The 143,338-nt window shown below is 48.9% G+C and overlaps 1 protein-coding gene and 1 long non-coding RNA gene across 3 annotated transcripts; one reads left to right on the top strand and one right to left on the bottom strand.

The window, feature by feature from the left end:
- Positions 1–24,960: 24,960 nt before the first annotated feature.
- On the bottom strand, positions 24,961–91,965 carry Cgnl1 (cingulin like 1). 2 transcript variants are annotated; one of them, XM_048333180.1, is made up of 19 exons: positions 91,688–91,965; positions 78,970–80,602; positions 76,559–76,653; positions 74,148–74,253; positions 70,540–70,635; positions 69,294–69,442; positions 68,191–68,326; positions 63,387–63,599; positions 41,681–41,884; positions 40,397–40,501; positions 39,488–39,640; positions 37,933–38,103; positions 34,463–34,624; positions 33,553–33,642; positions 28,820–28,903; positions 28,002–28,126; positions 26,882–26,990; positions 26,452–26,615; positions 24,961–25,373 (listed from the first exon to the last, which is right to left on the bottom strand). In XM_048333180.1, exons 2-19 carry the CDS (start codon positions 80,566–80,568, stop codon positions 25,235–25,237), a joined length of 3,900 nt encoding a protein of 1,299 aa, XP_048189137.1. In that variant the 5' UTR covers positions 80,569–80,602; positions 91,688–91,965; the 3' UTR covers positions 24,961–25,234. The 2 variants fall into 2 exon arrangements, with proteins under 2 accessions (XP_048189137.1, XP_048189138.1); XM_048333181.1 differs by having other exon boundaries at positions 91,680–91,965.
- Positions 89,948–105,158, top strand: LOC125341137. Its single transcript, XR_007208884.1, has 3 exons — positions 89,948–90,615; positions 98,606–98,608; positions 105,116–105,158. It is a non-coding gene; the product is annotated as an uncharacterized LOC125341137 (long non-coding RNA).
- Positions 105,159–143,338: the final 38,180 nt, after the last annotated feature.

Below are 143,338 nucleotides of genomic sequence, written 5' to 3' on the forward strand. Positions count from 1 at the left end.
AGCAATCCCAGTTGAAAACCACGGGTGTGTGCAAAGATGGGAAGAAGACAAGGACAGGTGCTGGAGCATTTTTTAGGAACTGTAAGTAGCACTAATCAAGGGGGAAATGGTGGAGACGCAGGGAAAAGGAGCTGGGACCAAGTTGCAAGGAGCCCAAGGTGCTTGGTTTGGCCTTTATCCTCAGGATCGTGTGTTTATTGGCAAAGGAACAAAAAATATCTCTACCCTTCCATCAAAGCCCAGGCAAACTCTGCCACCCCACCATGCTTTGCAGGACTCCCATCCCTGAGCACGCAGAGTCCTGAACCTAGTTCTTAAGGACTCTGCCTTCAGCTAGAGTCATCTGTGTGTGTGTGTGTGTGTGTGTGTGTGTGTGTGTGTGTGTGTGTGTGTGTCCCATGATCGTCTCTGAACACCCAGGGTGGCACCAACAGGGTAGATCTTATGGAATGTTACTGAACAGAATTCCAAATGACCCTGTGAAACTCGTTCCTTTGGCAGATGAGGAAGCTGTGGGCAGTGGATAAAGTAATTTTCCCAAAGCCACACAGCTTGTTCTTGGCTGTCCCTGTCTGATTTCATTACCATCCTCACTACAGGTGTGCCTGTGTTCTAAAGTATTTTATATGTGTTTTCTTACCTCCTTCCCACAATGACACCATCAGAGAAATACTGTTATACTCCCACTGTACAGATGGGAAAACGAAGGCCAGACACTTGTGTCCTTTTACTTGTGAAATAACTGGGACTAGACATCTAGTCTGCTAACTCCCAGCCTACTACCTTTGCCTAGTCTCCTTCCTTTCTAATTCTTTATATACATCTACCTCTTTCTAAAACAAACTCATGGAAACTTGCTTTCCATATTTCTTCTGTGTGTGTGTGTGTATGTGTGTGTGTATGTGTGTGTGTGTGTGTATGCATGAACTCAGGACCTTATGCCCTCACTTGACTTTTTCACTGAAAGCTTTCACTCTGCCACTTGAACCATACCTCCAGCTTTTTGCTAGAGTCTCTCAGATTTGTCTGCCTGGCCTGCCTTCAAACTGCAATCCTCAGATCTTAGCCTCCTGAGTAGTAAGGATTACAGGTGTGAGCCACCAGTCTACAAAATAGTGTTGTGGAAGGCTGAAAGCTGAGTCTGCCCTTTCATAAGCAGTGGTCAAAAAGTGGCTAGGGAAGCCACCAAGAGTCAGAGACATCTGCATGGTCATCTCAGTAGAAAGAAGCTAGTGATTAATGCTGTTTTGCTACTTATGCCCTGTGGAATAAGGAAATGGACTGTTTTCAGACAAAGTCAAAATTACCTGGCATCAGCACTGTGGGGTATGCTTTGTATTGTGGCAACCACTCAAGATGGGGTCAACCTTGAGAAACAATGGTGGTCCATGGGTTTATTCTTCATCCACCCATCCAAGTCTTTTTCATGTTGTTAATATAATAGTTTTCACTGTAGTCCATTACAAAAGCAGAAGACTGCTCACCAGTTTGTGAGCTCTGAGTTAGAAGTAGATCTTGTTTACATCTCAGTCTGTCCAGTATCCAGACGCATCATTGTCATGTGTAAGTGTTGAATGTATGAATAAATGATATTTCAAAGCAACTGTGACACACTTATAGTCCAGCATCCGGGAAACTAAGTTCCTTACTTGGCAAAGGATCACCAGCTTTCTTCTTCTTCTTCTTCTTCTTCTTCTTCTTCTTCTTCTTCTTCTTCTTCTTCTTCTTCTTCTTCGCTTTTTCTTTTTTTGCTTTGTGGATGTATTTGTTTGTTTTGTTGGTCATGAGGCTTGAACTCTGGGCTTGGGCACTGTCCCTGAGCCCTTCAGCTCAAGGCTAGTGCTCTACTATTTTGAGCCACAGCGCCACTTCCAATTTTCTGGTAGTTAATTGGAGATAAGAGTCTCACTGACTTTCCTGCCTGGGCTGGCTTTAAACCACAATCCTCAGATGTCAGCCTCCTGAGTAGCTAGGATCACAGGCATGAGCCACCAGCACTGGCTTTTTTTTGTATTTTTATTGTTATTGTAAAGGTGATGTATAGAGAGGTTACAGTTATATAAGTGAGATAAAGTGTACATTTCTTTTTAAATAATGTCATCCCTTCCCTTGCTTTCTCCCATCCCCACCCACAAATTGTATAGTTCATTTTCAACATAGTGTCTAGTGAGTATCACTGCTGCATTTGTTTACCCTTTGACCTTCCTTACTCTCCCAAATACTGGTAAATAAACAAATAAGACAAAAAGAAAACAAAAGCAGCAACAAAGGGGAAAAAAACCTCTTGTTTCCATTTCCTGGAGTTCATTTCAATAAATGTTATTTTATATGATCAGATACACATAGGTATTGCACCTTCATGCTCCTCTCCTAGGAATATCTTCCTTTGGTCTCACTGTGTGTGAATGCCTACAGACCTGCATAATTTATCATGTTCCAGTGTGTTTTTATTTTTACCATCCAGTGTGTTCACTTGTAGATTTATAGGAAAATTCTAGTTACCACAAAATAGGGAAACAATACAGCCTATGTTTCTTTGGGTCTGACTTACTTCACTTAATACAATTTTTCTCCAGGTCTTTCCATTTCCTTACAAATGGTACAATAGCATTCTTTCTGATGGAAGAATAGAATTCTATTGTGTATGTATACCAGATTCTCTTGACCTATTCATCCACTGAGGTGCATTTGGGTTGATTCCATATCTTGGCTTTGGTAAACAATGCTGCAATGAACATGATTGTGCTGGTAGCTTTACTGGATCACCACCTTTTAAGGTGATCTTGGAGATTTCAAGCAATTTGTCACCTGAAGCAGCCAAAGCCCCAGGATTAACTCAAACAACACAGTTCCCAACACTGGCTGTTGTCAGGGTGGTGGGATGTGGCCTGGCAGCCGCTAGTCACCTCTTAATTGGGCTAATACTGGGATGCTGAAGGCACAATGAGTTACAAAAGGAAGCAGAGTGGGACACCCCAGAAAGTGGGAGAAGAGGGAAGAGAAGGAAAGGGAAGAGACAAGCAAGTCTAAAAAAAAAAAAATCAATGAAAAGATGGATCTAGAATAGAGTCAGAAACATTTAAAAGTAGAGTCATTGTCCTCTAAATAGTTCTAGGAGACCAGAAGAAAAGAAAAAGGTTCTTGTTTTGAGAACTCAGACCACAAGTCTCCAGGTTCTCAGGGTCTGTGGAAGTGGGGGAGGCTCTGGTATGGAAGGAAGGTCCTTCTGTGTTCTCTCAGTGCAGCCGGTCCACATCAGGCCTTCCCTGAGCATTGTGGGTATAGACACCCCAGACAATGGTCTGGATTGAAGAGCACAAGAGCTATGGCAAACTGTCTTAGCTGCCACTCTTACCTGTCTTCAGGAGTAGCCACCTATGCCTAAGAGCTGTCCTACTCACCTGTGCAGAAACACAGGTAGGCAGAAAATTCCAGCTACCTGCCCTTCTTCTTGAAACCTTTACTGAATTGTATCTCCTCGCTCAGCCTGAGTCCTAGCTTTTCATATCCTTTGGGCCTCTGCTTACTGAGTTGTCTTTGTTGTTTTGTGCTGAACCCTGTCCGTACTCTGCTGGCATCTTTTTTTTTTTTTTTTTTTTGGCCAGTCCTGGGCCTTGGACTCAGGGCCTGAGCACTGTCCCTGGCTTCTTCCCGCTCAAGGCTAGCACTCTGCCACTTGAGCCACAGCGCCGCTTCTGGCCGTTTTCTGTATATGTGGTGCTGGGGAATCGAACCTAGGGCCTCGTGTATCGGAGGCAGGTACTCTTGCCACTAGGCTATATCCCCAGCCCTCTGCTGGCATCTTTATCTGCAGTGCTTAAGATTTGACCTATTCCTCCAGAAAAGTCCTGAGCACCAAAAATTGTTGGTAGAAACAACCAAAAGTTGACTCCTAAATTGCTCAATCCAGTCTACATGAAGCCTCTTCTATTTTGCGCCTCTTGTATCCCTGAAGCTTTTTCTCCTCTTCTATTCCACTATGAAAATAATCCCAAAGTCCTGGCATATTCTGAATGTCACAGAGACCAGCTGTTCACGATGGGAAAAGGACACGTCTCCCGCCTCAGGGCAAGCATGTTGGATTACAAAGTCCCATTGGATAAAGTAGAACAAGAAACACCCCCATATTAACAGGCCTCTCAGAGGCAGAGAACAGGGCATCAGTGATAAGGAAGGCAGACTGAGAGGAACCCAATCTCCTGGCCAAGTCGCCTAGATCCATGTTATTTATAAGTCTGTCTAGACACAGAGATTGGCCTGGGGGGATACCAGCTCACTGAAACAATTCTGCTGCTGCAACAGCAAGTCAATGGACAAATGAACAACTGGCAAAGTAATAAGCTAAGTCGTTCAGCAAGTTCGTCCTGAGCACCTACTGTGTGCTGAGTCTTGGGGATACAGACATAGGTAAGACAGCCCTGTTTTTCTAGGACTCCATGATCAAATGGGAAACAGAGATAGATACTAGAAAAATAATAATTAAAAAATGATGGCGATTACTTACATTGCATTTTCTTTGCAGGTTAAATGTGTTGATACATTGGAAGCTTTCTGAACACATCAATAACAAGGAAGGTACTATTATGTTCCCTATTTTGTATATGAAGAAACTGAGTCACGAGGAGGTGAAATGACTGTTCTAGGGCACCAGTACTAGGACTTGGTCTTGCTAAGCTTAGATCCAAGGCAAGATGGCTGGAGAGTCTGAGTACGTGATCGTTTGCCTCCTGGTCCGGGATAAGGGTCAAATTTGAAGCATGTTTGTCTTCACTGGAATAGGTGGAGTGGAAGCTACTGCTGTGGTAGTGGCAGCTGTTGGGGACAGGAAAGGCTTCCCTGGGAAGGTGGCCTGGGAGCTGGCCCTGAGGGGTGAGGAGGAAATGGTAACTGCACTTCAGACTGAAGCGCTGGGGGAAACGGCAGGGCCAGGGGGGCTGGGAAATGCATAGTAGCCAATTCAACTTGAACTTGAGGGCAGGGGGAATAATGACCAGAGACAGAGCAGGATGTGGGAAGATGACAGAGCGCCTCGGATGCATTTGAGACTTGCCTGATGTGCTGTCATTGGAGGTCTGCAAAAGCAAGATGGCAGCGGCACAGAGGCCTGTGGGTAGATGGCGAGCCTGTAGGTTAAGCCCCATGACCTACACTGAGAGGGTTGATGTGATATACAGATGTTTAGCCAGGTAGAAAATTGGTCTCTCATGCCTGCAATCCTAGTTACTCAGGAGCCTGAAATCCAAGTACTACAGATGGAAGCCAGCCCAGGCAGGAAAATCCATGAGACTCTCATCTCCAATTAAACGACAAAAAGGTGGATCTAGAGCTGTTGCTCAAGTGGTAGAACACCAGCATTGAGAGAAAAAGCTAAGGGACAATACCCAGACCCTGAGTTCAAGCCCCAGTTCCAAACACACACACACACACACACACACACACACACACACACACACACGTTTAGCAGTAGGGAAGAAAGGAAGCAAAAAAATCAGCACAACTTAGTGACCAGTCAAAACTTAGAGGATTTTTTAAATCTATTTTAGGTCATTCCAGTGAAGGCTGACCAATACCTCCCTAAAGTTTATTTATTGGAAATAAAGCAAGAAAATGAAGTTCAACATGGATGATTGTCTTCTCCACTCGGGAGCCTTTCTAGGTACCAAACACAAGGAGTCCTTGTAACTATTCTAAGTAGTTTACTGCGATGGGCTTGTAGTAGAAAACCCTCAGGCGGCCAGTGTGGAAGCCATATGGATTTATGTTTTCAGAAAGACACCCTGGTGACTGCATTTATAAAACTGGGCTCCGCCCAGTATCAAAACAACAATAATAATAATAACAGAAGGAAAGGAGTCAGACAATGAGAAATGCTGAAGGAATCTGGGGCTTTCTGAGGAGTGCGGCACAAAGAGCAACTCCTTTGTGGCCCACGCACTTCCTTGGATAATTTAGCAACTTTGTCCTGAAAGCTACTGAATTGCTGACAAGTTAGAAAAATCCTACTGGCATGAATTAAAATGTGAGTCACACCTGCACTTCAATCTCCATGAAGAAAGGAAACGGCTCATCTATAAAGGGGAATTTAAAAATAGAAAGCCCCGGGATGTTTACATATGTATATTCATGTAGAGCATCTACTGTATGGGTGGACAGTGTGACATCATCTCGGCTTGCTTCCCCCAGCAAGCATGCTGGGAGCCATAGGTGAGCTGTCAGTAAGCTTCTGCTCCCAGGAGAAGCCAGATAGTGGCAAGCGGGAAAGGGAAGGACTAAGCAAGAGTGCGAGCTTAGGGGAAAGTTCCAGATTCAGCTCCATTGCTTGGGCAGCTCAGGAGCAGAAGAGGCGCCTCCGAGCCAGTCCCGCCTCAGGACAAAGGCTGGGATGTTTGAACACTCGTTGGTCATTGCCTTGGGTTCGCAGGGCTGAAGGCTGCGTGAGGGAGGCGTGTGATGTTCCAAGGCCTGCAGTATACTCTTTTGTAGGTGACAGGCACAGATGAGGAGTGTCGAAGGACTCAAAATCTGGGGGATGGACACACAGCTGGAGAAAGGATTGGGAAGATCTGAGCTCTCTGTGCTATATCTTTTTTTTTTTTTTTGGTTGGTTGGTTGGTTGTGGGGCTTGAACTCAGGGCCTGGGCATTGTCCCTGAGCTCTTTTGCTCAAGGCTAGCACTCCACCACTTTGAGCCACAGCTGTTTTTGCTGGTTTACTGTGGATAAGAGTCTCACAGACTTCTCTGCCCAGGCTGGCTTTCAACTTTGATCCTCAGATCTTAGCCTCCTGAGCAGCTAAAATTTCAGGGGTGAGCCACCAGTGCTCAGCTCTGCATACTGTATCTACATATAGATCCGGATCTAAACGTAGTTAACAGGAAGTACATGCTCTATCGCTGCTCCAAGTAAAATCTCTGGTACAACAGTAATCATAAACCACTTGGTAACATGCAGAGTCTGGCACAAAACAGTGTGGATAGCCGTAGTAAAAGAACCCCAGGGACCAGTATGGGAGCACATGCCTATAATCTCAGACACTTGGGAGGCAGAGACAAGAAGATCACAGTTGGAAGCCAACCTGGGCAAAAAGTTAGTGAAACCCATCTCAACAAAGAAGCTTGGCGTGGTGGTATGTTTCTCTAAGCCCAGCTATGCCGGAAGCATAGCTGGGAGGATTGCAGTCTGAGGCTGGGCCCCCTCCTGGGCAAAAATGTGAGGCCCCATCTGAAAAATAACAAAAAATAAGGAGAAGATGAGACAGGGTAGCTCTGATACTAGAATGCTTATCTAGCAAGCTTAAAGCTATGTGTTCAAACCCGACTATACCCAGGCAAGAATTCCTGAAAGAAGTTTGGAAGTGCTGAGGGAAGAGGCCAGATTCAAGAAGGATCACGAGGCTCGAGTGAGGAGCAGATCAGGAGCTGAGGAAGTAGAATCTGGCAAGGATCGATCTGTGGGCATAAACTCAGGTCCACGCTCAAACGTGGTATGTGCTGGGCTTGAAGCTCAGCAGCTTCACACGATAACTGGGAAACTCATTTTGACCAATCGCTCCAGAGAAAACTCCAGAAGAAAATATAGAAGATGTTCTAGAAGATAACAGCGGAGTTGGGTGAGCACCATTTAATAGAGAGTCACACTTAACATCAGCTCCCATTCCAGCCCTGCCACTTACTAACTGAAGAGTCCTGGGTGAGTTATCTCCATTCCCCAAGTCTTAATCTTCTCACCTGTACAATAATAGTGGCAACTCCTGGGGTTGGGGTGAGGCCCAACGTGATGTTATCTAACGTAGACCACATGATTGCATCGACTACCAGCAAGTCATTGCTCAGGAAAGCTGTGAACTCCCACTTGGATGGGGGCGGGGGGGGGGAGAGGTTACACTAAGCAGGAAAGAGGAGAGAAACTTCTTTAGATCTAGGATCTATTTCTTCTAAGCCAAAAACATATTGCGTGCTACATACCAGTACTAATGTAAGACATATGGGAAAGAAGAGAAGCCTTTCTTTCCCACTATTTGATTAGATGTATTAAGAGATTAATAGACAGCACTTATCTGCTTGTAAGAGGAAAACTGTGCAGCTGTAAAACAAAGGAGCATTCATGTTTTCTAATCTGAAGACCAAGAACATTTCTTAAGACTGTTTTGGTGCCCTTTATGGCTAATGAGCTCATACAAAGAGGGCTCTAGTACAGCTACTATTGCAAGCACAGAGAATCAAACACAGAATCATGGATCATACGTCATTTTTCTCTAAGTTTGATTTCCTCTGTCCCAAGACCCTATCTGGATCCAGTCGGTCCTGTTGCTAGGCCAGTGAGATGATTCAAGTGGTAGAGTACCTGCTTAGCAAGTACAAGGGCTTGCGTTCAAATCCCAGTATCACCAAAGAAAACAAAAATCAAACAAACTTAAAAACCTGGAACTATGAACTGGACCAACACAAAAGTCCTGAAGCGAGGGAACAGAAAAGCTGAAGAAAAGGAGAAATAAAATGCCTGCCAGAATATAAACAAGGTATACATTAACCACTTCCTCAATTGTCCCAGGAGGGCCGTGTCGCAACACCCCCAGTGGTCATCTCAGTGAGACGATCCTTGGACATCAGAGGCTGTTCATCCAGCCCTGTGAGCAGGCAGTCACCAGCTGAAGGTGCCCAATGCCCCGAGCTCTGCTCGGCAGCCACAGGGCAGGGGTGAGAGGAGGGATGGGACTGGACCACACAATGAGCATGAGTACCCGGCTCACCTGAGCATCTGCTTAGCTCAGCCAGGATCGCTCTACCACGACCCCTCGTGTGTGTGTGTGCCAGTCCCGGGGCTTGAACTGAGCACTGTACCCGTTTTTTTCTGTCTCTGTGGTACTGAGGAATCGAACCCAGGGCTTCACGCATGCTAGGCATGCACTCTACCACTAAGCCACATTCCCAGCCCATTATTGATGCTTTTGTATTGTCAAAACTGAGAAAGCAGTAATAGGAAACAGCTGGTCCCTGGGCCCTCAGTGCCGCTGCCACACCGGGAAGCCACGCCCCCAGGCCCGCACAGCTCAGGACCCAATTTGCCTGGCCCTCAGATGGTCCATCTCTCCCATCACACTTGGGTAGCTTAACCCACCTAACCTACCAGTGTCTGGAAACCCAAGCAAGCCCTTCGTGGCATCTTTGCCCACAGTGGCTCACCTATAGAAACCACAAATGTTCTGGAATAGAACATTTTCCCTCAGACTCTCAGCACTTCTCCACAAAGCCCCAGACCTGGGGAGCCAACCCAAACTCACTGTTGTCCCAGAACCTTCTACAATTCCTCTGATCGCCACCAGATCAAATCCAGCTGTGTTTAACCCACACAAAATCAGGACACAGGTGTATACCACAGAACAGGCAAGCTCTTGTACAGAATAAGCCCCAGCAGGGGTGTGCACCCTGCTCTTTGAATCAGTTGGGCCTCACCCCTCTCTGCGGAGAGTGCCTAGGTCAGAGAGAACTTCAACCTGGGCATTTTATCACACATTATAGGGGACAAAGTGACAAGTAGCAGTCTTAGTCTTGGCGCTTTCACTTCTGATAAGCAGATGACTCCAAAACCATCACTCTGTTGGAGTATCCCCCCCCCCCCCGCCCAATACTACATTGTCATATTTAAAACAGAGATTTTTGTCCTGGAGCTGGACAATTATTAACCCACGCAGTCAAGCCTGGATGTGTATTTCTTATTCCAGATCAAGCTCTGGATTTGCCATTTCTATTGTCAATAACACAATACTATGGAATGAGTGCATGTTAAAAGACCAGAAGTAAAAATTCAGACTCAGCATTCTGGAGGTGAAAATACACCCGCTCTGGATATGTCTGAGGCTCCAGACATTCTTGCAAATTTCAATGCAGGCTTCCTAACAGGACTCTGCTTTAAGAGGCTTACTTCAGAGTGTGTGTGTGTGTGTGTGTGTGTGTGTGTGTGTGTGTGTGTATTGGTGTCAGGGCTTGAACTACTTAAATTCGAGTTTTTTCATGCCCTCACTCAGCTTTCTTGCTTATGGCAGGTGCTCTACCACAGGAGCCAGCTTTGGGCTAGTTAGTTGGAATGGGAGTCTTGTGGACGTTTCTGCTTGGGCTGCCGTTGAACCATTAAACCTCAGATCCCAGCCTCCTGAGTAGCTAGGATTACAGGTGTGAGCCACCAGACCCCTGCTCAAATAGTGGGTTTTTCTGTTCTGTATTGTTTTTTTGCACAAAACCCTACAGGGCACAAACAGATCCAAACATGGCATGAGCTAAAACCCCATGGGAAGGGAAGTGTTGGCTGTAAATTCTTGACTAAAACCAGACGTCTGGTCAGTAGGCTCTGTCTGTGGTTCTGGTTGGACCAGGCTGAGAGGAAAGCCTAATGTGGACCAACTGAAGTGCATTTCAGGACCTCCTGCAGCAAGGCCTTCATTCGCTCCCTTTGTCCCGTCTCCACTTCTGTGCTGGTTCAGTGCCCGACCTTCCGCTGTCTGCTTTCCACGTGCTGAGTGTCGTCCTGGGGCTGTTGCGAATTCAAGGATGTGTGGGGACCACAGCTGTGGTGGAGAAGATTACTATGGAAGAAGGGGAGTGGGGAGGAGGGACCTGCTGCTTTAAAACAGTCCTCAGACAGTCAGCTATGGACAAGAACAGGGAAGGTGGCTGGGCTTACATTCATGCACTCACAGACTCGCCGCAGTTGCCATGAGTTTTGCCATTAACATGTTATCCAGAAGGCATTTTAAGCAGCGAGTTCCATGATGCCACGCTGTTGGGGCACTGATAGACAATGAAGGAGGCCAGGGTGTGTGGCTCACATGAGTCTTTGCCTGGCTCATGCAAAGGCCCAAGTTCACAGCACAGGACTGCCAAAGAAGACACTGAACGTGGCTTGTTGTCAGTGACCCAAAAGAAGTCCAGTACATATTTGTTAAAGAAACTGGGCACCAGTGACTCACACCTGTTATCCTAACTATTCAGGAGGCTCGGAGCAAGTGTGGGGATTGTAGTTCGAGGCCCGACCAGGCAGAAAGGGTTCATAAGACCCTATCTCAAAAATAACCAGGAATAAAAACGGAAGAGGATGGTTCAAGGATTCGAGGGCTAGCCTCGCAAGTATGAAGCTCTGAGTTCAAACCCCAGTACCTAAAAAAAAAAGGCGGGGGAGAGGGAGAGGAAGGAAGGAAAAAAAAGGAAAAGTATGGAATAATATTCAGTCGTAAAAAAGACATATAAAAGGGGGAGGGGGAGGGGGGAATGAGGGAGGAGGTAACAAACAGTACAAGAAATGTATCCAATGCCTAAAGTATGAAACTGTAACCGCTCTGTATATCAGTTTGACAAAAAAGACATACAGATCTCATTGGCACAGCACCCTAGTCTGGGGTTCAAGGTCGTTGCCCTTGTCCTCCAGCTGGAGAACAAGCGTTCAGTGTCTCCCCTGAGTCCCTGCGCTCCAGTGGCTACAGATGAGGGACCCCCCCCCCACCTGCTCCCCCAGAGCCCGGCGCCCATTCCTGGCTGGATTAGGGACAGCGCGAATCACCATGGGTCTCTGTTGGGCTCCTGCTATAGCTTTAAGGGGCGGTCCTGAGAGACCTGCCTCTTCTCCCGCCCTGGGGCCACGTGGCTGTTAGCCACTCCTACCCTCTTCCGGAACCGGAAAGGGTGGCTCTAACCAGCCCCGCCTCCCGCCTGAGACCACGTGTATGCCAAGATGGCGACGGGCCCACCCAGGGGGCGGTCCTGTGGGATGTGACGTTAGCCCATGGGGGAGGTCCTATGATGCCACTCTTGGATGGACAGCTCATACCAGCCTATCAATGTGCCTAGCGAGCCACTCCAAATCCCGCCCCTTCCTGCCGCCATTACTGCTATAAATGTGGCTGTTTGTCACTGAATAAACCGGATTTCCGTGAAGTTTTCCCCCCTGCGCCTAGTATCCTGAGTCCCTTACTTAAACCTAAGGGGGGCTGGGTGGGCGTTATTCGGGGCTAACACACGTCCCCGCAGGTCGGGAGAAAGCACGAGAGGGGCGGAGGGCCATGCAGGTCTCCTTGGCTTTCTTCCCACCCACATTCTCTCCTTGTGCCTGGAGGTGCATGGAAGGGAGGAAGGACAGGATGAAAGAAGAAAGGAGCGAGCAAGGAAGGAAAGGAAGGCTCCCGAGGTCGGTAATATTGAATTCAAGCAAAAGATAGCATCTGCTCAGACTAGAAGCTGAGCCAGACTGCGCCAGAGGCAGAACACGGAGGTGCCTGGGCACCGAATCCCATGGCTCTGACTTTGAACCTGTGTGTGCCCGTGTCAGCTGCTACCAAGGCCTGAACCCACGGCCTGCGCACTGTCCCTTTGTTTTTCCACTCAAGGCTGGTGGCCCTGCAGCTTGAATCCACAGTTCCGTGTCTGGTATTTTACTGGTTAATGGAGATAAGAGGCTCATAGACTTTTCTACCTAGGCTGGCTTTGAACCCTGAGCCTCAGATCTCAGCCTCCTGAGTAGCTAGGATGACAGGTATAAACCATGGATGCCTGGCACTCCAGGAAGTTTTAACATCATTTTTTTTTAATGTCTGATGCCACGTTGACCCCTGACATCCCTTTTATGCCCCCCCCCCCCGGAAACTTCTAGAGCCTTCTCTTTGTTTTTAGTGTCCTGAAAGTTTAAAACAACTTACATGGTTGTCAAGCTATTTCAGATATTATTTCAGGCATTATTATATTTCAGGCATTCTGTAGCCCCGTTATATCTCCATGTCTTACAAATATGGAGAAATTTCTTGAATTATATTTTTCCCCTAGCCAGATTCTTTAGAACTCTTGGGACTCTTTACTATTTGGATGTTAGGAGCCCCGGGACTGGCTGATCTAATTTTCTTGTTTTATTCCCATTCCACTTAATGTGGCTGTTATTATTCAACCCACTGGGTGATTTCCTTAATTAACTTCCTTTTCTGACTTTGAAATCTTTCTTTCCACTGCCAGACTTTGAGGTTCCAGAAGTTATATTCTTGTGATCTCTTGTGATCTCTTGTGCCACGCTGCGTGCTTTCTAAAGACCCACCAGTCACAGAACTCTGTGCTTTATTTATAAACATTGCCTGTTCTTATGGGTTCTTTGATTTCTGTTGTTGTTTTTTATTGTTTGTTTTGCTTTTTCCCCCTTTGTATTAACTACTAGAAGACTTTTGGCTCTCCACTCTTATTTGAGATCTAGGTCTCCATAGATGACCGGTGGCCTTTGGCCTGTGACCAGGGAATCATGACTTTGCAGGGCGGGAGATAAGTTGGGGGGGGTCATTATATCTCTGTATGAGATTTGTCTCTGAGCCACCATCTTCCCCTGAAAAGCCCTTTTTGGGCTCCTGCTTGCAAGAGAGCAACCTGTCCTCTATTGTCCTCCCGTCCTCAGCTCTGCCGCAGCCCGAAGCCACCAGCCCCCAGGGGTAAGCAACTGGTCTTCTGCTAGTGTTATGCCAAGTCGCAAAATGACCACCAAGAAGGCCACCGAGACGCAGACATTCCAAAATGCAAAAGCAAGGCAAGACTTTATTCAGGCGAGCTGCAACTCGGACTTCGTCCTACCCACCGACACAGCGGAGGTTAGGAGGAAGCCCCAAGCTGTGATTGCACAGGGCTTATAAAGGCAAAAAACAAAGTTACAGCCATCCGGTGTTCAAGCAAGCAAGATTAGGACACAGGTACAAATCTGATTGGCTCAGGGCTCAAGGTACAGGGCTCGAGGCATTCTGGGGGCAGTTAGAGTTAAGCATTCCCAGCGGTTAGAGTTCTTGACCGGCTGGGCCCTAATAAGCTTGTCCTGGGTTTGCTCACAGGGCCTGCTTATCTCAGGTTCACATGGTAAAGTGGGGTTTGCGTGGTAAAGTGGGGTTTGCGTGCTAAAGTGGGGCCTGACTTCAAAGTCTGGCTCTTCACTAGGATGAGAGAGAGGATCAAGAAGGCCCAGTTCTTTCATATGTTCAACATTCAACAACTCCTATTTGAGCCAGGTACCAGGGACCTCACGCCTATAATCCTACCTATCCAGGAAGCTGAGATCTGAGGATCAAGGTTTAAAGCCAGCCTAGGCAAGAAAGTCTGTGAGCTCTTGTCTCCAATTAACCACCAGAAAACTGGAAGTGGAACTGTGGCTTAAAGTGGTAGGGCACTAGCCTTGAGCACAAAAGCTTAGAGACAGCACCCAGGCACTAAGTTCAATCCCAAGACCAACCCCCCCCCCAAAAATCCTGTTTTATCTCCTTTTGTGCAGGCTTCACATCTACCTATATATAAAGTCCACCATCCTCTGGTTAATTGATTTCTCTTTCCATCTTTCCAGATTTGATTGCCATTGACTTTCCTATTCTCTGTTGTCACTTCTTTTTGGTCTTGAAAATCATTTTAAGCGGGCTTCAGGAAGAAGCAGAGATGACCTGCCATATTTAGTCAGAAGTCTAACTATTGTCACCAGGCACCGGTGGCTCACGCCTCTCATCCTAGCTACTCGGGAGGCTGAGATCTGAGGATTGTGGCTTAAAGCCAACCCAGGCAGGAAAGCCTGTGAGACTCTTAACTCCAGTTAACCAGTGAATAGCCAGAGTTGTGGCTCAAGTGGTAGAGGGCTAGCCTGGAGCACAAAATCTCAGGGACAGCACCCAAGCCCCAAGTTTAAGTCCCAGGATTATCAACACACAAACATACTCAAAAGTCTTAGCTATGTCATCTTCCAGACCCATCTTTTCTCATTCAGTTGTCCCTTCCATCCTCATTCAGTTATCTACTCCATCTTCATTCAGTTATCCACTCCCTCCTCATCTGGCAAGGATGGTCACCAGTATATACCTCCCACAGCTGTTTTGAGAATAAAATGAGATCATGGTCACAAAGCATTATATATGCTTGTGATGCACAATCTATTTTCAAAATATAATAGATACTATTCTTAGTTGCCAGATATTCTGAAAAATAATTGGCAGGCCATGCAGCAAAAAAAAAATTCAGGTTATCATGAGGAAGATCTTCCAAAATTCACCGAACTTACATACCAGAAGTGATTGTTGTCAAGAGTACGCTGGATGTGGTGGTGTCTCACAGAATCCCAGCTACTCAGGAAGGGGAGACTGAGAGGATCATGCCTCAAGGTAACCCAGGGAATTTATTAAGTCTCCACCTCTACTCATTTGGGCTACATGAGAAACAATAAATAGGATCATGAGCCCAGACTGGGCTGGGCTCATATATATGTCATGTATGTATGTATGTGTGTATGTATATGTATGTATGTGTGTGTGTGTATATATATATATATATATGCCCTGCCCATGATACAATCTATATATATGGTAGCCACAGCCTGGGTTATTGTAGTTACAGTCCTTCCTGGAAGTAGATAACCTCTAAAATCACAAAGAAGCATGCATCTCTGTAGAATAAAGATCATAGGAAATAGCGCAATGATAATGCGGTAAGCCCATTGTTCCTGGATGTTGGAATTGTTTTATTTTCCGGGCAGATCACTTGTTGGAACATTACAGCTCTGAGCGATGAGTGATACAAGGTTAGGACAGGAAGCATGCAATTTGACTGTGCCAGAAAATGCTCTTGGATAGTATTGCGAAAGTGTGTTTGCATCCAAGCTGGAAAAGAATTTTGAATTTAGGCAAGGAACACCCCACCTTGTAATTGACCATGGGTGGCCATGGTGGTTCTGAAGGAAGTTCATCCAAAGAATCTGGTACCTTTGTCATCCACGGTGAAGAAACACAGTTCAGAGGTAACACAGAGAATGCTTAGGAATTGATCAACTATGTTTGTGAAAGAGCGATGGAGAGACAAGAGGCAGAACACGCACAGGCCGACAGAAGCGGGCAGACACAGTGAGAGAAAGACAAAAGTAACATAGATGGCAGAGACAGAGGGACACAGACAAACAGACAGATGGAGACAGAGGGACACAGACAGATCAACACACAGAGAGAGAGACTGATAGACAGAGACACAAATGGATGGATAGAGACCTAGAGACAGAGAAAGACAGATGGACAAAGGCAGATGATCAGAGACAGAGGGACAGAGAGACAGACAGATGAACAGAGAGACAGATAGATTGACAGAGTGAGAGACAAGAGACAGACACATGATGTTTCTAAGAAATTATTTTTCAGAGGAAATCAGTGTATGCATTGATGCCAAGGTTAGAGGAAGAGAATTGTAACCGATTTGGCAGGACTACTTTGCAGGCTCAGATAAGAGGTCAGGAACGCTGGAAAACATCTGCTTTCTCAGGAGAATTGCCAACCCTACAAACTTCTAGATCCTAGCACCAAGCTTTTGCATCTCAAAATTGTCTTGGTTATTACGTGTTCATTATTTGGCAAAGTAGAGGATAATCAAAACAGAAAATTGCTTAAAGCTCTATGATTCATCTTCACACTTTACAAATGATCTTTGTATATGAGAAAGATCTAGCAAAATCTTCTGACTCAAACACAGCGCTGAGTTCCTACAAGAATGCCACGCTAATGACTTCTACACAGAGGGTAATCAACAGGGCTTCAAAGCCATTCTGTCCAGGCACCAGGCATTCACGCCTGTAATCCTAGCTACCCAAGAGGCTGAGATCTGAGCAGAAAAACACGTTGAGACTCTTATCTCCAATTAACCAGCCAAAAGAGCCAGAAGTGGGGCTATGACTCAGGTGGTAGTAGAACATCAACCTTCAGGAAAAAAAAATTCAAGGACTGTGCCCAGGCCCTGAGTTCAAGCCCCAGTTCTGGCACACACACACACACACACACACACACACACACACACACACACACACACAAGCTGGAAGTAGAGACTCAAGGCCCTGGCAGAAAGAATCCTCGTGCACTTTATCAGTGGTTCAAGATGAACTTTGTGAGAAGTCTGAGAAGACAAGGCAGGAGAAGTTCTCAGAATTCCTCATCTAAGAAGCAGATATTTAAGAGAGACTTTTGAAAAGCCATGCATGGACGCCTGTGGTACAGGGAGAGGGCCCAGACCTAAGAACGGCCCATTCCAAAGGTTTCAATTCTCCCTTGGGTGCACAAGGAAGCGATTGTTCCACTGGCTGAGGGTCTGACCTTGACCGCATCTGTGTCCATATTCAACAGCTACAAAGTGGCTACTCCTTGGACAGGGGCTGATCTGGCTGGGGAAGGCACTGTGGGAAGAACTCAGGTCCTATTGTCCACGTGTCCCCACACTGTCCCCCAATGTCATACAGAGATGAATCCCATGATTTTAAACCCATGGACAAGGGCAGCCATGGTGGTGCAGCATGAGTAACAGGAGGGGCGGGCAGAGGAGGCGACCCCCAACATGGGCTGTCATGAAGACCCTTCAGTGTCGCAGGGAGACTGGACGGTGACTCAGGAGGGGCTGAGACCCCAAGCCATATCCAATGTGGCATTGTGAAAAAACACAGCCAGGACAAGAATAAAACTCAGAAGAGGCATGGCTGCCTTTGTAATAGTCAGTGTTCCTCCGGGGAAATGCCCGGGGCGCCTCGCTTAGGTAGCCCGTGGGGGAGGGGTGGTGTCACACCAAGAGGAGAAAGGTCATCGGAAGCGGGCTGGGTCGCATCTAGAGCCAGGAAGCAAGTAGAGGGCGGATGGGGCCCCACCATCTCTTCTGGCCCCAATAACATAGGGGACTCTCACTAGACCCCACCTTTCAGGGGTCCCACCCTGCAGACCCCAAAGCCATACTCAAAGCATAGCAATCTGTTGTTGTTTGAGCCCACGCTGGTCTCAAACTTGTGATCCTCCTGCCCGGCTCCTCTTGATGAGAGAGAGCGGCCACCTTGAGGAACGGGAGGAGAGCTGTCCAGGGTCACAGAGCCCTAAAAGTCAGAGCACCGTCCCTTCGAATCCCACGTGTGACTCTGAAACGCGATGGTTATCCACCAGCGCAAGTTCAGGGGGAACCCACAAATGGGCCTCAGGAAGGGCGGGGTGCCTCATCCTGTCATCTGCAGGAACCTTGCCTTCCGTGCCTTCCCAGTGACTTGCTGATGGGCACGGCGGGCCGCTGCCATCCTTGGGTGGCACCTGGCTCTTTGCAGCACCATGGCCCAGAGCTGACATGGCGGCCTGTCCAAGCTCTCAGTCACGTTACACAGCAGTGCTCAGGGCCGGTTTGGGTTTGTGTACGTTTCGTTGTGTTGTGCCAGTACTGGGGTTTGCACTTGGGGCCTGGACCCTGTCCCGGAGCTTTTGTGTTCGAGGCTAGCACTTTACCACCTGAGCAACACCTCTGCTTCTGCTTTTGTGGAGATAAGCATTGCACAGACTTTTCTCCCTGGCGTGGCTTAAACTGGGGTCCTCGGATCTCAGCCTCCTGAGTAGCTAAGATCTGAGCCACAGGGGCCTGGCAGCTCTGAGTTTTCAAGCTCTCCTCTTCTACCTCCTCCTCCATTGTTGGCACAAGGCCTTTTATTCCAAAATCCCCTTCCACCAGCACATAGTCCATTGGGATACAGTAGCTATCACCTTCCAAATGACCTGCCAACCACAGAGTCCAACAGCACCTCCTTTCCCAATGCCTTGCAAAACATGCTTCAGTTCTTCTGCTTGGTGTCCCACTATGAATCCTTTCAGGTCCTTGGGAAAACGTACCCGTCATTTCCTCATACTACCCAAACAAGGTATTTCCACTGTCATTCTGCTCAGCGTCTCTAGGCATGGCATCACTTGGTTGCAAGTGGCTGGTAAGTTATGAAATCTGCTCCCAGCCTAAAGGAGAGGCTTGTGGAGAAATTCTGGGGGCCTAGAAGAGGGTGTGTGGAACTGGGACGTGTGTGGGGACATCCTGGAGAAGGAACGAGATTCAGATCATCAGTCACGCCCTCCTACCAGGTGTCATTACGTTTCGAAAAGCTCAATGGTGATGTTGCTGGTGTCCATTATCCTCCAGGACGGGAGATGGACACTGGGTCAGGAATGGCGTCTCACAGTTGCCCTGAGACCTCCTGGACCGGCCAGTGTGGCACCTGCAGTGCTCTCTGCTGCCTCCCAGTGGATACACTGGGGAAGGTCAGGTGGGAAGTTGAATCCTAAAACCAGTGAACAAATCCAACACAGATTGTTGGCTGTTCTAGGAATTCAAGAAGCCCCTTTGTCGACTAAGTAGTAATTGTACCTTGAGATGCTTAACGTGGATCACGGGAGATCTTCTCCCTGTGTATGAGGCAAGCACTCTACCACTAGGCCATATTCCCAGCCCCTCATCCAGTTATTTTTAATGGTGTTTATCTATTAGCTTGGGACTAGAATTCTCCATGTTCTTTTTCCCACTCAAGAGCCTGCCTGTGCCCCCTACTCAAGAGCCTGCCTGCACCCCCTTTTCCCTTGCTGTGAACAGCTTCTCGGATTATCATTTATTACCCCCTGGCCAACCTTGCAGGAGTCCTGGGAGAAGCCATCTTGGGTCATTTGTGGAGGTGGCCATTACCTTTCTCTGTCATACTCCTTGTGTCCCCTACATTCAACTGTGTGCCTGTAGTACACCAGTTGTCAGTACAGCTTTTGTGAGATGGTTTTCTCTTGAGGCTGTGACTCAGGCTGTAGATCTGGTAGACTACACTGGCCTTAGGTCCTATGGGTGGGGGGCATTGTACAGTCTCCCTACAGCTTCTTTTTTGTTTTTTGTTTTTTTGCCAGTCCTGGGCCTTGGACTCAGGGCCTGAGCACTGTCCCTGGCTTCTCTCTGCCACCTGAGCCACAGCGCCCCTCTGGCCGTTTTCCACATGTGGTGCTGGGGAATCAAACCGAGAGCTTCATATGTAGGAGGCAAGCGCTCTTGCCACTAGGCCATATTCCCAGCCCTCCCTACAGCTTCTTTAGCTGTGAATGATTGATGGTTTGGGGTGCAGTGGCTACAATGAATGGCAAGATTATAAAGACTGTGTATCTCTGCAGGCCACTCAGGATGAGGCCCTCTAGTGGCCCGATTGGGTATAACACAGAGAGCATTAGGAATGGAGTTGGCCCCAGCAATGGGAGTTAGGACTCCAGAGACAGGAAGCGGGGTGGACAATTTCTCAGGCACTGCAAGGGACGGTCCTTGTGTTGGGTGGGGGTCGGAGGGTGTCTTCTGATAGCAGGACTAGAGCTGTGGGGCTGGGGGCGTTGGGGGCTATGTCCCCAGGACCCAGCGCTGGTGGCAATGGCTTGTAATCATGTATCTAAGTCCCTCAGACCCTGGCGGGGGTCCTCCTCGCACTTTCAGGGTGAGGGGGATGGTTGTACTGTGGTAAGGACCTCTTTAGGCTTCCAGGGAGGCAACTGTAGATGTTTCCTTAGACTCCGGGTGATGTCTGTCCACAGTAGTCAGGAACGGGGGCAGCAGGTCATGGGAACACAGATCGCCGTCCTCAGGAGTGCCGTGCCCCAGCCCACTTGCACGAGAACAGTCCCGGCCACTCACCTTGAATACACCTGCCCTCTGCACAGGGCTGAGAAGGCCACTAGACTTTAGTAAAAGCCCCACAGCATTTGGAACCTAGCAGCAATGAAGCACAGAGAAAGAAATAACTACTGTGCAGTGGAGGAGATGGGTAGAATGGGTTATTTCCTCTAAAATGCTGTTTCAGCTGGGCGCTGGTGGCTTATGCCTGTAATCCTAGCTACTCAGGAGGCTGACATCTGAGGATCATGGTTAGAGGTCAGCCTAGGCAGGAAAGTCTATGAGACTCTTATCTCCAATGAGCCACCAGAAAACTGGAAGTAGCAGTGGCTCAAAGTGGTAGAGCGCCAGCCTTGAGCTAAGGATCCCAGGGTCAGGGGCCAGGCTCTGAGTTCAAGCCCCATGAGGGTAAATAAAACAAAAGGGATGGGAATATGGTTTAGCAGTAGAGTGCTTGCCTAGCATGCATGAAGCCCTGGGTTCGATTCCGCAGCATCACATAAATGGAAAAGGCCAGAAGTGGCACTGAGGCTCAAGTGGTAGAGTGCTAGCCTTGAGCAAAATGGAGCTCAGAGACAATGCTCAAGCCCTTAATCCAAGCCCCAAGGCTGGCAAAACAAAAAACAAAACACCCCATTGTTTCAGAAAATGATCCTAGCTTGAAGAGCCATCCACAGGTGAATCAGGAACCACCCAGTGCATGGGAGAGCAAAGTTTTGAATGGGGGAATGGGCAGGCTGCGGTGGAGGGAAAGTGTGCTTTCTTCTTCCTTATCTAAAAGTCTGGAGCAGTCTCTTAGGCAGAGCTTCCATGGGTCATGTAGAAGCCAGGAGCCCTAGAGGAAGTCTGGCCCTGGTTTCTTGCAGGCCCAGTGACAAGTAGGAACAGATGAATGACAAGGTGACCTCAGCCACCAAGATAAAAGCCAGCAAACCAATGACCTGGTTTGGCAGGGTTATCAGCCAGGCCCTCTCAAAGGCAAGAGGGCATTTCACCGAAGCCAGCTGGTTTATCTTAATCCCCAAGCCCTTTCCTAGAAAACCAGGCAGTCCTGGCAGCGCCGGAGGTGCTCAGGCAGCTGACTCACAGGAGGACCACCGGCTATGTCAGCTTGCCCAAAGCGGAGGCTGGTCTTCCGGCCCCCTTGGAGCAGGCCTCTTGTTCCGGCTCTGTCTTGGGGGCTACTGTAGCCTGCTAGGAAAGTCATGGTGACCATCTGGGAGGGTCAGCAGGATGAGGTGGTTGTGGATCGGGGGGGCTGCCAGTCTGTCCCTTCCCTGGTGTACACTGGGCAAGTTACTATCGTCCTGCATGTGTGCAGAAAGGCTGCAAAAGGGAGAATCCACCCTAGGGTGAAGATTAATTCAAAGAACCAGCAAAGCTTCTTTGCCTACAAGGTTTACCCGGGGCAGCTTCCCTGGGAGGGATTTTTAAAAAAATAATTACCCCCACTGCCCCAGAATGCCCCTGGGTCCATTCATTTTTGTTTTTGTTTTTTTGCCAGTCCTGGGCCATGAACTCAGGGCCTGAGCACTGTCCCTGGCTTCTTTTTGCTCAAGGCTAGCACTCTACCACTTGAGCCACAGCGCCACTTCTGGCCGTTTTCTATATATGTGGTGCTGGGGAATCGAACCCAGGGCTTCATGTATATGAGGCAAGCAAGCACTCTTGCCACTAGGCCCTGGGTCCATTCGTAAGGCTGAATTTGATCCATCTACGTGGACTCTGGGGCTGGGACTCAGACAGGAGCTGATCAAGATGGGGTACCTACCACCGCCCGGCCCTCAGTACACCGCCTTAGGGAGGTCAGGGCCCTGTTCCACAGGGCTGAGTCCCACTAGAGCTGAGTCCTTGGAGTTGTCCCTGCTGGCCACAGGCCCCGCCCACACGAGGCCCCGCCCACACATGGCCACGCCCACCGCTGACACTGCACCTGCACCTCCAGAAAGACAGTGTCCTGCCGGCCAGGTCTCCAGCACCACCCCCACCCCCCCCCCCCCCGCGCCTCCTAATTCTCTGGGTAAGAGGGGAGTTGCTTATTGATCTGTGGGGGGGCCATGTGCTGACTTTGGGGTTGCAGGTTCAGTTCTGAACTTAAGGCTGGCCTGCACCCCTGCCCCCGCGGTGGAGAGGACTTCTGTAACACAGTGATGTAAAAGTTCTCATCACAAAGCACTCTGGGAGGGGGCCCCCCACCAAGAGCCACCCCAAACTTGGGGCCTTTGTTCTCTTGTGGTTGGTCGTCCTGGATCATCTTCCATAGGATGAGACCACTTCTGGTGGCCCCCCAGGGTTCAGGTTGAGGGGAGTCGGGTTAGCCCTCTACCAAGGGTGGGGGGGTCTCAAGGGACATGGCTGTAAGGTGTCAGGGCCCCCAGATGACGAGGTGAGAAAAGCCATGTGGGGTGGGCGGTGTGGCAGAGCCCAAGGGGGATACTGAGGCTCCCTGAGGAACAGGGCAGCCACAGCACCATGAGAAATGGAGTCAGGGGGATGGAAGGCCACTGGAGCCCCAGAGGGCCACGTTCCAAACGGCTGCACAGAATGGGCTGCGGCAGAGAAGCCACCAGAGTGATTCCAGGGAGAACTGGGACCTGTCCAAGTAACACAGTGACCTCGTGCCTGCCGAGCCACGGAGGGCGTGGGAGCGGACAGCAATCGAGCCTGAGGGGCTGCCGGCTTGTTCCGTGTCTGACTGGACACGTCCTCTTTTGTGTTTTCTCTTTTGTGGTTTCTGCGAGTCCTGGGGCTTGAACTCAGGGCCTGGGTGCCGTCACTGGGTTTCTTGTGCTCAAGGCTAGCGCTCTACCACTTGAGCCACAGCTCCACACCCCCACTTCCACTTTTTTGGTGAATAATTGGAGATAAGAGTCTCACAGATGTTTTCCTACCAAGGATGGCTTTGAATTGTGATCCTCAAATCTCAGCCACCTGAGTAGCTGGGATGACAGGCGAGAGCCACCAGCACCTGGTTCCTTGGGGGGGGGGGGGGGCGTGGGAGTCATGAAGGACACAGAGCCAACCACGAGGGGCCAAAACAAAACAGCAAAACACGGGAGTGAAAATAATAGAGGACTGGAGATTGCCCATCCGGTGTTTATTGAGAAAAATCTCTCCTCATCGAGGAACTGGCACGGAGGAGGCCCCGGTAAGGGATTCTCATCCCCTGTAACTCTGCAAAGCCACTGGCCATGCCGGGATACAGAGCCCAACAGAACGAAGGAGGCGATCAAAGGGTAGACAGAGCGATGCACCAAGGCAGGGGGGAAATTACCAAAGATAAGACAATGATTGTCTCCTCAGCATTGCATTTGGCCACAGTGGCTTTGTACATAAAATATTCTTTTTGTTTTTAAAGCTAAAGAAAATACTTGCGTGAGGGTAGTTCTTAAAAGCAGTAAACAGGAAAAACATATATATGTGTATGTATATATATATATGGATGGATATATACTAAAATCAAAGGCCAGGATGTGGAAGCGGGACAGGACTTGGGTCTCAGGCAGAACCAGGGCCCAGAGGAGGAGCCGGAGTGAGCGCGTCCCCGTCGATTCCCGCCGCAGTGCTCCGCACTCTGGGAGCCCAGTGCACAGCCCAGCAGGGCACAGTCCAGGGCACGGTCTTTCGCATTTCCAGCCGTGTCTTTTGGGGGTGACCACGCAAGTGTTCCTCCATGCCGGCCTCAGTTCTGAGTGAGCAGGAGGGGCACAGGCGCTGGCGCTCTTCCTGTCCTGCTCGGTGGCAGGGACCGCGTGTGACATCCCTCATGGTGCCCAGTCCCCCCCCACCCCCCACCAGGGACATCATCTGCGCTCACCTCTCCTCTACATCCCCCCCCCCCCAGCTTTCAACAACTTCCTGTCTTCTTTCTTATACCAGTGACACACTCACCAACACACACACACATGCACACACGCATGCACACATGCCATACCTAAGCTCCCTACCCACCCCCCCATGGCAGGCCTAAGAGGCTAGAGGTCATCCATGGGAGGAAAAGACCACGAGGCCACGCTCAGACCCTTAGGCGTTACATTCAAGTCTCCCTGTCTCCGCCTGCGTATCAGCAACGCGTGATCGGGGACTGGTCTGGAGCATGGTTCAGAAATCCTAACTCTAGATAAGATAGCCCAACATCCACCTGCCACTAGGACCGCTGCGGCTTCTCGCCTCTCGCTTCCAGAACGGTCTTTACATTCTCCTTTCTCTCCTGCCTGTGTTTCATACTGAAGCTCTAGTAGCTTCCTATTTTTAGGGGGTTAAAAAAAAATACCAATACTGATGCGTGCACTTGACAGATGAGCCACACTGCAAAGGCTCTGGAACATTCTATGTCAAACAGCAGTGGTCTGTGAGGAGGTCTGGTTGGAAAGATGGCCAGCTTGTCCATCACTCTCTGCCCTGCCCCGGGGCTGTTTCCTCATCACCGGCAATCCGGTGGATGGGAGAGAGGGGGCAGGAGAGGAGAGAGAGAGAGAGAGAGAGAGAGAGAGAGAGAGAGAGAGAGAGAGAGAGAGAGAGAGAGAGAGATGCCAGGGATTCGTGGCAGACCGCTGTGCCCAATAGGGCCCGTCTTCCTGAATTATATTTTCAAAACTGCCATGGTGGGCGGTGCTGTCACAGCACCGTGAGAGGCTCGGGTCCTCATGGAGAATCCAGCGGCGGTGCAAGGAGGGGCGGCCGGGGGCCGGAGGAGGGGGGCGTCTCTGTTCCAGACGTTCCCCGTGTCGCCTCTCGCTTTGGGCGGCCGCAGCATCTTGTTAGAAACCTGGGGCCGCTTCAGCAGCCCCGGAAGCAGATTCAGATCTGGCTGATGATGGTGCTGTCCCTGGGGAAGGCGTAGCTCAGGGGTGCCTCGTAGAGGCTCCCCCCGTCGGTGCTCAGGTCATCGTCATCGTCATCCATGTCATCCAGCACTTTACTCGGGAGCTTCTTCAGCCTGCGGGAGTGAAAGGGGCCATGGCGCCCGGCTCGGGCTCGTTTCCTCCATCCCTCTGAGCCCAGAAGCCCGGGTCTACACCCCAAAAGAGGCACCAGATGCCCGACGAGCCACTCTCAGCACCAGACACAGACGGGGATGCAGGGTGGACTGGGATCGGCATGACTGAATTCTCCTTTTGCCTCAACTCAACTATGGCCTGGCAGGGTACTAGTATTTAATATGAAACTCGCCAGAGCTTGTAGTATCTATTTTTCTTACGGTAAACGCAGTATTCGAAAGGGAAGGGAAAGCCGTGAAAGGGAGCAGGGACCCTTCCACCAGAAGGGTGTAATGAGGAGTCTGATGGCGTCCTCCTCCTCCATCTCCCGCCCTGGCTTTGCACCGACGGCGGCCTGCTGGTGCAGGGACCGCCCCTGGCCCCTCACATGGGTTGAATGGGGACCCACGGCATTGTGGGAACAAGAAGCGCCATGATGGGACACAAGTTATTGGCCACGCGTTAGGTTCGCCACTTTGTAATCCCGGTTTAACAGTCCTCCTTTCCTTCTCCCCGTCTTGGGCGGAAACCCTGCCGTTAGGGAACAGGGCGATGCCCACTCTAGCATTGTCTATTCTGGTTACTGAGACTTTGGGCATTCACCTCAACATGGCGCCCTACTGCTGGCCTTGGGGTCAGGAAAAGGTTCTCAGTGAAATATTCTAGTCCTCATGATGGTCTAAATCACAACTTGACACCCTCGGTGGAATGCAAGTAAGACTGTGGTCTAGGAACCACTCATCCCTCCATAGTGGTAGGAGCTAGGCTGACCTGCTCCAAGCCTCAGTTTACCTAAATGGTCAACAGCAGTTACTGCTGCCCAGGTGTCATGGGAGCACTGAGGAGACCCCGATGGAGATAAGGGGAGACCGAAGGAGACGTGGTCACTTTTCATCTCTGGGAGGGGAGGGCAACAATAAGAAATGGGCTTGAAGCAGCAGGAATAGGAATGTTCTAGAAACCCTGAGTGCCTTTCAGCTCTCACAAGGGGAGAGGGGAGGATGGGACTGGCCACCCTGGGCCGCCATCTTTGCCCACCTCAGGTCCTTCTTGATGGAATTGAGCTGCCCCTGCAGGTGCTCGTTCACGTCCAGCTGCTCCTCCAGCTCCCTCTGCAGCTTCTTCTTCGAACTTTCCAGTCTGTCGATTTCCTCCTCGGCCTCCTCCACCTGGCGCTTCATAGCTTTCAAGCGTAAGCTCAGCTGCGTGGGGAGAGAGGCAGGCTGGGTGAGGCGGCCATGGCCAGAGGCCCGGCCCGCTTCTCCCCAGGCCATCGGAGCCAGAGCCTCCTATTGGGATGCCAAGTTCGGGGGCTGAAGTTTGCTAAAACCCCTACCTACGTAGGCTAGAAAGTTCTCGCCCTGGAATGTAGGGGGGGTGGTGAGTAGAAAGGAGGAAGTAGCCCACCCCAACTCCACTGCACGAGTGAGCTGGGCCCTCACCACAGAGTAAAATGGAGGCCCCTCACCTGGTCCTTCTGGTCGGTCAGCGAGAGGTGCTCGTCATCCACCTGCATCACCAGCTCCTTCACCTTCCGCTCCAGTCTTCGGTTGCTGAGCTGGAGGCTGGCCCGGTCCCTGGGGAGGGAGGGGAGGGCAGAACTGAGCCCCCGTGCTGGTAGCACTGAAGGAGGCCCGGTGTGGAAGCCAAGCTCGGGGGCAGGCACGCAGAGCTCGCCTTGGACCGGTGAGGAAGCAGGGCTGTGACAAGACCGCACGCCCCGCCCAAGGGGCTGAGCCGGGACTGGACGTGCCCTGCCCTGCGTTCTTCCATTGCTGACTCTGACTTTGGAGAGAAGGAACCATCAGCTGCCAACGTGTCGGGTCAAGTCCCGGCTGAACCAGCCCAGTCTCCTCCAATCCTCTGGAACGCGTGTTGGCACACAGTCCTGTCGCACCTTCTAGGAAAGGTGAGGCAGGACTGCAGCTGGTGGCACTCATGCTAGTCCTATGACTATACAGTTTGTGAGCTCCTCACAATTGTGGGTCTGGAGAAGGAGGGCGGTCATCCGTATTCTTTCTCCCCATTGGGGAGGACACAGCCCGGCTCTGAGAGGGGGCCAGGGCCCCTGAATGCCCCTGGCCCCCAGTGTGCACACAGCCTGCTCTATTAAGGGAGAGGATGAAAGGAACAAGCCTAGTGGACTTTATGTATTATTTATTTTTGGCCAGTCCTGGGGCTTGAACTCGGGGCCTGGCTCTGTCCCTGGCTTCTTTTGCTCAAGGCTAGCACTCTGCCACTTGAGCCACAGCGCCACTTCCGGCTTTTTCTGTGTATGTGGTACTGAAGAATGGAACCCAGGGTTTTATGCACACTAGGCAAGCACTCTACCACTAAGCCACATTCCCAGCCCAGTGGACTTTTTTCAATCTAGCAATGCAATATCCAGCCAGGCTACCTAACTCAGGTCACTTCCCTCGATGGATCTGTTTGCTCATCCATAAAAGGGAACCATAATGGCAAGGTTGTACTTACTGTTACTTCCACGAGGGCTTAGGAGGATGGGAAGTGATAGCCTCTGTGTGTGTGTGTGTGTGTGTGTGTGTGTGTTCTCCCATGCTGAGCACTGCCCCCAGGGCTGGGCTCACCTCTCCTCAGTCTCCAGACGGTCCTCCAGCTCGGTGATCCTGGCCTCCATCTGTGCCACCAGCCCCTCTTTACTGGACCTGTAGGAACCTTCCAGGTGGATGATCCGGCTCTTTAAGTCCTTGTTCTAGAATCAGACGGGGGGGACAGTGAGGGCAGTGTCTGCCATGTTCTCTAGGCAGGGCAGAATCAAATCCAGGATAGAAGCAGAGGTCAGTGCCTGCTCTCAGCCTGCTCTGCTCATGAGAATGCTGACAGCCTGCATACTTGGGCAGCTACAGGTGGTTTGGGGAACATCCCTGGACTCTGGCCTTTGTAGGACAAAGGAAGCAGTTCTAATGTGTTCCCTTCTGAGCCTGAGCGAAGTCTCTGGGGCATACATGTCCTTTCATAACCCTTCATGGAGCAGGAGGCTCGGCCACCAATTGTATTCAGTGAGGAATAGATTTAGTGAGGGCCCAATGGTCCTTCTTTGTGTATGTGTACATGAGCACCAGTACCAGGGCTTGAACTCAGGCCCTTAAGCTTTTGTGTGCTACCACACCTCCACTTCCAGATTTTTTGCTGGTTATGGAGATGAGAGTCTCATGGACTTTTCTGTCTGGACTGACTTCTAACTTTGATCCTCAGGTCTCAGCCTCCTGGGTGATCAGGATTTACAGGCCTGAGCCACCAGGGCCTGGTTTCCAAACCTCCTCGGTCCGCCGTATGTCTGAGGACGTGGCTTTTCTTCCCTCTCTCTCGGAACGCAGTCCTCCGCTGTCCTAACCCAGAGCCAGGGAGCAGGCGACAAGAGCCCCCGGGGGCCAGCTACCCTTACCTGTCTCTCCAGGGAAATCTTGTCACACTCCAAGTCCTGCCTCACAGCTCTCTCCTGAAGCAGCTCGCTCCTCATCTGCTCCATCTACAACCAGCAAGCAAGGAGCCACAGGTTAGGGGAACCGAGGGGCCCAATTCCTTATGGGTCCTGAATTACAACAACCATGTCCACCCTTCCTGAAGAAGGCTGACCGAGACTCCCTGACCTCTGATGTCTCCTCTTAGGCAGAATTTGCTTCTTTGATGTTCTTGGCTTTCCCGGATTGTGAAGATGACCACAGCGATACTCTCCATTCTCCCTAACCCTGTTCATACAGGCCCCGCCCCCACCTCCTGTGAACTCAGTCGCCGCTGAAAAGACCTCATTTCCAATGAAAGTCCTATGAGAGAGGCCGAGGCCGAGTCTCTCAGTTCGTCCTAAGGGCTGTTCTTCCTCTGACCGGAGTGACGGACTGATTGGCAGCAGGGATGGATAATCCCACCCCTGCCGGTCTCCGCAAGTGATCTGACCTCAGATTTCTGGTCATCAGAACAGTAAGATAATATGTTTGCTCTAAGCCACCCACTTGACCCGGAGAAATGGATCCACCAGCTGAACACCCCCCTCACACGCCCTCCTGTGACACCCCCAAATAGCCGGAGAACTGGACCAGACGGGTGCACCTCGGGGCTCCGGGCCCCACTTTGGGAACTGTGGGCATTTCTTCACCTCCACTACATTGTTTTTCACTCCTGAAACAGCTCCAGACCCTGATGGGGAGTTTCCTGGATTGGTAGGAAAGGAGCCCGGCTGGGCAGCGTGGGGAGAATCTTGTCAGCTCCCTTCTTCCCATTTCCAGGGCAAGTCCATCCGTGAGTGAAATGAGGGTCAGAGCGCAGGCCCTGGCCAATGTCCGAGCTGTCCAGCAGAGGGCAGCAGCAAGAAGCCTGGGTCACCATCCACCTTCCTTCCTGCCCTTCCTCAAGATTAGGAAAAACTGGGGGGATGGTGGGGGGGAACCTCAGGGCCTGGGGAGCATCGACACCGGCTCACCTGGAGCCCGCATAAGCTCATCCCTTCCCTGTTCTTAGTCCAAGGTCTGTGGACCAGGCTTACAACCCCCTCCATCCCACTGTCCTGACAAGAAGGTATGAAGGTGTGGCTGGCAGAGTTGGGACCAGGCATGAAGGCCTCGTACCCGGGACACCTCGCCTCTTAACTCTGACTGGGTGTGCACGGTACAGAAGAAAGAAAAGCTTGGCCTAGAGAATTCCTGACCCTCCAGAAGACTAACATTAAAAAAATTGACAACAGAGGACACTGAGGCCCACAGTGGTTGCAAATGTAACCAGAGCCGGGAGCCAGTGGCTCACCCCTGTAATCCTAGCTACTCAAGAGGCTGAAGTCTGAGGATCAAAGTTCAAAGCCAGCCCGGGCAGGAAAGTCTGTAAGACTCTTTAACTCCAATTAACCAGCAAAAGGCTAGAAGTGGAGCTGGGTGACTCAAGTGCTAGGGTGCCAGCCTTGGGGCAGAAAAGCTACAGGACAGCACCCAGGCCCTGAGTTCAAGCCCCAGTACTGGCCCAGTGAAGAGGCAGAAACTCTTATTCCTCCGATTCTCTGATCGAATGACCCTAACGTACTCCATAAGGACGGGCAAAGACGGTGTGCGGGGCCGGGGAGGAATCGGCTGGGCAGAGCGAGGGGAGCAGGGCTCCCCAGCCCGGCTCCCGCCTCCCAGTTCACATGTTGCAGAGCGTTCTGGACGGATGTCTACGGTGCCTCGGGGCCCGGATAACGAATGCAGCCTCACAGAGCCACCGGAGCCCCACCTCGGGCGAGGACGCCCTGTACCTTTTCCCTGGGAGAGAGGCCCGGCACCTCTGCTTTCCCGGGCTCCCTCTCACCTGAACACGGAGCGAGCGCAAAGGAGGGGACGGTTCTCTTGGGAACTACAGCCGGGACCCAGCCAGACGATGGCTGACGAGGACACAGAAGATGTGCCAAGCCTGCTGGTGGGCTGGGCCAGTTAGACTGCGGCTAGACAGAATGACAGGACTCCAGTCTCACACTGGGGTCAGCATGGAAATGAGGAGAGGAAAGAATCCAGGCCACCTGGGTGCTGGCCGCTAGGAAACTCGGACAGACACGTGAAGGCAAGAATGGGAGAAAAGTGAAATTCTTTTCCCAAAAGTGACATGAAGAAGACCCAGAGGCAGGTGCTGGTGGCTCACACCCCTAATCCTAGCTACTCAGGAGGCTGAGATCTGAGGATGGAGGTTCAATGCCAGCCTGGACAGGAAAGTCCATGAGACTCTCATCTCCAACTACCCACCAAAAGAGCCAGAAATGGGCATATGGCTCAAGTGATAGAGCACTATCCTTGAGTGAAAAAGCGAAGGGACAGCATCCAGGCCCTGAGTTCAAGTCCCCACTATGGCATAATCCATCAAATGAAAGAACTAAAAAATTCAATGAAACTTAACAGTTCCTGCAGCCTGCAGAGCCATTTCATCTGAGGCTTTTGGCACAGTTGACAGTTTTCCCTCAATTCTTCAAAAAGGACCGCCTGACACTAGACTCTAAAGTACGTCCACCCCTGAGAAGCCCCATACAAGGGTCTTGCAATGGTGTTCCTTGCACCATGTCTCAAGAACAGTTCTTAGCCATAAACACAGATGTACTTTGGAAGTAGCTGCTTTGGATCCAAAAGGGGGTGGGGGATCCCTAGGACTGGGCCCATGGTCTCAGGTCAGATTCTTACCCTATGTCCATACCAGCAGAAAAGAAAACACAAAACCTAGCCTGATCTGGGTCTGGCACTGGCTTGGGCAGGCTAGCACGTCGTCCTGCAGTTACCAAGGTGACGGGACGCCCTGGCTGCTCAGCTTCTGGAAGCAAGGCCTACCAGCTGCCAGGGCTCAGAGAGCCACGTCTCCACCAGGTAGGTGCTTCTGGGGACCCCACACCCGAAGGCTCAGTGCCCTGACACAGGAATGTCCACGGTGCATTTACTGAAAAATCCACCTGTTTAGAAGAAAGCCAGGCGGGCTCAAGTCCTCCCTGGTCTTTGACTCCACAATAACGTCACAGGACCTGCCCAAAGGAACCAATCAGGTAGGAGGACGGTGCCAAGCTGTGGTCCCGCCTCTTACACACTGCCAAAGAACGCTCCCTGCACCTGCCATTTGGAGACTCGTCCCCATGAATTCCGGAGGGTGGAGAGGAAAACGCTCCATCAGGATTAAATAGCTACCAAGTTGGCGACAAAAATATATCGCCACGGCTGAGATAAATTCATCTTCCATCAGTCTTGACCACGGTGTTCCATGGGGCTCAGTGAAGAGGAGAAGGAGATGGGGAGGGGTGGGGGTGGGGGGGCGGGGGCTGGAGGGAGGGGTTCAAAACCTAGAATCCTAGGTACTCAGGAGGCTAAGCGCAAGAGAATTGTGGTTCAAAGCCAGTCCAGTCCCAAAGACTCTCCCAAATAGTGAGCAAAAAGCTGGGCTGGAGGTGCGGCTCATGGGGTAGAGCAGAGAAGCGTCAGCTGCGTAAGCCTGGGGCCCTGAGTTCAAAGCCTAGTGTGAGCAACAAAAATTAATAAGAGGCCAAAGCCATTTTGGAAGCAGAAAAACTGTCCGTCCTAGAGCGGGTCACTTCTGTCATTATGAACGCTTAGCAGCCCCTGGAATGGCCCCGTGGTGAGGTGACTGTGGAGCCAAGCTGGCAAGGACTCCTAACCAAACAGCTTTCATTCCAATCACAGAGCTTAAGCTCCTATTAAGAACTGGGGGGCGGGGGGGGGAAGGGCAGGATGCATTCACCTGGAACACATTACGGCACACAGTGAATACTTCCGAGGTGCATGCGCCGTGGACCCTGGCTACCTGCGGGCAGGTGGGGCCCTCGATTTTTTATTAAGACCTGCGCATGCTCAGAAGGCAGAGCTCAGAGCTGTGCTGCAGACCCTTGATTCATTTCCTCATAAAGCCGCCCGACTTCCGGTCAAGCAAGACATGCCATCTTCCACTCCTCACTTTACCATGTCAGCGGAGCACGTTCCTTTTGCCTTGCTTTTTTGGGGGTATCCCATGCTTTTGTGGAGAAGCAGCTTTTCACAAAATGAAGGGCAGGGAGAAAGCAGATCATACAAGATTGACCAACAGCTGAGCTGTGCAAGGCTTATGTGGGAATTATTATTACTATCATTATTATTTAGTATTGTGCGGTACTCGGGCTTCCGCTCAGGGCCTGTGGTCTTAGCTTTTCTTTTTCAGGCTGGCGCTCTACCACTTGAGCCACATCTCTACTTCTGCCTTTTTTTTTGCTGGTTCATGGGAGGTAAAAGTCTCTCAGATTTATGTCCTTAGGCTGGCCTCGAACCTTGATCCTCAGAATTCAGCCACCTGAGTAGCTGGGATTACAGGTATGAGCCACCACTGGTACTTACTGGACAGTTTTTCATTCTACTTATTTTGACGCTACTTGGTCAAAACCAGGTGTAACAAACTTGTGAATTAGACAGGTCTCCTAGCTGCTGGTTGAAGGAAAGGGTCACACCAGGGTTTACTTTCTGTTGTGTGTCAATCACTTGCTGAACTAATGATTCCGCAAGCCAAACTCTAGGGGCTCTGCCTACACGGCTGCTAGACGGCTACCCACCCCACGCTGGGAACTTCCCCAGCAGCCTGGGCTGTTCGAGCAAGGCACCCGTGGGGGCCGTCAGCTCGCCACCAGCCTTCTTCCCCCGGTACCTGCTCCCGGCTCCGAGCGATCCTATCAGACAGCAGATCCGAGTTGTTTCTTTCCTCGTCCAGTTCCGCCTCCAGCTGGGACAGCTTGTCCTGAGGAGCAAGTCACGCACGGTCACCTCCACGGCCCCGTGAAAGGAAGCCCGGAGAGGAAGCGAGGTCTGGACTGCACGGGCTCATTTCTGGGGGCGGGGGGGGGGGGCTCCCCGTTTATGCTCTGCCTCCCTCCCGACAGTGGAGGAGCAGACTCCAGCCCCTGCCTGTCTTCCAGGACACCCCAAACCGATGCAGAGATAACTGGTGGCTGATTCTGGGGACGCCCTCAATCACCTAGGAAGAAAATCTGTCCCCCCGGCTGGCTCCTGGTTGAATATGGTTGAGTGTTAAGTGGGAGCGTGTTTCTCATGCCTGGCGCAATAGCGCCCACCTGCAATCCCAGCTACTTGGGAGGCAGAGGTAGGAAGATTATGATTTGAGGCCCACTTGAGCAAATAATAATATCCTATCTCAAAAACAAAAAAAAAGGCTGTAATCACAGATACTTGGGAGGCACCCAGAGGAGGCTTGCTGATGGAGGCTGGCTCAGACTAAAAGCTCAAGGCCCCACCTGAGAAGTAAAGCAAAATCCTCTCCTCTCTCACGTCTTTCTCCTTCTCCTCCCTCACTTCCCACTCCCCCCTCCACCTCCTCCCCTCTCTCCCTTTCTTCCCTCCTCTCCTCCCCACTCTCCCTCTTTCCTCCCTCTCTTCCCTCATTCTCTTCCCTCTCCCCTTCCCATCTGTCTCCCTCCACCTCGCTTTCATCCCCCTTTCTCCTTGGCTTTTCCACTCTCCCCCCATCTTTTCCCCTTCTCTTTCTCCGCCCCCCAACTTCCCCCTCGGCAGCGAAGGGCGCCCCACCCCGGCCCCCCGACCTCCATCTGCTTTGCCAGCCGGCTGCGGTCATCTTTCACGTGACTCTTGGCCTCCAGCTCGTACTCCAGCTCCTTCAGCGTCTGTTCTAGAAGCTGCCTTCTCGTGAGCTCTTCCTCCTGAGATCGCTGGTGGTCCCTCAATTCTTCTTCTAGGTGACGCACCTAGGAGAGACAGAGTGGGGGGGGGGGTCTCGTGGGGTTCATAAACAGCACAGAGACTACCCTCCCCACCCCAACACGATATACAGGCTCAGTCTGGAGGAAAGTGCTGCCCAGAGAGTAATTACTACGCTTCTGTATCAGCAGCACCTCAAAGGAGGTTTAAAGTCAGGTTGAAAGAAAAAAATGAGTCAACCCAAAGCAGGTACAAAAATGAACGATATGTCCCTGTACTTTTTTTTAGGCCACAACCACTGCTTTGTGGAATCAGCTAGTGTCGCCATCATAACCTGCAGTTTTCTTTTGCCTCCACAAGGTGGCACTAAACCAATAAGCTTTGAATAAAACAGCTGGACTTTGAAAGGCTGAATGAAACTCGTTCTCATCTCCTCTGGGATGGGGGGCAGGGGCTGGTGGAGGGATATCTGAGCGTGCTCCCCAACAATGTCCTACCTCCTGGAGATGGCAGAGGGGGTGTATGGGAAGGCACGGACTTAGGGATGGAGTACACCAGGAGAAGGAAGAAGGAAACAGAGTCTAGGCAACTATTCCAAATCTGAAAAACCCTGAAATCCGAAGCAGCATCTCCTAGATGTGGAATGTCCGCCTGGTTTCATGTCTGAGAACAATGTATCCTGACTCAAAAACGGGCAACTTCAGCACCTTACATACATGTAGCATCTGCCTGGTAGTTAGTATCCCTTCAAGAGGGATAGGGCATTCATACCTGCCATTCAAAGCGAAACGATGAGCCGGGCACAGGTGGCTCTCACCTGCTATCCTAACTATGCAGGAGACTAAGAGAACCACGGTTCGAAGCCAGCCTAGACAGGAAAGTTTATGAGACTCATCTCTAATTAACCAGAAAACTGGAAGTGGAGCTGTGGCTCAAAGTGATAGAGCTCTAGCCTTGGGTGAAAAAGCTCAGGAACAGTGCCCAGGCCTTGAGTTCAGGCCCTACGACCAAGAGAGAAAGAGAAGAAAAAAACAACTGTATCTCACAGAACTATGCTGCCCTGAAAATCCAAGAAGGTCCACATTTGCTGGCATAGGAAATCCCAGTCTCACTGGTCTTCATGTGGACTTCAGTGACTTTCACTACAGGACCTCCAAGACTCCTCCCTACCGAGAGACCAGCACAGGGATCCTCCCACAGAAAGCAGCGTGAAACACTGTGTGTGTGTGTGTGTGTGTGTATGTGTACACGCACATGTGCTGCGATCTTTTTTAAGTCTACACAGACCAGGTGTTTGCTGGTATTCTGGCAAATCTCATCCCCTTCCTCCCCTTGGCTGTAGAAATGAAAATAATTTTTTACAGAAATGCCAAAGCACTATGACGGCAGTGAGCAAAGTCATTCTTGCTTGAGTCCTGGGTCACACAGGACCTGAGTCCGGTTATCCGGGCCTTCCCAACTGTTCTAGAATGGGAGATAAATAGCCATTGTTCCTTTACAGCTTCAGGGGTGACTCATGAGCCACTTTCCTTTGATCATCAAAGAAATGCAAAGTTTGTTTTCTAAAAAAAAAAAAAAAAAAACACCTCCTTTTCCTGTGGAATCTTTCGGCCCTTGCCAGTGTATGTGAACAAAAATAAGCTTTAGAATTAAAAGAAAAGGGACCCAGTTATTGTCTGGGAGTGCATAGTCTCCTATACAGGGTCCCACGTTATTTCATTACTAAGTCACTAACAGGTTGTGCATTCTTAGGTAACAAGTGAATCATTCAAGGTCATGCAGCTGGCCAGAGAATGACCTTGAGAAAGCAATATCCACTCTTGTTTTCTAAGCATCTTGACTTTCCACTAAAACAACCAATAACGGTCCCTTTGATTTTTCTCACTCTTTGGAGGTCAAGATGAAGGGCAGCCCTAGTCTTTGTTTTTATTGTTTTGTGTCAATAGTAGGGCTTCACTGAGCTCCGGCCTGGCACTCTAACCTCCGTGGCTCCACTTCTGGCTGATTCCTTTGAGTTGAGAGTCGAATTTTCCTGCCTGGGCTGACTTCAGACTTGATCCTCAGATCTCAGCCCCCTGAGTAGCTAGGGTTACAGGTGTGAACCCCCAGTACTCAGCTCTTGCGAGATCTCAAGCGTAAAAACCAAGGTTGAGTGACTTATTGCCGGTGTGGTGTCGGGGTTGAAGTCAGGGCCTCCCAGGAGCTAGGCAAGCTCTAGCTGAGCCATTTTCACCCCCAACCCCCAGGCCTTCTCCCAACCTGCACTATTGCTATTCTGAGACGCTTACCCAGCAGCCCTATGCCAATAATGAAGTCTGTATTCTCACAAATGAATGGCTAAAAAAAAAAACAATCCGTTCCTGCCATTCTTGCGCCAGGAATAAAATACAATGAGAACGTGGTCACCCGTGAACATAGCTGGGTGGGTCCCTTTCCCCTTCTGTAAGTTACAGCTGGACTTCTTCGGCAGACGATTTTAGACTAAATAAAAGAAAAAGGCCCAGTTACCATTGAGGCCATTTCACCTGGGATTAGCGAAGGATTTCCTGTCTTATAATATCCCTTGTCCATGTAACAGACAGCTAGAAATGGAGGAGGAAATGACCTATGAAGACATACGAAGTGCCTGCTGTACGGTACACACGGAGAATTCCGCTGGTGTTAACTCCTTCCTATGAAAAAATGACTCACAGTCTAACCAAATGAACAGCAGGAAGCTGGAACGAGTGTCGTGGGGGGGGGGACAGGAAGAGGAGGGAGCAGACGAATGGGAGAGGAAGGGTGGGGTGAAGGCAGTCATGATGTGCAGATGGGAACACAGAGCCAGGGAACTTGAGGAGGGGGGGAGTTGGGAGAGATGGGGGAATGATGGAAGGGGTGACAGGGGTCAAGACCTTTTGTACTCATCCATTGACAAGTGGCATTGAAAGCACTGTGCAATTAACGATAATAAAGTAAGAGGGGGGAAAAGACCACCCCCAAATAACCAATATATAAAGCTCAGTGCTGGTGGCTCATGACTGTAATCCTAGCTACTCAGAAGGCTGAGATCCAAGGATCATGGTTCAAAGTCAGCCCAGGGAAAGAAAATCCATGAGCCTTGTCACCAATGAACCACCAGAAAATCCAAAGTGGTGCTGTGGCTCAAAGTGGCAGAGCACTAGCCTTGATGGAAAGAACTCAAGGACAGGGCCCAGGTCCTGAGTTCAAGCCCCAGGACTGGCAAAACTAATAAATTAATTACAAATAAATCTTAAGAGAATGGACCCTTGATCCTCCCAGAAGCATTTCAAAGTGGTCTCTCAGGACCCTGAACGAGGGAGGAGGTGGAAGGAGGAATTCCGTATCCGGTTACCTCCTCCTGTAGGTTGGAGGCTGCCAGGCGGGCCTTCTCTGCCTCCAGGGTCTTCTCCTTCAGCTGCCTTTGCGCGTCTGCGAGCTCCCTGCGCGTTTTCTCCTTGTACTCATCCAGATGGCTCTGGAGCTCCAGGGTGGACGTGCGGGACGCCTCAACAATGTCAGCCATCTGCGGGAAGGGACGTGGCGTGAGCCCACCCTGGGGTGTGGCATCTGAAGGCCTGGGCCCTTAGTCTGCAGGGCCCCTGGTGACCTGAGTCGTTTCTGCCATAGCAACAGCACGGCGGAGGGACAGGAGCATCCTGGAAGCCTGGACACACGGCCCTGGGTGCAGAGCCCTGCGCTGCCGCCTTGCGGGTCCAGAACTGGCCCCGTCCGTCGCTTCTCAGTACTTGGTATTGTCCAAGAGGGAAGCTGGCCAGCCATGAAGTCCTACTGACTGAATTTGGTTCATTCCAGGGTTGGAACGAACCAAACGCACACATCTAGACAGAATGCCAGAAAAGATGAAAAACAGGGAGCCTGGAGCGGTGACTCACACCTGTAACCCCAGCTTCTTGGGAGGCTGAGATGTGAGGCTCATGGTTTGAAGCCAGCCCAGGCTCCTACCTCCAATTAACCAGCAGAAAGCCAGGAGCAGAGAGGGGTGGGGCTCAAGTGGCAGAGTACTAGTTTTGAGCAAAACAGCTCAGAGACAATGCCCAGGCCCTGAGTTCAAACCCTAGAACTGACATGCATGTGCACACACACACACACACAGATACAAAATGGCAAAGTGACCAGTGTCAGAAGATAACAATCACTTGTGTCCGCTCAGCTCTACACTGCAGGGAGCCAATGTGGTCTTGTTCTGTTCCCTATGGGCATTTGGGGGTGCGGGGGGGAGGGCAAGGGATCTAACTGCTGGGCATGTCAGCCACGTGCTGATCCACACAGATGCAGATTTCAGCCCCGGGAACAGGTGTCTCTCCACACCAACCTGCTAAGGTGGCTGCTACAAGCAACTCTGGTGCCCAATGTCCACAAGGGATGGGCTTTCCTAGTTTTGTTTTCAGTGGTACTCGGATTTGAACTCAGGACTTGGTGCTTGCTAGACAGGTGCTCTATTGCTGAGCCACGCCTCGCTCTCTTTTTTGCATGGCAGTTATTTTGAGCTAGGTTCTCACTTCCTGTCCAGACCTGCATCAAACACATCCAGACGGGATCTCATCTGAGGCTTTCCTTCCCAGCCGGGGTGACACGTGTGGACTACCCTCCCCCCCACAACTTCTTCCACTGAGACAGAATCTCATCTCTGCTTAGGCTGGCCTCAAAATGCCATCCTCCAGACCTCAGCCTCCTCCGTAGCTAGGATCACGGGCATGAACCATGGTGCCCTGTTCAGCCTTTACATTGCTTATTCCTGCAACAGGAACTCTCAACAAGTCTAAAGAGGAGCTCCGGGGATGGGCGACTCCCTGGTACCTTTGTGCCGAGATAGAACTACAGCATTCCCAGGCCCGAGAGAGTTGGGTAGCTTGAAGGGTGGTCTGCCCTCCCCGCCTCTCCCTCACCTCCTTCTGCAGCTTCTCAATGGTCTTGTCCAGGCACCACCGCTCGCTCTCCATCTCGTTCCTCAGTTTCCTCAGCTGCTCCTTCTGCTCAGGCTCGTCGTGGAGTTTCTCGCACAGCTGCCGGTGCTCCTGCGTGGTGCGGCTCAGCGCTCTCTGTGCAAGGCAGGGCGACCCCAGGCCTGTCACCTCCACGTCCGGCCACCGCACAGGGCGATCGACGCCAGGGGATGGGGGCCTCGCCCGGCCTCTGCCCTGCAAGGCCTGCGCTCCTCCGGATTTCAACACCCAACAGGGCAGGAGGCGGACACAGACTGCAGCCGCCTTCCTCCCCTCCCAGCAGGGGAAGCGGCCTCCGCCGCAGCCTCCCCGCCTTCCTGCTTCAGTGTGGGACTAGAACCAAAGACAGCGTTCAAGGACACCACACAGCAAGGTCATCCTGGACCCCGGGAATGAGGGGCGGGAAGCCAGGAATGGCTGTGCCCCGCCCCCAGCCCACCTGTTGGAGGACAGTAAATCAGATGCAAGGTCGGCATGGCCTTCAACACATTTATCATATGCAAAGGTGCCATCAATCGATCCATCGCTAAAGGTGTCAAGTCTTGCAATGAAAAATTCTGGTGACAGTTGGGCACCGGGTGGCTCGCGCCTGTCATCCTAGCTGCTTGGAAGGTGGAGATCTGAGAATTATGGTTCAAAGCCAGCCTGGGCTATGAGACTTTCATCCCCAATTGGCCACCAAAAAGCCAGAAGTGGAGCTGTGCTAGCCTTGAGGGGGAAAAAAGCTGAGGGGCAACGCGCAGGCCCTGAGTTCAAGGCCAAGGAATGGCACAAGAAAACAATATGAAGAGCACCAGTGGGGGTCATCTGGACGGCCTCCTTCCAAGAGAGGAGACAGGAGCCCGCGGTTACCTGGGCCTCCTCCAGCGCGCTCTCCAGCGCCCTCCTGGCCTCCGTGGCCTCCGCCTCTTCCGTCCGGGCGAGCTCAAGGGCCTCTTCTAGGTGCTGCATCTCACCCTGCAACGAGCGAGGCATTGGTTACAGGGCACCCACAAGCACGCCGGGCCTTCCGATGCTGACTTGGTGGGAGGAAGTGAACACCCAAGGGCCGGGTGCAGTGCTCCAGGCCTAGAATCCCACCTCCTCGGGAGGAGGATGGAGACTCAGCCCAGACAAAAAAAAAAACTAGCAAGGCCATCTCAACCAAAAAGCCAGGCATGGCGAGACACACCTGTGATCCCAGCGAACGTGGAAGGCCAGGTGGGAGACTCCCAGTACCAAGTAAGTCTGGGGGCGGGGGGGGGGGGGTGTGGAAATTCAAGGCCTTGTCTGGAAAACACAAGAAGGCCTGCAGACGTGACTCAAAAGGTAGCGCACCTGCCTCGCAAGCCACAGGACCATGAGTTCAAATCCACAGGATATTGTTTTTTAAAAGAAGAAAGAAAGAAAATGGACATGAAGACCCCCACAGACCCAGCAGCCAGGCCCTCAGAAGTGTGTCTGTCTGTAACCTCGGGTCTGGCTACTTTTATGTATGTGTGCCAGTCCTGGGGCTTGAACTCGAGACCTGAGCACTGTCCCTGAGCTTTTTTTATCCTCAAGGCTAGCACTCTACCCCTTGAGCCACAGCTCCATTTTCAGCTTTTTGGTGCTTCATTGAAGATAAGAGCCTCATGGACTCAGCCTCCTGAGCAGCTGGGATTACAGGTGTGAGCCACTGGTGCCCAGCGCCTGGCCGCTCCATTTTGCTTGTTTGTCCAGCCTTGGCTTGAGGATTCACGAACTCCAGGTAATCGCCAGGGCAGAGGGCAGAGGAGGGCAGGGGCGGTGTTGTAAAAGGTATGTCGGGGGGCTGGGAATATGGCCTAGTGGCAAGGGTGCTTGCCTCCTATACTTGAAGCCCTGGGTTCAATTCCCCAGCACCACATATACAGAAAATGGCCAGAAGTGGCGCTGTGGCTCAAGTGGTAGAGTGCTAGCCTTGAGCAAAAAGAAGCCAGGGACAGTGCTCAGGCCCTGAGTTCAAGGCTCAGGATGCCCACCATTCCAGGCTGTCTGGAAGTTCCTGGAGGCAGAGCCTGGGAAAGGCTAGGGTGTCTGATGCTGGGGTGAAGGGGGGGGTCCTGCCCCTCCAGGTGGGTTTCCCTCTCACTCGGGCACGCGGGGGGGGGGGGGGGGGAGAAGGCCGGGCCTCACCTTGCACTTGAGCAGTGCGTCCTGGGCCTCCGCCTCCCGGCCTCGCCCGGCCTCCAGCTGCTCCTGCAGCTGAGCCGCCCTGCGCTCCAGCTCCTCGCCCCGGAGCCGCAGCCCCGCGTTCTCCTCCGCCAGCTCCTTCTCCCGCAGCTGGGCCCCCGCCGGCCTCGGCTCCACGCTGCTCCGGCTGGCCAGGACCTCCACGTTCTGTACAAACACACCCGCGAGAGGCCACAAAATGTCAAACCCAAGTTTCGCTAACCGACGACTGCACGCACTCTTGGGTATACGCCTAAGAGAAATAAAAACGTGGGGTGACATCCTCAGAGCATCGTTATTCAGAGTACGCCCCCCAAGGTGGAAATAACCCCCATGTCCACTCACGGACAAGTGGGTAAACAAAACATGGTCGATTCGTACAACGGAGTATCACTTAGCCACGAAAAAGGAGCCAATCACTGATATATACACTGCAAGATCAGAGATGCACCTTGAAACGCTGATAATAAGCAGAATAAGTGAGTCATAAAAGAGCCCAAACTGGAAGAGCAAATCTCCCGGGCCCCCACCCCTACCCCGCCCAGGCAACTGCTGAACTCAGAGCCCATAGAACGAACTTCCCCTTCCGAACACTGCCCCCAATGCACCTACCACCGGCCCAGAACCTAAAAGCAGACAGAAATCAAATCGACCAGCAAATTCTTCCCGGTGAGCTCCTCCCATACCTCCCTATTCTGCAATGCCACCCCCCCCCCTTTTCCAGATGCATGAAGACAGCATCTCCTGAATGTGGCAGGGAGCTGGTAAAGGTCAGCGCGGATAAGGGGTCATCAGACCCCCTGACCCCTGCTTACTGATGCTGCCATTGGATGCTAAGATTCTTGTGATTCTCTAGTCTAAGTCACATAGCATAACAAGATTCCCTTCACTCTATCAGAGCACTTCTGCAATGCTTGGTGTTCTGCTTTCTGCCTGTCTTGGGGCTTGAACTCAGAGCCTGGGCACTTATCCCTTAATGTCGTTTGTTCAAGACTCACGCTCAACAACCCAGATGCCCCTCCACAGATGAATGGATCCAAAAAACATGGTACTTATACACAATGGAATACTACATAGCGATTAGGAATGGTGAAATATTGTTGTTCGCAGGGAAATGGTCAGAACTCGAACAAATAATGTTGAGTGAGACAAGCCTAGAACACAGAAAACAAAGGGGCATGATCTCCCTGATATATGACTGTTAACAAAGGGAGACGGAGAGACAGTAGAGACCAAGTCTGTGAATACTGTATATGTTCTTGATACATTGTATATTGTATATATGTCTACCTGACCTAGACAAGGGATAGAAAAACAGGACGTAAGATATCACAAGAAATGTACACACTGCCCTACTATGTAACTGCACCCTTTTTGCACAACACCTTGTAAAAAAAATTTATGTTCAATTAATAAAAAAAAAAGAAAGAAAAAAGAGAGAGAACCAGACACTTGCTGAGCAAAAATAGTTTTCCCGGGCTGGGAATGTGGCTTAGTGGTAGACTGTTTTCCTAGCATGCATGAGGCCCTGGGTTTGATTACTCAGTACCACATATATAGAAAAAGCCAGAAGTAGCGCTGTGGCTCAAGTTGTAGAGTGCTAGCCTTGCTTGAGCAAAAAGAAGCCAGGGACAGTGCTCAGGCCCTGAGTTCAAACCCCAGGACTGGCAAAAACAAAAAAACAAAATTCTTCCCTTGATAAGAATCAGGACAAGAAATAGAGTTTTTAGGGGCTTTAGGGTGAGCAAAGTAGGAGAATGAAAAGAATATATTAGGTAACAAATCTGTGAGTCAGTGGCCCTTTGCAACATTCAAACCCAGAACCCCAAGTGACAACCAGAAAAATCTGTGAGGTGATTTGGTCCATCTGCCACTCAGGTTTACTTAATAGTTGACTCTCTAGAGTACTGTATTTTGCTGTTTATTGAGATTTGAACTAACCATCTCTAACTATTGTTTAAGTCAAATTATCATTGCAATAAAGATCAATGTTTTTAATAAGAGAAAAAAAAAAAGACTCACGCTCTATCACTTTAAACCACAGCACCAGTTCCGGTTTTCTGGTGGTTCCCTGGAGATAAAAAGAGTCTCATGGACTTTCGTGCCCAAGCTGGCTTTGAACCTCTAACATCACATCTCAGCCTCCTGAGTAGCTAGGATGACAGGCATGAGCCACAGGTACCCAGCTGGGGTTTTCGTGGTGGTGGTGGTGGTTTTGCTTAAGGTAGTGTGGAGTTGCTTTTAAACATTTCAACTGGGATTATTCGAGAAGCTGAGATCTGAGGATCACAGTTCAGGCAGCAAAGTCCATGAGCCTCTTACCTCCAATGAACCAGCAAAAAGCCAGTTGTAGAGGTGGGGTTCAAATGGTAGTGTACCAGCCTTGAGCAAAAACAGTTAAGGGACAGTGCTTAGGCTCTGAGTTCAAGTCTTGGGACCACACGCACACACACACACACACACACACACACACACACACACACACACCACGGATCCTGAACATGAGGCACACGCAGGGCTGGGAACAAGGTGCATGGCACCACCAGGGCACAGAATTCAAGCTGGAGGTCTGATATGTACCTGCTGGCGATTCTAGACTCCCATGACAGTGCCAGGCTAGGAGAAATGGGTGGGGGTGCAGGGGGGAGAGAGAGAAATTGTAGGGGGGGGGTAAAAAGGAGAGATTTTCAATCGCCAAGCCTTTTCGAATTGTTTAGATTCTGAACCTCACAAATTCAGCCTGCATTTGAACATTTCACGTAAATACCCGTTTCCTTTGCAGAGACTCCGCTGCCGGGCGCCCCAGCCTCCGTGACGCCCACCCAGCCAGGTTCCAGGACCCAGGACCCGGAACAGCGGGAACAGCTGCACAAACAGAGCCCAGAGCCCTGTGGCCTGGGCCGGGTCGCAGCCCTGCACCCCATTTCCCCACGTAGAGCTGGGGGAGCAGAAAAAGGCCCACCGAGCCCCAGATTCCCAACCGCAATGAACGCTTGCTTCTGCACCTCTTCCCTCCAGGCTATGCCATGGCGGGGTGAGGAGAGAAATCCCCAGGACTGAGGGGAAAACAAACCAAACACACTGCCTCTTAAGATGCAGGCTCTTCCAGGCGAAAGAGGCGAGTGTAATCCTGTGATGTTTCCCAGCGCTTTCCTCTGCACCCATCCTGCCCGGGGAACTGACAATGTCACCAATCACGCGGACCAGGAACTCCCGTCCACTCACGCCACCCAAGATGCCCGGATGGAGGAGGAGCGAGCAAGGACTGCAGCTGACCACGTCAGACCCGGACTGTGTCCCCTGCCGTGGGGGGGTCTTTCAACGTCTGGCCCTCCCTAGAACCTTCCTCCTCATCTCTACCGGGGGAAGAAAGCATCAGGCCTGTAATCCCAGCTTGTGAGGATGGAGAGATCTGAAGGATCACAGTGCGAGGCCACCACAGCCTAGAGAAAAATGAACAAGGCTCATCCTATGTATACGACACCATTTCCCTCACTATTAGGGCTACTAGAACAGGGAAGTGCTTGGTTCTGTCAGGTGCCATCACCTTTCAAGCAGCTGCTGGCCAGGAAGAGCCCCCCCTCGTCACCCTCCACCCAGCCAATGTTGTACCCCCAAAGTCTGAGTCACCAGGAAAGAATGGGGGGGGGGGAGGTGGAGGCAGGAGAAGAAAAAAAAAATTTTTTTTTAAAGCAGGAGTTAGATGCCCTGTTACATGGACTAACTAGATGGCGGGGCAGGCTCAGCCCGTGGGTTTATTAAGGGTTACAAAACAGCTTGCCATCAGCATCCCACGTCAGACGGGTCCAACAGGATTTTTGATGAAGATAAAGAGGGGAGTTCCGTGCCGGTGTGAGAACCCCTCCAGGATAAACCAGGGGCCCTATGGGGCCGTTGGCACACTTAAAGAGATTGGAGCCTAATCAACCTCTACTCTACTGGATCTTCCACCTTCTACAATCTTTCCCATCGCACGTCTGGAAATGTTCAGCATCTGCTCCAAACAGTAGAGAGCATGCACCTTTAAAAATGCCAAGCACTGGGCTGGGAATGTGGCCTAGTGGAAAAGTGCTTGCCCGCCATACATGAAGCCCTGGGTTCAATTCCTCAGTACCACATAGATAGAAAAAAAGCCAGAAGTGGCGCTGTGGCTCAAGTGGCAGAGTGCTGGCCTTGAGCAAAAAGAAGCCAGGGACAGTGCTCGGGCCCTGAGTCCAAGGCCCAGGACTGGTGGGGGGAAAAAAATCAAGTACTGCTGGACACAGGTGACTCATGCCTGGAATCCTAGCTACTCAAGGGGCTGAGGTCTGAGGAGCAGGGTTCGAAGCCAGCCTGGGGTAGACAAATCCCTTGGACTCTTAGGTCTAATGAACCACCAAAAAGCCAGAATATGGAGCTCTGGTTCAAGTGGTAGAACACCAGCCTTGAGTAAAGAAGCTAAGGGACAGCACCCAGGCCTTGAGTTCAAGCCCCGGTATTGGCACACACAAAAAAGAGAAAAAGAAAATGTCCAACTTCTCCTTTGTCCTCATCTCCTGGCTACAAGGACAATCTAACCAGGACAGGATAAGGAAACGTGCAGTCATCACCTCCCTCTTCCCAGACAAGAGGCGGGCCAATACTGTGAGCCAGCTTAGAGGCAGATTAACACACAACAAAGGTGGCCTTTCATTTATTTCCTCCTTCAAAGTGGCTGGGGTGGCTCAAAGTGGACGGAGCTGCCCCTCTTTGCAAGCCAGCCTGCTGGGGTCTGCAGCCAGCTCCGCCTGACAAGCAGGAAAAACCAGCCCACACCCAAACTGCCCTGAGCCAACTTCCATCCCTGTAACAACTCCTCTGAACCTGAGCTTGGTTACCTTAACAAATAAATGGCATTTGGGGATGTATTCATTGTATAGATCAAGCAAAATGAAAGGTAAGGAGTGGCCAATTATGCTGGGCTCATGCCTGTCATCCTAGCTACTCGGGAGGCCGAGATCTGAGGATTGCAGTTCAAAGCCAGCCCAGACAGGAAAGTCTGTGAGACTCTTATTTCCAATTAGCTACCAAATTGCTAGAAGTGGAACTGTGGCTCAAATGATGGAGCACAAGCCTTGAGCAAAAAAGCCAAGGGACAGTGCCCATGACCCAAGTTCTCACACACACACACACACACACACACACACACACACACACACCAGTCACTATATAAATAGCAAACCCTGTCCAGGAAGGAATGGCTATGCACATCCAGAAGTAACAGAGCATAAATCAAAGACTTCCTTCCCGACAGAGCCCCTGAAGGAGGCGGGGTGACTTTCTGTCTCGTGGACCATGTATTTCCCTGGCAGGCTGTGTAAACACAGTTCAGTTAAATCACTCCAGATGGCACTACGATGGGCTCCCTATCGGTTTCAAAAAGGAGTCCCCTTGGGTGCTGACCTCAGGGGCCCTGGTGAATCACAGTGGAATCCCTCAGTGCTGCTTTCTAAGTAGTTCCTGTTCTTTTTTTTTTTTTCTTAATTAAATTTTATTGTCAAGGTGATGTACAGAGGGGTTACAGGTACATAATAAGGTAGTGAGTGCATTTCTTGTCGTATTTGTTACACCCTCCCTCGTTTTTCTTTCCCTTCCCTAGTTCAGTAGTTCCTGTTATTGTCCACTCTGACAGCATGTCAGTCAGTCGTGTTTCTCCCCCTCCCCCGCCCTCCCCGAAGTCACTTCATCATCATGTGACTGGCTTTGGCGAGGGAAGTTTCAGAAGTGCTCTGGGTTGTCGCTCAAGAGTCCAAACTTTGGCTTTCACCACATCCCCTCCTTCCTGCTACAGCCAAGATCACAGGGACTCTGATGAGCAAAGGAACCGGCCTCCGTCCTGCTGTGACCCACACTTGCCAGTGTCATGGGGACCAGCCCTGAGACACACAGAGCTTAGTGCCAGTACCAAGATGAGGGGCTCTTCTGTGATTGCAGCGGAACGCCGCACGCGGGCTTAGCTTCCCCCCTCCCCACCCCCAAGCCTGCAGAGAACACATCTCAAGCACGACACAAGCCAGTGGGCCCCAACAAGCGAAGAACTTGCAGTCAGCCTCGTGACCCCGCCACAGTGTCCTCAGCTTTGAAATGGCAACGACATCATTGCAGACCCTGCACTGTGCGGACGGCATGGAATGAATACGTCGGAATACTCAGCCTGTGGACTCGCCTGCCGGGTGTACCAAAGAGACATTGATGATGGGGGGAATTCTTGTCCTAATGGCATCCTGCATCTGTCACCTACCAGCTGGGAAACTGGAGCCTCTATTTATATCTTTCTTTGTTGTTGTTTGTGGGGCTCCAACTCAGGGCCTGGGTTCTGTTCCTGAGCTCTTTTGCTCAAGGCTAGCGCTCTACCGCTTTGAGCCACAGAGCCACTTCCGGTTTTCTGGTGGTTCATTGGAGAGAAGAGCCTCACGGACTTTCCTGCCCTGGCTGTCTTTTGAACCACAAGTCTCAGATCCCAGTCTCCTGAGTAGCTAGGATTACAGGCGTGAGCCACTGTGTCCCAGCTTTGTTTCTATCTTGATCATGGGGTTGGTGATATCTCCCGTCAAACCAGCTTCCAGTACTCAGAAGAGGACCCAGCACAGTTCCACCTACCACTGGACACTCCTACTGAGGCCCTGACTGGCCCTGACCAGCCCTACAACATCCAAAGACTAGTAAAAGCTTCGGCCAACCTTGTGTATGCATGGAGAGTCCAGGCCTTGGCTGTGGCCTTTTGCCCTGGGCACCACATTGCCTGCCAGGCCCATCTGTCAGCGTCCTCCTACCTCTAGTCACATCACGGCCGCCATGTCCTGAACCACACGCCTGGCACATGTCGCGAGACTCTGATCCTCAATCCTCAGGGCCCTGTGTGCATGCCACCAGCCAGCTGGAGAAGCTCGCCTAAACAGTTTGTAGACACCTGGCAATGTCTAGGACCAGATCTGCAAGGGATGGTGGGAAATCCTGGAAGCTCCTCCTAGCCTGACCTTTGACAATGACACTGAGGCTCAGAGAAGCAGGAGATCAAGCACATGGACCATCCCAGATCAAACAGCGCAAGTGTCATCAACAGTGGCCCTCCCCGGAGTAGCCATGAAAATGGCATCCTAGAGGAAGCACGCAGGCTGAGGAGGACCTGAGGACTCACAGCCTCTCCGAGCTTCTTTTCTACAATCATGAAGCATCAAAGGAGAAGGGGATCCGTGAAAGGCTATGTGCCCACTCCTGATTGTCTACACGGGCTGATTACACAAGTCAAATACAACACAGTAACTTTTCTCATGCAGGCCAGTCCTGGGGCTTGAACTCAGGGCTTGGGCACTGTCCCTTAGCTTTTTCACTGGTGCTCTACCACTTAAGCCACAGCTCCATTTCTGTCTTTCTGCTGATTAATTGGAGATAAGACTCTCATAGACTCCCTCTCCAGGCTGACTTGGAACTGTGATCCTCAGATCTCAGCCTCCTGAGTTAGCTAGGGTTACAGTTTTGAGCCACCGGCACCATTTTTGAAGACTTGTAAGTCTCATGCAAGAGTTAAAACATCTACAAGTGAACTACCGTCATTGCTACCTAAAGAGCACCCGTCTCATGGCTCTCTGAGGTCAAGGCCACCTCTGTGAAGAAAACCATGGCGTCTGCCCGGCAGATAAACGTTATTTCCTCTCTCTGACCTACCCACGTGTCTGCTTCCGCAGATAAGTTAAAAACTGATGTGAGCTCTCATTCATTCTTATCGCAAAGTCATAGAATGTGGGGGTTATTTGGGACAGCACATTTCTCAGGTTCAAGCCCTCACTGGAATTTCCAATTTTCCTTCCATATCTCTGACAGATGAGCAGGCATCTGCCCTCTGTCTCAGGGAACCTGGAAAACACAGCCTCTCAAAACAAACCTTCCCATTGTCTGACCACGCTCAGCCCTGGAAACTTCCTTCAGGCTGGACTGACAGTGGAATTCCCACAAGCCACAGGGAGGGCCGAGCCCTCCTTCCTCAGATCGCTGCACCCCATCTTCTTCTAGATAAAACTTCATGAGGTTTCTCACTCCCGATGAAGTATGCTCTCCAAGTGTGTGAGTCAACACCCAATCAATGCTCCCAGAAGGTTCTTGGCCTGTCATCCTGATGGCAAACAAACTCTCAGCTCATGGGTCACACCCCAGTAAGTAAACTGGCCACAGCCTGGCCCCATTGGCTCAGGCCTGTAACTTAGCTACTTAGGAGGCTGAGATCTGAGGATCATGGTTCAAAGCCAGGCCAGGCAGACAAATCCAAGAGACTCTGATTTCCAACTCGCCAGCCAAAGCTGGAAATGAAGTGGTAGAGCACTGCAAGCCTTGGCTAGCTAGGATTACAGGCATGTGCCACTAGCAGCAGACTTTTTACATGTATTTTTAACTTTATAATCAAAACACTTATTTGTCACGGGTCTAAGTTTGCTAGCTGGCCCAGAAGTCTAACCTCAATTTTATCACACTGTCATTAACAAAATAAATTCTTTCAACTTCCAAACACCCTCCATTAAAAATAACATTTTTCCTTAGCACCCCTTCATTCTTAAATTGAATACTCAATTAGCAGATTCCTTCATTAGGATGCTGTTTATCTTCACAGTACTAAGAAAATCTGCTCTGGCTGAAGTGGGCCTTCTGGCTTGCCTTTGTCTTTGATGCCTGAACTCCAGAGGAATGTGTGAATCGAACACACACATCTCGATACCCCAAGGGCTTTGTTCTCAACCCAAATTTTTCATAAAATGGGTAGTTCTCTGGGAGGTACCAGGCTTTGCTTCTTAACCTGAGAAGTGGCTTTGCCCCAGTTAATGAGTGCATATTACTCGGCAATGGCTGGAGTCTCTCACACCTATCTACTCCCCAGGTAAAGAAAACAGAGGCCCAGAGAGATATGTTAAGTGGCTTCTGCAAAGTTTCACAGGGAAATTTCTGCTGTGGCAGGAACTCCATGGCCTCCGCTCCAATTTAACTCTCCTGTCAGGCACTTGCAGTTCACCAGGCCCGACCACTGGCTGCACACACGCGTCTCCCACCTTCTCTTCCCAAGGGTTCCCAGGGAGTCCTTCTGGTTATCGGGCCCCACAGGAAAAAATAAAATAAATAAAGTCTCGTTTTGCTTTGGGCTGCTGATGGTGGCTGCCAGCCAAGGGGGGAAGGGTGTAAAGAAAAACATCTTACTTCCCCCCCCCCCCAGTAGTGGGGCTTGAACTCAGGTCAAAGCCCAACAAAATCAACACCAGAAAATGGGTACTTGTGGAGGAGGAGGGCCTAGGAGAGAGGGGTGGACAAATAAAAGGAGAGAATGGGGGAGAATGCAGGCAATAATTCATTGTATATACCACAGAACTGAGAAATGAAAGGGAAGGGGCGGTGAAAGTGTTGGCGGGATGATCCTAATCAAGATGCATCGTACACACAAACTGCTTTGTTAAAAGGTTAAAAAAATTAAATATATCACCTAAAATTAAGGTAAGTAGGGGTTGGGAATGTGGCTTAGCGGTAGAGTGGTTACCTGGCATGAAGCCCTGGGTTCGATTCCCCAGTACCACATATGTAGAAAACTGCCAGAAGTGGCGCTGTGGCTCAAGTGGCAGAGTGCTGGCCTCCAGCAAAAAGAAGCCAGGGACAGTGCCCAGGCCCTGAGTCCAAGGCCCAGGACGGGCAAAAAAAAAAAATAATAAAATAAAAAAAATAAAAAAATATATATATATATAATGATGATGATGATGATGTAAGGGAAGGGGGTGGAACCTGCTCTCTAATGCTGGCTTCCTCCAAAAGGGTCCTAGAGGGCACCATCCACCCATCAACACATAATGGACACTAACTCTCATCTTGGTGCCCGGCGCCCTTGCACACTGGCTGGCCTTGGCATGGCACATGCGCACTGGGGATAGCACGCACGCACAGTCTGTGGTCTCAGAACAGTACACATGCACACTGGCTATGGCCTTGGGATGGCCCATGCACACTAGGGATAGCACGCGCCCATGTGCACCGACTATAGCCTTGGGATAGATAGCACCCGTGCGCACTGGCTGGAGCCTGGGGACCGCACATGCGCACTGGGCATAGCACCCGTGCGCACTGGCTGGAGCCTGGGGACCGCACATGCGCACTGGGCATAGCACCCGTGCGCACTGGCTGGGGCCTGGGGATCGCACATTGGCCTGAGGAATTGCACATGCACACTGGCTGGGTCCTGGGGATCACACAGGCTCTCTGGCTGTGACCTGGGGAATCGCACATGCGCACTGGGCATAGCACCCATGCGCACTGGCTGTGGCCTGGGGAATCGCACATGCGCACTGGGCATAGCACCCATGCACACTGGCTGGGGCCTGGGGATCACACATGCGCACTGGCTGTGGCCTCGAGATCCAAACCCCACGTGTGTGCTGCAGGGCTTCCTGCCACCGTCCCCGCACACCCAGGCCTGTGGCTCTGCCCAGTTTCATAAACTGCCCCAGGGCCATCTCTTTAACCCGGCTCTGTTGTCTTCATTTTCCCATTTGCTCCCCGCCCTCCCAGAGCAGCCCAGGGTGAGGGAGGTTCATGTCACTGGTGACTTCTTTCTATGGGGTTTTGTTTGCTGGATCACAGTTTTGAGCTGGTGACTCTGCGGGCATCCTCCTTCCTTCTCCCCTCCCCCAGCCAGTCAGGGCCACCCTGCCCTCCCCTCCACCGCCCTCCCCACCATCCAAGCCTGTCCTTTGTTCCACAAAACAAACACAGTGAGTTCCGCCTGCCAGGTCAGACTAGGTACCACACACACACTCTACAAACAAAGAGGCCTCTTGCCCAAGGCCAGCCTTCCTGTTGGACCAGGGGTGTCACCAGTGCCCTTTGTGTGAAGTCACCAGAGGCGCTGCCACCACAGGAGCCTGCCAAAAGCAAGCTGCCCCGCTGGGATTGTGAGTCCACAGCACCCAGACACAGCAGGACGTAGGGGTCAGGGCCGACAAAGGTCATGGGAGTCTCATCTTCTGGGGGGGGGGGGTCTGCTGCTTTGCTTTGATTGTTGATTCCACACAACGTGCATTAGACTGTCTCTCCCTCTCTCTTCCCTTCCCCCTGCCCCTCTCTCTTTGTCCCCCAACATGGCGCCCAAAGGCCAACCACATCCTCCCCTCTCCTGACCCAGAGAGGACACCTATAACATGGCTGCCACATGCCACACTTCCAACCCACACAAACACACCAGGGCCCCTGCCAGTACCATGCCCACCTCACTGGGAGCGGACACGCAAACACATGCTTTCATCCTCTATGACGTATGACAGGATATGATATTAAAGGACATGTTGACCATCAGCTGGAAGGCCACCAACACCCACCTTGGAGACCTGGTTAACTCCTTTCTCAAACACGCTTGGACCAGATCTGGCAGCTCACGCCTGTAACCCTTGCTACTTGGGAGGCTGAGATCTAAGGATTGCGGTTCAAAGCCGGCCTGGAGAAGAAAAGTCTGTGTGATTCTCATTTCCAATTAACCACCCAAAAGCCAGAACTACAGCTGTGGCTCGAGTGGTAGAGTGTCAGCCTTGAGCAACAAAGCTAAGGGATAAAGGCCCCAAATTCAAGTGCTATTAACTGGCACAAAATAAAATAAACAATCAACTTGGTATCAGGTCATGTACAGCTCCATCTGTTCTGCAAATAATGCTGTGAACTAAATGATTTTCCTGGAAAGAGACATTGTTGGGTTTCAAGACCCTACAAAAAAGTTCACTTGGGTTCCCTTCTTCCTTAACACATTTGCTGTCAGTGAGCCCATCCAATAATCCGGTGAAGTCTCCTGTAAACACCTTCCCTCCTCTAGCCTAATCTTATCTCTGCTCCCCAGAGTTTATGAGGCTCCAGGCAGCCATTCCTGGATACCAGTTTTGCTTTTACAAGCAATGTTTATCTGCATGGCTAAGACATTCCTGGCCTCATGGAAATAGGCTCTCCTTTTTCTTTTCCACCCCTTGGTGTATGTGCTTTGATAGGAAGAGAGTTGCCTCCCCAATTGCTAGCCCCTTCCCTCAGTAATGACAGACCCAGAGCACGAACACCTCTGTACAGTCAGGCTACATCCGGGAAACTGAGGGTTGCCATCATTCACATCATGAGACACGCCGCTCAGGACAACAGCCAGCTTCGGTCCAAGGCACTTTCTACAAGCATGCGCCCCCAAACCACCCATCACCTCAGAAGCTCAACGGAGGAGGGCAGCTTGGGAAAACCCAGTGTGCGGCTGACACCTACAGTCCGTTTTCCCTTTCATGCCCTAGCGCGAGTTTCTTCTCTGGGTCAAAAGGGCAAACAAAATAAGGCTCCTTTTGAGAATCATAAGCATGGAACCAGAAGTTCCAGTTTTACAAGAAGTTAAAGAAACAAACAAGTCATAGGCTTGAGGCATTCTCAGTACAGAAGGGATATCCTCCCCCCCCACACACACACACACATACCCCACCACCACAGACGGGTCTATGCACCTTTAAGATCTGAGAGCTAACCAGGAGCCTGCGGTTCACATCTGTCATCCTAGCTACTCAGGAAGCTGAGATCTGAGGATCACGGTGCAAAGTCAGCCCAGGTAGGATTGTCCCTGAGACTCTTCTCTCCAGTTTAATCCCAGAAAAAGCTAGAAGTGGAGCTGTGGCTCAAAGTGGTAGAGTGCTAGTCTTGAGCTAACAAGCTCAGAGGTTGGCACCCAAGCCCTGAGTTCAAGCCCCAGGCCTGACACAAAGAAAAAAGATTTGAGAATTGGTAGTGGTTTGGGAACCTATACATTTACAGTTGAAGTAGAAGATGGTAAGAAAAGCAATCCCAACACAAGGCACAGTACTAGTGGGGAGAAAAAAGCAAGAATATTGAACTGTGTAATGCAAACAATATTTGCATTGCATACTGGGTTACACATGCAAGCTATCTCACTGGCTGTACCAAGAAAACTTCCTTTGGAAACCACCAGAAACATCCACGGCTTAAGGAGCCACAGATAGAGCCAAGACACACAATACTGATTTTTTTTTTCTCCTTACAGAGTCACACCTCTCCACTCCCAAGGATGCAAAGGAAAAAAAAAAATCAAAGCCTGCCTTCTAGCAGTTTCCAGTAGAGAGGGTGACAATTGTCTTCTTGGCTCCTGTCACCCAAGGAAGGGGTGGGAAGTCCCTGAGAAAGGAGCAAAGAGAAAGCCATAGCCAAGCCAAGAGGACATGCTTCTCCGTGGGCTTCATTTCTGGCTTGACATTTTGCATCTTGCAAGAAGCACGTGGTGGCGTTTAGAGGGGCTGCAGGCACGCCGGGGTTGAGCTCATGCCCAGACAACCCAAGTTTTCCAGGGAACACCCTTGGCCAAGATCTGCAGGGTGAGATGCCAGCTGAACAGTTCCACCATTGCAAGCGGCTGAGGTTCAGGAATGAACACACACACATAACCCAGCCGTAATGGAATAAGAAGAGGGGGGGGAAAAGTGCAGTGCACCAGTTTGGAATTAGTTGAACATCGAATCTGGAACACTTCACTCAAAAGAGAAAGAACACAGAGTTCATAGGATTAGGTTCTTTCTCCAAATAATAAAACCCATCCTTCTTCCTGCCCCTTCCCCCCCACCCCCACTTTTTGGTGCCTGTCCTGGGACCTGAACTCAGGGACTAGGTGTTATCCTTTAACTTTATCTGATCAAGGCTAGTGTTGTTATTTCAGCCACAGTTCCACTCGGGCTTTTTGTGGTTAATTAGAGATTAGAGTCTCACAGACTTGTCCTGGCGGGGCTGGCCTCAAACCATGATCCTCAGATCTCAGCCTCCTGAGTAGCTAGGTTTATAAGTGGGAGCCACCAGCGCACCTGCCCTCTTCTTGCTTTCACACTTTCTCTATTTGTACTGGGCTCCTTGTATAAAGGATGTTTATTATACACTGCGAGGTATTGCATTCTGAAATCAGGTGCAAAATAGAACAAGAGGCAGAACAAGGATGGATTCCTTCACACCCAGGAACTCTCCAGACCCAGAGCAATGATCTGGAGGCAAGGAGAGAAGAAAGGAATTGCACACTTGGGGTTTGCATCGTCAACAGAATGTCTAGTCCTCCACACAGGAGCAAAGATCCATTCCCACTCTCCACATTCACACATCACTGCTTACAAGTACTCACTCCAGAGCTCTAGCTCTGGACCAACTCCCGTGCCGAGAGCACAGGTTTTGGAGCCTCTATTCCTTGCCTTGGAAGAGTGCTTTGTGTTGGCAAGTAACCAAATTTGAACTCAGGACCTCGAGCTTCCTAGGCAAGTAGTTCAACCTTTGAGCCATGCTTCCAGTCCCTTGAGGGACTCTTATCTCCAATTAACTGTCAAAAAGCTGAAACGGGAACTGAGGCAAGTGATAGAGCACTAGCTTTGAACCAAAGAGCTCAGGGACAGTGCCCAGGCCTTGAGATCAAGTCCCAAGGCCAGCACAGACACACATTTGCATTCACACAGGCGCGCGCGCGCGCACACACACACACACACACACACACACACACACACAGAGAGAGAGATTGAGAGAAAGAGAAAGAGGCAGAGACAGAGACAGAACAAAACCCATAATCCAGGCTGGGGATATGGCCTAGTGGCAAGAGTGCCTGCCTCGGATACACGAGGCCCTAGGTTCGATTCCCCAGCACCACATATACCGAAAACGGCCAGAAGCGGCGCTGTGGCTCAAGTGGCGGAGTGCTAGCCTTGAGCGGGAAGAAGCCAGGGACAGTGCTCAGGCCCTGAGTCCAAGGCCCAGGACTGGCCAAAAAAAAAAAAAAACAAAAAAAACAAAAAAACCCATAATCCAAAATATGTATTTCCTTGTTCTTGTCATATGTGCCCAGGACTGATCCAATTTGTTTTAAAGCAAGTTTATCATTTTCTTTTTGCTAAGTGATTGTAAGAAAAGAAAAATTCCAAAACTTTTAAACAGAATTAAAAAACCTTTTCTAGCCTAGATTATAAAACTTTACATATTTTAGCCACTTAACTGTTGACATACAAGTGTTAAGAGTATAACATGTACATGTACAAGCATCAACCCCCCAGCTAAAGTCCATGTCTTGAGTAGATGAACGGCTGTGTGAGGGTACCATCTTGGAGTCAGTCCCTGCCCTCATCCCTCCCAGTTCAGGTCAAAGTTTTCAAGTGTCCACAGGCTTGGCCAACATCTCTCCATGGTAATCTTATCAGAATCCAAAGCCAGGGCCACTCAACTGAGTTACTTTGGATTTCTTACCCTTAGAAACACCCTGTGGAATCACCAATGGCTGTTATTTTAGGCTGCTTAGTTTTAAGGCACGTTATTACATCTGGACTTGGCCTAAGGCAGGCAGGCAGTGATTTTATAGACATGCCTTTATTCATCCAACACATATCTTTGAGTTACTTGTCTGTCTGAGGTCCCGGATTATATAGATTCAGGCATATTATTGGTGGTAGATACATTGTACTAGAAATGATTAGTGTAGTAAGCAGGTGGCCTTTGAAATGATCAGATGTTATTTGGTAAGGATTTTGTCTGTTTGCTTTTTTGTTGGTCATGGGACTTGAACTCAGGGCCTGGTCGCTGTCCCTGAGCTCTTTTGCTCAAGGCTAGGGCTCTACCACTTGAGCCACTGCTCCACTTCTGGTTTTCTTGTGGTTAATTGGAGATAAGAGTCTCACAGACTTTCCAGCCAGGGCTGGCTTTGAACTATAATCCTCAAATCTCAGATTCCTGATTAGCTAGGCTTATAGACATGAGCCACAGGTGCCCAGTGGTTTGGTGAGTTTTCAACCAACTACCAAGTAAGTCAAGTGTTTATGGTGATCACACATGAGGATTCTGGAAATGTTCAGAATAAGCCAAAGTCAGATGCAGTGGAAAAATCTTTCTGCTCAGTCATCCCTAAAGAAGGGAACCTGCTTGAGCCAGAATCCTTAGGTTAGTTTCAGGAAAGAGAAAAAAAAAGAGGGCAGAGTGTTCTGTTTCATGGAGCAATTACAGAAACTGTCATAGTTGTGAATAAAGCAAGACCCATTTTGTCAATGGTGAGAAGAAGCTGGAGGCTGGAGAGGCCTTTTCCTTTCTTCAGGCCTTGTAATATTCCCCCATCTTTTACTCCTTCTTCTTTTATTTGTTAAATGTCTGCACATGAGCCTCAAGTGTGTGGTCCAGAAGGAAAGACAGAGCTGGCTGCGTCTGGTTTTAGGGAAACTTTGAGTCCACTTATAGTGAAGGGAAAGGAAAAGAAAAAAACGGCTGGCTGTGCTTCTGAGGCTTTTTGGAATCAGACTGATTCAAGCAAATAAATGACAGAGTCCAGGTGGCGTTAGAGATGGGCCAGATGTGGCTTTTCCATCTGTGAATTGTCCCACACCCTGAAGGGGCCTGGGCCAGGCAGTGCTGGCTAGATGACAACTCAGGGAAGGCTGAGATGGGGGAATTTAATATGAAAACACTGAGTTCTTTGTGTCTTTGGACTAAGAATTAAGGCATAAATAGCCTCTGGAAAAAGAGGCAAAAGTATGGCCTAGTACAGTCCATGTGGCAAAGTCTTTTTGTTGGTGTTTATTTATTTGCTAATACCAGAGAGGGGGAAGGGGCTCACACTCTCACTGGGCTTGTTTTGCTCCTGGCTGGTGCTCTACCACCTGAGCCATGCCTCCAGCTGTGCTTTTTTTGCTGGTTAATTGGAGATGGAGTCTCTCAGACAGGTCTGCCTAGGCTGGCTTCAACCTGTCATCCTCCAGGCCTCTTTTGGCTGAGAAGCTAGGATTACAGGCTTGAGCCACAGGAGGCTGATGGGGAAGACTTTTGAGCCCATTAATAGGTGTATAAACATGACCTTGAACTTGAGACCAGCATGTGCCAAGTACAAAGGAATAGCATGCCACTTGGACCTCACCTGGTCTACAGGGGTTTTTCTAGCTGGCCAAGCCACTTCTCTTCCATGTCTCCAAGCTCATGACCTTGTGTGAAGAGATGCCGGTGGCTCCTTCAATACCTACCTAGCACTTCCAGAGTTGGGTTGGGTGACCCTGGGCGGGCAGGCCACTGTGGACTTAATGTCTGGCTTAAAGGGAAAGCATGGAATCACTTTCCCTTAAGAATAAGGCATTTGTCAAATGGAGGAGCTTTTTACCTATTCATAACTTTCTTAAACTATAAATTGGTGCTGAATTTTTCTTTTTGTTTGTGCCTCGGTCCTTGAGCTTGTTTTGCTCACGGCTGGGATTCTACCACTTGAGCCACATCTCCATTTCCACCTTTGTGGCAGTTCATTAGAAAACTCTCAAGGACTTTTCCTGCCTGGGCTGGCTTCCGACTGCTATCCTCAGATCTTAGACTCCTGAGTAGATAGGATTACAGGCGTGAGCCACCAGTACCTAACTGGTGTTGAATCTTTGCCCCCCCCTCCCAGCCCCCAGTCCTGGGGCCTCGGTGCTGTCCCTGAGCTCCTTTTGCTCAAGAGTAGTGTTCTACCACCTGAGCCACAGGGCCATTTCTGGCTTTTTCGGTGATTAATCAAAGATAAAAGTATCATGAATTTTTCTTTTTTTTGGGGGGGGGGGGCAATCCTGGGGCTTGAGCTCAGGGCCTGAGCACTGTCCCTGGCTTCTTTTTTGCTCAAGGTTAGCACTCTGCCACTTGAGCCACAGAGCCACTTCTGGCCGTTTTCTATATATGTGGTACTGAGAATTGAACCCAGGGCTTCATGTATACAAGGTGAGCACTCTTGCCAGTAGGCCATATTCCCAGCCCTCTCATGGATTTTTCTGCCTGGGCTGTCTTCGGACCTTGAGCCTCAGATCTCAGATCCTGAGTAGATGTAGGATAGTGTTGAATTTTAAAAAATACTTTCTACAGCTATAGATTGCATTATGTGTTTTTTTCTTCTGATTTTAAAATATTAAACTTGACTGGCTTGAAATAAGCTTCACTAGATCATACTGTATAGTTAAATATATATATATTTGATTCCTATTTGCTAATATCTTATTAAAGATGTTTGCATCTATGTTCAAGGAGGATATTTGTCTGTAGTTCTTTTCCACTAGTTTTTTTTTTGGGGGGGCGAAGGTTACTGTTTATCTGATTTTCATAGCTGTTAATACTGCCATCATTAAATGAACCAAAAAGTATTTCCTCTTTTGTTTCCAGGAAGAGATTGTGTACAACCAACTAGTATTCCTTTTTTTTAATGCTTAGTGGAATTCTCCAGTGAAACCATCTAGACCTGAAAATTACTTCGGGGGGGGATTTTTATTTTTTTATTTTTTCAAATTTTTATTATCAAACTGATGTACAGAGAGGTTACAGTTTCATACGTTAGGCATTGGATACATTTCTTGTACTGTTTGTTACCTTGTCCCTCATACCCCCCTCCCTCCTCCCCCGGGATTTTTAAATTATAAGTTCAGTTTACTAAATTGTTATGGAATTATCCAAATTGGCTATTTCTTATGTAAGTTGTGGTTAATTTCTTTTTTGTTGTTGTTTTTGAAGAATGGGTCTATTTCTGGGTTATCAAGTTGATGTGTGTAAACTTATACATAGTGTTATTTGACACTGGGTTAGACGTGGTTTCATTTCTGATAGAGTAATTTCTGCCTTTTCTTTTTCTTTTCTTTTTCCTTTGGCCAGTCTGCCTAGAGTTTTGCCAATCTTATTGATCTTTAAAAAGAAACAGCTTTTTGTTTCCCTGATCTTTTTTTCCCATCACTGCTGTTTTCAGTTATTCTACTAGTTTTTGCTCTTATCTCAATTTCCTTCCTTCTGTTTGGTTTGGGTTGGGTTTGTATTTTTCTTTTCCAGATTCTTTAGGTGAGAACTTAAGATTACTCAGTTCAGACATCTTTTCTCTTTTCTAACATAAACACATAGTGCTACAAATTTTATATTAATTTGTATTAAAGTAAATGGATTTAAAATTTTTACTTTCAGCATATCCTCTTTGATCTATGGATTATTTGCAAGAGTTTGGGCATCTTTCTGTTGCCTTTATTTGGTTGGTTTCTAGTTTGGTTCTTCTTTTATAATTTTTTTATTTTTTGCCAGTCCTGGGGCTTGAACTCAGAGCCTGAGCACTGTCCCTGGCTTCTTTCTGCTCAAGGCTACCACTCTACCACTTAAGCCACAGCGCCATTTCTGGCCTTTTCTGTTTATGTGGTACTGAGGAATCGAACCTAGGGCTTCATGCATGCTAGGCAAGCACTCTACCGCTAAGCCACATTCCCAGCCCTACAGTGTCTTTTATTATTTCTGTTGTATCGTTGCTGTTGATTATGTGAGACTGTGTATCCCACATGGATTGGGGTCTGCTCAGTAGGAAGAGACTCTACAAAGGCATATTGTTCTTGAGGGTAGCTGAGAGGCTAGCTACTGCTTTTTTTTTTTTTTTTTAAATCTGAGACTGGGACTTGAACTGGGTGCCTGCTGCTTTCGCTCACTGACTTGCACTCTACCAACCAAGCCACCCCCCCCCATGGTGTGTTTGGGTTTTTGGTGGTGGTGGTGGTGGTGGTAGCGGTGATCATGGGGCTTGAACTCAGGGCCTGGGCCCTGTCCCTGAGCCCTTTTGCTCAAAACTAGCACTCTACCACTTTGAGCCACTTCCATTTATCTGGTGGTTAATTGGAGAGAAGAGTTTCACAGTCTGGCTTTGAACCCTGATCCTCAGATCTCAGCCTCCCGAGTAGCTAGGGCTCCAGGGGTGAGCCACCAGGGCCTGGGTAGGTTAAGGCACAGACATGGGAGTCGCAGGCCAGGCCGAGCCACTGCTCTTGCTGAGACCTGCACGAAGGTTCCCTACCTCCTTCTCCACCCCATTAAGTCTCTCAACACTTGCACTTCACACTGCATGGGAATTGCCTGGAGATTTTCTGGGTCACGAGAAAAATGCTTTGGTGTCCTAAAAGCTGTGGGCGTCCCCATCTGCACGCTGCAGCAGCCAGAAAAGGCAATCGTGCTTCAAGGCAGGCGTCGGTGAGACTGGAGCAGAACCAGCCCACGGCCTGTCTCCCCAATGAGTGTTTCACTTGGTTAATTTTAATATATATATATAATATACAAACATACATATGTGTGTATATACATATATATGTATTATAGTATGTTAGGGAGTTGGTGGCTCATGCTTGTAATCCTAGCTACTCAGGAGGCTGAGATCTGAGGATCGTAGTTTGAATCGTGCCCAGGAAGGAAAGTCTATGACACTCATTTCCAATTAACTTCTTAGAAAAGGCCCAAAGTGGTGCTGTGGCTCAGTGGTAGAGCACTAACCTTGAGCACAAAGAGGCTCGGGGACAATGCAGGCCCTGAGTTCAAGCCCCAGGACCAGTGCACCAAAAAAACAGAGAGAAAGAGAGAGAGAAAGAGAGAAGAAAGAAAGAAAACAAAAAAAAAGAAGCTACACTTGAACCCTCAAGCAAGGCACAGAAACCCCATGCAGAAACAGGAGAATTTTCCAGAACACTGCCTGCATTGCCAATATTAGAATTCAACCAAACCCACTGAGCAAGGATTGGAAAGCCAGATTTGGGGGGGGGGGAGGGGAAGGGGGGAAACACCTCCCCCTCCACCTCACTTCCCCTCCTAGATCACCCCCACTGAAATGAGCTCAAGGCACTGGGATCACACACGAGTGACAGTCCAGGTGATTTTCCTTGGGGGTCGGAGGGGGGTTCATTTGAAATTAACACTTGAAAGGCAAGAGATTGCGCATCCATGTCTACTTATCTGACTTGTCAGATCACGTGAAAGGTCACGCAGTACCGCAGTGCACGGGCTCAACACCCAGACCCTGAGTTCAAGCTCCATGACTGACCAAAGAAAAAGGAAAGGAAAAAAGAAAGCAGTCAAATCCACAAGAGGCTTTACAAAACTATTTCAATGGTATAATAACCCCAAACAGACCATTTCCCAGACTCTGAATTATTATAACAAACAAACCCATCTTTCACTCCCTGTCGTCTGCAATTACAGTGACATAATTGGAAATTAGTGGGTCTGGGTGTTCTCACTGCTCTGTGGTCTTTAGAGACAATACCAACAGTACTTACCTCAGTATTTTTACTGTTCATGTTACTGAGACTCTGCAACATTAATACTCTTTTAATTCCAGTCCCTTCTTTCCCTAAAGATGGTGTATTGCAAACCCTTTTCCTCCCCAAAAGAATACTTTCTGCCTCTTCAACAGCTACCATGCGACCGGCACCCAAAGACTTCAACATAATTTAGAATCTATTTGCAAGAGCCAAGAATCCAATCAAGGGGAAATTTATCTTGGAAGAGTTGGGCCAATTCAGACCAATTAAATTATCTTGCAACTCGGCTGAGAAACACCATGAATGGTCTAACAAAAAGGCTGTGCAAAGTTCCAAACAAACAGGCAAGGGCAGGGGTGTAGAGTCCCAGGAGCCCAGATCCCGTCTGAATCTCTGGCCATGAGCAGTTACACACGATGCCCTGGAATTCCACCCTTCAAGAACTGGGAGAAAATGGGGCTTCCACCTGGGAAGGCTGCAACCCTCAAAAGAGTTCGCCGAACACCGGTAGCACACACCGTCAGAGGGGAGAAGGGAGGGGAGGGGACCCGTGCTGGCCCATCCTATCCCCGCTCCCATCCCACCAGGGAGCAGCCGGGTGGCCTCACCTTGGTGGCTTCCTCCACGCTCTCCCGGAGCGCCTGGAGCTCAGCATCGTACTGCTCCTTCAGCTTCTCCATCTCCTGGTCGTGGCTGGACACCTCCTCCTTCAGGGCCCCCTTCAGGGCGGTCAGCTCGCGCTCCCTCTTCCTCAGGAGGTCTTCCTGCTCTTCCTTGGCGATCAGCAGGTCCTGGAGGTCCTGCTTGGCCTGGAGGAGTTCCTAAAACAGAAAAGGAGGCTGGGGAGGTGAGAAGCAGGAGCCGCCTGGCCGCCCCCCTCTTGCAGCCAGGTGTGAGCGCTGCCCACCGTCTGAGTCCACGCCGGTTTGGATCATCTCTGCCTGCTCTCGGAGGCCGCCAGGCCCTTGGATTCCTTTGCCAGAGCCTCTTTAAAGGGATTTAATGGCAGAGGGGAAAGGGAGAAGGCGAGCTAACCACCTTTGCCTTGAGGGAACAGAGCTACAATTGAATCTTCTTGCTTTTTTGCCAGTCTTGGGACTTGAACTCAGGGCCTGAGCACTGTCCTTGAGCTTCTTTTGCTCAAGGCTAGCACTCTACCACTTGAGCCACAGTGCCACTTCTGGCTTTTTCTGTGACTCACTGGAGATAAGAGTTTCACAGATTTTCCTGCTCCAGCTGGCTTTGAACCAGTCCTCGGATCTCAGCCTCCTGAGTAGCTAGGATGACAGACATGAGCCAGCAGCACCCAACTCTACTTTCTTACATGTGTGGTATATACAATGAATTCTTGACTGCATTCTCCCCTCCCTTTTCCTTCCCCCCCTCTTCATTGTCCACCCAGCCCCCCATGGCCCCACCCATCTCTTGCAAGTACTACCCATTTCTTGGTGTTGATTTAATTGGGTTTTGACTTAAAAATCTTTGTAAAAGAAAAACTGTACTAGTTGAGCTCTCCATACCATTTATTATAGCTCAGTTAATTCATCTGGGACTGCGTGCACATCACCCAGCCTGTTTGCATATAGATTTATAGGTGACGTGCATTCTATCTACCTCCAGTGAGAGGAACCATGCAGCCTTTGTTTCTCTGGGTCTGGCTCGCAGCACTGGATATAAATCTTTCCACGTCTTCCACCTCCCTAAGCCCATTCACATCCAGTGACCTTGCTGTGACCTGCCGGCCCAGCCCTCTGGGTGCTGTACAGGCACCTTGGACCAGAGAGGATTGGAGTTTCCGGGGGGATCCCTCCAAGGTCACTTTTTACGTTCTTTGTGGAGGATGACCACCTGCTTTCTAAGCCCCCAGGTTCAGAAACTTTAGCAGCACTGGGGACTTTTCTCGCATCCCTGACCCTTACAGCCATGAAAGTTCATTCTGCAGCCAGTTAGACCCCTCCTCTTCCCGCTCCTCTGCACAGGTGCTTTGCAATACCCCGTCACCTGTGCAAACACCCAGTCTCTCTCACACACACCCCCATAACAACATTCACACACACACAACTTGTGGGGTACTGTTCTTCCCTCTCAGTTCCACCGCTCTCTGCCTTTCAAAAACTCTTGGAAGGCTCAGCACGAGGCGATGCGACCTCCTCCAAGAAGCCTCCCTGCAGTGCCCCGCGTGTCACTGGCTCTCTTCCTTGGACACGCAGGACGCTTTTCACCTTACATGCCATGTGCTCTGTTCACTTTCCTTCTCACCTGAAACGAGCACCTGGGCCTCCCGAAAGAAGGATGAAGAAGTGATATGTGATGTATTTGATGTGAGGATCAAAGATCCCAGGAGCCCTTGTCAGTTCTGGATACATCAGAATTCCCCCCTCCCCCATCTGTGTTTTCTTTTCATTTTATTGGTGTATATGGACGTGTGTATATGAGTGCACGTAGGTACAAGGGTTTGAACTCTGGGCCTCACACACTCACTCAGCTTTTTCACTCATGACTGGCACTCTACCACTTGAACCAGGGCTCCAGTTCCAGCTTTTCACTGATTGATTGGCATTAAGAATCATGTGAGCCAAGGGTTGTGGCTCATGCCTGAAATCCTAGCTACTCAGGAGGCTGAGATCTGAGGATCACGGTTCCAAACCCAATGCAAGCAGGAAAGTCCATGAGTCTCTTGTCTCCAATTAACCACCAAAAAACTCACATCCCTGGAAATGTAACTCACAAGGCCTTCCTTCCTTTCCCGTAGGACTAGCACATCCCCTGGCCCAGGGTGACTCAAGGCTACAGCGTACGTCTAACCAGTGAGCAGTGAGACGCCATGACAGCCATCCAGGTAGCGAGAAGCCGGACGCCTTTCCAGGCAGTGGAAGAAAAAGCCACCGCCCCGGGCAAGGAAGAAGGTAGAGCAGCATCTCCCCACAATGGCCAAGATGTTAGGATTTCCCAGGGCCTCCCGCCCACCTCTTCACTCAGAGCAGCCCGGGTGACTTATCTCACACGTTTTCTCTATTGTTTTGAGGATAAGGCAGTTCCTCTTCCCACACTTATCTCGCGTGGGATGGATCTGCACATTGTGGCGCCCATTGTGGCCGGCCGCCAAGGCATGTCAGGATCTGAGGGCTGTTTTATGGTGCATTCTACACCGGCAGGCTGTTATCTGGACCCGAGGCTGTGGCTTAAGTGGAAGGGGCTCTCCAAGTCCAATCAGATTACACCTTGCCACGTCACCTCTCAGCCCTTCGTGTTTGCCAGAACGGAGACCAACAGGTACAAGAGCTGGCAAAATTTCACTTCCCCGACTCAGGGCTTAATGAGATCAACTCCAAGAAGACAGAGAAAAAACACACAAAATACAAAACAGAAGTAAACACCCATGAGAGAGAAACGTGTATCTCAGTAGACTCTGGCCCAAGAAAATGAGGGGAAACTTGCGCTATTTAGAATTGGTGCTTTTCAAATGTTTATGTATTCAAGGAGAGATCAACCTGTGGCGAGGAGCCAGGAAAAGGAAAATGTGTGTGTGTGTGTGTGTGTGTGTGTGTGTGTGTGTGTGTGTGTGTGAAGGGAAATACCTAGAAACATTGACTGCATTAGGCAATTGCTAAATAACTTTTCTTAAAAACTGTGTTATGCAAATATAGTCATTATAGCCAATGTACATTATGTCAATGTTAAACTTCGCAGCTTGAGGGTAGGAATGGGATAGAGGGAGATGGGGGAGGACGATGGAAGGGGTGACATTGATCAGGGTCCGTCGTACTCATAACCCGGCTTGTGGAACTGAAACCCCTTTGTAAAACTACTTAATTTTTAAAAAAAAAAAAATGAATAAGCCAGGCTCCGGTAGCTCATGACGCCTGTAATGCTGGCTACTCAGGAGGCTGAGATCTGAGAATTGCAGTTCAAAGCCAACTTGGGCAGGAAAGTCTGTGAGACTCTTCCCTCCAATAAACTACCCAGAAAAAGTCAGACATGGTTCAAGTGGTAGAGCACTGCCCGTGAGTACAAAGAAGGTCAGAGACAGCGCCCAGGTCCTGAGTTCAAGCCCCAGGACCAACCAAAAGGAAAAAAAAAAAAAGAATATAGATTTAAAAACTGTGCTATGCATTTCCAAAATTGCAAAGAAATGAATATTTGCACAGGTGAACATGATTCTCACTAGAAAGCAGGCCTCTGAGATGGTAATGTGCCTCATAGGGTAGCATTGCCCCTAGGCCGTAGAGCAGAGCCTGGGACCCACTTCAGACCCTAACCACTTCCTCTTCAGCCCAGGGCCGGCCACACAGCCCTGACCACAAACCCAGCAAGGCCACTGATGAGGGAACACTAGCACCGTGGGGCACAAACAGAGAACCCAGCACGGCTGGGCTGTCAACGCCCACAAAGAAGGCAACCCTTTGCCAATGCAAGCGAGGAAACACGGGCAGCATCTGAGAAGACCAGGAGGAAGAAAAGCCGAGACAAGGGCTGGGTGGGACGGGCTGATGTCATTCACCAGCAGCAAGTAAATACCCCAATAGTAGACTTGGGACCTCCCCCCCCCCCCCAATGCCCAGACCAGTGACCTGTTGGCCAGTTCTTGGGCCTGAATTCAGGATCTGGGCTCTGTCTCTGAGCTTTTGCACTCAAAGCTGGTGCTCTACCACTTGAGCCACAGCTCCACTTGGAGCTTTTTGGTGTTTGGAGATAAGAGTCTTAAGGACTTTCCTGCCCAGACTGGCTTTGAATGGCGATCCTCAGACCCTGGCTTCTTGAGTAGCTAGGATGACAGGCGGGAATCATGAGGTACCTGGCTCATTCCCATTTTTTTTTAAGTGCCTGCTCCAGTATTTAGGAATGAGGTATGCAATCATCTATGATTTATCTTGAAATTGTTCACCTCACAAATGAGACGGATGGATGGATGGATGGATGGATGGATGGATGGATGGTAGGTGAATGGACAGATGATGGGTGAGTGGGTGGGTCAATGGAAGGATGGACAGATGGATGGACAGATACAAGGATAAGAAAATGGAATAAATACTGATCTCTACTGGACCCATGTTGAGGATCTTGGCTACTCTGTCTGCTTTTTTCTACATACTGAAATTTTTCCCTCGGCAATAATATTGGAAACTGGGCAGAGAATGTGGCTTAGTAGCAGAGTGCTTGCCTAGCATGCATGAGGCCCTGGGTTCAATTCCTCAATCACACACACACACACACACACACACACACACACACATACACACACACACACACATTAAACAGAAAAAAAAGATTATTGGGCAGCTGTAATGTGGTGTTCTCATACAATGTAACCACGCACACAGGTGGACCAAATGCACAAATGACTGGGAGCACAACCCAATTCTACCCCCCAGTAGGTGGGGCTCACCAGACACCCACCCCCAATCCCCTTACCTCAATCAGAGCTCCTTTCTCCCTGTCCTCGGACCGCTTGGCACTGTCCAATTCGTCGTGCATTTCCGAGAGCTGGTCCTGCAGATCCCTGATCTCCGTTTGGTGCTGTTCCCGTTCCATCTTCACCTGGAAGAGCCTGGCAGGGGAAGAGGCCCATCAGAGAAGCTTCTGGGTCCTGCCGACCTCTGCTAGTCTCTCTGGCAGAGCATCAGAGAGTCGCTTGGTCAGCTACAGCTACAAGGAGTCTCCCATTCTCTGCTCTGCACCAAACACAAGATCACCAACCTCCTAGCACCTGCTAAGAACCCAGGGCCACGGACAATACAGCCAAACCCATCGGAGCAACAAAATGAGAAAGTGACAGGGGAGAAAGAGACACTTTCTCGAGACACTTTCTCCCCAATACGATATGATCTAAAAGGTAAGGAAATGACAAAAAAAAAAAAAAGAGAGAGAGAGAGAGAGAGAAATGACTTCACCCAGGAATCTAAACCAGTGAGTTACGGTCTGTAGACCAATCCAGATCATGCTTGTTTTGGTACATAAAGTTACTGGAATGGTCATGCTCATTCATTTCTGCATCACTTGTAGCCTGTGTTCATGACACAGAGACGGAGGTGAAGAGCTGCAAGAAAGACTGGTTGGAAGCCAGCGCAGGTGGCTCACATCTGCAACCCCCGTGACTCAGTACAGGCTGAGATCTGAGGGTTGCAGTTCAAAGCCAGCCTGGGCGGGAAAGCTCATGGAACCCTTATCTCCAATAATCTAGTAAAAAAGAAAAAAGCAGGAAGGGAGTAGAGTGCCAGGCCCTGAATGAAAAGCTCAGGGACAGGGAGTGTCCAAGCCCCAGTGCCATCCCAAAGAGAGGAGAGAGGGAGGGAGGAAAAAAGGAGAGGAAGGAAGGAAAGAGAGGAAGGCAGAAAGGAAAACAGGAAGGAAGGAAGGAAGGGAGGGAGGGAGGGAGAGAGGGAGGGAGGGAGGGAGGGAAGGAGGGAGGGCAGCCTCTATAATATGTGGAAGCTGGAAGGAGGTTACAGGCTCGAGGCCCATGACCACAGCCGTATAAGAACCCAGGAGGGCAGAGGTCAAGGTCAAAGACTCACTCCTCCAGGTGCTTCTGCAGCTCTGCTTCACTTTCCTCCAGTTGTTGCTGCAGCCTGGCGAGCTCTTCCAGCTTGCTCTCGTGTTGGCCCCGCAGCTCCTCCAGGCTGGCTCTCATCCTGTCTCTCTCTTCTTTGATGTTCTGTTGATTCTAACATGGACCCCATAGAGTTTAAAATAGCTTCACTGTACATTATTACCATCACTGCCCCCATCGCCTCCTAAACTCCAGAGACCCCATCTCTTCATGCTTACTGTGTTAAACCACTTTGTAACAACTACATAACACTGTATCCAACTAATATGTAACAACTATAGAACTAACATAACACTATATAACAACTATCTAAATAAAGGCACTAGAGTTCACAACAAGACACAGAAAATATTTATACTTATTGAATCCCTGATACTTCCAAAGTAAGTACAGGAACACAACTAAGCCTCATCCTGCTATTTCTATTACTGTTTTTTGTTTTGTTTTGTTTTATTGGTTATGGGGCTTGAACTCAGCGCCATGGTGCTGTTCCTGGGCCTCTTTGTGCACAAAGCTAGCACTCTACCACTTTGAGCCACAGCACCACTTCTGGTTTTTGAGTGGATAATCAGAGGTAAGAGTCTCACGGGGATTTTTCTGCCCAGGCTGGCTTTGAACCACGATCCTCAGATCTCAGCCTCCTGAGTAGCTAGGTTTACAGGAGTGAGCCAGGGATGCCCAGCTCTATTACTTAATTCAGGCGCTTTACAAATGAACTGTATACATTTGGCTTCCTACTGGCCTGCCTGAATCCAATGGCATTTCTTTTACTTGATCCAAGCAAAGAATCTCTACAGGCTTTGTTTACTTTTTTTTTAAAAAAGCATGTGGAGGGGCTGGGGATATGGCCTAGTGGTAAGAGCACTTGCCTCGTATACATGAAGCCCTGGATTCAATTCCCCAGCACCACATATACAGAAAATGGCCAGAAGTGGTGCTGTGGCTCAAGTGGCAGAGTGCTAGCCTTGAGCAAAAAGAAGCCAGGGACAGTGCTCAGGCCCTGAGTCCAAGGCCTAGGACTGGCAAAAAAGAAAAAAGAAAGAAAAAAGCATGTGGAGAGCGATAGGCAAATACATAGGAATTTACTCAGTGATGAGAGGGGAGAGTGGGAATGAATGAGCATTCACTTAACCTGGAAACCGCAACAAGCCTAAAATATCTTTTTTCATAAGCAGAGACAGAAATGGACAAAAGGAAGAAGGAAAAGATACCTTGACTTCTAGTTGAAGCTGCTTCTTAAGTTCAGCAAGTTCTAGAGCCAACTTGTTTTTCTGTTCCAGTAGATCTTTGAGTTCAGATGAGGAAGCCTGCGATTAATGGCAAAAAAAAAAAAGGTCTGAATTTAAATATTCACGATGTCTACCTTTAATTACCTACGTTGAAAATATAAATCACAAAAGTGACAGATAAAGACTCGATTCTAATGACAAGCCCCTCCAGAACCTTCTCTGACTTCCCTGGCTGGGCAGGAAAGGCTGTGAGAGTCTTATTTCCAATTAACCACCAAAAACCTAGAAGTAGAGCTGTGGTTCAACTTGCAAGAGTTCCTGCCTAGCAAATGCAAGGCCCTGAGTTCAAACCCCAGTATACTGCCAAGAAATAATAATGATTAATACATAATGAAGACAGAGCCATTGCAAGAAATTATACCTAAAGCCCATGGCTGTATTTTTAGAATCTTTGTTCCTGAGCTCTCACCACCCAATTGCCAGTGAGATTTTTACCCCTCCCTCTCTGCATAGGCCAGCAGGCAAGTAGTAAACAAACACACGTATAAACAGACTTTCTTTGTTTAGATGTTTTATGTCCACAATAGAGAGGTTAAAGAGAGTCTATGAGAAAACAGATTCCCTGAACATGAATATTTAAATGGCTCTCATTTCTTTTTCTTTCATGCTCTCAAAAAGAGTTGGTGAAACACCTTACAGTGATTAGAAAATGGCAAGAAGTTGAGGGGAAAAGATAAAAGTAGCAGTTAAAGCTACAAGAGGCACATTCTTGGCTCTGTGTCCCCGAATCCAGGTGTGATGTAAACCTGGAACCAGCAGTGACTTCTGGGAAAGGGACTAGAACCAGACAGCAAGCACTTAAGACTTCCAACTTTCCTAGGCACATGAGAGAGATTCAATTCTTAGAAATGTTCATCCAACTCAGTGGGGGCGGGAGGGGGGGCAGGGTTCCAAAAGCAAAACAAGAAAAAAAAAAATCCTACTCGCCTTTGCTATTTTCCGATACCCATAATGGAGAAAAGGCTCGTACACTCTCTCCTAGATAATCAGTGAACAAACACCCAAGAGATAAAACTCCAAAACGCTTGCCAGCAAATAATCAGATTTGGAACAGAAGGCGGAGCCATGAGGGAGGAGAAAAATGTAGGCAATTCGAGTCAGGGCACTGTGATCAGAGCCAGGAAATTCATCTTTTCATCTCTTACTCAGGCAACGGCTTCTTCATTGATCTCCCGCTAACCTCAACTCTCTCCAAAAGCCACATACGGAACTTCCATGAATGTGATAGTCTCATGTCTGTTTGGAAAGCCCATCATAAGCTAGGCACCAGTGGCTCACACCTGTAATCCTAATTACTCAGCGAACTGAGATCTGAGGACTGAGGTTCAAAGCCAGCCCAGGCAGGAAAGTCCATGAGACTCCAATCTCCAGTTAAGCACCAAAAAGCAATAGTGCCCAGGGCCTGAGTTCAAGCCCTAGTACTGGCACCCAAAGCAAATAATAACCATAGTGAGATTCATGGTAACACAAGACACCCTATGAACTCTGTAGAGCCTTGGTATTTCCACATATATAGTTCCACGGGACCCTCACTCCAATTGAGAAGACTTGCGCATGCTCAGAAGGCAGAGCTCAATGCTGTGCTGGGAACCCTAGATTCATTTCTCCATAAAGCCACCCAATTCCCAGTAAAGGCACGCCATCTTTCAGCAAAACCAAACTTTTCACTTTATCGCATCAGTTAAGCACATTCCCATTTACCTTGCTTTTCTGGACACCATATGCTTTTGTAATTATTATTATTTAAATGCTATTGCAAAGGTGATGTACAGAGGGGTTAGTGGCATAAGTCAGGTAATGAGTGCATTTCCTTTTGAACAGGGCATTCCTAGCCCCTCCCTTGCACCATACGCTTTTGTGGTGAGGCAGATTTTGACAAAAATGAAGAGCAAGGGAAGAGCAGATCACACAACATAATAAGATGAGATGTGACCAAGAGTTTCTCCCTGTCAACTGAGCCATAACATGCGTGCATGAGAATTTAATTTTTTTATTTTTAAATTTCCTTTCCATCCCTTTTTTTAATTATTAATTTCATTTATATGCTTGGTAAAAAAAAATCACATGTAAAAATAATCTGCTAATTAGGTGAGCCTATTGTGTGTATATGTATACACACACACACACACACACACACACACACTCTCACAGTAGTTGACACACAAAAGGATCCAAAGCTTGAAAGGAAGTTTCCAAGGGTAAAGAGCCTCTACAGATAAACTTGGTGTTCCGTCCTATCCTCTTCCCCTCCCTGCAGACATCAAAGGGAAGGTGCAGCAGGAAGAACCAAGTCCTAACACAAAACGGTACTGGACCAAGGAACAAGGTTTTTTAGCCTTCCTCTATAAAACACTTCCTTTCAGGGCACACATTGTGCTTGGTCCACCTTAGATCAAATACAAGATGGCTTTTTCTTTTAACCAAAAAAACATCCCTGAAGTCCCAATTCAAGTTTAACACAACTAAACAGGCAGTGTTTTCTTAAAAATAACATTTTTTTTTTCAAATTCATGCCTGCAATTCTAGCTACTCAGGAGACTGAGTGAGACCGGAGGATTGCAGTGCAAAACCAGCCTAGGGAAGAAAAGTCCGTGAAATTCTTATCTCCAATTAACCAGTAAAAAGCTAGAAGTAGAGCTATGGCTCAAGTGGTAAGAGTACCAGCCTTAAGGCAGAATAAATAAATAAGTAAAGCTCACGGACAGCACCCAGGCCCTTAGTTCAAGACTCAGGACCAATACACACACACACACAAACAAAGAATTTGCCAGCATTCCACTCCTACTCCTAACTCTCTAGACTTGAGCACCAGCCAGTGCACTGGTGCTCACTTCCCTTCCCAATCTGCAGACGACAATGCGACAGCACTCCATCTACTGGGTCATTTCATTTTTCTCTTATTTTCCCTAAAACTAAAAACTCTGCCACTTGTTTATGCCATCTTGTTATCTTGCAGGCCTTTAAAAATATGCCCTGTATATTGCCCAAAGGTAATCTTACCTGATGGCTTAAATAACTTTGTGCATGAAGCAGTGTGTGTGTGTGTGTGTGTGTGTGTTGGTATGCCTGTTTTTTTCTTGTTTATTTGGTTTGTGCCAGTACTGGGGCTTAAACTCAGGGCCTGGGCTCTGGCCCTTAACTTTTTTCGCTTATGGCTGCCACTTGAGCCACAGCTCCACGTCCAGCACTTTGATGTTTAATTGGCGATAAGAGTCAGAGTCTCACGGACTTTCCTGCCTGGGTAGGAAGGCTTCAAACCTTGATCCTCCAGCGCCCAGCTATGCCTGTATTTTGACTGTGACAGACAGGTGTGGCCAGGTGTGGAATTCCCACCAACGTGTCCTGCTGACACTTGAAGTTTTGCATCTTGGTGCATTTCAGATTTCAGGAGTAGGGGTGTTCAACCTATACTTAGAACCAGATGCTTGGGTACTGTTAGTGAAACTTCCCATAGCAAGCTGTTGAGTGCCATCCTCATTAAAGTTATTCTGGAAAAAAAAAAAAAAAGCAAATGCAACACTTCAATTTACTTGATTATTTCCTTGTGTGCTCCCTGCTGCGCGAGACTTTAAGGTTTGAATTTTCTCGAAGACCAAGTTGACTTTCCGTTTAGTGGCATCCTCATTGTCCATGCTTCTGAAAAGGAAACAAACGGCAAAGAGAGCAATGAGATACACACCTCCGGGCGCAGACATCTCCCATGGCAGATGTACACCCAGCAAAGCCCTTGAGATAAACCACAAGCGCCATGAATGAAGCCGCAATGGAGGCTGGATGGTGTTTATTTTCTTCAAATAGATTGGTAGATGTTATCCCTCAAGCTGAGATGGGAGTTCTCGTTTCCAAAGACATGAAAGAAACATATTCTAAAGAAGCTTGGCCGGGAGCTAGTAGCTCAAGCCTATAATCCTAGCTACTCAGGACACTGAAATCTGAGGACTGCAGTTCAAAGCCACCCTGGGCAGGAAAGTCCATGGGATTCTTATCTCCAATTAACTATCAGAAAACCAGAAGTGGCACTGAACAAAGTGGCAGAACACTAGCCTTGAGAGGAAAAAGCTTAGTGACAGCATCCAGGTCTTAAGTTCAAACCCCACAAAGGAGAGGGAGGGAGGAAGAAGGAAGAGGGAGGAAGAAGAAGAAGGAGGGAGAAGGAAGACAAGGAAGAAGGAGGAGGAGGAAGAGGAGGAGGAGGAGGAGGAGGAGAAGAAGAAGACCTCTAGCGAAGAGTCAGCCATTAGTTATTTCTCCAAATGACTTATTCAATCAAAAGGATTTTTTTTTCATTTGGAGATACTGGGTTTAACTCAGGTCCTTGCATTTGCTTGGCTTGCCTGCTCAGCTGGTATTCTACCACTTGAATCACGACTCCAGCCTGGCTTTTGCTGTTTGTTTGTTTTCTCCCCAGAGATAAAGTCTTGCAGACTTTCCTGCCTGGGCTGGCTTCAAGTCTCCATCTCAGATCTTAGCCACCAGTGTAGACAGAATTCCAGGCATGAGGCACTAGCACCCTGTAAGAATTCTCTTTTTCTTGATGTATATGTGTGTGCACGCCTGTTTCACACACACATGCACACACCGTACTTTAAAATCTTACCGTCAGAATGCCCCGTAGTGATTTAACTTTAGGCTTATGCTTAATCAATTGTAACAAGTGCCAAGACTGTTCACACAGCAGCCTTTGTCTGGGCTTTCCACACATGACCATCAGATTGTGCTTTATTAACTCCTACAACACCTCCAGCAATTACAAGATTTCAAATAAAATTCCTTCCACAGGCATCTCCCACTACAGTCCGTCTCAGGAATCCCTCAATTAATCAAGTGCAGGCGTGCGCGCACGCGCGCACACACGCACGCACGCGCGCACACACACATACACACACAAGAATTCAAAGAATTTTTTAAAAAAATCAAAAGGTCTCCTACCATAATCTTCTCATGGTAAAACCCTTCACAGAAAAATACTACTAACTAGTGCTTAGCTTCAACAATCCCTGCCATTCTTTCTTTAAGAGCCCTCATGTTAGATCTTGACATGTGTTAGCCATACAATACACAAATACTTGTAAGGGACAATACAAAAATAAAAGAGTTTGATAGCCAGGATTATGAGTCAGCTGGCTGACTTCTTGTCACATCCGCCTGTAAAGCTTTTTTTGTTGTTGTTTTTTGTTTGTTTGTTTGTTTTTTTGTCAGTCCTGGAGCTTAAACTCAGGGCCTGGGCACTGAGCTTTTTTACACAAAGCCAGAGCTCTACCAATTGAGCCACTTCTACTTCTGCCCAGCTTATCGGTGGTTCATTGGAGATAAGAGTTTGATGGACTTTTCTGTCCTGGCTGGCTTTGAACCATGATCCTCAGATCTCCGCCTTGTGAATAGCTAGAATTACAGGTTGAGCCACTGGTGCCTTGATTTTTTTTTTCTACTTCTTAATCTTCTGATGGAACCTGAAACAAACACATCAACTTCTTCCCCTACAACTCCAGCATCTAAGGTACTAGAATTTCGAATATCAAAGAAAGGACCGCAAACTAGACCCCGGGACTCAACAGCCAAAGTAAGTAAAGAATAGATCCTCTCCAAATGGGTCATATGTGGAAGAAGAGAGGGAAGAGAGAAAGAAGAAGAAAAAGAGGAAGAAGAGATGAAGGAGGAGGAGCCAAAGAAGAGGAGGAAGCCAGGTGCTGGTGGCTCACACCTGTCATCCTAGCTACTCATGAGGCTGAGATCTGGGGACCTCTGTTCAATGCCAGCCAAGGCAGGAAAGTCCATGAGACTCTTATCTCCAATGAACCACCAGAAAATCTGAAGTGGGGCTGTGGCTCAAGTGGTAGAGCACTAGCCTTGAGGTGAAGAGCTCAGGGACTGTACCCAGGCCCAGAGTTCAAGCCCCACAACTGGCCAAAAAAGGGGAGACGAAGGGAGGGGAAAGACTCACCCTTCTTTGAGGTAATTGTAGAGTATCTGCTTGGCTGTCTCCTCATTGGTTTGTCGAGTGAGCTCTTGCTGGCCCTTTAGGAGATCTGGGGTCGCCTGGAACAGAATATTGTCTATAATGAGATGCAGGTGAGGCTGCAGGAAGATGGCCGTGCGTTGGAACAAGTGCATCCCACCCCAGGGCTACTTCCCAAACACGACTTCTCCGGGAATCAGTTCCAACACTGGTTATTCGTCCGTGACCCTGGGCAAGTGCCTTAACTTCTCTTCCCCTCCATTTTCTCACCTATAAACCGAAGCTCTCATCACCTACCCTCATGCCGCCGGTGTATTCCTCTAACACAGGACACACGGAGCCTGGCACTTAGCTGACTCTGTCATCCTCTCCATCGTGATGATTATTTTTTATTGACACTACTGAAACACTGAAAGTACCACTTAAAAGATTCCATCACTCTGCCATTAACCTCCCTGAGGATTAGCCTCGAGTTCAGACCAGATATCGACGTGCCTCGTCGCTCAGCCTCATGACTTACAATATTGAGGTGGAAATCCAAACCGAACCACAGGACCTTCTGCGTGGAAAACACTTCTCCATACCTCACAATGGAAAAAGTCCAGGCACTCACGAGGCAGAGGGCAGGAAGGTCACAGGTCAAGGCCAGTTTAGGAAACTTAATTCCCCATACCTCCCGGTTTCATACACTTTCAGAGAAATTGAGGCTCTTCACGTTTCTCTAGTGTCTGTTTGTTACTGGAGAGCCGCAGTGTGATCCAATAGTATGAAAAATAATCTAGAAAACGATGTCACAGGACTGACATGCTGAATTGTAACTCCTTGGTACAACTACTTACATATGATTTTTTTAAATAAATAAATAAGATACCAAGAAGAAGAGGAGGAGGAGGAGAAAACTAGGTAATTGGCAGTAGTACATAATCAAATCCTAAGAAAATCAGAAACACATTTAGCGATAAAGGATTGAGGCTCTGAGCTGCATAAAATGATAGATAACTGCAATCTCAGCCACTTGGCTGACAGAGACAGAAGGATCACAGACCTCAGGCCAGCCCACGGGAAAAAGAGACTTCCATCTCAACAAATAACCTGGGCTGGACACTGGTGGCTCACACCTGGAATCCTAGCTACCCAGGAAGCTGAGAAGTAAGGATCGTAGTTCAAAGCCAGCATGGGCAGAAAAGTCCTCACTCAAAAACCAGAAGTGGCTCTGTGGTTCAAAGTGGTAGAGTGCTAGCCTTGAGCAAAAGAGCTCAGGGACAGTGCCTAGGTCCTGAGTTCAAGTCCAATGACTGACAAATACACACACACACACACAAAAAAAAAAAAAAAAGCTGGGAGTGATGATTCACACTTATAATTCCAGCTATGTGGGAGGCCATAGGTAGGAGGCCAACCCGAAAGCCCCCCCCCACCACCAAAAAATATATATATAAGACCCAACAGGAACCAGTGGCTCACATCTATAATTCTAGCTATTCAAGAGGCTGAGATCTGAGGATCACCACGAAAGTCTTAAGACTCTTAACAGTGATTAAATAACAAAAAGCTGAAGTGGAGTTGTGGCTCAAGTACTAGAACACTAGCCTTGAGTACAAAAGCTCAGGGAAAAGTGCTCCAAAAAAAAGTGGCACCAAAAAAAAAAAAAGAGGGCTGGGGATATAGCCTAGTGGCAAGAGTGCCTGCCTCGGATACACGAGGCCCTACGTTCGATTCCCCAGCACCACATATACAGAAAACGGCCAGAAGTGGCGCTGTGGCTCAAGTGGCAGAGTGCTAGCCTTGAGCGGGAAGAAGCCAGGGACAGTGCCCAGGCCCTGAGTCCAAGGCCCAGGACTGGCCAAAAAAAAAAAAAAAAAAAAGAGCAAAATCCTATCTGAAAATAATAATGCAAGACCTCTAAAGAAAAAAAAAAAAAAGAAGAAGAAGAAGATGGGGCTGTGGTTCTAGCTAACCCCTGAGTTCTAATCCCAGGAGCACCAAACAAAGACTGAGAGTTTTTGCATTACTAGTGAGCCACCTGTCGCTTGGAATGAAAGAATAAAATAAACAACCAAGCCAGGCCCTAGTGGCTCATGCCTATTTGGGAGGCTGAGATCTGAGGGTGGTGGTTCAAAGCCAGCGCAGGCAGGAAAGTCCATTAAGACCCCTATCTCCAATGAAACACACACACACACACACATACGAGTGGAGCTGGGCTTCAAGTTGTAAAGGCCTAGTAGTTTTGAGTAAAAGGAGCTCAGGGACAGCCAGCATCCAGGGCCAGACTACCAGCCCTAGGATGGCAAAAAAAATAAATAAATAAAAATAAAAATAACCCAAACAAAACACCACCACCACCACCCCCACCCCCACCCCCACCCCCACCCCACCCCCAATCACACGGGTGCTACCTGAGCATGCGCACTGGAAGGAAACGACTTGCCAGCAATCCTCTTGGTGGCGGAGGAATCGGGCGAGGTGGCCGCCGCCCCCCGATTCTGCAGCATCAGGGTGGCGGTGGCCGTTTTGACTTCTTCTTCTTTCTTGCTGGGCCCGGGCGGGGAGGAGGAGGAGGAGGAGGAGGAGGAGGACGCACCCCCCGGGGGGGCGGCCACCCACTCCGGGCTCCCTTTGCTTCGGGGCAGCTGGGGGTCCGGGTGGGGAGGCCTGGGGGGCGCGCCCGGCGGGGCGGGCTGCAGCTTTGCGCCCTGGGCCTTGGCGGGGCGCGCGTCTGCGGGGGGCCGGGCCCCGGGGGGCGGCGGCGTCCCCGCCGCGGGCGTCTTCCGGGCCCCGCACAGCTGCGACGGCCGCAGCAGGTGCTCGCTGGACTTGCCCAGGTTCCTGGTGAATTCGCTCAGGTACGCGGCGTCGCCCTGCAGCCCGAAGGGGAAGGCGCTGTCCACGCTGCGGGACCGTCTGCGGTCCTCGGGGGCCAGCCGCCCGCGCTTCCCGGACCGGCCTCTCCGGGACGACGACGTGGGGGGCGGCAGCAGCCCGGACCTCCCGTCGAACTTCTCGATCAACGCGTCCACGCCGGGCAGGGAGCCCGTGTCGATGTCCCGCCCGGTGCCCGGCAGGAACGGGATGTACCTCCGGTTCTCGTGCCGGTTCACGTGGTCCTGGTCGTCGAGGAGGAAGCGGTAGAGCGAGTGGGCCGAGGTGGGGGTGGTGGAGGCCGAGGAGGACCGGCGCGACCCCCGGCCCCCCTCCAGGACGGGCCCCGCCGAGTCCTGTCTCCGGAAGGGCAGGACGTCCGGCCTGGCCCTCCTGATTTCGGGGTGGCCCGGGGGGCTGTGAGGAGCCGCCGGGGGGGCGCAGGCCTCGTCCCCCCCCGCCCCGTCTTTGGAACGGCTCTGCACGTTCACGCACACCGAGGTCTGCTGGTGGGGATCCTCGATGACCACCGAGCTGCAGAGCCGGATGGCGGTGACGCGGGCCTCCTGGTCCAGGTCCTCCCCGGCGGGGGGGCTGGGGTGGGGGGAGCCCGGCCACGACGCCCGCCCGGGGGTCTCCTCCTCCTCCGTCGCCTTCCTCAGCCAGGGGCCGTCGGGGGGGCGCTGGTGCTGGCGAGGGTCGTAGGGCTGCAGCAGCTCCGGGTGCTTCTGGCAGTTGAGCAGGGGGGACGGCTTCCCCGGGCCGGCTTTCCGATCCAGGACCCCGTTCCGGCCCTGGTGGAGGGGGGGCGGCTGGAGGCGGCGTGCGGGGCCCGGCGGGGCGTACGGGGGGTGCTCGGGGATCTGCGGGGGGGCGGCGCCGGGAGCGGGAAAGGGCGCGGCACCGTGGCCCTCGTGGCCGTCGGGGAAGGAGGAGGGGCGCGCCAGGCAGCGCTCCGTGTTGTTGAGGACGATGTACGGGTGGCCGTCGATGCCCTGCACCCTGATGCTGACGCCGTACGAGCCCGCCTTAGACGGCTGCGAGGTCCTCGAGGATTTGGTCTCGTCGCTGGCCAGCCTCAGGTGGACGCCATACTCCTGCTGCACGTGCTGGTACTCGCCGAAGTAGACCTCCATGGCTCACCTGTACCAGCTGCCCGACGGGGAGAGAGAGAGAGACATTGAGTCCGGATGCCAGCTGTTGACACGGAGATTGGGATTGTGCTGGGGGGAGGCCTATCCAAGAAAATCAGGCACTTAAGGGGTGGCGCTGTGACTGAATCAAGAGGCCCCCTAGCCTTGAGCAAAAGAGTTTCAAGGGCAGCACCCGGGGCCAGGAGTTCAAACCCCATGACCAACCAAAAAATAAAATGCAATTAAAAACAACAACAACAGATAAACAAACAGCTGGGCACCATGCCTAGCTAACTAGGGGGACTGAGATGTGAGGATCAGGGTTCAAAGCCAGCCGGGGCAGGAAAGTCTGTGAGACTCTTGGCGCCAATGAATCACCAGAAAACCAGAAGTGGAGATGTGGCTCAACGTGGTAGGGCACTAGCCTTGAGAAAATGAGCTGAGGGGCAGTGCTCAGGACCCTGAGGAAGGAAGGAAGAAAGAAGGAAAGAAAGAAGGAAAGAAAGAAAGAAAGAGAGAGAGAGAGAGAGAGAGAAAGAAAGAAAGAAAGAAAGAAAGAAAGAAAGGAAGGAAGGAAGGAAGGAAGGAAAAGAAGAGAGAGAGAACCACTCACTTTACACAGCAAGCACTCCAAAACCCAAGGCTGAATGGCTGCCTTCCTCTGACCCTAACCCTGACCTTGACCCTGACCCATCCAAGCACACCCTGCTGGACGCCCTTGAGCTTGACTGCCCCAAACAGAAGCCTGGCCTGAAGGCAGTCACTAGTGTAAAGATCAGATGCCTTGGCATGCACAGCTGGGCTCTTCTGTTTCTAGTTCAATGCTAGTTTGCTTTCCTTGCTTAATGCTATTTATTTTTAACCAATAGGATGGTCTGCATACCAGCATTGGAGAACAAGGTACTTTTCCACACAGATAGTTAAAGCACTCACAGGTTTAGTGTTGTTGTTTTTTCCTCTCTCTCTTTCCTACAGCTTTTTTTTTTTTTAACACACAAACTTGCTCGGAAGTCTTTAGCACTATTTGAATGCAAGGTTTCAAATAGTTTTACTTCTTAGGAATTAATTGTGCGTAAAGGTTACAAGGAGAGTAAATTATTTAAATTGTTTCATTTTTTTCTTACCAAAAAAGCAGTAAAGTCGTATATTCATATGAAAAATGATTTAAAAAAAAAAAAGGATGAGCTGGGTCCTGGTGGCTCACACACCTGTAATCCTTGCTACTCAGGAGGCTGAGATCTGAAGATCATGGTTTGAAGACAGCCTGGGCTTTAGAAAAGTCCATGAGACTCATCTGTAATTGACCAACAAAACACCATAAAGTGGAGCTGAGGCTCAAGTAGCAGAGTACCAAGCCAGAGTGAAAAAGCTAAGCAAGAGTGCCCAGGCTCTGAGTTCAGGTCCCAGTTGCTCATAGCAATACACACACACACACACACACACACACACACACACACACACACACACCATAAAGACTCAGGATTCTGATCATTTTGTGACAAGTCCCGTTGGCAACTAGAATTGCCTTGAACTTTCCTGTGCGTAGCTAGTGCGTAGATGCTTAGCATCTTAAGGATACACAAGATGGCCACTCAGCTGCTCATTAAGACACATCCCACAGAAACTCATGTGTAGCATTCTGAGAAAACAGAGCAGCAGGGGCTGAGAGGTAGCTCAGTGGCAAAGTGCTTGCCTTGCAAGTGCAACGTACTGGGTTCGATCCCCAGTACCAAAAACAGACAAGACAAGAAAACAGAGCAGCAAAGGAAACTCCACCCCCCTCCACACAGGACAGTTGTCTCTTAAAAGATTTTATTCTATTCTGGAGTCAATCTGATACTGTATTTTCCAAAAAAAAAAAAAAAGGAAATCATGTATTCAATCCATGATTCCAAATTTACATACATAAAGCTTTTCAAAACTGTATGTGGTTTTCCTCACTCCTATCTCCACATCTAACTGTATTTGTATTTCTATTAATAGATTGCACTAGAACATACGTGAATATTTTCTATTTCTCTAAAGAACTAGTTTTCTGCCTTGCACTTAACTCAGCTTGCTTCATCAGCTGGTGCTCTACCACTTGAGCCACACCTCCAGTCAAACTTTATGTTGATAGTTTCAGAGATGGACTTTTCTGCCCTAATGGCTTCAAACTGTGATTCAAGATCTCAGACTCCTGAGTAGCTAAGATTACAGGCCTGAGATGCCAGGTCCTGGCTAAGAATGAGTTCTTATACTGATCATTTATCTTTTTCAGTTCTCTTATTTAGTTCCAATTTGATGTTTACTGGAGCAGTTCTTGCCACCTTACCCACAAACATCTTATCAATAAGAGTCACAGTGGCACCAAACTATAGATAAACAGATAGATCATAGGCATATTCATATATGTGTGCATACCTTTTCCGTTTATACAAAAAAAAGTGTTTAGGTTAATCAGACTAAATGCAGTGAGAATAAATAAAACAATTATAGCATGCTATGATAAAAGTTCCATGAATGTGGTCCCTGAAAATACCTTACTGAACTCTTACTTTTCACTTAAAGGAAGATTCTTTTGGCATATCCAAATCAAGCCGGGCACTGGTGGCTCACGCCTGTAATCCTAACAACTCACAGGAGGCTGAGATCTGAGAATCCTGGTTGAAAGCCAACCCAGGAAGAGTCCATGAGACTCTTATCCACAATTAGCCAGCAAAAAGCCAGATGCAGAGCTGTGGCTCAAAAGGCAGAGCACTAGCCTTGAGTTTAAAAAGTTCAGGGACAGCACCCAGGCCCTGAGTTCAAGCCATAGGATTGGCATGCGTGCGTGCACACACACACACACACACACACACACACACACATCACTACTCGTGTACTTAGCATAATGATTAAATAAGATACCTGAACACCAGCTCTGCCAGCTTGCCAGCTTAGACAGCTGCTAAGTGACTGGGTGGAGCCTACAGCGTGGGGTCACTGGACAAAAGAATGAGTGATTTGCATCCTGGGTTGAATGGTGTGAGATTTCGTCATGCTACTCAGAGCAGCACTCAAAACTTACGCATTATTTATTTCTGGGATTTTCCAGAGGATATTTCAGACCGCGGTTGACCACTAGTACCTGAAACCCAGGTAAAGAAAGGCTATTCCATTTCCTTCTGCTTTTACTTTGTTGTTCTGAAGTCAAGAACTTAGAACTTCATGGATATTTCATGAATGTACTTTGGTTCTTTAATGACTCAGCTTATGATAGGTAATTGTCACACAGGAATTATGTTAACTCCTAACAAAGACAGCCTATGTGCTAGCCTAAAACTGAAGTTAGGCCAGGCACCGGTGGCTCACGTCTATAATCCTAGCTAATCAGGAGGCTGAGATCTGAGGGTCAAAGCAGGCGGGAAAGTCCATGAGACTCTTATCCATTAACCATGTGAAGTGGTGCTGTGATTCAAAGTGGGAGAGTGCTAGCCTTGAGCAAAAGAGCTCAGGGACCACACCCAGGCCCTGAGTTCAAGCCCTATGACCAACCAAAAATAAATAAATAAATAATAAAATACAACTGAAGTTAGGATTTTTCTACCCTCAACAGAGGCAACAAGTCCAGAGCTAAAACAGACCCCAGAATACTTATTAAGAACACCTCTTATCACTCTACTCCACTGTCCCAAGCATACATTAGACACCTTATGATTACAAAGCTGTCTGATCCAGCATCACACATGCTAAAGGACTCATCCAGACACGTCTAGACACATCTAGACCCACCGTGAACTAATCTCTTAATCCTTTACATCTTGTTGCTGAGGGCTTGATCACAGGGCCACCCCCAGTGACAATTGAGGTTGGGAAATCAGTAGTTTTAGCTGGCCATCGACACACTCAACAAAAAATCAGTGCTTTGTTAGTGAAAAAAGAAACAAGAATCACCTTGGGAAGACAGCACAGTAATGTTTCTGGGACTGGTATCTACATAATTCCCACTTGTGGTTTGGAGTTCTTTTCTAGATCTAAAGAAACATTTTCAGAATTTCATTTTCCCCTCACAGCTAGTATTTGTTCTGCTGTTGAGGCTGGAAGGCCTTTATTTCTAAATGCTATTAATCTGCACTCATATTGTGGCTTAAAAAAAATTTTAATGGGGCTGGGAATATGGCCTAGTGGCAAGAGCGCTTGCCTCCTACATATGAAGCTCTCGGTTCGATTCCCCAGCACCACATATATGGAAAACGGCCAGAAGTGGCGCTGTGGCTCAGGTGGCAGAGTGCTAGCCTTGAGCGGGAAGAAGCCAGGGACGGTGCTCAGGCCCTGAGTCCAAGGCCCAGGACTGACCAAAAAAAAAATTTTTTTTAATGGCCTGAAAGCTACCCTTTTGAATTGATTGAGGGTTTCTTGGTGGACAAATACATGGATAATTTGTACAGATGTGTGTGCTACTAGTAGGGCTTGCACTTAGGACTTAGATATTATCCCTGAGCTTTTATGCTCAAGGCACTGTACCACTTGAGCTACAGCTCCACATCTGGCTTTTTGGTGGTTTATTGGAGATAAAAGTATCACAAGCTTTCCTGCCAGGCTGGCTTGGAACCATGATCCTCAGATCTCAGCCTCCTGAGTAGCTAGGATTTACAGGCGTGAGCCACCAGCACCCTGCTAGAGGAATAAGTTTTTGTCAATGTTTTATTAGGATCCCAGTGTAGACCTCCACTTTCAAGTATGGTATCCAAAATACATCCATTAATGTAACCCAAATTACAGCTTAGCTCAGCTATAATGCATGCTTGTTTATTTTTCTCTCTGCTTGGCCTTTGCAATCTTGGGAATGTGGCCTACCACCAATATATCCCGGCCCAATAATTATACTTGTGAATGAAAACCCTATGAAATTATCATGCCCTTCCATTTTTTTAAGGTGGGATAACTCAGAGTCATATATTCATCTGAGATATTTATCATGACTGCACCAATTCCAGCTTCATTTGTAATCAAAACAAAATAAGGTATCATGAAAATGTACTGTCTAACTTTGCTTCCTCAATGCAGAACACACGCTCCAGCAGGAAAACAAATGCAGTTTTTTTTAGGTGTTTCTTCTAGTACTTAACTCCATGTTGCTAAATACTATTCCTGGCTACAAGTGTTATTAGCCGGTTTTACATATGCTAGATAGTACAGCGTCCAAATGAATTTCTCATTCCGCAAGTTTCTCAAGCCCATCATCTGTTTTGCTTTACTTTTGGAGACATGTTGGCAACACTTTGCCAAATTATTCCAATAGTTTTTCCTTTTCCTCGAATTATGTCTCTTTTCTACAAGTACTATTCTGATTTTTAGATATAAAATAACTTCTCAGGAGGGAGAAAGATGAAAGGGGTGACATCCATCAAGATTTGTTATACTTATAAACTGACTTGTTGAATGGAAGTCCTCTGTACAATGACCTAAAAAGAATAAAAATATAATTAAAAATAATAAATATAAGCCAGACGCCAGTGGCTCATTGGTAATCCCACCTACTCAGGAGACTGAGATCTGAGGATTGCTACTCAAAGTCTGTGAGACTCTTACCTCCAATTAACCATGAGAAAACCAGAAGTGGAGCTGTGGCACTAGTGGTAGAATGTTAGCCTTGAACAAAAGAGCTCAGAGGCAGCACCCAGGCCCTGAGTTCAAGCCCCAACAGCAACAATAAGAAATTCAGGTTTACCAAGCTTGATAAGTTTACTGCTAGGATAAAATTCAGGCTGGAAGTATACTTAGCATGTACAAGGCCCTGAGTTCAATCTCCAGTACTACAACTATTATATATACTATATAATATTATAAACTATAACATATAATACGTGTATATGATTATTTCCTGGAGACAGTTTTGTGAAATATATAATCTTATGGAACATAACATATATCATATATACATTGTATGATATATGATATAATATGTAGTATATACTATATATAATAATTATATGTGTGATTACATAGAGAGGAAATATATTTTATGGAAAGTTGAGTGTTTTATTATACATATAAGATAATTCTTTATATTGATTCTACTATGTTATATACAATTATGTATTGTACATTAATGTATATTGATTTTATATATTAATGTATAATTTCTGTGCATTATATTCTAGTCGGTTATATGTTATATATAATTATGTATTATACATTATGTAACAGTGTATATTCATCTAATATTTATTAATATAGGATCCCTATATATATTCTATTTTTTAAAAAATTATTTGTCAGTCCTGGGGTTTGGACTCAGGGCCTGAGCACTGTCCTTGGCTTCTTTGTGCTCAAGGCTAGCACTCTACCACTTGAGTCACAGCACCACTTCTGGAGTTTTCTGTTTATGTGGTGCTGAGGAATCGAACCTAGGGCTTCATGCATGCTAGGCAAGCACTCTACCACTAAGCTGCATTCCCAGCCCCAGAAAAAAAAACAATTTAAGACCTTCTATACAATCAAACTTATCCTCTGGGATTCTGAGTGTGCTATTTGCCAATCATTTTAACTCACCACAAAAATCTCTTTGTACACTTCACCTAACATTTATTAATAAAAAATCTCGTCTGGGGGTTTTACAGTTCTTTTCAATTGCTGTGGCTACTACAGAGGGCACTCACTATATTTCAATATTTTGAGTTAAGGCCACTCAGGTTTACTACCATCTTGGCTCCATGCTGGTAAATTACTCTACATAGTTGACTTCTATAAAATGTCCACAATTTACATTTCCTTAACAACAAACCTCAATCCAATATGTTTACAGAAAGCAACACAGCGTCATTTCTCAGCTGGGCACTGGGGTCTTAAGCAAAGGCAGCTTTCCTTCACAATCACAGTGTAAACACTGGATTCATTAATGAATCCAAGGACAGCTGTTCTCCACTTCCAGGCACTGAGCCATGCAGACGATCCTCACACACACACACACACACACACACACACACACACGTACAGACACAAGCACGCACACGCACCCACACAGATGCGCACTTGCTCTATCAGGGACTGAGCCCAACCAAGGACTTACATAATTTGGCAGTCAATGCTGAGCATTTGCCAGGATGTCACATTGTGGCGCTTGGCAAACGAAAGTGGTGTTTCGGAGTGGAAGTGATGTGTTAAGAAAAGACTGTTAAATGGTGATAATTGCTTTAGTTAGGGAGATCAAGGAGGAACAAAGAGCTTGGCTCCAGGAAGAGCTCTGAGCCTCTGCCAGATGGAAAGCCTTCTCTCTGGGCTACCACACGAGATGGGAAAGGATGGCAACTAGTCACGTAAGGCTACCACCAACACTCCCATTTCTCCACTCTACTGATTCTGGACTTGAGCTTGGTACCTGATGCTTTCACTCACTGGCTAGTGTTCTACCAACTGACCCACGCCTCCAACCCCAACCTCTCCACTCTTGAGGCCCATTGGCACCTCCAAAAGTTAGATACACCTTTGCCAGCCATATCACAGATCCTCCGACTCCTAAGGAAATGGACATGCAGTCAGGCAATCTGAACCCACCCAGCATGGCTTGTCCTTCCGTCCCCAGGACAACCATGCCGAGGTACCCAGCATGGCACCTGCCATGGGAGAAGACTGCATAAGTTCACTCCGAGTGGATAATTCTATTGAACACAAAGGTGGGAAGTTAGTGAGCCTCATTAACTAAGAAATAAGAAATGAGACCGCGTGCTGGCGGCTTGTGACTATCATCCTAGCTACTCAGGAGGCTGAGATCTGAGGATCACAGTTTGAAGCCAGCCTGGGCAGGAAAGTCCATGAGACTCCTATCTCCAATAAACCACCTGAAAATCAGAAGTGGTGCTGTGGCTTAATGTAGGAGAGTGCTAGTCTTGAGCAAAGGAGCTCAAGGACAGCACCCAGGCCCTGCGTTCGAGCCCCATGATTAACAAAAAATAAAAACAGGGCTGGGGATATGGCCTAGTGGCAAGAGTGCTTGCCTCGTATACATGAGGCCCTGGGTTCAATTCCCCAGCACCACATATACAGAAAATGGCCAGAAGTGGCGCTGTGGCTGAAGTGGAAGAGTGCTAGCCTTGAGCAAAAACAAGCCAGGGACAGTGCTCAGGCCCTGAGTCCAAGCCCCAGGACTGACCAAAAAAATAAATAAATAAATAAATAAATAAATAAAAATAAAATCAAACCACAGAAATGAGTCCCAAACTACAAGAAGGCTGTCTCATGCAGAAGATGAACCCAAGTTAAAACTTCTCCATGGCAGGTGAGACATTTACTCCCAAGGCAGGTCTATAAGATGGAAGGGAAGACAGGACTTTGTGTGGGAATATCTTACAGTCGTTAGAATACTTTAGACTACATTAGAACTTCCATCAGAGGTAAAAAGTAAAAAAGGAGTCAGGTGCAGGTGGCTCATGCCTATGATCCTGTTACTCAGGAAGCTGAGGTCTGAGGATCACAGTTTGAAGCCAACCCAGGCAGAAGTCTTTACCACTCTTATTTCCAATTGTTCGGTTTTCTATTCTGTCCATCTGTCTATGTTTTTCAGCAGGGCAAAATGTCAAATACCACACTTCCACGATTTCTACGAAATGTCTCTGCACACAGTCAAGGCTTTAGAGCTCCCTGAGAAAACCATTATGTGAGCAAAGTAAACTTGATTGAGGTCAGAACGTGAAAAATGGAGCTCAGGCTGGCTTGCATCTCTTTCAGTGAGGCTGACACCCAAAATTTTTCTAGGGTGGAAAAAATAACAATAGGTTTCATCGTGAGTGCTACAGAGCGCCCAGAATCCATCTCATGCGAAAATGAGAGAAAGAGCTGGCAATCTGGGAGATTCAGCCCGGATTCATTCGTGGGAATGAACCCAGTCAACACGCATGCGCCCAGCCCTGGGTGTCGCCTGACTTTTCCTCCAGCCTCTGCAGCTACCCCTCCTCTTCTAGCTGGAAGCGCACAGATCGCCACTGGGTTTATAGTATTCATGTGTGTTTTCAATTTTCAAATCCAGCGACTCCTCTGTTATGTTTCTCACCCTCTCTGAAAATGTACAGAACTCATGTCCAAAAGAACACATAAGGTTCTATGCACAGCTTGAACAGTGAAATGCCTGCAATTCAGAGCTGGGGGACACAGGCAGATAGCTCTGAGGACAGCTCTGAAGGCAACTCTCCTATCAGGAGCGGAAACCAGGTCTCACACGTATTCAAGTCCAATCCCAGCTGGAGCCGGGTCTTGGTGGCTCACGTCTACAATCCTGGTCACTACGGAGGCTGAGATATCAGGATCATGGTTGAAAGCACACCAGGGACTGTGAGACTGGCATCTCCAATTAGCCAGCAAAAACAAAATCTTGAGGTGAAGGTGTGGCTCAAATAGTAGAGTACCAGCCTTCCGGGGGAGGGGGGAGGAAAAAGGGAGACAGTACAGCCCAGTTACCAGCACAAATACACACACACACACACACACACACACACACACACACACATATCTAAGCTGGACACAACCTCTCTCGATCTTTTCCCTATCTCTGAAGTCAAGTTACTAATGGTGAAATCATACAATAATTGGGAAATGTAAATCATATGGTGCATGCTAAATAAAATGACAAGAATGTTAGAACAACAATCACAAAATCCAATTCCTGCTTCTAGCCCGGCAAAACTGACTTGGCTCACAAATTGTATATAAATAATTAGGAAGCCGAGGCTAAAAGTCCCTGTGATTAACCGCACAGTATCAACCACCAACATCCTGAAATAATTTATTAACTAATAAAGAAGCCCTAGGGCTGAGAATCTAAAGGACCACACCATGTCCACAAGAGAGTCATGAGTTTGGTAAGTGAATAAACGAATATCCTCATAGAATCAGGAGCACAGAAAGTGATTTCATCAGAGATAACAGATCCTTGCCCCTAGGACTGTAATTCCCCCAAGAGGCATTGCCCAAAATGCAGCAGGAAAGTCTTCAATAAATAGCATCTGGCTGGGGGTTAGTGGCTCATGCCTGTAATCCCAGCTACATGGGAGGCTGAGATCGGAGGATAGAGGTTCAAAGTCTGCCAAGGCCAGCGTAAGCCAAGCCAAAAAGTGAAGGTATGGCTCAAGCAGTAGAAAACCAGCCTGCCTTGTGCATTCAATCAACCTTGAGTTCAAGGCCTAGTATACACACACACACACACACACACACACACACACACACACACACACACACCATGAAATAAAGAAAACCCTTGAAAAGAAGGTCAGTTTTGAGATTCAGACACCACACTAACAAGCCAACAGGGAAAGCTCAGTCACCTGGTTCACCCACATTCTCTCCCAACCTTCCTTCCATCGATGTCATTTCTGTCTCCTCTCCCTAGGAGGGGCTTGCAGCCTGGGGGTGCACAAGGCTAGGCCCTGCCTGGAATTCCGGCTAGAGGAATTCTGAGCAGAATCACTGTTTAATTTTCTGGACTATTACCTTCTTCCTCCCTCTGGTTTGCTGCCAGACCTCTAAAGGCGTGGTGAGATCAGCTGAAGGCCTGCGGTATATGTGTAATAAAGACCAAATACCTTTCACCCTCAACTTGCCAGAAAGGAATTTGGTAAGAGAATTTAAAATAAAATAAAAATGCCAGGAGTGGTGGCTCACATCTGTAATCCTAGCGACCTACTCAGGAGGCTGAGATCTGAGGATTGTGGTTCAAAGCCAGCCCAGGCAGGAAAGTCCTTGAGACTCTTATCTCCAATTAACCACCAAAAGGCTGGAAGTAGAGCTGTGGCTCAAATGGTAGAGTTGTAGCCTTGAGTGAAAAAGCTAAGCGAGAATGTCCTGGCCCTGCGCTCAAGCCCTAGTACCAGCACAAAAAATAAAATTAAATGATATGTAATATATAAAATACATAAAATAATAAAAGACACTTCTTAGTCTTCTTTTCACTAGAGCCCATGAGTTATTCATGCCCATCTACCTTGCCATACTCCAGTGGAGGGAACGGAGGCAAAATGGAGGCCAGGCTCTTCCAATTATTCAGACCCAAACCTCTGCTCTGCCATCCATTCCCACCTGGTCACCATTTCTCTACTGCCAATCACACAGCAACTCCGGTCTAGCTCCCCACCCTCCGAACCCCCACACTAACCCCAGATCCACATCTTCACCTTGTGGCAGAGAGCACAGGAACAATTCTTCGGTTTGCAATCCTCATTCAATGAATGCTTGAATGTGCTTACTGTGTAGGGAGTGCTTGTCTAGTGTTTATACATCGAACATTAACCTGCCCTGCAATGCCACATCCGAAAGCTCCTGTGTACATAAATGACTCCACGTTGAACATTAACGCTAACTAATGGCCAATTTAGGAAAGTAAAACAACCACAGAAAAATGAAAAAAAAATAGCTTTTTTCCTAGGGGCTCTGTGAGTGAGTGTGTGTGTGTGTGTGTGTGTGTGTGTGTGTGTGTGTGTGTGTGTGTGTACCAGTAGCAGGGCTTGAACTCAGGGCCTTGTGCTCTTGCTGAGCTTTTTTTTTTAACTCAAGGCTGGCACTCTACCACTTAAGCCAAAGTTCCACTTCTAGCTTTTTTCTTGTTAATTGGGGATAAGAGTCTCATGGACTTTCCTGAAGCCTAAGCTGGCTTCAAACTGAGATCCTCAGATCTCGGCCTCCTGAGTAGCTAGGTTGACAAGCGTGAGCCACCAGTGGGTATCCAATGCCAGGCCTCCTAGGGGCTACTTTATAAAGATCTTGTATTAGGAGACCAAATGTCATTTATTTTCCTGGGGTCACTTATTCCGAGACTCATTTGCTATGAAGCCTCAAACAAATGTGTTCTGCTCTGTGACTAATGCAAGAGGGTGGCAGGAAATGTGTGCATCTACCCAAACTTATGTCTATTGTCAAACGATAAAGGCTGTAAAAATTAACTGAAAAAAAAATCCTGGAAATAAATGGGGGGAAAAAAAAGTACTGCAAAGAGAGGGGGAGAAAAAAACAAAGAGAAAAAGAAAGTCCTTGCCTGGCAATGAAGGGTTAAACCGTGTGACCCATCTCTAGGAAGGAAGGCCATCTCTAGCCCTCCAGCCTGGACTTCCTTTGTGACATAACCACCAGCAGGCAGCTCCTTTATTTTCCCTATCTGAGGGAGAAGACATAACCCGAAGTCTACAGAAGCTAAAAACCTTGACCCAAAAAAAAAAGGAGCAGCATTGAAAACCCCCACTCAGCATCTGGAAGAAAAGTCTGCCTCCAGGAAGGCTTTAACTGAGACCTTTGAACAATCACTGAATTCATGTTCGTGATCTCAGCAACTCTACGTGGCCAGCCCTCTGGGGGGCACCGGACGCCTGGGCAGCTGACTTCAGGGCTAGGACTCCTTCCAAGGGCACAGCCAGCCACACCATGGCTCCCCTTCCCGGAGGGTGTTGGGATTTCAAACCGGGCTTGAAGCAGCCACTGGAAGCTCCGTTAGCTACTCAGGAGGCTAAGATCTGAGGATCACGGTTTGAAGCTAGCTCCGGCAAGAAAGTTCATGAGACTCGTATCTCCAATTAACCACCAACAGCCCAAAGTGGAGCTGTGTGTGTCTCAAGGGGTAGATCATGAGGAACCTTGAGCACAAAAGCTCAGGGAACAGCACCCGGCCTTGAGTTCAAGTCCCAGAACTGGGACAATAAATAAACACATACACAAATCTGGGCTCTCTTGCTCCAAAGTAACCCAGGTATCTAGGGCCTTTCTGTTCATCGAGGGGGTGATTATAATCTTGCCCCCCCCCCACTTAAGCTTACGTTAGTGATGGAAAGCATCCCAAAGATGGCCTCACAAAAGCCCACCTGAGAGGTTAAACTGGGCTCTCACATCTAAATGAACCACCAGGAATGCTACTTGCCCCTAGTGCCAAATGTCCCAGTACAGCGTACAGAATGGGGGGGTCTCTGTTGTTTAATGCTAAAAAACAGAACTGAGTGATTTGGTTTAAGAAAAATCTTTTCAACAGCCCAGAAGTTTCTATCACACACACACACACACACACACACACACACACACACACACACACACACACTTCCAGTCAAGGCAGGAAAGTCCATGAGACTCTTATTTCCCAATTAACCACCAGAAAACCAGAGGTGGTGCTGTGGCTCAAAGTAGTAGAGCCTTGAGCAAAAAAGCTCAGGGACAGCACCCAGGCCCAGAGTTCGAGCCCCATGACCAAAAACAAAAAAGGACCAATTTGTTGCCAGGAGTCTGTGGTTCACACCTGTAATCCTAGCGACTCAGGTGGCTGAGATCTGAGGATCTTAGTTCAAAGCCAGCCTGGAGGGGGAAGGAAAAATGTCTGTGACACACTTATCTTCAATTAATCACCAAAAAGCTGGAAGTCGAGCTGTGGCGCAAGTGGTAGAGTACTAGCCTCCAGTGGAAAAAGTTAAGGGACAGCACCCAGGCTTTAATTTCAAGCCTCAGTACCAGTACCATTAATAAATAAATAAATAAATAAATAAATAAATAAAGCAAGCAATTTGTTTTCCACTGATCCGGAGAGGACAAGTTCAAGATCAAGGTTAAAGTGCCAGCTAGTTCAGCTTCTGGTGAGAGCTCAATTCCTGGCTAGATAGGTACGTGTCCTCGCACAGCCTTTCCTCACTGCGAGGTAATGAGGGCAGGGCGAGACCCCTCTCTCCCTTCCTCCTGATGCTGGAACCACAGTCCCCTCATGAGACACCAGCCTACACGACCTAATTGAAACTCAGTGACTAGCCAGGAATAAGATTGGCACACCTGTAATCCAAGCCACTCAGGAGGCTGAGATCTGAGGATCACAGTTCAAAGCCAGCCTGGGCAGGAACCACCATGAGACTCTTATCTCCAATGAACCACCAAAAAGCCAGAAAGAAGCCAATCTATGGCTCAAGTTTCTAAAGTGCCAGCCTTGAGTAGGAAAGCTAAGGGATGGCTGAACGCTGGCAGCTCACGCCTGTGACACTTGCTACTCAGGAGGCTGAGATCTGAGGACCAAGTTTTGAAGCCAGACTGGACAGAAAAGTCCTTAGGACTCTTATTTCCAGAACCCCAGAAGTGGAGCAGTGACGTAAAGTGGTAGGATGCTAGCCTTGAGCAAAAAAGCGCAGGGACAAGATCTAGGCCCTGAGTTTAAGCCCTACGACCAACCAAAAGAAAAAAGAAAAAGAAAAAGCTAAGGGACAGTGTCCAGGTCCCGAGTTCAAGTCTCAGTACTGGTATTAAAAAAAAGAGAGAGAGAGAAAGAAAGAAGGGAGGGAGGGAGAGAGGGAAGGAAAGAGAGAGGGAGGGTAAAGCAGGGGTTGGAAGCACAATTCAAGTGGTAGATTGCTTGCACAGTATGCACAGGTCCCTGGGTTCGATCCCCAGTACTACCAAACAAGAAAGAAAAGGCTGCTTTCAGGACTAAGACACTAGGGAAAGCCCTGCCCACCACGGGAAGGGAATGGAGGAAGAAGTGGATGAACTGGCGTTGCATGTACATACCAGAAGGGCTCTCATGTGAAAAGGAGATTAAGCCCGCTCTGTGTGGCTCCAAAGCTCAGAGCCAGGGACAATGAGTCTATGTGCCAGTCACACACATTCCAGTGCAATTCACGAGGAGAATCAGCACTTCCTCCCCGTGATGCTTCGCGAGAAGATGGGATGTTTGGGAAGCCAGCAAAGCCATCCCGGGCCACTGGAGACAGGAATGTGGTGCGAGCCCCTCGCTGAGGACGGCCACTTCCCAAAGCTGAGCAAGGGACTCCTCCCGCGTGGACCCGGCCTGTACACCAATGTGGCCCCATCAACCCTCTGTGCCGAACGAGCGCATCCAGATCATCACCGAGATTAAAAGCACAGAGAAGGACCGTGAGGGACAGCATTGGAGCCGGAAGACAAAGAAAAAAAAAGAACAAACAACTGAAGAACAAGGCGTCTTCTGCAGATCTTATCCTGAAGTGTTTCATCAGTGTTGGGGAATAAAGTCTCTTCAGGGAAGGGCGCTGTCCCTGCCTGGACCAGAAAAATCCATGCGAGTCTTAGGACTACTTCAGGTACATCGTTGGCACCTGTCTTATCCCAGCATCAATTCTCCAAAGCGGCATCAGAGCCAGGCACCAGTGACTCACACCTGTAATCCTAGCTACGCAGGAGGTTGAGATCTATAGATGGCAGCTCGAGATGTGTCAGGATAGGTAGGGAAGGCCATAAGACTCTGATCTCCAGTTAACCAACAACAGAAAAAAAAAAAAAAAAGGAAAGTGGAGGTGTGGTTCAAATAGTAGAGCACCAGCCTTGAACAGAAGAAGCTACAGTAGAGTGCCTCGATCCTGAGTTCAAGCCCCAGAACTGGCACAAAACAACAAGAACAACAAAACTCATCATCTGGTTGCCATCTTAAGGAATCCAAACCCATCCTAAAGAAAACCTGGAAATGTCACATAAAACACTATGTGCCAGGCACTGGTAGGTCACGTTTATACTCCTACTCAGGAGACTGAGATGTAAGGAGGGCAGTTCGAAGCCAGCCCAGGCAAAAAGTCCATGAGACTCTTATCTCCAATAAATGATTCCGAAAAAGCCAGAAGTGGCGCTGTGGCTCAAGTGGTAGAGCACTAGCCTTGAGCACAAAGAGACTCAGGGACAGTGCCCAGGCCCTGAGTTCAAGCCCTAGGACCAGCAAAAAAAATAAAATAAAATTATTAATTAAAAAACACTAACAGGGCTTTGAAAATATGTGCCAGTACTAAAAGATAAAAAAAAGAAACAATTTTTTAAAGCAAATGACAATCTCTATCTCTTTGTTCATCACATTTTCTAAAAACAAAAAAAGAGGGGAAGATGGAAACATCAGTTGCCTTAAGTCAGAGCAAGTTCTAGAAAGGCCTTCAGGATGCCCATGCCCAACAGCCAGGGCAAAGGCTTGCAGCCTTCACTGTGACATAGCAACAAGACACATCAATGGTCTGAATTTCTAAGAAGTCCTGGCACAGAACAGGAAAAACGGCTCCTAGTCTTAATTCACAATCAACTAGGTCAGCAACCATTGGCGTTGCTACCTCGAAGGAACCCAGTTACTGCGATAAATACATGAACATAAGCGCCCCCCCGCCAAAATTTTGTTTTAGATTGCATTCAAAGCCAAGCACCCACCAATCACTCCGGCAATTCATTCCACACACGCCCTCGTCATGTTTTCAGATGTACCCTGCGCTTTTCCCTGTGAGATGGCTAAGATTCCGGAGACCTCTCTCCAAGCTCTGGGATCCCGCCATGAGAGCCCAGCTCCTGTATGCTCTTCTGCCCTGCTCCAAGACCACTGGACCTTCCACCACCGCAGAACAAATTCCACCAATCATCCTGAGCTGTCCGGGCTCAGCAGCTTCCCTAGGCTTCATCAAAGTCTCTCAAGTCCATGCTCTGCCCTCCCCACCCTGAGCACACCCTGCCCCGCTTCTCTTCCCTCCTGTCCTGAAAGCCCAATGCCTTTCCTGCCCTTGTCCCCTGCCACAGGTACCCAGGCAGCCACACTTTCGGTAGGCCTCCCCTTCGAATTAGGGGTTATCAGGAGAGCTTTTCCAGAGCAGCTCCTAGAAAAGGCCACAGAGAAGGTGAGCTCCATCACTCACAATCCGCCTTATCTCCCCCACACTGCCTTCTTAGCCTTTATCACCCACTCACAAGCCTTTATCAGATTCTGGGTTTACAGACATCTCTTCTCACAGGCGATAGGCTGTCATGAGTGGCGTCTCCCATTTGCTCACACCACAGCCTTAGGGTCAGAGCAGGGCGTGGCACAATGTAGGCTGTAGATGACTGAATAAAGAATATCTGTAGAGAGAGGAAGATCAAGGGGAGGAGGTGGTGGAGGACGTTTATCCTCTGTGTACTTTACATAATCAGAGCAATGGTGGCTCACACCTGTAATCCTATCTACTCAGGAGGCTGAGGTCTGAAGAGAAGCCAGCCCAGGAAGGAAAGTCCCCTAGACTCTTATACCCAGTTAACCACTAAAAAGCCGGAATGAGAGGTGTGCTTCAAGTGGTAGAGCACCAGTCTTGACTGAAAAAAGCCACAGTGCTCAGGCCTTGAGTTCAACCTCCAGGACCAGTGCACAAATATGAGCATGCATGCATGTATGTATATACACACACACACACATGCACAAAGTCCTTTATATGCATGTATGAAAATAAAGTCCATAAAACTGGATGGAAACTAGGAGACAAGAAAGAGAGGATGAATTTGATCAAAGTAGATTATATGCATGGATAGCAACATCACAATGAAATCCTTTTGTACAATTAATATATGCTAATTTTTAAAAAGTATTTGCATTGGAAGTTGTAGCCCAATAGGGTTTGTTTGTACAAAGCCCAACCATCAAGCCTTTGCACTTTCCTGTCTTCCTTAGAGAAATGCGGGGAGCTAGGGTCACAGGACATGTCCTATTAATGAACCCTTCCTCAGGGGTCCTGCCCCATGCTACTCCCCACTTCTGGGGTTTACCACATACCTGTGGAAGGAGGGAGAAGGAGCAGCAAATAGCCAATGACAAAGCCAAGAATAGGACAGGGCAGCAGGAACCTGGTCAGAAACAAAGGGAGACGTAGAAAGAAGAAGCAGGAAAAGTAAAGGAAAGAGCAGCACCCCAAAATGAGTGGTCCATAGCCAAGGGCAAGGGTCAGCCGTAGGCCTCTCGAAGTGGTAAAAAGAGCCTCACATGGATACTCCCTGTGTACACAACGTCTGACAGCTTAGAAAGCATCCGTACAAATGTGTCCTGATGATCTCTTAATTTTGTACAGAAGTGAGGTTTGCTGTCTACATCTTCCTGGGGTGCCTAAAAGCTGATCAAAGAGACAACCCCAAGTCTTTAAAAACAAGCCACCACTGGGCTCTGAAAAAAAAAGAAAGAAAGATAAAAACACAGCCACACGTAGCTACAGAATAAGTCACCAAAACTGCCACGGGAGGCATTTTTATATATAAAACAACCCCCCCCCCCAAAATGCGCCTGTTGCAAAAAAATGAAAAATGTAAAAAGCCCATTCTAAGGGCCCCTATTTTTCAGTAAGTTCTTTCAGAATGTCACTACCGCAGCTTTTCTGAGAAACTTGCTTTCAGAAAAAGCCATGACAGGTTCACTGGATTTATTAAAATTGTCTTTTTTTTCCTACTAGAAAATGTCTTACCTGCTATTAAAGAAGCAGAAAAAAATAAAAACACCTCAATATTCATAAATCACCAAGGATGTGGCTCTGTTGCTGTCTCCAGGAGAGAGAAGCAAAATTAAAAGAGGAGGAAAAGTGCTTAGGAATGGCGTTTCCAGCCCTCCAGGCTCGGCAGAGAAGGCAGCGTGTCAGCCGAGCCACTTTCCTGCAAATGCCCAGGTCACTGGGCTCCTGTCCCAGCATGTGAGTAAGAACAAGAACCCAGGAAGCAGTCCTAGCTACCCAGAAGGCTGCACTCTGAGCACCAGGGTTCAAAGCCAGCTGGGGCAGAAACATCTGTCAGGACTCTTATCTCCCATGAGCCACCAAAAAGCTGGCAGCAGAGCTGTGGCTCAAGTGGTAGAGCACTAGCCTTGAGCATAGAAGGCTTAGGGACAGCACCCAGGCCTTGAGTTCAAGCCCTAAGACCTGGAAAAAAAATAATAATCCAGGCAGCTTTGAGAAAGGGCCAAGGGGGTCCCAGAGATGTGTCTAACAGCCTAAATCAACACCTGGAATTGCAGGGTAAATAGACGGCCCGTCAGCACCCCCCAGAGCCCTGGCTCAGAGTGCTCGTTAGGCAGTAAAGGCATCGGGTTGGCAGCCACAGATCACTGGAGGGAAGCTGGGAGGTGTCTCCCAATGGCAAGAGCCCCGCTCAGCTCCAGTGGAGGAGAGTCACTCTGTCCGGATGTTTCTGGCCTGCATAGCATCACCTCCATCTGTTTACATTGAGGATCTGCGCCTGCCCGCCCCCAGTCCGCCAGATGTCACCTCTGCAGGGCTGCGCATTTCTCTAATTATTTCCTGGAGAAGTAAATAGTCCTGAGCCACCCTGGCATGCCAGAAAATTCACTTTTTCCCTCACAGGGCTGGGCCTCCTCCGCCCTCTCCCTGCCCACAGCTCTCGGGGTGCACAGAGGGCCTGGAAGTTCCCACCCCCCTCCCCATTCTTGCAGTGAATGAAACATGCTTTGAAATGAACAACTGCAGAAACTTCATTCATCTCCCAGGTTTTGCTCTGCAGGGAATTTTAGGGTTTTCTTTATAACTTTCCTTTTTGGGAGTGGTGGGCAGTACTGGCATTAGAACTCAGAACTCAGGGTCTGGGCTCTGTCCCCTGAGCTTTTTCACCCAACAACAGCACTCTACCACTTGAGCCACAGCGCCACTTCCAGCTTTTTCTGTGTATGTGGTGCTGAGGAATTGAACCCAGGGCTTCATGCATGCTAGGCAAGCACTCTACCGCTAAGCCACCTTCCCAGCCCCTGTACTGGGTTTCTTTTTGACAATTTAATACATGCAAACCTCCACTGGGTCCCTCTTTCTGATCCCCTTCCTCTTTTCCATTAGTCCATCGTGTGTGTGTGTGTGTGTGTGTGTGTGTGTGTGTGTGTGTGTGTGTGTGTGTGTTGGTCCTAGGACCTAAACTCAGGGCCTGGGCCCTGTCTCTTAGCTTTTTTCTCTTAAGGCTGGCACTCTGCCTCTTGGACCACAGCTCCACTTCCAGCTTTTTCATGGTTAATTGAAGATAAGAGTGTCTTAGGTTTGTCTGCCCAGGCTGGCTTTGAACCACAATCCTCACATCTCAGCCTCCTTTGTATCCGGGATTACAGGCAGAGCTACCCAGGGCCTGGCCCCTTTCTACTTTGTTGTTGGGGTTTGTTGTTGTTGTTGTTTTGTTTTCAGATTCTACATATGAGAGAAAACACACAGTAAGCTTGTTCCCAAGTATAGACACTAATGTTGAAGACACATCATAGACAATTATTCTACTATCAAAAAATTTAAAACCAGGGCTGGGAATGTGGCTTGGTGGTAGAGTGCTTGCCTAGCATGCATGAAGCCCTGGATTCCATTCCTCAGCACCACATACACAGAAAAAGGCAGAAGTGGCGCTGTGGCTCAAGAGCTAGAGTGCTAGCCTTGAGCAAAAAGAAGCCAGGGACAGTGCTCAGGCCCTGAGTCCAAGGCCCAGGACTGGCAAAAATAAATAAATAAATAAATAAAAACCAAAGCTGGGTGTTCTGGATTCTGGGAGAAAAAAAAAACACTTTTATTCTGCAATTTTAAAATTAGCTTTAAAACATTACCAACATTAATTTGTAAAACTTATCTAAGGAGCTGAGTAGTGGTAACTCACGCCTGTAATCCGAGCTGCTCAGGAGGCTGAGATTTGAGGCAGCAAAGTCTGTGACTTTTATCTCCAGTTAAACAGAAAAAAATCTAGAGCTAGAGGAATGGATCAAGTGGCAGAGCACGCAACCCTGACTTCAAGCCCCAATCCAGTACACACACACACACACACACACACACACACACACACTTATCTAAGAAATGAATACAATATCTTAAGGCCTCTACCCGTGTCACTTGCAAGAAAAGTATTGGAAGAGCTTTCACCAGAAGCCCCTGGTTTAAGGCCAACCGGCTACAGGGAACCCATGTCCCAGAGGCCTGTGGGGCCAGGAGCTGATGGCAGAGCAGAAAATGATTTGACTGATGTATAGGAATCTCCGCTCTGGCCTTCAAAGCACACTAATGGCTGGCTGACAAATGCTTTGGGTGCAGGACTCTCTGACCTCAGTCCACATTGTTGGCCCACCCACCAGCTCATTACAGTTCTGTTGGCTGACACTTCCTCCCCCTTTGTTTCTAGTAAAGTGTAACCTTCTCTAAACAGGCCCTTAGAAACCTTCTAAGGAAACAAGATGCCCAGTGCTGACCTTTGGCCTGCTGGGGAATATCAGTGTAAACCAGTTCCCCTGGTATCTCCCAAACCTCCCTTCTCTTCTTACAGTTCATGTCAAGGCACAGTGGCTTTGTTTTTAAAAGGCCTGAGTTGGGCTGGGCATGTACTTCATGCCTGTAATCCCAGTTACTCAGGATGCAGACAGCAAGGAGGAAGATGGCTCAAGATCAGCCTGAGGGGGGGGGGAAAGTCAGCAAGCCCTCATCTCAACCATCAAGCCAAGTGTTGCACTGCGCACTAATCATCTCTGCTACTCAGGAGACACAAGTAGGAAGATGGCAGGCTGACGCCAGCCTTAGCAAACAGCAAGACCCTACCCTAACCTGAAAGGAAAGAAAAGGGACCCCAAGTGTGGCTCAAGAGGTAGAAAGCTGGGCTGGGGATATGGCCTAGTGGCAAGAGTGCCTGCCTCATATACATGAGGCCCTGGGTTCGATTCCCCAGCACCACATATACAGAAAATGGCTAGAAGTGGCGCTGTGGCTCATGTGGCAGAGTGCTAGCCTTGAGCAAAAGGAAGCCAGGGACAGTGCTCAGGCCCTGAGTCCAAGCCCCAGGACTGGCCAAAAAAAAAAAAGAGGTAGAAAGCTTAGCCAGCAAGCACAAAATAGGGGTTGGGGCTTTAGCTTAATGGAAGAAGGCTCTGAATTCAGTCCTCAGCTCTGGAGAGAGAGAGAAAAAAAAATAGGAATATCACCATAAAATATTCTCTCCAAATGGCAAGCAGTTAAGGGATTTCCCACCCCCCCTCATCATGGTGAACATGAATTCTTAATGCACATACATCATATTGGTAGCGCTTAAACTTTGAAGTGCATTATGTCACTCAAGTGACTCAATGAAGTGATAGCAAGGTAAATGCCCCCAGGAAGAGAAGAGACAAAGTCCAGCGAGGGCCAGCTCTTCTTCCTCCGCCTCCCACTGGGCAAACCACGCCCCCTCCTGCCTTATGAATGAATCTATGTATGTATATGCTCTCTACATATGCCTTAAGAGCCTCATACACATACAAGGTATAAGAACGTAACACTAGCTAGGTATGGTAGCTCATGCCTATAATCCCAGCTATGCAGAAAGCATAGATAAGAGGATCACGGTCTGAGGTTTACTCCAAGCAAAAAGTGTAACACTCTATTTGAAAAAAAAAAAATGTTAAGGGGCTAAAACAAAAATCCTCTTTAAAGCAAAAAGGCTCGAAGGGGAGGGTTCTTAATAGTAGGCTGATTAGCAAAGCCTCTGAGTTCAAACCTCAATCTCTCTCTCTCTCTCTCTCTCTCACACACACACACACACACACACACACACACGGCAACATTATTAATAAAAGTCAGAAACTAGATCAACCCAAAAGGTAAGACAGATAAATCAATGACCAATACCATGAAAAATACAGTGAGAAGTATAACAACTTATTTGACACTACGAACAAATTGTTCCCACATGCATCCATGAGAGACGTTCATCAATATTAAGTTTTAAAAAGTCAGACACAAAACAATACATACTACATACATATGATTGCAATGTTTATGTCATTCAAGGCCAGCCAAAATTTATCCATAGTGATAGAGACACAATGGTGGCTACATCTGTTGAAGAATAATGACTGGAAGTAGAAGAAAACTTGAAGAATGCATATGGTTATGCTTTGTCTTCTTTCCTATGTCTTTTTGCAGGGGGGAAGAGGGCACTACTACGACTTGAACTCAAAGCCTCACACTTGTTAAGCAGGTCCTCTACCACTTGAGCCACTCCACCAGACCCTTTTCGTGTTAGTTCTTTTCATGAGCGGGCCGGCCTGTCTTTATGCCCAGGCCAGTCTGGACTGTGTTCGTCCTATTTGTGCTTCACCAGTTGCTGGAATGACTGACCTATCCCACCCTACCCAGTCATTGGTTAAAATGGAAATCATTCAAATAGATTGCCATTGAAACTCTTGCTCCAGGCTCGTCTCAATCCATTCTTTCTCCATCCCAAGCAGCGAGGATTACAGGCATGACCCACTGAGCCCAGCTTCTACTTTTACTTTTTACCCATGAATATGGATTTTTTAAAAAAGCCTTTACCTGCTTCATGGGAATGTGGCAAGAATTAAATTAAATAATGCAGATAAAATGCTTTAAGGCAGGGCTGGGAATATGGCCTAGTGGTAAAGTGCTCGCCTCATATATATGAAGCCCTGAGTTCGGTTCCTCAGCGCTGTGGCTCAAGTGGCAGAGTGCTAGCCTTGAGCAAAAAGAAGCCAGGGACAGTGCTCAGGCCCTGAGTCCAAGGCCCAGGACTGGCAAAAGCAAACAAACAAATGTTTTAAGGCAGTGCCCAGTAAATGGGAAAACAACAAAAAAGCCCAGTCTCTAACACCAGCCTTGGCCCAAAAACTACTGCTCTTAATCCTGGAGCAATGGCATCTCTCCAGTTCCTGATCGTAAGCTGTTCCTCAAGACCACAGCACAGTTCGGCTGGGACCCGAGCACTCCACACTTGACCCCAACCACTCATCTCAAGGAGAAAGTTGAGTCCTCGGGGATGCTGTGGCTGAGGTTTCAAAGAAAAGAAACTTTCAGGAATCTTCACATCAGAATTAAGCACAGCCCGCTGAAGAAGAAAGGACAAAAGTCCTTAGCTTCTGACAGTAGTAGCTGCTTTTTGCAGAAGAAGAATTCTTTCTTGCTTTCTTGGTCAGTGGTGGGGCTTGAACTCAGGACCTGGGTGCTGTCCCTCAGCTTATTTACTCAAGGCTAGCCCTCTACCACTTTGAGCCACAGCTCAACTTCCAGTTTATTTTTTGGTGTTCATTAGAGACAAAGAGTCTCATAGATTTTCCTGCCCGGGCTGGCTTTGAACCATGATCCTCACATTTCAATCTCCTGAATAGCTAGGATTACAGGCGTGACCCTGCAGTGCCCAGGCAGGAAGAATATTTTATTCAAGTGGAATAATTCACTGGGAACTGACAGCGCTCGTTTTTCTTCCCTGAAGAAGGCAGCAGTGAACTCTCCATTGAAAATGTTTCATGTTGATGAGCTAAATTTATCATCCTTCAATGCATTTCAGATTTACAACGAACATAATTTTTAAAGCATATGCCTGCTGGGTAGAATAACTTAAAAAAATGTTGGTGGGAAGCAAAGGACTCTGATTTTATCAGCTCATTTTAGTTTGATGAATCAACTGTAAACAGATAACAAGTGTCTCCAGTATACAAGAGTAACCTATTGATTTGGGAATGACTCCTTTCTTGTTTTTGCTTAGACAAAAGGAAGGGAGAATTGCCTCTGAACCAGTGGCATCATCTTAGGCAAGTTACTTAAATCCCTCTGCTCCCATTTCCTCAGTAAAATGGAATAATAATGAGGTTATTTGTTAAACAATGTGTGCTAATGCATGTTACGTACCTTCAAAAGTGCCCAGGCACTGGTGAATGATTTAGAAGTTATAGCATGATTAATTTTTAGTATGTTTTCTGACGAATATGCAGATTCATCTCAATTTATACTATATATAAATGAGACAGACAGACAGACAGACAGGCACTGGTGGCTCACGCCTGTAATCCTAGCTACTCAGGAGGCTTGAGGTCTGAGGATCATAGCTCAAAGCCAGCCCAGGAGAAGGAAAGTCCAAGAGACTCTTATCTCCAATTAACCAACAAAAAGCCAGAAGTAGCGCTGTGGCTCAAGTGGTAGAGCACTAGCCTTGAGCAAAAAATCTCAGGGACAGTGCCCAGGCCCAGCGTTCAAGTTCTAGGGCTGGCACACACACACAAAAAAAAAGCATAGATGGTCTGAAAACCAGAGAAAAATGTGTACTTAATTTATGTCCAATGGGGATGAATATTTCGTCATAGTAGGCAGGTACACGTACACGTACACACACACACACATACACACACACACACATATATACACAGAGGACACTGAAGTCAGGTCAAGTCTAGAACACAATGTACTCATGATCTCAAGTTATTTGGGGCCCAAAGTAATCCTTAAAAAGATTATTTTTTTCTTCCCAATATTTATCTTCAGGATTCATTTGAACTGTTTTAAAGTGCATCCAAAAGCTTTGTTTGTGTGTGAGAGTATGTGTTCCAAAAAATATACTGGAAATTTTCCACCACACATTTGAGGAATGATGACAACAACAACAACAAAAGATGGGGTTCAATCATGGATTCTTTCCAACCTGTAGCAGAGGAGGCTTACTGAAATGTTACATTTTCCTTCCATTGTGAATGCTGAGAGCTTTTCAATTTGTTCCAGAGGAAATGATTTGCCCAAAGTCAATGGCGTCATCGGGTGGCCATTCCAACAGAGCTTCATGCTAAAAGTTAAGGGTATCAAAGTTAAAAGGAACCCCGCGGAAGTGCCAGTGACCACATTCTTCCTTTAGATTTACTAGAGTCAAATTCAAAAAGGGAGAGCCCTCAGGCAAGGGAATTCTGAGGGACAGAATATAAAATATAACACAGCCTGGCCCTGCCAAGAAGAAGACTTCCAGTGCGTGCATTTGCTTCTCTGTGTAGAAGAGAATTCTACTTGAAAATACTACTAGAGCTGGGCACTGGTGGCTCACGCCTGTCATCCTAGCTACTCCAGAGGCTGAGATCTGAGGATTACGGTTCGAAGCCAGCCCAGGCAGGAAAGTCCAAGAGACTCTGGTTTCTAAAACCACTAAACAAAGCAAACAAACAACAACAAAATCCTATTAGATAACATTCTTCCATCCTAACCCTACGATGAGAGGATGGATATTCCTAATGGAATATGGAGGTCAGACCTAGCCAGCACCATCATTGGCACTATCTGGCCTCTTGTCTTGATGGGTGTGCCTGTATCCCCAGCAACAGGAGTGGGCACTTGGCCTGTAGGTTACTGAACCTGTCCATCAAATGCCTGGGTCTAGGAGCTTCCTGTGACCCTGCCCCCAGACCTGACCCTCAGACGCCATTACACTATGCTACATGGCTCCATGTTCACGTCCTGCGTCCTGTCTCCTGGCTTGTCTCCGGTCACCATAGCATCCCAAGTCAGCTCTCTATTGGAGCTGAATTGGTTTGTTGGTGTTGTTTTTGTTCTATCTTTCTTCTCTGGCCTGTTTCCTGATAGTGTTAAAGGTATTTGTAGCAACTGGCTGCCTGTGGACTGCTACTGCTCCAATGAAAACTCCAAGATTCAATCCTTCAATATGTGGCTTCTCGAACAATTTACACATATATAACACTAACTCTCATTTATCTGTGGCTTGTTTCCTGTTACCGAAGTAACATTAATAAAACAGTGATGTCTCTTAATATTAGTTCAGGGTGTCAGAGAACTTTATTTGCTTTTAAAAAATGCACAAACTAGGCTTCACTGATGTTCAAGACATCTAGAAACCTCTCTTAGGAATCCATGCACTATAAACACATCACACATGTAACAATGGAATACTATTCTGGAGTTTCTGCCTTTGCTCTACTGTTATAAACCCTTCTTTGGTCTTTATTCTCCAGAACTTGGCAGAATAGGCATCGGTATAAAGCAGACAATAAATCAAAAGTTTCACACTAAGATTCATTCCTCAGCAAAGAAATCGATTCTGCAAGCTCAAGGTGGCGGGGGGCGGGTGGGGGGAGGAAGTAGGAAATGACAGCCATATTTTACTTGCAAGATAAATGTCCAGCTGAATCTCCTTTCTTGCTGACTTGAGCTACAGAGTTGGGGTTTGCACTTCATAAACGCTTCGTTGGGTCCTGACCTAAGCACTCATTCATTCTTCAACTGTGTTCTTGAATCTGCTTGGCATAAGACAGTGTGCCGGGCACCAGAGGAGATAAAGACCTTATTTTACTTGTGGACAGCAAGACAACACCCTGTCCTTTCTCAACCAAGTGTCTGTGGGTGTTCCTTACAGGGCCCTGTCTTGCTCCCCTCCTTAAACTCCCACCCCCTCACCCCACTACGCCCCAAATCCTGCCTGCCCAGTCGCATTAATCTGCCATCAACCAGCCACTTCAAAGTGCAGCTTAATTCCCTAAGTAGTAGCCAAGATTAACATTTAAATCATCTTTTAAAATCTCCCTGGACAGCCAGGCACCAGCCTGTCATCCTAGCTGCTCAGGAGGCTGAGATCTGAGGATCACCGTTCAAAGCCAGCCTGGGGCAGACAAATCCATGAGAATGCTGATCTCCAACTACTCACCAAAAAGCGGGACATGAAGCTGTAGCTCAGGTTGGTAGAGCTTCAGTCTTGAGGGATAAAAGCTAAGGAACAGTACTCTGGCCCTGAGTTCCAATCCCAATACTGACACATAAATAAATGGCCTCACGGTTTTTCCAGCCATCTTTGGGAAGTGTAACTGAAGTTGATGCTCTCTGTCCATGCTCCTCCCACACTGGCTTTCTCCTTGGAGAAATGTACAGATGGACTGGGCCAGTTTTGTCATCTGCAAGCCACATTTTCTTGGGGTCCAATGGGGAACCCCTCCCCCGTCCTGTGGACCATGCAAGCCCGACAGGCGGGGGGGAGGGGGAGAGCATGCGCCTATTACTGACTCCAATGCCTCTCCCCTCCTGACCTAGGAAAAAGGGGGTGCCTCCAGCACAGTAACCCGAATAGAAGATCACACAGCTTCTGCCCGTGGGGTGAGGGGAGCTGAACCCCAGAGCCCCCATTCCAATACCACGTGGGAAGTGGGGAAAGGCGGCTCTCAGGAGGGAATGCCCCCCTCAAGGCTGTCCATTCTCTCGCCCAGGAGCTACTTTTACATCTCTATGCAAGGATTTAGGTGGGCCTCTCTCACACAGGATCTCCCCCACTCCAGGAGGCTCAGGGGAGGACAGTCACCCCAGCCCACACCCCAGGGTCTGTGCCCAGTCCCCATCCAACACATGCTACAAATCCAGCTGGCCAGGCCTCTTCCTGAAACCTAAAGCCCAGGGCATTAGTGAAGGCCTTCGTCCCACAGCGCCTCATTTAGAAGCCAGCAGTGGCCGCACTCAGTGTAAACACTTTGCAAGTATGCTTTAAACCCCAGGGAGGTTTTTATTAAATGACTTAATTGACAGCCACTTCTCAGGGGTGGGAAGCTTTTAAAGCCAGGAGGAAGGGAGGCCTTGATGAGCGTTTTCCAGACACTGGTTTTTAAAACCTGCTGGGCTGTCCTGAGAAGATGGGGGTATGTTGGGGGGGGGGGGGGGGATCAGTGTGGTGTGTGGGTTCTTGGGGCTCATTCCAGCAGAGGGAAAATACTCAAGAAGATCTATTTCCCAGCAACACTGGGGCCCCTGGCCTGAGGCTTCTACCCAAGGTTCATTTCAAGGGTCATTAGAAAAACTGGAGGGGAAATCATAATAAAGTGAGGCCTGAAAGGCCCAAATTAAATGAAGAGAGGCACTTTGAAGTTTGAAAACAGACACAGCTTGGGAGAACAAGCCTTGATAGTCAAGGTGGAATCTTGGGGTACTCCCCAAAAAGATGCTAAGTACAAAAGTTATAAAGTAGCCAGTGGCTCCCACCTATAATCCCAGCTGCTTAGGAGGCTGAGATCTGAGGATCAGGGTTCAAAGCCAACCAGGGGAAGAAAAGTCCCTGAGACTCATATCTCCAACTGACCACCAATAAAGCTGGAGAGGGAGGCGTGGCTCAAGTGCCAGCCTTGAGTAGAAAAAGCTAAAGGGAGAGCAGCCAGGCTGTACCCACATGGTGGCACACACCCATAAGAGACTGCGAAGATCTATGTTCAAGGCCAGTCCAAGCAAAAAGTGAGATTCTAATGGTGGAAAAACAAAACACTAATGCAGAAAGAGCTTGGAGGTGTGGCTCGGGTGGTAAAGCACTTGCAAAGCAAGCAGGAGGTTCTGAGTTCAGATCCCAGCATTGCCCCTCAACAACAAAAATCCCCCCCCCCAAATGGCTGGGGTCGTGGGTCTCTAATAGAACGCTTGCCTGGTATGATGTACAAAGCCCTGGATTTGATCCCTGGCACCACCAGAGTAAATCGTTTTTAAGGCACCTTCAGAATCATGCAAGCATGCTGACACACAGTTGCTGCTTTATCTGCTCCCAACAAGAAAATGAGCTAGGAGAGTGTTCCTCAGGATGACCGGAAACACTTTTAAGGTCCGTAGCCAGTTCTAGGCAGCGCTCTCCTCCCAGGCTGAGGTTAGCCACCTGACGGCACTCCCCCTACCCCCCCAACTCCCTGAGTTTCCCTGCTGGTGCATAGTTATCCGCTCAGAAATAGTGCACGCACGAATTTGGAGAGTAAAGTAGCCATGTCCACTTCAGAGCTCCTGCAGGGCAACCTAGAACCCTCCCCCCACCAAAGGAAAAAAAAAAAGTGCAATTCTCCCATGTACTGGTGGCTCAAACCTGTAATCCTAGCTACTTACTCTAAGGAGGCTGAGATCTGAGCATTGTGATTCAAAGACAGCCAGGGCAGGAAAGACCAAGAGACGCTTCATCTCCAATTAACCACCAAAAAGCTGGAAGTGGAGGTGTAGCTCTAGTGGCAGAGTGCCAGCCTTGAGTGGAAAAGCTGGGGAAACAGTATCCAGGCCTGAGTTCCAGCCCCACATGCGATCACACATTGATTGTGAGAACTCTCTCAGGATCCACAGAAGTGACTCTCTAGGCACAATCTGCGAACGGCTGGATCTAATCTCCCGGTGTCCCTTCCCTCCTCCCCTGACCTACCCTATTCTCCAACTCTCCAAAGTTTAGAGGCGGCTCCAGACAGCAGGGGTCAATTGCCAGGCAAAAGAAATCTTCAGTTTGGTCAACTCCTCGTGGGAGTCCTTCCACAATCCAGCCTCCCTTGCTCTTATCTTTCCCTCATTCCTTCCCTATCAATCCCTCTAGCTCCAAAGCTTTCCCGGGTAATCACCACCCTAAGCAAATTCTCCAGTGGTTTCACACTTGATTAGAGCTAGGAGCCAGGCCAATCTTTAGCTACAGCTGTGTGACTTGGGATGAGTCTCTGATTTTAAGGAGGAGGAGAAAATAACCTTACAGGCAAAAATGGTGGAGTATCAAAACTAGAAGAGAGGTTTTTCTAACACTCGTGGAGCTGTCCCTGAACTTTTTCTCCTCAAGGCTGCCACTCTACCACTTGAGCCACAGCTCCACTTCAGGCTTTTCTTTGGGTGGTTAATTGGAAATAAGAGTCTCCCAAACTTTCCTCAGAGCTCAGCCTCCTGAATACTAGCATTACCGGCATGAGCCACGGCACTAGCCTACCTGCGATCCTAAGCTTGCGAGGTAATCACTCTGGAGCACAGCTTTGGGTTTTTTTCCACAGGGACCACATGAACAGCAATTGAATGCATGTAGCTTCACTGTATTCCAGAAAACCCCACCTGGAGTTTCTTTGAAACCTTTTACTCAACAACCAATTATCTCCAGAACTTGGAGATCAAACCCACTTGGTTTATAGAACTCACAGAACTTGGAGGTTTATAGAACCCACAGAAATATACTGTGACAGCATCCTTCAAACCTAGAATTCTAGGTTTCTGAATAGTCTAACTTACTCCTTTTTTTGAAAACTACAGCAGGAGGAGTCCCAGACCAGGCAGCGTAGCTCATGCCCGCAATCCCAGGTACTTGGAAGATAGGAGAATCACAGTTCAATGCCAGCTCAGGCCAAAAAAAAAAAAAAAAAAGTTAATCTATCTCAAAGAACAAGCTAGGTATGGTGACTCATGCCTGTAATCACCCTTACACTGGAAACAGAGGGAGGAAAATGGAGGTCTGAGAATAGTCCAGGCAAAACCTGAAGACATTATGCAAAAAAATAACTAAAGTGAACAGGGCTTGGGGTATGGCTGAAGTGGTAGAGCCCTTGTCTAGCAATGCAGGAGGACCCAAGTTCAAAGCTTCAGTATTATCACACACACACAATGGTAAGAGTCCATAACATGTCCTTTGGAATCACAAGGCTGCAATAGCCTAAAACTGTTTTCCCTCTCCTAATGAGGAGAGCAAAGGAGGCAAGGAAAACACAATTACCTAATCAGCTATGCTTAAAAGGAAAGACAGCAAAAAGAATTCAGCTTGGAGCACTAACACACCTGGCCTCCAAGGGAATCTGACACCTCTGGAGTCTGAGTTTCCTCAGCTGTTTCCTCTCTTTCCTCCTTACCTCCCCGCCCCCCCCCCCCCCCACCATCTCAGAGATGCAAGGGTCAGTAAACAATTAGGAACTATTCTTATACCTAGAAGGTTCTCAGCCCTATGGGTCCAGTATTAGGAAAGCACCTTCCCCTGGGAAAAAGGGGTACAAAGTCCAGCTTGCAATCTAGCCAAAGAAACTCCAGCTAAAGTAGCAGTGATCGGTGGGTGGCGGGTCACCTGTAATCCTAGCTACTGAAGAGGCTGAGATCTGAGGACTGTGGTTTGAAGCCAGCCCAAGTAGGAAAGTCTGTGAGGCTCTAATTTCCAATCAACCAGCAAGAAACAAAAGCTGAACGTGGAGGTGTAACTCAAGTGGTAGAATGCCAGCCTTGAGTGGAAAAAGCTAAGGGACAGTGCCCAGGCCCTGAGTTCAAGTCCCAATATCAGCACATAGGAAAGAAGGGGAGGGGAGGAGAGAGGCGGGGAGGGGAAGGGAAGAGATTCCAGCAGAGTATCTGTCCCTCCAAGAAGACTCTTCTCTCTGTGGCTGGTGGGGGGGGGGGGGGCGGGGAGACCACCAGACCTGCTGCCCCCTCCCCCCCCCCCCAATAGCCACAGCCCTTATTTTCCTTAGATCTTTCCCATCTTTTCTGTTATCCCGAAACAGAGATGGCCTGGGCCAGAATCAAGTTAAATGCTTGGTCATTCAGGGGAAGTTACCCAATTTTCAATTCTCCTTGAACTTTGTATTTCTCCTCTGATGCAGGCCTTTGGGCCAGCTCTCTGCCCTTTTAACACCAGGACAGGAGGCAAAGGGGAGGGGAAAGGCCCAACTCACCTGGGGTCGAGTGCCAGACTTGAGTAAAATAGCTACCGAAGAATGTCCAGGGCCTGAGTTCCTGAGTTCAAGCCCAGTCATGGAACCAAAATTAATAATAATCGTTTAAAATAAAATTAAAAGCTCACCCCTATCTGTGAGATAAATAAGGTTTCAGGGAGAAAAATACCAAGCTTCCTTCACCATCCCTTCCCTATCTGACCAGTGCAAGCAAATTGATTTAAAGAATCCAAAGCAATAACAACAAAGAAGCCAACACACAGGATGGTCTATTCTTAACATAAGCCAATGGCCAGCTCTGATGCTGGATGCTTTCCTTTGCATGAAGAAGCACCACTCTGGGCTGGGGATATGGCCTAGTGGCAAGAGTGCTTGCCCCGTATACATGAGGCCCTGGGTTCAATTCCCCAGCACCACATATATAGAAAGTGGCCAGAAGTGGCGCTGTGGCTCAGGTGGCAGAGTGCTAGCCTTGAGCAAAAAAGAAGCCAGGGACAGTGCTCAGGCCCTGAGTTCAAGACACAGAACTGGCCAAAAAAGAGCACCACTCCACTCTTCCGGAGTTTCCTATGTTTCTTACTCTTTTCTAATCCATTTCGAATATTACAACGTCAAGCTCCAAGTGAAAAATGTCTCCATCAGTCTCTTCAGGTTCACACTTAGCTACTCTGGGGGTGGGGCAGGGGCAGGGGGAGATGGAATGTGTGACTAGATTCTCAGAGCAACTGTGGGTGTTCAAGTGCAGCTGCAGATGCCAAGAGTTCAAGAGCATCCTCAGATAAACCTTTCATACCAGATGGAGAAAAAAAAATTCAAAAATCAATTTGACAAACCAATCAATAATATGTTTTGTCTTGTTGGTACCAAAGAAAAAAGGGGGGGAAAAAGGGAGGGAGTAACAGATGGAGAGGGAAAGAAGGAAGGAGAAAGCAGAGAGAGGGAAGGAGAAGAGGAAGGAAGATGAAGGGAGGGACAGAAAAATAAAGGGGGAGAGAAAGAAGAAAGGAAGACTGAAGAAAGAAAGAAAAGGAAGGAGGGAAGGCAGGCAGGCAGGCAGGCTGGAAAATACTTTCCATACCATATGGCCTTACTCCCCAAAGAGTAGGGGTGAAGATTCAGGGTCAGGGGTCACACTGTGAGCTCATGTACTCCACATAACCAGAGCCAGAGCAAGAGTCAAGACCCAGACATTAAGGACGCCCACACTTCCAGCAATTGAATCCAGGGTCAAGAGGGGATGGTAGTCAGAGGCAGGAAAAAGACAAAGGGTAATACTAGATACATGCTTTTACTTCCAAAGGAATGTTCTCTCTGCTCATGTGCACGGCTGTGATAGGACTACAGGACCATTCATTCCTCCACAGCTGGAGACCTTCATTTTTTTCTTTTTGTGCCAGTCCTGGGCCTTGGACTCAGGGCCTGAGCACTGTCCCTGGCTTCTTTTTGCTCAAGGTTGGCACTCTACCACTTGAGCCACAGCGTCACTTCTGGCTTTTTCTATATATGTGGTGCTGAGGAACCGAACCCAGGGCTTCATGTATGCGAGGCAAGCCCTCTACCACTAGGCCATATTCCCAGCCCTGGAGACTTTCTTGAAAAAGAAACACAATATACAGGGCCAGCACCTCAGGAGGAAAACAAAAAACAAACAAAAAAAACGCATGACCCTCTGATTCCTAGCCAGGTGGCAACATCCGGGTGAGGCTCCAACACAAACACCATACTTGGAGGACGCAGCAAATTAACCCTAGCCACCCACATGTTCAACATTAGGACACTAGAAACCATGTCTTCATCAAATAAGAGATGATCAAACTCAGTCCATACAAACATACGTCCAAGTTTTCCTTCATTTTGTTCCCTATCATTTTTAGGGTCACTTGACCAGTAAGCTAGGTGTCACCTCAGTCCAGTGATGGCACTTAAAGCACTAATTCCCCCAGGGTGCCAGTGGCTCACGCCTGTAATCCCAGCTACTCAGGAGGCTGAGATGTGAGGATCATGGTTTGAAGACAGGAAAGTGAGACTCTTCTCTCCAAGGAACCACCCCAAAGCCAGAAGTAGGGCTGTGCTCATGTTGTGTATCAAAGCTCAGGACAGCACCCAGGCTCTGAGTTCAAGCTCAAAGACAGGCACACAAAAAGCAAACCGACATTGTTCAGTCAAGAAGTCTACAGTGGGTTACCTTTACAGGGTTTGATCACACGAAGAGTAAGTTTAGCCAGGCACAGTGGCTCATGCCTATAATCCTGGTGACTCGGGATTCTGAGAATTTAGGATGGAGCTTCACAGCCATCCAAGCAGAAAACTCCCGAGACTCATCTCCAGTTAACCAACAAAAAGGCCAGAGGCAGAGCTGTGGCTCAAGGGGTAAAAATTTCAGCCCTGAATTGAAAAAAGCCAGGTGAGAGGCTCAAGGTCCTGAGTTCAAACCTCAATAAAGGAAACAAGAAAAGCAGAAAGAAACCTTTACAGGCCTCATTCACACCCAAGAGTAAATTTAACTCACAAACCCACACACAGTTATCACCAACATCAACCACAAAACTTGAAGGACCTCATTCGCTTGGCTCCTGGAATTAAAATTCCCCACATTTAACCAAAAAACCATTAGGTCCCTATGAGAGGAAGGGTGGGGGGCGGGGTCTCCCCAAGAGCTGTCCTATTCCTAAAGCATTTTCCTCCTTTTAACCCCAACACCACAAATCAATCCCCCCGTTTTCCCTAATAGGACAGACCTGGATTACAACCTTGACCTTTTCAAGGACTCTTGGTTTTAATACCTACCTCCCAGACAGAAAGAGCCGGGGAATATTTATTGTCAACACTGAGGTAGGAACAAAGAGAACTCCTCACCCCCCCCCCCAACCCCAACTTTAAGGCACCCTCTGCCGTCCATGCTTGAGAAAACCAAACAGGCCCTTGGGGAAGAGAGGGGTGGATTTAAGAAGCCTGGGCGTTGTGCAGCCGGTCTTCAGGGGTCCCCTGGTCGGCCGTGGGGCCCTCTGCCTGCCTGTCAGAACCCCACGGGGGCTGGGGGCGGGGGGGAGGAGACGGGGACGCGGAACCCCTAGACCAACCAGGATCGGGGTGCCTGCAGGCGGGGCTGGGGCTCCAGGAATGTGGGGGGGGGCGGCCTCCCCAGGACAAGTATTCTCGAGGATTGGGAGTCGCCTTGGAAGGAAAGCCGGGGTGAAGGAAGTACACGCATCTCGTACTTTTTGTTTTTTTTTGTTTTTTTTTTTTTTTGGCCAGTCCTGGGCCTTGGACTCAGGGCCTGAGCACTGTCCCTGGCTTCTTCCCGCTCAAGGCTAGCACTCTGCCACTTGAGCCACAGCGCCGCTTCTGGCCGTTTTCTGTATATGTGGTGCTGGGGAATCGAACCTAGGGCCTCGTGTATCCGAGGCAGGCACTCTTGCCACTAGGCTATATCCCCAGCCCCGCATCTCGTACTTTTTATACCAAGTTTTCAAACTTCGGCGTGACTCACCGCAACTCCACAGCCAAGCAAGCACCTGTCCCCAGGCCAAACCGCGCGGGGAAGTTGGAAGCTCCCCGTGGGAGGGGAGGGAAGGGAAGGGAAGGGAAGGGGCTCGGAGCGCGCGCGCAGGGGGGTCCGGCAGGCGCCCAGGCAGGGGGACCCCCCCCCACACCCCGCTTCGCCTCCAGTCCTTTCTTCCCTAAGGGCGATCGGAACCCGCCAGCGGGAGAAGTGAAGTGTGCGGAGGGAGGAGCAGGACCTCCGTGCTCCCAGCTGTCACCGGAGCCCGCAGGCGCCTCGCCTCCCAGCCCGGCTCCGCGCGTGTGCCCGGCGGCGGCGGCGGCGGCGGGCGGGCACCGAGGGGGACGCGCTCCCCGGGAGCTACGCGGTCCCGGGGTCCCCCCGGTGCCGCCCCCCCCCTCCGCTCCAGGAGGCTCCCCCACGCCCGCTCGGAGCGTACTTACCCCCCCGCCTGATCCCCTCCTGGGTCCCGATCCCCTCCGCAGCCAGGAGAGCCCGGCCTGATGAGTGCAGGCACCGCGGCGCCGCCAAGAGGCCCGGCTACAGCCCGGGCCCCGCCCCGCCCCGGCCCGCAGCCGCCCGCCCGCCCGCCCGGCCCTCCCCCAGCAGCGGCGGGAGGGGGGAGGGGGAGGAGGGGGAAGGGGGGAGGAGGGGCGGGACCGCCGAGCGCCCCGGACCGCAGCCCGGCCCCGGCAGCTGCCCGCCCGATGCCCAGCCCGAGTCAGGGCCGCGCGCTCCATTCCCCCCCACCCCGCCCCACGGGGTCCCCGCGCCCCAGCCCGGACAGCACCCCGTCCCCACCCCATCTCCAGCCTCACACTCACCCTGCCCACTCCTTTGTCCTCACCCTTCTCAGGATCGATCGGAATGGCCTACCACCTCCCCTCCACGGTCACCAGAGATGCTTTCCTCTTCCAGATCTGGCCTCTCTGAATCCCCTTCCCCAAGAAGCCATCCGCATCCGCACCCCATCATCCCTCCAATCCCCCCACCCCCCATCCCTCCATCCCCCACCCCCCATCCCTCCATCCCCCATCCCCCATCCCTCCATCCCCCCATCCCCACCTCGCAGCCCCCCCCCCCAACTAGGCAGAAAGGTCAGAATATAGCTCTTGTCTCCTGCCACACTGGACCTGCACTGCTTTCTGACCACCTACCGTGTGTGAGTGTGTGTGTGTGTGCGTGTGTGTGTGTGTGTGTGTGTGAGAGAGAGAGAGAGAGAGAGAGAGAGAGAGAGAGAGAGAGATGTAAGGTCACCCACCAGTGGATAGCAGGGCTGGGGTTCAAAGCCAGTTTTCAGTAGTCCTAGCTTAGACTCCTGGAGTAAACTTGCCATGCCTCTGACTAGCTGTGAGGACAAGAGGGAAGAGGATGTCACTTTAGAGCCTCAGTTCTCCTCAGCTGTCAGTGAGCAGCAGGATGCCCCCCTCCACTGGATTGTACCTCATTAGGAAGTGGCCTGTGGCCTGTGTGACTAAGTCAATGTTTGCAACATTTTGAGTAAAATCAACACTTGAAAATGCACGCAATCCTTCAAATAGCAACATCAAAGCTCCTACAGATTCCTCGAAGAAACAGCAGAGAACAAAATGCCACTGAAGGATCCTTCCTTTTTAATCCAGTCTAAGCCCTGGCTCCTTTCAAAGCCATTACTAAAGCTGCAGGCTATTTTACTTTCTGTCAATGGCTACAGTTTGCCAGGGGAGAAATTTTCAGGAGGGAGAACAGACAAAAATTTCTGTTATCAAAATGCCAGATTTTAGTCAGACACTATGGTCGCTCACACCTGTAATCCTAGCTACTCAGGAGGCTGAGATCTGAAGATCAAGGTTCAAAGGAAAGCCCATGAGACTCTTAACTCCCAGTAACCACCAAAAAAGCTAGAAGTGGAGATGTGGTAGCGTGCTACCCCACTCCTGGAAGCTCCCCTCAGAGCACTAGCCTTGAATGAAAAAGCTCAGGAACAATGCCGGGGCCCCAAGTTCAAGCCACAAGCACAATACATGGTAGTCTTAGGAGGTGATCCGTAAAGAATCAGATGGGAGCCTGGCACTGGTGGTTCACACCTGTAACCCTAGCTACTCCAGAAGCTGAGATCTGAGGATCGTGGTTCAAGGCCAACAGGGCAAGAAAGTCCATGAGACTCTTATCTCCAATAAACTTCGCCGAAAAAGCCAGACGTGGCCCTGTGGCTCAAGTGGTAGAGCACTAGCACTGAGCAAAAGAAGCTCAGGGACAGTGCTTAGGCCCAAAGTTCAAGCACCAGGACCAGCCAAAAAAAAAAAAAAAAGTGGGATTAGGATGGTGGAAAGGCCAGTGTTGGGGGCACAGTGCATGGGACTGAGACTGTTCGAGTGCTGAACCCCTTGAAAATGATGCTCCCTTCCCCCAAAATGGCCACTGGCACTCACAGGGCTACAGGACCTTTCCAGGGTTCCAGCAAAGACTGTCCTGGGCTGCCTTACCCCCTAGTTCCTGGCCACATGCCCGCCACACACACCCCATCCTGAGAGCTGTCTTTGGGGCTTGCTAGAGGAGGAAGAGCTGTGAGCACGCAGCGCAGAGGTCTAAGTTTGTCTCCAGTTGCCAGGGGAGCTAGGGCTTCTCCACTTCCTACGGATGCAGCTTCTCCTGACACTGCCCCCACCCCAACCCCCTGACCCCAAGCAGGCCATGCTCACAAAGCGCTGCTTTCCCATGCAGAGCTGCACTGGGACCCCAAGGTCATGTTTCCATCCAGGTCTGAGAACATGGCATGAGGTCACTTGTCTCCTCCAGAGAGACCAGCGATGTCCTCTGCATAGATCTGACTTAGAACCGGGCTGCAGGGAATCCAAGGGCAGCCTGGGCAACATAGCAAGACTTGGCAGAAGGAAGGGAGGAAATGAGGGAGGAAGGTTCTCAGACTCAAACTTTTTTTGCCAGTCCTGGGACTTGAACTCAGGGCCTGGGCACCGTCCCTGAGCTTCTTTTTGCTCAAGGCTAGCACTCTGCCACTTGAGCCACAGCGCCCCTTCTGGCCATTTTGTGTATATGTGGTGCTGGGGAATTGAACCCAGGGCTTCATGTATGGGAGGCAAGCAGTCTTGCCACTAGGCCATATTCCCAGCCCCAAATCTCAAACTTTTTAAAATATTTATTCCTACAAAAAGTACTAGAAGCCAAGCATCGGTGGCTTACATCTGTAATCCTAGCCTGGGCAGGAAACTCTCTGAGAGACTCTTATCTCCAACCAACCATGGAAAAGCCAGAAGTGGTGGTGTGACTAAAGTGGTAGAGCACTAGCCTTGAGTGAAAGAGCTCAAAGATAGCACCTAGGTCCTGAGTTCAAGTCCCAGGACCAGCATGAGCATGCACATGTGCACATATGCACTTACACACACACACACACACACACACACACACACACATCCCACTGCTGGTAGCTCTTGCCTGCAATTCTACCTACTCAGGAAGAAGGCTGAGATCTGAGGGTCTGAGTTCAAAGCCAGCCTAGGCAGGAAAGTCCATGAGACTCTTATCTCTAATTAACTACCAGAAAACTGGAAGTGGTGCTGAGGCTAAAGGTGGAAGAGCACTAGCCTTGAGTGAAAGAGCTCAGGGACAGTGCCCAGTCCCTGAGTTCAAGCCCCACAAGAGAAGGAGGAGGAGGAGAAAGACAAGAGGGTGGGGGAGGAGGAAGAGGAGGAGGGACTTTACACACCAAACAACATTATTATTAAGCTTTCTGCTGGGAGTTCTAGGATCCCTTGGGCCTACAAACTAGCCAAGTCATCTTCCTGCCTACAGAAAACACCCCTCGGGACTGGGAATATGGCCTAGTGGCTATTAGCCCTGGGTTCGATTCCCTAGCACCACATACATAGAAAACGGCCAGAAGTGGTGCTGTGGCTCAAGTGGCAGAGTGCTAGCCTTGAGCAAAAAGAAGCCAGGGACAGTGCTCAGGCCCTGAGTCCAAGGCCCAGGACTGGCAAAAAAAAAAAAAAAGAAAAAAAAAAAGAAAGAAAAGAAAAGAAAACACCCTTCTTGGCAAGGTATGGAAAGGCCTACAGAATCTGGCTCAAATAGAGCGTGCCGTACCCAGCCAAGCCCTTGCTAACCCTAGGCCTGCTGCGGAGAGTCCCAATCGTCTGAAACGCCCTTCTCTCCTGCTCTGCTCTCTGCAAAGCTTTAGCTCAAGTCCTCCTTTGGAGAAACCCCTCCCTTCTCCCCTAGAGGGGCGTTCCATCACAGCCCTTGACTGTGGGAGAGGCTCAGATTCCTCTGTTGAGTGGACCTCAATGCAAGCCCATGGCAGGAACAAGGTAAACATAAATGTTGATGAATGAAGGCAGAGCCAATGATGGAATACTTCATCAGTGAGAACAAGTTCCAAAGAGCTCATTCAATAACATGGGCCTCAAATGCTAAGTAAGTGACCTTGGACTTGGTCTTGCCTGCCACAGTCTTGGACTGGCTAGGAACCTAAAAACCTGGACTCCAGGGTTTGTAAGGGTGATATTCATGTACCCCATAGGGGAAATAGTGAGGTATAAGTAATACTTAAAGGTCCCACTTAGCATCTGGAAAGCACTGTAGCCCCCTGCCTGTCATGGGGCTTGAACTCATAGCCTGGGCTCTGTCCCTGAGCTCTTTTGCTCAAAGCTAGTGCTCTATGGCTGGGAATATGGCCTAGTGGCAAGAGTGCTTGTGTCGTATACATGAAGCCCTGGGTTCGATTCCCCAGTACCACATATATAGAAAATGGCCAGAAGTGGTGCTGTGGCTCAAGTGGTAGAGTGCTAGCCTTGAGCAAAAAGAAGCCAGGGACAGTGCTCAGGCCCTGAGTCCAAGGCCAGGACTGGCAAAAAAAAAAAAAAAAGCTAGTGCTCTACCACTCTGAGGAAATAATTGGAGATAAGAGTCTCACAAAGTTTCCTGCCCAGGCTGGCTTTGAACGTGAATCCTCACATCTCAGCCTCCTGAGTAGCTCAGATCACAGGCGTGAGCCACCAGCTCCTGGAAACACACTTATGTTTATTTTGTGGGTCCGATAGAGCCAAGTAGCACTTGGCTGCAAATTCTAGAAGCTTCTGCTTCTAGATGCTGGGCTGCCTATTTGGATGTTCAAGAGGTAAAGAGCAGGATGGTCAAGACTCCGCCAACGATTGGAAGAATGAATGTAGGAACAGGACGCATTTACACAGTCTTTATTTCCGCAGGCATTGTTCAGCCACCAGTTGGTCCTAACCCGTCAAGACACATTTGTCACACATGGAGCTCGCTGGCGATGGCGAAACACGCTAGGCTATGAGTTCCTTCTCCACTGTGCTTCAGCCAAAGCCAGGACGGCCGAAACACCAAGATTTAAAAACAAACCTTTAAACCATCTCAAAAATGCCAACCTTCTGGGCCACATTCCTCTCTGGAGCAAACTAGTCATTCTGTGGGTTGCGTGATGAGGTCAGAGATCATATCTAAACCATCATGCAGGCCAGATTCTCCAGACTGTATTCAGACCAATGGGGCCACGCTAGGACCTTAAAACTCTAGTACAAATGTTTTTACAACTCTGTGGTTTTGTTTACCTAGGACTGGCAGAACCTTCTAACAAGGGACTTCTCCTTCTAGAACATTCAGAGATGTCTAAAGCAAAAGTTGCAAAGTGGGACCATTTGGTGGCTAGGCCTGAGATTATTAAAATGAGGGTTCAGTGTATCTTGACTAAATAGGTGTAGTTTATTCTTTTTTTCCCCCAGTCCTGGGGCTTGAACTCAGGGCCTGGGCACTGTTCCTAAGCTTCTTTTTGCTCAAGGCTAGCACTCTACACCTTGAGCCACAGCGCCACTTCAGCCTTTTCTGTGTATGTGGTGCTGAGGAATTGAACCCAGGGCTTCATGCATGCTAGGCAAGCACTCTACCACTAAGCCACACTCCCAGCCCGGTGTAGTTTATTTTTACAAAGCTGGAGGTTACAGCTGTGAGTCTGTCTGCCCGACAGCCATTGACAGTTGACTGGCTCTCTTGGCTTAAGCCTCTGGAAATTGAAATTTTGGATTTCTTAGGAAACTTGAAGAGCTATACATTCAAATCACACACACACACACACACACACACACACACACACACACATTTCTGGGTGTGTTTTTTGTTCTTTTTTCAGTCATGGGGCTTGAACTCTGGCCCTGGGCACTGTCCCTGAGCTCTTCAGCTCAAGGCCCCGCTCTCTACCACTTGAACCACAGCGCCACCTCTGGTTTTCTGGTGGTTAATTGGAGATAAGAGTCTCACAGCTTTTCCTGCCCTGGTTGGTTTCAGACTGTGATCCTCAGATCTCATCCTCCTGAGTAGCTAGGTGTGAGCCTGGCTACATTCACTCCTTTAATCCTAAAACAATCTTGTGAGAGACTATTCCTCATGTGTGTGAGTGTGCGTGTGTGTATCAGATTTGGAAGCCAGGGCACACTTGCTTAACCATTGATCTGCACCCCAGCCCCACAAGGGTCTTGCCCCCATTTTGCAGATGGGGTGCTTAGAAATGTCACACCATCTGCTTAAGATCACATCCCTAGGACTTTCCCTAGAGATGCAGAGATTGAAGCCTGGCCTGTCAGAACCAGAGTCTGCGGAAGGATCACAGAACCTGCTTTTCTTCATTTCAGACCACACTTGCCTTTCTCCTCCTCAGCTCCCTGACAGAGACCCAGGAGACCTCCAGAGGGCTATCACAAGAGTTTCGAGATAGGCACTTCTGTGGGAGTGTCTCCCTCTGCGTGCTTTCTCCTTGCAGGTCCTGCCACGCGCGCTGAGCCTGCTGTCATGCCAACCAACCAAACTGAACACTAATCTGTCCCCTGCAGGCCTGACACAACAAGAATGAGGGTAAATAAAAAATAGCTGCAGGATAACTGTGAGGGACTCAGAGGAACACTCTAGATTCCAGGCCTCTTCCCAAGGCAAGGCCTTCCCCTCCAAACACTCAGCCTTGAGCCTGTTAACCACCAGGGAACAGAGATTTTTAGACACTCCCTTTCTCCTGACCCTGGACGCTTCATTGGCACCTTGCAATATTCTAAAACATTCTTCCACGCAGAAGACATTGACATGCTCATAAGATAGCCTGGTCTATTTTCATAGGATTAGATGTTTAAGAGCCAAGTGTCAGTATAATCCTGAGGTACTCAGGAGGCTGAGATCTGAGGATGGAGGTTCAAAGCCAGCACTGGCAGGGAAGCCCGTGAGACTCTTTATCTCCAATGAACCACCAAAAAGCTAGAAGTAGAGGTATGGCTCAAGTGGTAGAACATTAGCCTTGAGCGGAAAAAGCTCAGGGACAGTACTCAGGCCCTGAGTTCAAATCCCAGCACCAGCACAAAAATATTTTAAAGTCTTTTTTTTTTTAAATAGAAAATAGGGACAGGAGAATAATTCCCACAACAAGAGTATAATATATGCTTCAGAATCTTGGTATTCATACTTAATACCACAAAAAGATCCTACTGTGCAGTAAAACTCAAGACAATTCAGCATGACAACTTTCTTAATGAGTGTAAAGGACAGAAGACATGGTAGGAAGGAAAATGACCTACATTTGATATTTTGCAGACTGCTAAGAAGTATGACTCTAAGGGACATAACAAAAGAACAATATATAATGTAACAAATTGAATTTACCCAGAACATTCTTTGGTTAGGGAGCTCTTTAAGAACCCACACCATCTATCTTAATTACATACCTGTCCAAAAGACAGAACACTGCAGGAAGAAACTGTGCTTTTAATGAGCTTGGAGAGCTATAAAAATAGTTACCTTGTTACAAACTTTGATTTTTATATACCAGCCAGGGACAAAGTATTTGTTTTCTGTTCTAAGTTTGCATAAAACATGAGCCTGAAGTTATCAGGGCTGATTGAAAAAAATGAGAATGGATTTTTTTAAAGGAAGTCTTTGTTGCTTCTGGTGGATTTCAGTGGTTACTCTTTGAATGAAGATACTTCATAAAATTGATAGTTTCCAAAACATTGTATTTCAGTGACCAAAAAAAAAAAATGTGTGGGGATGGACCTGTACTTTCTGCACTGAGCTGTCTACTTGACAAAGAGTGTGTAAATGGCTAATTTGATGTTAGGCAGATTTTGCCACAAATTTTTATAAGTAAAATAATGAGCCCTTCAGCCTAGGCTATAGAGGGAAAATAAACCCAAAGCATATGTGTATGGTTTTGTTTTATTGGGGGTGGGGATTGCATCCAAGCATGTACTACTTGAGCCTCTTGTGTTTTCTGTTTGAACTAGGGTCACCATTAACTTTCTTGATGTGAAATCCTCCGGCCTCTGTCTCTGTAGCTGAGATTACAGGCATGTGCCACCACGCTCAGCTGTGTTTGTGGTGTGTCTATGCATTTACACGTATAACTGACCAAAGGAAAAGATTAATTAGTTAATGTTAAGAAAGGAAATCACAGGGCTGGGAATATGGCTTAGTGGTAGAGTGCTTGCCTAGCATGCATGAAGCTCTAGGTTCGATTCCTCAGCACCACATAAACAGAAAAGCCAGAAGTGGCTCTGTGGCTCAAGTGGTAGAGTGCTAGCCTTGAGCAAAAGAAGCCAGGGACAATGCTCAGGCCCTGAGTCCAAGCCCCAGACAGGAAGGAAAGAAGGAAGGAAGGAAGGAAGGAAGGAAGGAAGGAAGGAAGGAAGGAAGGAAGGAAGGAAGAAAGGAAGGAAATCACTGATAAAATTGAATATATTGATTAAGTCCTACATCCCAATGCTTCCCCCTTAATCTATCTTGAGAAATCTACCAGGAGAAAAAGTCCACTCCACCCCCTCCCCCATACACATACGTATGACACTTAGCTTATAAAATCTCCCAAGGTTACCAGCATAGGTTGAGGTGTTATAATATTCATGGAAGAGCCATCAACCAAGCCATATTAAGATGGATGTGGGGGCTGGGCACTGGTGGCTCACGCCTGTAATCCTAGCTACTCAGGAGGCTGAGATCTGAGGATTATGGTTCAAAGCCAGCCCAGGCAGGAAAATCCGTGAGACTCTTAAGAGATAAACTCCAGTGAACCACCAGAAAACTGGAAGTGGAGCTGTGGCTCAAAGTGGTAGAGCACTGGGCCTTGAGCAAAAAGATCTCATGAACAGTGCCCAGGCCCTGAGTTCAAGTCCCAGTATCACACACACAACAAACATTTTCAGCACCAGCCTGTTGCCATGTGCTCTGAGACTCAAGACAGGGGTCGGGTCCACAAGTGTCCCATCCACACACCTTGTGAGGCCCCAGGACTAACCTGGCAGAGGGGGTGTCATTTGGCCCTCAGAGGACCCAAGGACAAGGGGGACAAGTATCTCCGAGTGTAACCGATCTGGGAAGGCAGATGGAGTTGCTTTTCAGAAACTATTAGGTAAACTATTAGGTTGGAGGGCAGTGTTTACCTGCACATCAAACTGAGCCTGTGGGCAGGGGCCTCACGAGGGATAAGGAGGCCCGGGGAATGTGGCAAGAACAGGTTCGCCGGGGCCTTGGGGAGTAATTAGTGACCTTGGCTTTGAAAGTGATGTCATTGGTACTGTGCATGGGATTGTTTAGAGGGGGAAAGAGTCAGGACATCAGCAAGTGGCTGTGTGAGAATTATAAGGACCTCAGAGGTACAGCAAAGGTCGCCAGGACCTTGGAGGCCATCTTGGGAAACAGGGAGATAGAGTCACTGGAAGGTGAACCGCACGCGCCCAAGGTCACACAGTCAGCTGGGCTGAAATCCTTTCTGAGACCTGAGTCCATGCCAGCCCTACCCGGGAGTGCCACGGAGCCCCATCTTCAAGGCGTTCACCACCTCTCGCATCCTGAACTACTTTCCGGAGGCCACTGTAACAAATGGGCACCAGCTTCCTGGCTTGACACAATAGAGATTTATCAGCGTTCCGGCTATTACTTCCGGCCTTGCCGGGCAAAAATGAGGTGTTGGAAGGACTGTGTTCTCTCTGGGACCTGCAGGAGGAAGAATCCAGCCCCCTTCTTTTCCACCCCCTAAGGCCCGAGCTCTCTGCTCCACCTGGATTATCACCCTCTCTCTCCTCTTGAAAGCCTCCAAGGTTCAGGCTGATTCCTCTTGTTCACCGCTCTGAGCTCCCCCTCTGCCTCCTTCATGAGGACTGACTGGATCTACCGAGGTACACCAGGCTACTTTCCCTCTTTGATCAGCAACTGTTCCAGGCACTGGTGGCTTATGTGCTGAAGGCTAGTAGAGGCACAGCTCCGCTTCCAGCTTTTGGGTGATTAATGGGAGATAAGAGTCTCAGGCACTGAGCACTGGTGGCTCGTGCCTCTAATCCTAGCAACTCAGGAGGCTGAGGTCTGAGGATTGTGGCTCGAAGCCAGTCTGGGAAGGAAAGTCCGTGAGTCTTTTTTTTGGTCAGTCATGGGGCTTGAACTCAGGGTCTAGACACTGGCCTTATGTTCTTTTTACTCAAGGCTAGTGCTCCATCCCTTTAAGCTACAGCTCCACTTCCAATTTCCTAGTGGTTTATTGGAGAGAAGAGTCTCCCAGACTTTCCTGCTTGGGCTGACTTTGAACCATGATCATCAGATCTCAGAATCCTGAGTTGCTAGGATTAGAGGCATGAGTGTCCAGTGCCTGAGATTCTTATCTCCAATTAATCACCAAAAAGCTGGAAATGGAGTTGTGCTTCTAGTAGTACTAGCCTTAAGCACATAAGCTTCAGGACAGTGCCCAGGCACTGCATTCAAGCCCCAGGACCAGCACACACACAAAAAGACTAGCAGTTGGTCCACCTGTTGCCTTAGTCTTTACCAGGAAACAATGCCTTCACCTGGTCTGGCATCTTTAGGAGATAACTGTCCTCATTACACTTCCCCTAAGACTTGGGACAGCCTTGGCTAGAGTGGCAGAAGGGTTCGGAGTGTCAAAGCCCAGTAGGGCTGCGCAGGTGTCAGAAGAAGTAGACACCTGTCGATTACCCCACGATGGAGTGCGGGAGTGTGAGTCACAGCCAGCAGAAAAGCCAGGCACCTGCACACAGCTCCCTCCCCTTAATCCTATCTACGCTGTTTCCCAGAAAGTGAGCAGGTTGTTCAAGGGCAGGGAGGCCACGTTTCTCCCAAGGCTAGAGGCATCGTGTCTGGAATGAGCCACAAGTTTAAACACTAACTTCTTCTAAGGCCAGCCAAGAGCAGAAAGGGCAAAAAAGCTTCCTGGTCCTGCCCCTCACCACTGAGGTGACTGGAAGCAGCTAGGCACCCTCAGGACTGGCCAAGTTTAGTCAGCAAGGGGCACATGGGGTGCTTCCCCCCAAAAGCATGTATTTGGAAGGCAAACCACCTCTGAACTGGTCCCCCTGTCTTTAGAGCACTCCTTACCTCCCTGCTGCTCCAGCGATCTTTCCAGAAGGGAAAACAGAGCCCATGAGGTAGGTCAGCCTCAGGCCTCCAGGGAGCCTGGGTTCTTTTCTGGATGAAGTCCACACGGCACAGAAAGGCTGGCAAGACTCTTCACCAGCAGGCATGGAGGCGGCCATTCTGCCCCGCAAACAGAACTATCCTTTTCCCTTCCTTTCCCTTCCCTTCCTGGAAAATTCCAACGCCACATTCAAGACCAGGCTTCTTATGGGAGTACTGGGGCCAGAACCTGTTCTCTTTGCCACAGCACCCATTCTCCTACAGGTTGAGCACTCAAGAGGCCAGGAGAAATGTTAAATTCCTAGGGGGAACCCACAGAGCTAGGGGGGTCTAGCCTGGCATAGTGGGGATCCCACCAATGTGCCTCATGTGAAGAAAGGTTATAGGAGGTTGGCATGCTCACCTTTCCCCAGGAATTGGGGATTTGGAAGTAGAATAAGAATCAATTTTGTTCATGTCTGAAGTCGGACTAAGTCCACAAGTATAAGAAAATCATGTTGGCAGATCGGGTAGATGGATGGGATTGGATGTCCCATCATTCACAGTCTCCCTGTTCCTCCATCCGCTCGCCAACCTGGCTGGGAACTCTAGTCATGATGAAGTGGAATGGATTTTTTTATCCTTATATCTGGGGGTAGGAAGCAGTTACAATCTGCTTTGAGCCACAGAACACAGCAGCCGGGCACTGGTGGCTCATTCCTGTAATCCTAATTACTGAAGAGGCTGAGATCTGAGGATCTCAGTTCAAAGCCAGCCCAGGCAAGCAAGTCCACAAGACACTGACCTCCAGTTGACCAGAAGATAGAAGTGGAGCTGTGGGCCGAGTGGCAGAGTGCCTGTCTTACACAAAAACAAAAGGCTATGGTACTGCACCCTGGCACCCAAGTTTAAGCCTTAGTACTGGCATTAAAAAGAAAACACACACACACACACACACACACACACACACACACACACACACACACACTGCAGCAGAAATGGTCAGGTGACAGCTGGAGCCCCTACCTCAGGCCTTGAATTCTTCTGTTTTTCTTAGTGCCGCTGCTGATACAGAGAGGACAGGTCAGGTGAGGTGATGGCAAGAAGGGCGAGCAAGCACCCAAGGCCACAATCAATGTGCCAGCCCTCAGCTCCGTACCACCTCACCACAGAGCAAGCCCTCTTGAAATCTGCCACCCCAAGTCACCCGACCTGTAGCCCATGAGCAATAGTTAATGGTTATTTCCAGTTCCTAGATTTGCAGGGATTTTTGTTACACAGCGCAACAGATCACTGATACAGGACACTTGGTGATTTGGTGGTTTTGTCATTGCATTTACATCTCAGAATAGACTTAGACCATGATGACAACCTCACTAGACGATATCATCTTTTCAAATTACTGTCATATATGCAGCCCATTGTTGAGTAAACTGTTTGGTGGCACTTAACTGGTTAGTTTTTTTTAATGGTTAAGTTTTATATTCAGGGAAAATGAGATCCTTTCTTCCTTTGAGCTACACACACTAGAAGTGACTTCTCATTTGCTTCTTCTGGGAGTTCACTTGGAGATGAAAGCTGCAATGAAGGCCAACAGGACATTTTCCTGAGTGGAAATAATTAATCTGATGCTTCCTTGCAATAAGGAAATCATCAGAGGCCTATTTTTTTTTTGACCTGCCTAATGAGTCTGGAATTTGTCTTTCAGGACGAAGTTAAGAACCTGGTGGAAAATATCTCACTTCTAGAAAGGCTTAAGTTGTACATCAAAATCCCATGGCTCATGCTTACAACCCCAGCTATTCAGGAGGCTGAGGTCTGAAGATCAAGGCTCAAAGTCAGCCCAGGGCAGATAAATCTGAGATACTGTTCTTACATTTGTTTTTTGTTTTTGTTTGTTTGTTTGTTTTTTACCAGTCCTGGGGCTTGAATGCAGGGCCTGAGCACTGTCCCTGGCTTCTTCTTGCTCAAGGCTAGCACTCTGCCACTTGAGCCACAGCACCACCTCTGGCCTTTTCTATGTATGTGGTGCTGGGGAATCGAACCCAGGGCTTCATGTATAGGAGGCAAGCACTCTTGCCACTAGGCCATATCCCCAGCCCCAAATCTGAGATACTGTTATCTCTTGATTAACCAGCAAAAAAAGCCAGGAAGTGGAGATGTGGCTCAAGTGGTAGAACATCAGCTTGAGCAAAAAAAACCAAGCAGGAAGAGTTAGGCCCTGAGTTCAAGCCCCAGTACCAGCAAAATAATGATGATGGTAATGATAAAGATAAGCAATAACCAGCTTGAGATTTCAGCCAAGGGAAAACCAAAGCACCAATCACTCATTCAGCACACCTTATTTTCTGTCTCCCATGGTCTGGTCTCACTGTACCACATTCCCTCATTCACTCACCCGGCCAGACTCCAGGCTAATTTCAGAATAGCCCCAAACCAACTCCAGAATTTTCCTTAACAAGAGCTGGGGAAAGCGGGAGGACAAGGAAAGTTTCTCCTGCCTCTGAAATCCGTCCAGCGCTCCGCTCAAATTCCACTGCTTTCCTGGCTGCCTAGCTGGAAGGGCTTCCTTCTCCCCTCCCTCCTCCCTTCCCTCCTCCCCTCCCTCCTCCCCTCCCCCTCCTCCCCCTCACTGCGGAAGGAGCAGACACACAGCCTGCCTGCCTGCCTGGCCTTCTCTGTGGTGCCAAACCTGCCCCATGGTTTCCCCGTTGCAGGTGCACAAGATCAGCTCCTCCCCTGCTGAGCTCCTGGAAGGCAGAACTTGGGGGCCCATCCACCCCTCCCACCACCCACCCATGCACCCGAGCTGCGTACTTCAGGAAGAAGAGCTGGGGTGATGGGCGAAGCCAGCGGCTCACGCCTGCCATGGCTGAGACCTGAGGCTCATGGTCTTCTCTCTCCCGTCCATCTTCCTCAGAAGACTGCCTTCCTCAAGTTCACCCACCCTCTTCCACCTGCTACCCCTCATTTTGACTGACTTGGGGGCTCCAAAGGCACTGTGGTGTTGCCACCCCAGCCGCCACCCTTCCCCGCCATGGCTCAGCCCGCAGGCCCCAATTCCCAATTCTCAGCAGGCCTCAGAAGAGCCATGGAAGGTTCTGTTTGTATCATGGGCTTTTCTGCCCTGGCTGGCTCTGAACCGTGATCCTCAGATTCTTCATTAGGATTACAGGCATGAGCCACCAGTGCCTGGCTCATCCCAGGGCTTTCTATGGGAACCCCAAGACCGCAGCAGTGCTGGGATGAAAGCAGAGGGAAAGACACCAGAGTTGCTTGTCCCTTCCTTCTCTAGACTATGTTTACCCACCCCCCCACTTCCTTCAAGGCCCTTTTCCCAATTCCCGGGACACTGGACACTGGCGGCCAGGCCAGGCCCCGGCAGAGGGTGTTAGAGAAGGGTGTTTCTGCCAAGAAACCCTGGTTGTCTGGAAAGAGAACAGATCAAGGATGCTACAGTAGGGATCTGGACACAAAGTGGGGTGCTTCTTTGAGGAGGAAGAGAACAACATTTGGTACAGTTTGAGGACAGCACGAGAAGGCAGAAGAAGAAGGTGGTTCTGAGTCTGGGCGCCCAGCATAGACTTGGCAGCCAGGGGGCTTTTGAAGGCATGTAGGGTTGGCAGTGATGTTAAGTAGCAAGACATAAATAAATAAATCAAGTTACACCTTAAGGCTCCCAAACAAGAATGGAGGTCTAGCGTCCTGCACAGAGCGAGAAAGTAAGACAGCTTTCAGAGAGACTCCTGTAAGGCCAAAGACCTTCTTCATTAGGAGGAAGAGGTTTAAGGCCCGACTCAAAAGTTAAGAGTTAACTCAGTCATACCAAATTACAAGTCAATCCTCATTATTTCAGTGTTGGTTAATTAAAAATCGGGACTCATGTTTCAAAAGCTACCATTAGCTCTTATGCCTGCTTAATAAAAGTGCTGAGATTAGCTGAAGCCAGGAAATGGCAAAGTCTGGGGTGGGGGGGATGGGAGGGAGGAGGGAAGAGGAGAAATTTTCCTTTTTTGTCCTTTAGATTTCAAATTAATATGGCTTTATGGTAGGCAAAGTTCAGGTTTCCTGTAGGGCACCAGCAGAACCCTGCCTGCTACGGAATAGGGCTCTAAGGTAATTAATTTTTCTCCTTGGCCTAAGAACATAATATATATCTTACGGCCATAAATAATAGAGGGATTTTCCTCCCTCCCACCCCCCAAAATTTCCTTTGAGTGTTAAAGAGACTCTAGTCCATCCATACAAGACCAATTATTGAAAAAGCACTGCTTCAGTTGACTGCTGGTGGCTTAGGCTTGTAATCCTCGCTACATAGGGGGCTGAGACCTAGAGAACTCAGTTTGAGGTTCGCAAGGTTGGTTTCTCCTGAGGCCTCTCTTGCTGGGCTGGTGCCCAACCACTTGAGCCACTCCTCCAGCCCTGCTTTTTGCTGATTACTTTGGAGATGGAGTCTCTTGAACTTTAATGCTTGCACTGGCCTCAAGCCTCAGCCCTCTTTCATCCCTGCCCCCTGAGTATCTGGGATGATAATCACAAGCCAATAGTCCTGGCCTTTTCTTTGGATTTTAAGATAGGCCCTTGCTATTAGCCCCAGGCTGGCCTTCAATTTGAAATCCTCCCATCTCTGGTTCCCATGAAATCCTAAGTATATATTTTTGAAGGCCTTTCCTATCATTTACAAGGCTTATCCCAACACTTTCTATCTTGTTTCCCAATATAGTCTAGAGCTTCTCCACAACCCACCTCTCCTTCCTTGAGAATTCTCTTCCTTTTGGTACGGGTAGAGAGTGGGGGCCCTTCGGGTGGGGTGGGAGCGCCTGCCCAGCTCAGGTGGGACACCACCTTGGATGACCTCCTTTAGGACCATTTGTTCCCGGGCTGGTGTCTCCAGGCAAGGCTGGTCCTTGCCGTCCCCCCAACAGGAAGGAGGGCTCGGCGGCTGGGCCCTCTGTTTTCACTTTCCGCTTCTCCTCCTGAGCTCTGTGACTCTGTAAAGCCAAGGCTGAGCCAGCCTTCCTAAGAATTTCCACAATCCCGGAGCAGATCACCAGCGGAGACTGTCACCCACAGTGCAAGAAGTGCCGCCACACCAAGAGTGCACTGGCCAATCTGGCTCCTGTATGACCTCTGACCCCACACCTTCCCCACGACTCCACGCTGGACTCTGTTACAGGCCTTGATCCTGCCCCTGCCCTCCAGAGGAGACCCAACTAGTCAGAGACAGACTCCAGCATCTGCTATATGCTCTAACAAGGTCAAGGTCCTTTAAAACAGTTGCTAGTCACCAAAGAGAGATTTCTTCATTGTTGTTGTTGTTGTTGGTTGTGGTGTTTGAACTCAAGGCTTGGGCTCTGTCCCTGAGTTTTTCTGCTCAAGACTGGTGCCTTACCATTTGAATCACTGTGCCACTTCCAGTGTTCTGGCGGTTAATTGGAGATAAGAGTCTCATAGACTTTCCTGCCCAGGCTGGCTTTGAACCACAATCCTCAGATCTCGGCCTCCTGAGTTGCTAGGATGACAGGTATAAGCCATAGGTACCTGGCTCAAAGATATCTCTTTCAGGTTGACACATTAGTACATGGGAAGGAGCCCACTAAGATCAGTGGCACTGAGTTTCTTATTCGGATATCAGTTCTTGTCAACCATATTAGCAAATCTCCCAGGCTGGGGAGACCTTTGCCTCATTACCCCCAGCAGACCTTTCAGTCCAGGTTGGACCCTTGGGCTCTTCAGTAGTTGTGCTCTGGTGCCATCTGGTGGTGGTTTGCAGAACAACCTCTCTACTTGCTTCTCCAGGGGGGTTTATTTCTAGGGACTTGCAATTTGATCTGGTCACCTCAAAGGAAAGGAATGAACATGAATAGTCACCTCTTTGGGCTTTCATCTAACAACTGAAATCTCTCAGCTACCGCATATATCATGAATATATTATGGGAAGGACCTCTGGTCTTCCCATGAGAAGATTTGGGCAGCCTATTGGTTACAACTTAGAAAGCAGACACAAAATCTAAGCACACATTGCTTCTGTGGAGAATGAGGGACACGGCGGCGTTCTTGTGAGGAGCCTAGGAGGTTTCACATGGGCAGCTACATGCCTGGGGCCTTTGGATCCCTTTTCCCACCTCCCTGATCTTTATAGGGTTGTTGTTTTGGTGTGTGTGTGTGTGTGTGTGTGTGTGTGTGTGTGTGTGTGTGTGTGTACACAGAAGCTTAAACTCGGGGCGTGGGGCCTGTCCTTTAGCTCTGTTGCTCAAAGCTGGTGCTCTACCACTTGAGCCACAACCTCCGCTTTCAGCTTTTGTGCCAGGCAATTTTCGGGACGATTACCTTCTTCCTCCCTCTGGTTTGCTGCCAGACCTCTAAAGGCGTGGTGAGATCAGCTGAAGGCCTGCGGTATACGTGTAATAAAGACCAAATACCTTTCACCCTCAACTTGTCAGAAAAGAATTTGGTAAGAGAATTTAAAATAAAATAAAAATGCCAGGAATGGTGGCTCACACCTGTAATCCTAGCGACCTACTCAGGAGGCTGAGATCTGAGGATTGTGGTTGAAGGCCAGCCCAGGCAGGAAAGTCCATGAGAGTCTTATCTTCAATTAACCACCAGAAAACGGGAAGTGGGCCGTGGCTTAAAGGGGTGGAGCTCAGGGACAATGCTGAGACCCCGAATTCAAGCCCCAAACGTCCAAGAGCAGGCAGTATAGGTGTTACATTTAGAGGAATGGAGCTGAGTCAACAAGCAACCCTTCAGAAAGTAGCCATACCCCCGCACTACACCCCAGGCTTTCAGAGTGACAAGAAAGGTAGCACTGACTTGGTGGTTCAGTGAAAGCAAAAAGATCATTTCCTTGGCCAAAACCCAAAACAACTCATCAGAGTAAGCAAGGCCTTCCTTGTTGGCAAAAACTAAACAATTCATTTGCTCCAGTTGATCAGAGCTTGGCTTTTTTTTTTTTTGGAGGGGGGGAAACAAGAATCACTGGATAGGAAGACCTAAGGGGCATAACTCCCGTGTCAAAGGGTTCACTGATGAACTTCAGTCAAGGGAAAACAGAATATCGTATACCACTGGGGCCTTGACTCCCTACTTGTAAAAAACTGCTGAGTCCGGGGGTCATGTGGGCCTTTGCCTCTCTCTTCGCTCTCCCCTGCCATCAGCCCACCCAGCCCCAATGCTTCTCTCACACACAAACGGCTGAGCGCACTGAGAGCAGAAAACAAAGTCTGGAGCCAGGCGCTGAGGGCTCGCACCTGTCATCCTAGCTACTCAGGAGGCCAAGATCAGAGGATCATGGTTCAAAGCCAGCCTAGGCAAGAAAGTCCGTAAGATTTATCCCCAGTGAGCTACCAGAAAACCATAGTGGAGCTGTGGTTCAGGTGGCAGAGTGCTAACCTTGAGTGGGAAGAGCCCAGACCCTGAGTTCAAGACCCATGTCATAAGAAAAGCAAGCAACCAAGTCTGGCTTCCTGGACATGAGCTGTCCCGAATCTCTATCCCCCAGCTCTGAGACCAGAGACACCTCTTCACGTCGGGGGAGTCTGTTTAGTGGCAGCTTCCAACTTCCTGTAAACCTTTGGCATATAACACTAGTGTTCACAGCAACAGCTGTTACGTTCCATTTATGGAGGACACCCACGTGACCAGCCCACATGATCAGGCCCTCTTCCTGTTCCTGGGGTTCCCTGGCCTCCTTTGTGGCTCTTCTCCCTGCTTCTCTCTGCCCCCTCCCCCAACATGTTGGCTTGCATCTGCCGTTGAGCCCAAAGGCATGATCCTACCTCAGGACATTGGCACATGCTGGCCCAGCTCCCTGGGACTCTTTTCCCCTTGGCTTTCTCATGACTCCCTCCCTGACTTTACAGATGGCTGTCAGGGATGAACAGACGCTAGGCCAGGCCTGGCCTGTGAGCCCCCCCTCTACCTGGGCCTCCAGATGCAGGCAGCAGGGATTTGTGGCAGGAACGCTCTGGCTCCTGACTCTCTGTGAATGGGGCAGGTGCTTCTGAGAAGCAGCTCCTGACACCTGAAGTCCCCTAGCACACACACCACGTGGTAAAGCCCAGGGTGGCGTGGGAGGGACTGGGTTATTAGTCTTTGGAAATCGGTTTAAAAAAAAAAAAAGGCACCACTCAACTCTGCTTCTAAAAGGAGCCTAGAAAATGCTCAGGGAAGAATTTATTTTTGCAAGTAAGTTTCTGCCAGACACAGATTTTTATCTTCTGGGAAAAACTGAGACTGTGGCTAATGAGAGGAGGAGGCCTGAGGCGGGGCTGGGTGTTTTTGCTTCCAGGCAGCTGCTAAGCAGGGCTGGGCTGGGCCATGCAGGCCCAATCAGGGCTGAGCCCCAATCTCATTTCAGGGAAAAGGGGTCCCCAGCCACACTCCAGCTGCCCAAGACAGCCCTTCCACGATCGAGTACCGCAGACCACAGGACATTAGATTCTTCAGGGGCACGTGGGACATACTTACTGCCCCAGGACGTTCCACCTGCCCCGGCCCACCTACCCCGACTTGCCCTTGCCCTCACACCCTTCCCCTTTCCACGAAATGGGCTCCACAGAGCACAGATGACGCCCAGGATGGAGCCTCCTGCTCCAGGGTGAGGAAGGAAGCCATAGGGAGGACCTGGGCTGGCCTCAACATTGCTTCCACTCGCCTGAGAGATGTGGGAAAAGACCCCTCGCTTCCCTCGGGCCGTCCGTCCTCTTGCCCCTCTTCCTCTGCTCTCTGCGGGGTACCCTCTGTTGGTACAAAGAGGGGTGGTAGTGTCACCCAGGCGTCCACCCCCCACAAATGCACTTTTGGTGGTGGTGGCGGTGGTGGGGCTTGAACTCAGGGCCTGGGCGCTGTCCCTGAGCTCTAAGCCCTCCAGGCTTTGAGCCACAGCGCCACTTCCTTGTCTCGGGGTGAACTGGACACAAGAGTCTCTGGGGAACTTTTCTGCCCTGGCTGGCTTCGAGTCAGACTTCAAAGGCACTTTTAATTCAGAGTTGGGTCCCCAAATGCAGAGTCCCCCGCCCCCAAGTCTGCCTAGTGGTTGGAGCTGAGTTCCTCACTTCCTAGGGTCCTTGTGAACCCCCCCAATGTGCTCCCTCCCTCTCTCCTCCCCTTTGGTTTTCCACTCTTGCCCCCCATCCTGCGCTCGGTGAGAAAGCAGCAAGAGGGGTGGGGTGGGGCCGGGGAGTTATTTTGGGGATTTCAAAAAGCCCAGAGGAAATCATCATTTACCTCCGCTGACGTTCCCAGACTCAATAAAACAGCTCCGTTTATTTGCTTTGGGCTGGAGTGGCATGGACTCCAGCGATCTCAAGCGCTGATTGGCAGCTACAGGCCTTCCATAAACACAGCTCTCAGAAACAAGTTATTATTCAATAAGTGTTGTTTGTGGGGTGGATGAAAGCTTCCAGAATGCGGCATCCCCAAGGAAGGAACTAGAAAGGGTCTTTGTGTGACGAAAGGGAAAGGGAGCTCTGATCTCCAGGGATGTCGTGTTCTCATGAAAGGCACGCACACACATTTTTTCCCATGGTCCTCTGAGGCCAGAGTCCCCACTCGTGAATGTGACTTTGTGTTGTCCCTAAAATACACTTCCCATGCCACCTTGTGCCAGAGAGCCATTCATTAATCATTGGTAGACGGGGTCCCTCCAGAGCTCTTAGGTAAGGACTGATGATCCACAATGTGCTGGGAAAAGTCACTAAGCAAAATGAAGCCATTGCTGGGATGATTTTTTCAGGACACTTAATAAACACAGGAAATAAGAAAGTGAGGGAAACGGTGGCTCACGCCTGTAATCCTAGCTACTCAGTAAGCTGAGATCTGAGGATCGTGGTTCAAACCCAGCCCCGACAGGAAAGTGTGTGAGACTCTTATCTCCAATTAACCACCAGAAAACAAGAAGTGGGAATGTGGCTCAAAGTGAGCAAAAAGAGCTCAGGGACAGTGCCTGGGCAGAGAGAGAGAGAGAGAGAGAGAGAGAGAGAGAGAGAGAGAGAGAGAGAGAGAGAGAGAGACCTAGTGGTAGAGACCTGGATTCAAAAGCAATCACACAAAGGACTCAGGAAACCTTTGCTTGACTCCCTGTGCAGTACTGCTCACGTCATCACCTGGTGGATTATGGGAATTCATACATGGAGGCTTATGGGAATGGTCTGCACCCTTTAGAACAACCTCTAAGTAAACTTCACCTGATTCCTCTCTTCGTTCCCTGGGGGGAAGGAGGGCAGCAACTCCATCTCTGATAGGAAAACCCAAAGAACACCTCCAGGTGTTACCCACCCATAAACCCAATCAGGAATGTGAATGTCCAGATGGAGAGGGGGCTGGCTGAGGAAAGGAAAGGAAAAGGGGAATTCAGGAGAGCTGATCAGATCAAAAGAAAGTGGTTACCCAGCCAAGAATCCTGAGAGAAGTCCAGAAGACCCAGCAGAGAAACTGAGGACAGCACTATCAGGAGAAAGGACATCTTTAGATGTCCTTGGAAAACCTCATCAAATTCTAGAAAGCCAAGCACTGGTGATTCACGCCTGTAATCCTAGCTACTCAGGAGGCTGAGATCTGAGGATCACAGTTCAGAACCAACCTGGACCAAAGGAAGGTTCATGAGACACTTATCTCCAATTAACCAGCAAAAAGCTGGACAGAGGGCATGGCTTAAGTGGTAGGGCTCCAAGGCATAAGTGAAAAGCAGAGCAAGAGCAGAAAGCCCTCCTTCCAAGCCCCAGTCATGGCACACAATAAAATATTCTAGGAAAGATTTCTCCATGTGGAATCAGTGTAGAACAGAACCCTCTCATTAGCCATCTCTAGCTATATTCTCATCGTCAAGTCAACAGTGCTGGGAAATGGGGGAGGAACACTTAGTGCTATGATCTGACAGATAGGGCAACTGAGGCTCAGGAAAGCAGGACAAAGGGCATCCTGCCTGGTGACTGGGCGGAATTCCTTACTTTCCCAACACCATCAGTGACGTGAGGCATGGGACTCAGTGTTGCTGGCTGACTGATCCAGGACTTGAGTCTCTGGTCCCAGAGTTGTGGTTCCTTCTCCTTCTGTTCTATTTCAGAAATCTGCCTCCTGCAGATTTCAAATTCCACCCCCCCCCTTTTTTTTAGGGTACTGAGAAATAGTCACCGAAAAGATGCACGGACCAGGATTTGCTAACTTTGTGCACAAGTTATCTTCCTCCTGGGATCTTTCTAGAATTTACCAGAATGTACCCAGAGTCTCCCAGAGCCCCAGGAGGATGGCAGTGGTCTAAATGGATGCTGGCATGAATGGGAAATGTAATGAGAACACTCTTCCTCATGACCTCATTTGTTGAGTCAGACTTAATTCCATCACAATCCTTCTGAGCCCAAGGGTGGGGAGAGGGTATCCCCCAGACTTGCTCAGACACAAGGTACCACATTCAGGCACCACAAGGGATGGTGGCGGGGGGGGGGGGGGTTGGGAGGGGAGGCGACCCTGTCCGCCATCACAGTGAACTCTTTTGGTTCCTTTGGAATGGGACATTAGCACGTCATTTCTTCCCCCCCCACCCCCTTTGGTGAGTGTTATCATAGCATGCTGGGAAAGACTGAGTGAAATGGAGATTAATCGGAGAGAGGGAAAATATTCTGAAATCTCTGACAGAGACAAGCAACCAAGGTAGGTCAGGTGAATTTAAGGGGCTCCGTGATTCCTATTTTTTCACAGACTCTACTTTCCAGGTTGATGACAAAGCTCGCTATGGCATCCCACTGGTGAGCGAGGAGAGAGCGCTGGCGCTTCAAGGCAGGAGAAGACAGTTCTACCAAGTCCCCATCACTCACCGGCAGAGCTAGAAGGCAGAGAGAGAAAACACAAAGATAAGTTTGCACAAATCAGCACTTGGTGTGCACGTCAGGCAAACAAGTCTTTTTAATTAAGAAAGACATTGAAAGCATGAGGTGGGAGCAAAGAGAGCATAATGACAATTTCTATCAGTGGTAAGGTACTTTCAGGGAGAGAATTAGGGCAGCCAAGGATTATTATTTTCTTAAGCTTTTGATTAAAATCTCAGCCTCTCATCCCTTCTGCAGTGAGGAAAACAAGAGGCCAGGGACTCAACCTCCAGCCAAGAGAACTAAAGGTCCCCAAATAGCCTGGGGTTCCTGATATTCCTGAGGGGAAGGGAGTTGTGGGGAGGGGGGTCCCCATGGCTGTTAAGTAAAGGTGGTGAGTAGCCCCCCTCTCCCCATTTCCCCATCTCCTCCAGGCTGCGCCTCTCGGTATGGTATGGGGGGGGGGGGTCACTGCTTCACTCCAGCAGGCCCAGAGTGTCTCGTTTCTCGGTCGAGAGCAAACTCCTTGGAGGCACAACTCATTTCTTCTCATCTTGCAAACATCCAGACCCTCAGAGCTACTGATCTGAGCTTTTGAACCATCCAGGTAGTTTCGCTCTTCCCAGAAAGGTAAAAAGAATTCATCTCAGTTAGCTGGGCTCTGGCGGCTCGCGCCTGTCATCCTAGTTACCCAGGCGGCTGAGATGTGAGGATCACGGTTTAAAGCCAGCCTGGGCAGAAAAGTCCATGAGACTCTCTCCCACGTAACCACCAGAAAACCGGAAGTGGGGCTGTGACCCAAAGTGGTAGAGTATAAACCTGAGCATAAAAGAGCTCAGTGACAGCGCCCAGGCCCTGGGTACAAGCCCCACGACCAACAATAACAACAAAAAAGATGAACTGGGCTGGGGATATGGCCTAGTGGCAAGAGTGCTTGCCTCATATACATGAGGCCCTGGGTTCGATTCCCCAGCACCACATATACAGAAAATGGCCAGAAGTGGTGCTGTGGCTCAAGTGGTAGAGTGCTAGCCTTGAGCAAAAAGAAGCCAGGGACAGTGCTCAGACCCTGAGTCCAAGGCCCAGGACTGGCCAAAAAAAAAAAAAAAAAAAAGATGAACTGCTAGGATGCAGTCCAGGCCCCCTCAGGTCCCCCTGGGGTGCTGACCGGAGAGGGCAGCGCTTAGCCCTCCAAGCACCTGCCCTCCCCCAGGAGGCCACGCTCTAAGGCATCGCCCTACTGTCAACACCCCAGAAGGACCACTGAGCCTTCGCAAGTGCCTGACGCTCCCTTCTACTGCTCCTGTCTCTTTTCCCTGCCAAGATTCCTCCCCAACATACCCCTCCTCTGTGAACCCCAGCTCTGATCAGCTCCTGCCTCCCCCCTGGAGGTGAATATTCTCTATCTACACCCAGATTGCTTGGGGATGCGAGGCTAGTACAGTGTGTGTGTGTGTGTGTGTGTGTGTGTGTGTGTGTGTGTGTGTGTGCTGTGGCTTGAACTCAGGGCCTGGGTGCTTTTTTTTTGCTCAAGGCTAGCACTCTACAACTTGAGCCACAGCTCCACTTCTATCTGTTTGCTAGTTAATTGGAGACAGGAGTCTCATGGACTTTCCTGCCCAGGCTGGTCTCCAACCACAGTCCTCAGATCTCAGCCTCCTGACTGGCTAGGATTACAGGCATCCAGCCAGAACCTACTCTTTGCCTTCAGGTAGGATAGACTAGCCCTGCCGTTTGGTCATCCAGGTGGCAGGTGTGCAAAGCACACCCTGTGTGGCATTTGCTCTAGCGAGGGGAACTCTGGAGCTCCTCCAACCTCTCTCATCCCTTAGGTGAGGAGTTTCCAAGACTTTCAAAAATAGAAATATGAAAGCCACTTCACTGCCAAGAAGTGGTAAGGTTCGGGCTTCTCAGGGCCGAGGACAAGGGGGAGACACAGCCATGGAGATACAGGAGGAAAGCAAGGCCCTGTTTTCCCTTGTCTGTGACTCAGACCCATCAGACCTGCGCAGTGAATGTCATTGAGCCAGGCCAGAGCCATGTGCCCAGCAGTAGTTACGGGACAGTCAGGTTGGCACAGACCAGCTGTTCTTACCATAATTACACATGGTGGTGGTAACCCCCTTCTGCTATGTCTTTTTTTTTTTTTTTACAGGCCTTGAACTCAGAGCCTGGCATGGTCCCTTGGTTTTTACACTCAAAGCTAGCACTCTACCACTTGAGCCATAGCTCCACTTCCGGCTTTTTGGTGGTTAATTGGAAACAGGAGTCATGGACTTTCATGCCCTTGCTGGCTTCGAACTATGATCCACTTAAACTGGTCATCTTTTCCTTCTTTTTTTTTCTTTTTATTGCCAATCTTGGGGCTTGGACTCAGGGCCTGGGCACTGTCCCTGAGCTGCTTTTGCTCAAGGCTAGCATTCTACCTCTTGAGCCACAACGCCACTTCTGGCTTTTTCTTTTTATGTGGTGCTGAGGAATCGAACCCAAGGCTTCATGCATGCTAGGCAAGCTCTCTACCACTAAGCCACATTCCCAGCCCTGGCCACGTCTTTTTCCCAGGGCTCCTTGGAGGTAGAAACGAGAGTTTTGAAGCCTCAGGCCCATGATAAAGTTCCAGCCTCAACATCTCTGCCATCTGTCTTATCTTAAAAAAAATTTTTTTTTTTTTTTGCCAGTCCTGGGGCTTGGACTCAGGGCCTGAGCACTGTCCCTGGCTTTTTGCTCAAGGCTAGCACTCTGCCACTTGAGCCACAGCACCACTTCTGGCCATTTCCTATATATGTGGTGCTGGGGAATTGAACCCAGGGTTTCATGTATCGGAGGCAAGCACTCTTGCAACTAGGCCATATTCCCAGCCCTTATCTTCAAAATTTAAAAAGGAAACAAGCAAACAACATTTATATCTGTCTGATTTATTAGGTCCAAGTAGGTTTCTTTAATATGCATTTTAAGAATTCAGGATAAGGCTCACACCTGTAATCCTTGCAACTCAAGAAACTGAGGCCGAGGATCTTGGTTTGAAACCAGCCTGGCCAAGAAAGTCTGTGAGCCTCCAATTAAGCACAGAAAAGCCAGGTGTGAAACTCTAGTTCAAACAATAGAGTGTTAGCCTTGAGCAAAAAAGAAAAAAAAGGTAAAGCTAAGAGATAGCACCCAGACCCTGCGTTCAAGTCACAGTATCAGTGTATGTGCATGCATGATACACAAACACAGGTACAGACAGACAGACAGACAGACAGACAGACACACACACACACACACACACACACACACACACACATACACACACAGAATCCAGAATAAAGAAAGGAGCTCATGGCTCATGCCTGCAATCCTAGGTATGCAAGAGCCTGAGATCCAGAAGATAATGGACAGTTAGAATCCAGCCTAGACAGAAAAGTATGCTAGACTCCATCTTCAAAATATCCAGCAAAAAGCAGGGATAGAGACACAGCTCAAGCAGTAAGCCAGCAGAACAAGCAAGCCAAATGAGTATAATGCCCCGGGTTCCAATCCTATTATCCCCCACCTACAAATAAAAGGCTAATGTATGTAGAATTTCTTTTTTTTTTATTAGTAATGAATTGACAATCTATTGTAGTGATAGTGTTCATGGAGGTGTGGGAATTTTTTTTAAATTTTTATTGTCAAACTGATGTACAGAGAGGTTACAGTTTTATACCTTAGGCGTTGGATACATTTCTTATACTGTTTGTTACCTCCTCCCTCATTCCCCCTCCCCCTCCCCCTTTCCATTTCCCCCCATGAGTTGTTCATTTACACCAAACAGTTTTGCAAGTATTGCTTTTGTAGTTGTTTGCCTTTTTTACTCTGTGTCTCTCGATTTGGGTATTCCCTTTCAGTTTCCTAGTTCTAATACCAGTATACACAGTTTCCAATGTACTCAGATAAGATACAGAGATCGTGCAGGTACAACCACAGGAAGGGGATACAAGAGGATCATCAATAACAGAAGCTACGGTTACACATAGCACGTTGAAAGTAGTTACAACAGTGATATAATAATCGTTTCCATAACATGGAGTTCATTTCACTTAGCATCATCTTATGTGTTCATAAGGGTATAGCTATTGGACTCTTGTGATCCTCTGCTGTGACTAGCCTAAACCTGTGCTAATTATTCCCTATGAGGGAGACCATAGAGTCAATGTTTCTTTGGATCTGGCTCACTTCACTTAGTATAATTTTTTC

This window comes from Perognathus longimembris, chromosome 23 (assembly GCF_023159225.1).
Source record: "Perognathus longimembris pacificus isolate PPM17 chromosome 23, ASM2315922v1, whole genome shotgun sequence".
NCBI classification, from domain to species: domain Eukaryota; kingdom Metazoa; phylum Chordata; class Mammalia; order Rodentia; family Heteromyidae; genus Perognathus; species Perognathus longimembris.

What these genes read in the sequence shown, in the direction of transcription:
- Cgnl1 (XM_048333180.1), bottom strand. Translation starts at nt 80,568, where the DNA reads ATGGAGGTCTACTTCGGCGAGTACCAGCACGTGCAGCAGGAGTATGGC. An exon ending in CTGCAGAAGCACCTGGAGGA is followed by an intron (nt 68,327 to 69,293) that starts GTGAGTCTTTGA and finishes TTCCCCTGCCAG; the next exon opens with GCTCTTCCAGGTGAAGATGG. An exon ending in CCTCCAACCTACAGGAGGAG is followed by an intron (nt 34,625 to 37,932) that starts GTAACCGGATAC and finishes TGTCTCTCCTAG; the next exon opens with GTGCGTCACCTAGAAGAAGA.